The sequence below is a fragment of the Anolis sagrei genome, chromosome 2 (genome assembly GCF_037176765.1).
Source record: "Anolis sagrei isolate rAnoSag1 chromosome 2, rAnoSag1.mat, whole genome shotgun sequence".
NCBI lineage: Eukaryota > Metazoa > Chordata > Lepidosauria > Squamata > Dactyloidae > Anolis > Anolis sagrei.
This window is the reverse complement of record NC_090022.1, coordinates 163,957,093-164,063,387: the sequence shown is the minus strand read 5'-3', so window position 1 is coordinate 164,063,387 and position 106,295 is coordinate 163,957,093. Positions and strand designations below refer to the sequence as shown.

Genomic DNA, 106,295 nt, shown 5'->3' with positions numbered 1-106,295 from the left:
TTTTTTATTTCCTTCTCTCCTTCCTTCTTTCTATCTATCTATCACTCCTTCCTTTCCCCTCTCTGTGTATATGTGTTTTGTGTGTGTGTATGCATATATGTGTGTGTGTTTATATTTGTGTATGCATGTTTGCATGTATATATGTAGTTTTGCACATGTGCTGTAATGGTTTTTTTTTTTGGCTTTTTAAGTCTCTTCTGCTGTGTTTTTCAATGTTTTTATGAGTGATGGACACTTGTTGGTCTGATTGGTGCATTGTGTCCAAATTTGGTTTCAATTAGTTCAGTGGTTTTTTAGTTATGTTAATCCCACAAACAAACATTACATTTTTCTTTATATAGATGTTTTAATATATCTCTTTTGTTTTATTTTGGTTCTTTAGTCAGAGTAGATTATTTTTACTTTTTTTGTCTTGAGAAACTGCAAGTCGCTTCTGGTGTGAGAGAATTGGCCGTCTGCAAGGACGTTGCCCAGGGGACGCCTGGGTGTTTTGAATTTTACTATTGGGAGGGGGGGAGAGATAGTTAAAAGAGCTGATAGCAGCAGCAGGATGGGAAATTCAGGATGGGGATTGATGGGGGGAATATCTGAGCCCAAATAGGTTCTGTTGTGACAGATACAGCACAAGCCCTGACTTATTTATTTCATATCAAAATCATTGCATAAATTAGTATAGAACTGATAAAAATAGAAGGCACGCAGGTGGCTAAATATCTTTTGACCAACAGCAACGGAATTTGACCAACAAAATCTGGCTACCAGTATTAAATAACTCTAAAATTACAACAGCACAACAACAGAGAGGAAACAAACAAGGACATCTAATCACCTCTCAACAAAAGTTTGCTCTCGGCACTATCAGGCCATTGTATGCTAATCAAGGTGGTCAGTTGAAACATTCACACCTAGCTCCAACAGACAAGAGTCCTTTGTCCCACCCTGGTCATTCCACAAATATATAAACCCATTTTCCTAGTTCCAACAGACCTCACTACCTCTGAGGATGCTTGCCATAGATGCAGGAGAAACCTCAGGAGAGAATGCCTCTAGACCATGGCCATATAGCCTGAAAAAACCTACAACAACCCAGCAACGGACTTGTCTATAGCCTCCAACAATTTTTCCTCTGTACATGAGGCAGGGCATAGTGGACAAGCATACAGATGTGGAGTTGTCTGTTCTCCACAGTCACACAAAGTATGGGATTCTTTTAGGTAGTGCCATCTTGCCAGGTTGTCTTTTGATCTGCCCACTCTGCTTCTGAGTCTATTCAGGGACTTCCAGGTTGTCCATTCTTGGTTTGCCCTGGAGGAAGACTATTGCAGGGGGGCATCCAGTTGGGATTTCCTGGTCTAGCTGCCCAGAGGGGTACCCTTTCTGTTGCTGGGGGGATGTGAAGAGGAGTGGAAATTCTCATAAAGCTTTTCCTTGATTTGAGTCTACTGGGAGGAGGCTGGTAGCCATGCAGTGGGTGGCTTTCACAGTGTTCAACCTCATTTCTCTCACATTTAGCAGCATTAGAGTGGGGGGGGGGGCATGCCAGCTATCTTGTAGAGTTTATCAACAGGTGTAGGTTTAAGACATCCTGTGATTATTCTGCATGTTTTGGCCAATGCTATCTTCACCTGTTTTGCGTGGACAGACTTATGCCAAACAGGACAGGCATACTCAGCTTTTAAACATTTGAAAGCCCTGACTGACAGGATGTCTTTTGGTTCCTTTCACAGGCCGGGGCGGTCGTCACCACCGAAAGGCTAATGTACCTGGCTCCATTTTCTCTGACTCTGCCGTGTATCAGCCTTGCAACACAACAGAGCAGGGCTCATAGAATGAAGAGGTCAGCTTCTGGGATTATGCTCCCTTCTTGTTGCCAATTCTTCCAATGGCTGAGCTTAGCTTCAGAATAAGATTCCTAACACTTGAAAAAAGCCAGTTAGGAAGCTTAACACAGGAGCAGAAATTCTGAGCAGTTTTTAACCCAGCATTCAAAATTTGGAAGGGGATTATTTTGTGCAAATCATATCAATTATTATATTCATGGATTGTGGGTTTTGCACAAAAAACCTGTCTTCCACACATAATGGCTTTTGGGTGGTGGTGGTATTTATTTATTTATTTATTTACTATTCTTGTATACCGCTGTATCTCAAGCCCGAGGGCGACTCACAGCGGTTTCCAGAGGGTGACTCACAGCGGTTTCCAGAAAGCAAACAACAGAGACAGTAAAAACAGCAGTAATCAATATATCATAACAGTTAAACTACACAATTCCATTTCTAGCAATAAACAAACATCAATACACAATTATCACAAAAAACCCACCCCGGATCGCCTCATCATCCAAACGTGATCCAAATTCGTCCATTGTTCCTTTCCTATGTTCAATTACCAGAGATTGCACTGAATTACTCCAAAGCCTGCACAAACATCCAGGTCTTCAACTTTCTACGGAATGACATGAGGGATGGTGCCAGCCTAACATCTACAGGAAGGGCGTTCCACAGCCGAGGAGCCACCACCGAGAAGGCCCTATCTCTCGTCCCCGCCAACCGTGCTTGAGAGGCCGGCGGGACTGAGAGCAGGGCCTCCCCGGAAGATCTCAAAGTTCGGGTGGGTTCATAGGCCGAGATGTGGTCAGATAGGTATCTTGGGCCGGAACCGTTTAGGGCTTTATAGGCCAGTACCAACACCTTGAATTGGGCCCGGTAGCAAATCGGCAGCCAGTGGAGCTGGTGCAACAGGGGGGTTGTGTGCTCCCTGCGCTCCGCTCCCGTTAGAATCATGGCTGCCGCACGTTGGACTAGTTGCAGCTTCCGGGCCGTCTTCAGGGGCAGCCCCACGTAGAGAGCGTTGCAGTAGTCTAGGCGGGATGTGACAAGAGCGTGTACCACCGTGGCCAAGTCAGACTTCCCAAGATACAGGCGCAGCTGGCGCACGAGCCTGAGCTGTGCAAATGCTCCCCTGGTCACCGCCGAGACCTGGGGCTCCAGGCTCAGCGGCGAATCCAGGGTCACACCCAAGCTGCGAACCTGTGGTACTGCTGTGTGTTCTTTTTTTGTACAAAATTTGTGGAAAAAAGAGGAAAAAAATCTTGGAATCCTTGTGGACAACAAGTTAAACATGAGCCAATAATGTCATGCGGTGTCAAAAAAAAATCCAGTGGGATTTTGTCCTGCATAAATAGGAGTCCAGTGTCTAGATCCAGGGAAGTAATGCTACCCCTCTATTCTGCCTTGGTTAGACCACACCTGGAATATTGTGTCCAATTCTGGGCACTGCGATTGAAGAGAGATATTGACAAGCTGGAATGAGTCCAGAGGAGAGGGCCTGAAGAACAAGCCCTATGAGGAGTGGCTTAAAGAGCTGGGCATGTTTAACCTTCAGAAGAGAAGGTTGATGATGTCCATGTATTATTTATTTATTTATTATTTACTATATTTATATGCCGCTATTCTCAGCCCGAGTGTGATTCAGGGTGGTTTAAAAATGGCATGATTCGATGCCCGCAATAACATAAAAACAATTAAAACATTTAGCACAAATAACATTAAATAAAATAATAAAACCAATAAAATATAGATCCTCAACATCTCATTACTAAAATCATTCTCCAATCGCATTGTCCAGTTGTTTCGAAGATCAGAGTTTGTCTGCTACACTGCATTTGGGAAAGCTTGCTCAAAAAGCCAGGTTTTAACTTTTTTGTTAAATGTTAAGAGGTTGGGGCTGATCTGATGTCCCTAGGGAGGGCGTTCCACAGCCAAGGGGCCACCGCTGAGAAGACCCTGTCTCTCGTTCCCCCCAGCCGACTCTGCAAAAAAGGCAGGACCGAGAGCAGGGCCTCCCCAGAAGATCTTAGGGTCTTAGATGGTTCATAAGGAGAGATACGTTCGGACAGGTAAGCTGGGCCAGAAACGTATAAATATGTATAAATATGCGGGGGGAAGTCATAGGGAGGAGGGAGCAACTTGTTTTCTGCTACCCTGGAAACTAGCACACGCAACATTGGCTTCAAACTACAGGAAAGGAGATTCCACCTGAACAAGGTCTCAGCGGTGGTCAGGGGAGCTTTTGCACAATTAAAACATGTGCGCCAGCTGCGCCCATACCTTGGGAAGTCTGACTTAGCCACGGTGGTCCATGCTCTGGTTACATCCCGTATAGACTACTGCAACGCTCTCTACATGGGGTTGCCTCTGAAGATTACCTGGAAGCTTCAACTAGTCCAACGAGAAGCAGCCAGATTAGTAACGGGAGCAGGGTACAGGGAGCATACTACTCCTCTGTTGCGCCAGCTCCACTGGCTGCCAATTAGCTTCCGAGCACAATTCAAAGTGCTGGTGCTGACCTATAAATCCCTAAACGACTCCAGCCCAGTTTACCTGTCCGAACAGATTCTCCCCTATGAACCATCAAGGCGATTCTCCCCTATGAACCATGGAGGGGCCCTGCTCTCGGTCCCACCACCCTCACAATTGCGTTTGGTGGGGACGAGGGACAGGGCCTTCTCGGTGGTGGCCCCTCGGCTCTGGAACTCTCTCCCGCTGGAGATTAGATCTGCCCCTTCTCTCCTGACTTTCAGAAAGCTGGTAAAATCTTGGCTTTGGAATATAGCATTTGCAGAATGATGATTGAGTCAATAACTGCTGACCACACCGGCGGATGGTGATGAATTTGTGATTTTACTTCGACGACCTGGCTTTTTGTAATTGTATGATCTGTATTTTAATGTATTTTATGTATTAATGTATTATGACGCTATTATGTTTATCCTACTTGTGTATGAATTTCCTGCTGTTAGCCGGCCTGAGTCCCTCTTCGGAGGTTGAGAAGACCGGGTTATAAAAGCTCGAAATAAATAAATAATAAATAAGTAAACATGAGGTAGAACTTCCTGACTGTGAGAGCTGTTCAGCAGTGGAATTCTCTGCCCCAGAGTATGGTGGACGCTCCTTCTTTGGAGGCTTTTTAAAGCAGAGGCTGGATGGCCATCTGTCGGGAGTGCTTTGAATACAATTTTCCTGCTTCTTGGCAGGGGGTTGGACTGGATGGCCCATGAGGTCTCTTCAAACTAAATGATTCTATATATTTTTCTGTGCAGAATCATTTCCTTTGCAGCAAGGAGGAAATTGTGGAAACCATTTATCCTAACATGTAAAGATGAAATAGTTTAATCTTAGCATTGCAATAACCTCATTCCCAAGTGGAACTGCATTAAAAGTGCACAACTAGCATTCTCTTTTTCCTCATACTGGGATGGGCAAGGTTCAGTCTCCAGATGTTGTTGTTTTTATTATTATTATTATTATTATTATTATTATTATTATTATTACCCTGCTTTATCTCCCCAAAGGGGACTCAAAGCAGTTATGTTGTTGGGCTTCACCTCCCAGCATTCCTCATCATGGGCTGGGTTTTTTTTTTTTTGGGGAGGGGGGCATCCTGCCTTATGCCCACGTGGCAAGCAATGGAACTAACTACACCTCTTTTCCTCTCTTCTTAGTTGTGGAATGAGATTCAAGATCCTAGAGAGAAGATGAGCTCTTCTTTTGAGCTGAATTATTGATGATGCAGAGGAAATTAAACCAGACTCCTTGGAAGTGGCATGTCCTGGGCATCCTTGTGTCTTATTCTGAGTTGACTTGGTCCATATGGTTTTGTATTGTGAAAGGTCTCAAGCAGTTATATCTGGAAAGCCCTGGAAGGAAACATATGATCTTATGTATGAGAACTGTATTCTCTCCCACTGAACCGTGAATTTTGGGTTGGTGACAAGAAGGCAGCTGGGGTTGTTTAGTAAACTTCTACTGTCACTCTTATAATTGTGGGAATTTTAGTTCTGCCTGTCTGTCTCCAATGATGCCTTGCTAGACCTGAGATAGGTAACTGAGGAAGTGTAGGAAGCCAATTTGCTCCCTTGAGATCTCCCAGGAGCTGCAGAATACAGCCCAAATTTTTCAATCAGTGATACAATTGGTGCCAGAATTATTTTTATTGGGAATGTCAAATAAACAATATGATTAAATAACAAAGTATTATACTATATCATAATATTGTATGCACAGTTTTGGAAGGTAGACCTCCCAACAATAGTTTTTTTTTTTTGTCGTGTCAGGAGCGACTTGAGAAACTGCAAATCGCTTCTGGTGTGAGAGAATTGGCCGTCTGCAAGGACATTGCCCAGGGGACACCCAGATGATTTGATGTTTTTATCATCCTTTGTGGGAGGCTTCTCTCATGTCCCCACATGAGGAGCTGGAGCTGATAGAGGGAGCTCATCCACCTCTCCCCAGATTTGAACCTGTGACCCGTCGGTCTTCAGTCCTGCCGGCACAGGGCTTTAAACCACTGCATCACCGGGGCCTCCGATTTAGGGATGCAGTTCACCTACATCCGGAGAGCACTGTGAACCCAAACAATTATGCTAAAGGGGGTTCTGAAGACCATCAGAAATATGTGTTTTCTGATAGTCTTCAGTGACCCCTCTGAAACCCCCTCATGACCCCCCCAGTGGTCCTGACCCCCAGGTTGAGAAACACTGATATAGGGTCCAGGACGTTGCCCAGGGGACTCCCGGATGATTTGATGGGGTTTTTTTTTTACCATCCTTGTGGGAGGCTTCTCTCATGTCCCCGCATGAGGAGCTGGAGTTGATAGAGGGAGCTCATCCGCCTCTCCCCGGATTCGAACCTGCAACCTGTCGGTCTTCAGTCCTGCCGGCACAGGGGTTTAACCCACTGCGCCACCAGGAACTCCCAACAATAGATAAATGAATGGTTAAAGTCTTGAAAATTGCAGAAATGGACACATTAGCAATAATGAACAAAGAAAAAACGAAACGAAACTTATATCAAGCACTGGGAGTCATTTTTAAATGGCCATAAGGTTTCAAATCCTCTGTGTTATTGTTTATATGTGAGTTATATTAATTGTACTGTTTTATTTGCTTGCTGTTTGGTTTTTACTGATGTGTTATTGGGCTTGGCCTCATGTAAGCCGCCCCGAGTCACCTTGGGGAGATGGTGGCGGGGTATAAATAAAGTATTATTATTATTATTATTATTATTATTATTATTTATAAAAAAATGAGAAAGAGAGAGAAAGGAAAAGTTTTTTAATCGAAGGTTGCATAATTTAACTAGTTGAAATCTATGTAGGGAATTTATCAGGCCAGAAGGAAGAATAGAAAAACAATAGAAAGGAAGAATTCTGTATGAATGTCTCCAACCCAAGGGATGTGGGAAGTCACTAAATTGGGACGGGTGGAAGGAGGGAAGAGTATAACCAAATACGAATATTGTATGCATGTTAGGAAGTATTGTATTAGTTCATTCATAGGTAAAAGGTAAAGGTTTTCCCCTGACATGAAGTCCTGTCGTGTCCGACTCTGGGGTGTGGTGCGCATCTCCATTCCAGTCGTGTCCGACTCTGGGGTGTGGTGCTCATCTCTCTAAGCCGAAGAGCCGGTGTTGTCCATAGACACCTCCAAGGTCATGTGGCCACCATGACTGCATGGAGTGCCGTTACCTTCCCGCTGGAGCAGTACCTATTGATCTACTCATATTTGCATGTTTTTGAACTGCTAGGTTGGCAGAAGCTGGGGCTGACAGCGGAAGCTCACGCTGTTCCCCAGATTTGAACCTGTGACCTTTCGGTCAACAAGCTCAGCAGCTCAGCGCATTAACCAGGACTGTGGTGCAGCTGGCTGAGTGTCAGCTAACCGAAAGATCATGAGTTCGAAGCCAGTCCAGGTAGGAGTGAGCTTCCAACCAATTGTGTAGCTTGTTGTCGACCTTTGCAACCCGAAAGACAGTTGCATCTGTCAAGTAGGAAAATTAGGTACCACCTATGTGTGGGGAGGCTAATTTAACTAATTTATGAGGCCATAAAAAAGACTCAAGCAAAGCATGCAAGGAATGCGGAAGTACTTCATCAGTGTTGCAGATGGACGATGAAAGCGACAGCTCCCCTGGCGGCCAAAAAAAGTTCAATAGGCTCTGACTGTCTGTCTATATCTGTTGTGTGTCTTTGGCATTGAATGTTTGCCATATATGTGTACATTGTAATCCGCCCTGAGTCCCCTGTGGGGTGAGAAGGGCAGAATATAAATACTGTAAATATGTGTTGACCAGCACAGGAAATGTGACTATTTCCTGTGCTGGTCAATGACCGAAATAAATGATTTGATTTGATTTGAAATACTGTAAATAAATAAATAAATAAACCCACTGCGCCACTGGGGGCTCCCAGTTCATTCATACATACATGTATATAGATTTGTTTCATTGTTTTTAATGCATATGTAAATTGAAAATAAAAAAAATCATAAAAATACAGCACAAAGGAGGGAGGGGGAGAAATGGAGACATGCCTGCTGCTGGTTTTGAAAACTGGGTATTAATTGATGTCAGGTAATGTGCTTAAAACCATATATTTAAATTTTAAAACTGCTTCTCTTGGAGGTTTCTAAGAAGAGACACTTCAGGCTCTTCTTTTAGTCAGGAAAAAAAGGCAGCCTGGGTGGCCTGGGAGCCTGCTTTAGGGGTCATATGTGGGCCCCAGGATTACACGTTATCCACTCTTGCTCTAGATGTGATTTCCTTTGTTGTAAGTGTGCATTGAACATTAAAACTGTATAATCAAATGCCGATGAAAGAGCTGCAAAAAGAGCAGGCCACTTGATATTCAAGCAATCCCTGCCCCGGGGCACCTCCTGAGCCCAAATGTATGCATACCTTGTACTCTGAACAATTCATGGCACTAAATTTTAGAAAGACCAGGATGAGTGGGTTAATCTGCCTACTTATGGGGCATAGGACTGTGCAACTGAGCTATCTGCCAAGTCCTTTCCTCCTAGTGGAGACCCCTGCCAGATCTGACCTGCCAACACTACAGCAGTCAACACCAAGGAGATTTAGAGTAGAATCATAGAATAACAGTGTTGGAAGAGACCACATGGGCCATCTAGTCCAACCCCCTGCCATGCAAGTCTTTAGCTATTGTTCATCCTCGGACTACAACGGATCGCCTAAGTAAGTAAGTAAGTAAGTAAGTAAGTAAGTAAGTGTGATAATAAAAACCCAGCTTTTGTAGTACACTCAGTTCTTGTGGGTTTTTTCGGGCTATATGGCCATGTTCTAGAGGCATTTCTTCTGACGTTTCGCCTGCATCTATGGCAAGCATCCTCAGAGGTGAGGTCTGCTGGAACTGGGAAAAAAGGGTTTATATATCTGTGGAATGACCAGGGTGAGACAAAGGGCTTTTGTAAGTTGGGCTAGGTGTGAATCTTTCAACTGACCACCTTGAGTAGCATACAATGGGCTGACTGTGCCTGGAGCAAACTCTTCTTGAAAGGTAATTAGATGTCCCTGCCTGTTTCCTCTCTGCTGTTTTTGCTGTTGCAATTTTAGAATTTCTTAATACTGGTAGCCAGATTTTGTTCATTTTCATGGTTTCTTCCTTTCTGTTGAAATTGTCCACATGCTTGTGGATTTCAATGGCTTCTCTGTGTAGTCTGACATTCTTCAGATCTCAATTGTTGGTCAGTCTCCTCTTGTAAGGCTCAATTGCCTCCTCTGCTCTTCTTTTTCTGGATTTTTCTCTTTAAAAATGTTCTTTGGGGTCTGTCCATCTGCCATAGGAACTCCCTGTTGTCTCAGAAGGTGGGACTTGGAGCACATCTACCAGGCATGGGCGAAAAATTGGCCCTGCTTAAGCTCCAGGCACAGTCAGCCCATTGTATGCTACTCAAGGTGGTCAGTTGAAAGATTCACACCTAGCCCAACTTACAAAAGTCCTTTGTCTCACCCTGGTCATTCCACAGATATATAAACCCTTTTTTCCCAGTTCCAGCAGACCTCACCTCTGAGGATGCTTGCTATAGATGCAGGCGAAACGTCAGGAGAAATGCCTCTAGAACATGGCCATATAGCCCGAAAAAACCCACAAGAACTGAGTTGGTCCATATGGTTTTGTATTGTCAAAGGTCTCAAGCAGTTATATCTGGAAAGCCCTGGAATGGAACATATGATCTTATGTATGAGAACTGTATTCTCTCCCACTGAACCGTGAATTTTGGGTTGGTGACAAGAAGGCAGCTGGGGTTGTTTAGTAAACTTCTACTGTCACTCTTACAATTGTGGGAATTGTACTTCTGTATGTCCATCTCCAATGATGCCTTTCTAGACCTGAGATAGGTAACTGAGGAAGTGTAGGAAGCCAATTTGCTCCCTTGAAATCTCCCAGGAGCTGCTGGATACAGAATTGTTTTTATTGGGAATGTCAAATAAACAATATAATTAAATAACAAAGTATTATGCTATATCATAATATTGTATGCACAGTTTTGGAAGGTAGACCTCCCAACAATAGTTTTGTTTTGTTTTTGTTTTTTTGTCGTGTCAGGAGCGACTTGAGAAACTGCAAGTCGCTTCTGGTGTGAGAGAATTGGCCGTCTGCAAGGACATTGCCCAGGGGACACCCAGATGATTTGATGTTTTTATCATCCTTTGTGGGAGGCTTCTCTCATGTCCCCGCATGAGGAGCTGGAGCTGATAGAGGGAGCTCATCCACCTCTCCCCAGATTTGAACCTGTGACCCGTCGGTCTTCAGTCCTGCCGGCACAGGGCTTTAAACCACTGCATCACCGGGGCCTCCGATTTAGGGATGCAGTTCACCTACATCCGGAGAGCACTGTGAACCCAAACAATTATGCTAAAGGGGGTTCTGAAGACCATCAGAAATATGTGTTTTCTGATAGTCTTCAGTGACCCCTCTGAAACCCCCTCATGACCCCCCCAGGGGTCCCAACCCCCAGGTTGAGAAACACTGATATAGGGTCCAGGACGTTGCCCAGGGGACGCCCGGATGATTTGATGGGGTTTTTTTTTTACCATCCTTGTGGGAGGCTTCTCTCATGTCCCCGCATGAGGAGCTGGAGTTGATAGAGGGAGCTCATCCGCCTCTCCCCGGATTCGAACCTGCAACCTGTCGGTCTTCAGTTCTGCCGGCACAGGGGTTTAACCCACTGCGCCACCAGGAACTCCCAACAATAGATAAATGAATGGTTAAAGTCTTGAAAATTGCAGAAATGGACACATTAGCAATAATGAACAAAGAAAAAACGAAACGAAACTTATATCAAGCACTGGGAGTCATTTTTAAATGGCCATAAGGTTTCAAATATGGCCATGTTCTAGAGGCATTTCTTCTGACGTTTCGCCTGCATCTATGGCAAGCATCCTCAGAGGTGAGGTCTGCTGGAACTGGGAAAAAAGGGTTTATATATCTGTGGAATGACCAGGGTGAGACAAAGGGCTTTTGTAAGTTGGGCTAGGTGTGAATCTTTCAACTGACCACCTTGAGTAGCATACAATGGGCTGACTGTGCCTGGAGCAAACTCTTCTTGAAAGGTAATTAGATGTCCCTGCCTGTTTCCTCTCTGCTGTTTTTGCTGTTGCAATTTTAGAATTTCTTAATACTGGTAGCCAGATTTTGTTCATTTTCATGGTTTCTTCCTTTCTGTTGAAATTGTCCACATGCTTGTGGATTTCAATGGCTTCTCTGTGTAGTCTGACATTCTTCAGATCTCAATTGTTGGTCAGTCTCCTCTTGTAAGGCTCAATTGCCTCCTCTGCTCTTCTTTTTCTGGATTTTTCTCTTTAAAAATGTTCTTTGGGGTCTGTCCATCTGCCATAGGAACTCTCTGTTGTCTCAGAAGGTGGGACTTGGAGCACATCTACCAGGCATGGGCGAAAAATTGGCCCTGCTTAAGCTCCAGGCACAGTCAGCCCATTGTATGCTACTCAAGGTGGTCAGTTGAAAGATTCACACCTAGCCCAACTTACAAAAGTCCTTTGTCTCACCCTGGTCATTCCACAGATATATAAACCCTTTTTCCCAGTTCCAGCAGACCTCACCTCTGAGGATGCTTGCCATAGATGCAGGCGAAACGTCAGGAGAAATGCCTCTAGAACATGGCCATATAGCCCGAAAAAACCCACAAGAACTGAGTGATTCCAGCCATGAAAGCCTTCGACAATACATTTTGTAGTACAGCTTGCTTTCCATATTTGCAGATTTAACCTTCACAAACGTGATTGTTTGTGGATATGATTAAAAGGGTCTATCTCTAAGAATCTCTAGATCCCCCAAATCAAGTTTGCATCCATTTTCTGGTAGATGTTGACTTGGAGGTTCAAAGAGAGATGTTCTCTAATGCTTTAAAAACCGTTTTTTTATTTGTGGTTTTTCCACTTTCAAAGGGGTCCTGCACCTCTGACCACAGTGAATGTGGAGGTGTGATGATAGACTAGAACACACCAATGGACCAACAACAACTTTGTACAGTTTTCCCCATTATTCAAATGTCCCAAATAGGAGGAACGATTCAATGTTGAAAAATGTGGGGTTTTGTCCAAACCATATATTTTTTGCACATAAACCATTTTTTCTGTGCATATATCACACTTTTAAAAAGAAGACCCACATGCTTTTTATATGCAGAATAATTCCTATACAATACAATAACACAAACTCTAAAATTACAACAGCAAAACAGCAGAGAGGAAACAACCAGGCACATCTTAACACCTCTCAACAAAAGATTTTCCCAGGCTCAGGCAGGCCTTCAAATGCTAATGAAGGTGGTCAGTTGAAACATTCACACCTAGCTCTAGCAGAAAAGAGCTCTTTGCCCCACCCCAGCCATTCCACAGATATATAAACCCTTTGTCCTATTTCCAAGAGACCTCACTACCTCTGAGGATGCTTGCCATAGATGCAGGCGAAACGTCAGGAGAAATGCCTCTAGAACATGGCCCTATAGCCCAAAAAACCCCACAAGAACCTAGTGATTCCAGCCATGAAAGCCTTCGACAATACAATATTTTGGGATGTTTGTGTCCTGGTTGAACTCTGCTCTGCTCATGATTGTTAGAAGATTAGAAGACTGCCACAATAATCCATCTTCACATATGAAGGTTGTGTTTTCCCTAACTGGAGTAGTTCATAATATTGTAAACACATGGCTGATTTGTCTGTTTCTCCAGTAAGGGGAAATTCTTGTCCTTAACTGAGGATAAGCTGTGTAGTGGAATTTACCTCCCTCAAATGTTGTTGGAACATATTTATAACCTTTAAGTCATTATTTCTGCTTCAAAGAGGGATTTTCTGCTCTACTTAAAGCCTGGTTGGATTTTTCTTCTCTTTGGTCCTTTTTCTCACACTTCCAACCTTCCCCCACTTTTACATTTCTAAATTTAGACCTCATGGGAGCTTCCTGCTTCGAAACATCTCTTTTAACACTGCAATCTTCTTTAGACATAAAATATTGTGATATTTGCATCATGAGGCATGTTACTTCAAAGAAGGCTGGGAATTGCTACAGAAAGGCCTTAGTGATTTCCCCCCAGTGTAGTGTGAACTCAGTTGGGTGCCTTTACATTTGATCGATTTATCAAAAGAGGATTTTGTGTGCGTTTTCCAAATTGGTTACTAATAATCTTTCCCCAGAGTTAAGCTTCTGCTTGTGTCTTTTCCCAACAGTGCAGAAGATTTGTCCTCCACGCTGATGACACGTCTTACTGCAATTGCTATAGAGAAGGAAGTTGATAAGATCTTTAACTGTAAAGATAAATCACTGAATGTCACCATGCCATAGTATCACCATGCCATAGTATTTCTGATTTCTGTGTGTGATTGTGAAATCTGATGTATAGTTCACCTACAATCAAAGAGCATTATGAACTCCACCAATGATGGAATTGAACCAAATATGGCACACAGAACTCCCATGATGAACAGAAAATATATATCAGTGATTGGTTGGGGTGTGTGTGTGTGTGCCAAAATACTGTTTGCTTACCATTGAAAATTACCTAGGGCCACCTCTGCTCATGTTGAGGATTTGCTGACATTACCACTGCAAAGATTACTGCAGATGCAGACTGTGGCCAGGAAATCAGAAGACGCTTACTTCTTGGGAGGAGAGCAATGTCCAATCTCGATAAAATAGTAAAGAGTAGAGACATCACACTGGCAACAAAGATCCGCCTAGTCAAAGCCATGGTATTCCCTGTAGTAACCTACGGATGTGAGAGCTGGACCTTAGGGAAGGCTGAGCGAAGGAAGATCGATGCTTTTGAGCTGTAGTGTTGGAGGAAAGTTCTGAGAGTGCCTTGGACTGCGAGAAGATCCAACAAGTCCATCCTCCAGGAAATAAAGCCCGACTGCTCACTGGAGGGAAAGATACTAGAGACAAAGTTGAAGTACTTTGGCCACATCATGAGGAGACAGCAGAGCCTAGAGAAGACAATTATGCTGGGGAAAGTGGAAGGCAAAAGGAAGAGGGGCCGACCAAGGGCAAGATAGATGGATGGCATCCTTGAAGTGACTGGACTGACCTTGAGGGAGCTGGGGGTGGTAACGGCCGACAGGGAGCTCTGGCGTGGGCTCGTCCATGAGGTCACGAAGAGTCGGAGACGACTGAACGAATGAACAACAACAACCACTGCAACCGAGTCTTGTTGTAGGATTAAACATAAAATATGGCACAATTAATTTTTATTCCATTTATTTTTTATCCCGCCTTTCTTCTGATATAGGCATAACTCACATGTCATTTTTGTTGTCCTATGTCCTGCACTGGAGTGGCATGCGTTGCCTTATATATGTGATCTATCAGTTCCATTTCTGTAGCTGTTCCCAACATCTCTTGTGCTTTTTATCTTCTGGAATTAAGTGACATTTCCCACCGGTGCACTTTTCTAATTGGATATTTTCTGGATATCATCCAAATGCTTTCCAGAGGATGATAACTGAAAGCCAGCCAGATCGGGTCTGGCTGAATAAATGAAGAGAGTTCCTAGATACCTCCTTGAAAGAAGGGGAAAATCCAGGCTGTTGCCTAGTTAGTATTTGGATGAAAAAGAGAGACCAACAAATACCGGATGCTTTAGTGGGCTATAGTTTAGAGCAGGGGTCCTCAAACTTTTTAAACAGAGGGCCAGGTCACAGTCCTTCAGACTGTTGGAGGGCCGGATTGTTGTTGTTGTTCATTCGTTCAGTCGTCTCCGACTCTTCGTGACCTCATGGACCAGCCCACGCCAGAGCTCCCTGTCGGCCGTCACCACCCCCAGCTCCCTCAAGGTCAGTCCAGTTACTTCAAGGATGCCATCCATCCATCTTGCCCTTGGTCGGCCCCTCTTCCTTTTGCCTTCCACTTTCCCCAGCATCATTGTCTTCTCTAGGCTTTCCTGTCTCCTCATGATGTGGCCAAAGTACTTCAACTTTGTCTCTAGTATCTTTCCCTCCAGTGAGCAGTCGGGCTTTATTTCCTGGAGGATGGACTGGTTGGATCTTCTCGCAGTCCAAGGCACTCTCAGCACTTTCCTCCAACACCACATATATATATATATATATATATATATATATATATATATAGAATGAATTCCTACGCACACTATACATATCTTATTTGTAGTACAAAAAACACTTAAAAACAATACAATAATTAAAATGAAGAACAGTTTTAACAAATATAAACTTAATAGTATTTCAATGGGAGGTGTGGGTCTGCTTTTGGCTGATGAGATAGGGTTGTTGGGTTGTTGTAGGTTTTTTCGGGCTATATGGCCATGGTCTAGAGGCATTCTCCCCTGACGTTTCGCCTGCATCTATGGCAAGCATCCTCAGAGGTAGTGAGGTCTGTTGGAACTAGGAAAAAAGGGTTTATATATCTGTGGAACGACCAGAGTGAGACAAAGGACTCTTGTCTGCTGTAGCTAGGTGTGAATGTTTCAACTGACCACCTTGATTAGCATATAATGGCATGACATTAGCATATAATGGCATGACATAGAACAAACTTTTGTTGAGAGGTGATTAGATGTCCTTGTTTGTTTCCTCTCTGTTCTGATGTTGTAATTTTAGATAGGGTTGTTGTTGTTGTTGTTGTTGTTGTTGTGTGTTTTCAAGTAATTTCAGACTTAGGTTGACCCTGAGCAAGGGCCAGGTAAATTACCTTGGAAGGCCGTATCTGCCCCCCCCCCCCCCCGGGCCTTAGTTTGAGGACCCCTGGTCTAGAGGAAGGAACTGGTGAAACCACTAGCGAGTCCCTTAGGGCCCTTCCAGACATGTCCTATATCTCAGGATCTGATCCCAGGTTTTCTGTTTATCCCAGATTACCTGGCAGGGCAGACTCATATAATCCAGTTTAAAGCCAAAAACCTGGGATAAAGGGCCTGTCTGGAAAGGCTCTTAGTCTTCCCTAAGAAGTCAGCAGGCAACTTGATGACACATGGCTCAACTCAGCATGCAGGTCACAGTTTTACTGCTCTGTGATCACCAATATACAAATCTCATGCATAGGGAACCCAGAATCTCTCCTGCCTGTGATTGCACATCCTTGGAACATGTGCAGGAGGCTTCAGGTAAAGGGAACAGGGAGAGAAAGAACACTTTGCACTGACAACATGGGCACAGAGACTACCGGGTATTTAATTGACACATCTGTTAGGAGCCCATGGCACTTATATAGTATATGAGGTTCTCCAAATGGATTACTTTATTGTCTACTGGGACTTACGTAGGTGGAAGTTGTCATCCAATGTGTTGCAGACCAGAGCTGACTACATTAGGTAGGTAAAGGTTTTTCCCTGACATGAAGTCCAGTCATGTCCGACTCTGGGGGTTGGTGCTCATCTCCATTTCTAAGCCGAAGAGTCGGTGTTGTCTGTAGACACCTCCAAGGTCATGTGGCCAGCATGACTGCGTGGAGTGCCGTTACCTTCCCACCTATTGATCTACTCACATTTGTATGTTTTTGAACTACTAGGTTAGCAGAAGTTGGGGCTAACAGCCATATTAACAGCTGTATTAAAAAAAAACCCTCTAAACACCAAAAACACATAACATTTAAAAAGCAGATTCCAAAATTTTGTTGTGAAAGTTCAAATTGTGAAGGACATTGCTAAACAGATGTCCTTTATCAAGACTAAGGGAATTTAGCCTTGTGGCTGAATTCGATTTTCAGAGCTAAGGGCCTTTCCACGCAACCATACAACCCAGAATATCAAGGCAGAAAATCCCACAATATCTGCTTTGAATTGGGTTATCTGAGTCCACACTGCCATATATCCCAGTTCAAAACTGATAATGGGGGATTTCATTCAACTGTGTGGAAGGGGGCCATGCCCTATAAGGAGTGGCTGAGGGAGCTGAGTATGTCTAGCTAGAGAAAAGAAGGGTGAGATAGGACTTGACAAAAAGGTAAAGGTTTCCCCTTGACATTAAGTCTAATCGCGTCCAACTCTGGGAGTTGGTGCTCATCTCCATTTCTAAGCCGAAGAGCTGGCGTTGTCCGTAGACACCTCCAAGGTCATGACTGCATGGAGCACTGTTAACTTCCTGCCAAAGTGGTACCTATTGATCTACTCACATTTGCATGTTTCCAAACATGTTGGCAGAAGCTGGGCCTAACAGTGGGAGCTCACCGCGCTCCCCGGATTCAAACCACCAACCTTCTGCTTGGCAAGTTCAGCAGCTGAGCAGTTTAACCCGCTGCACCACCAGGGACTTGATAGCCATCTTTATATATTTGAAAGAATGCCCTATTGAGGGGGGGGAGCAATGGATTCAAAGCGCAGGGAAGAAGATTCTACCTAAACATTTGGAAGAACTTCCTGATGGTAAGAACTGTTTGGCAGTAGAATATGACACCTCAGAGTGTGGTGGAGTTTCATTCTCTGGAGGTTTTAATGCAGAGGCTGGATGGCCATCTATTGGGGGTGCTTTGATTGGGAGTTCCTGCATAGCAGAACGTTGGACTGGGTGGCCCTTGGGGTCTCTTCCAACTTGTATGATTTGATAATAAAATGGCAAACCTTGATTTTATCATGAAACCATAGAATTTGCATCTATTCTATTTTATCATAGAATCTTTGGGAATAAAAAAAATATTTTCAAGCTGTGGACAGTTGAATCTATGGATACAGCATGTCAACTGTCTAACATAATATAATATACTATATTGTATATACATATTATATATATATATATATATATATATATATAAATGTATATGTATTTATATGTATATATAATATTTATATATACATATACTAATACTAATAATACTAATAATAATATGATATTATAATTATATATTTTTATTACATGGAATATTACTAATAATATTACAATATAATGGTATAGTACAATATAGTAATATATAATACTGATATTGTACTATGCTAATAATATAATATATTGTATATATGTGTGTGTGTATATATGTATGTGTGTGTGTATATATATATATATATATATATATATATATATATCTTGTAAGCCACTCTGAGTCCCCTTTGGGGTGAGAAGGGTGTCATATAAATGTCGCAAATAAATAAATAAATAAATAGTCATGAAGTCACGGTTGTTTGTGTTTAGTTTGATAAAGGAATACCTCAAAAAATGCCAATAAAATGCTTGAAACCAATACCTCTGGTTATACATTATACAAAAGACACACTGGGATCCTTATATTAAAACTACATTTTATTGGCTGGCCAGAATGCCAAAATAACACAAAAATTGTTCTTTTTCTATTTAAAGCAACACAGCTGAGAACTGCATATTTAGAGCCAATTGGGGTAAACTGTAGGGATGATGCAGATATTTGATCTAGATCGGGACCTTGTTAACAGAATATTTTAACTTACGTTGTACAGTAGGTTGGCAGCCACCTCTTCACAAAAGTCAACATTGACACTGAAATACAACACTGCCTGAGCTCTGCGAGTGCAGTCTTTTTTGAATGGAGGAGAGAGTGTTTGAGGACCGGGACATCCGTAGGGATACCAAGGTGCTTGTTTATAAAGTTATTGCCCTCCCAACCCTGCTATACACCTGGAAGACGTAGACTGTCTACAGACATCACATGCAACTCCTAGAACGATTCCATCAGTGCTGTCTTCGGAAAATCCTGCAAATCTCTTGGGAAGACAAGCAGACAAATGTCAGCGTACTGGAAGAAGCAAAGACCACCAGCATTGAAGCAATGGTCCTCTGTCATCAACTCCGCTGGACTGGACAAGTTGTCTGGATGCCCGACCACCGTCTCCCAAAGCAGTTGTTCTACTCTGAACTCAAGAACGGAAAATGGAATGTTGATGGACACAAAAAGATGGGCTCAAAGCCAACCTTAAAAACTCTGGCATAGACACTGAGAACTGGGAAGCCCTGGCCCTTGAGCACTCCAGCTGGAGGTCAGCTGTGACCAGCAGTGCTGTAGAATTCGAAGAGACACGAATGGAGGGCGAAAGAGAGAAACGTGCCAAGAGGAAGGCACGTCAAGCCAACTCCGACTGGGACCGCCTTCCACCTGGAAACCAATGCCCTCACTGCAGGAGAAGATGCAGACCACAGTCACCTACGGACCTACCGCCAGTACACTGATCCTGGAAGACTATTCTACTTGGACTACGAGGGATCGCCTAAGTAAGTACAGTGGGTTGTATGCTGTATGTATATGCAGAGCCGGCCCTAGGTAATTTTCAATAGTAAGCAAACGGTATTCTGCCATCCAGCCTCTGTCTAAAAGCCTCCAAAAAGGAGCCTCCATCACACTCCAGGGCAGAGAGTTCCACTGCTGAACGGATCTCACAGTCAGGAAGTTCTTCCTCATGTTCAGATGGAATCTCCTTTCTTGTAGTTTGAAGCCATTGTTCCTCGTCCTAGTCTCCAGGGAAGCAGAAAACAACCTTGCTACCTACTCCCTGTGACTTCTTCTCACATATTTATACATGGCTATCATGTCTCCTCTCAGAATTCTCTTCTTCAAGCTAAACATGCCCAGCTCTTTAAGCCATTCCTCATAGGGATTGTTTTAGCTGCCCTCCACTGGACACATTCCAGCTTGTCAACATCTCCTTTAAATTGCAGTTGCCAAAACTAGACAGGAGATTGAAAATGGAGTCATCTAATCAACATTGTGGTTTGGCCAGAGGTGGCCCTAGGTAATTTTCAATAGTAAGCAAACAGTATTTTGGCACCCCCCACCAATCACTGATATATATTTTCTGTTCGTCGTGGGAGTTCTGTGTGCCATATTTGGTTCAATTCCATCATTGGTGGAGTTCGGAATGCTCTTTGATTGTAGGTGAACTATACATCAGATTTCACAATCATACACAGAAATCAGAAATACTATGGCATGGTGATACTATGGCATGGTGACATTCAGTGATTTATCTTTACAATTTCTGTGGCCCAGTCTGGTGATCTGGAAAATAAAGTAATGAGAAAGTTTTGGTTTCTAATATAATTCCTTTATGCTTGTGAGTAAACAGTATTTCTTGTTGTTTCTTTGTCAGTGTTGATGTGGAGAGTGTGTGGTTTGCCTACTCTGGAATATGCAACTTATCATAGTCCTTCTTTAAGGGTCTCTTTCAAATCTATGACACTATCTTGACAAGCTGGAATGTGTCCAGAGGAGAGTGACTAAAATGATAAAAGGTCTGGAGAACAAGCCCTATGAGGAGCGGCTTAAGGAGCTGGGCATGTTTAGCCTGAAGAAGAGAAGGCTGAGAGGGGATATGATAGCCATGTATAAATATGTGAGAGGCAGTCACAGGGAGGAGGGAGCAAGCTTGTTTTCTGCTTCCCTGGAGACTAGGACGCGGAACAATGGCTTCAAACTACAAGAGAGGAGATTCCATCTGAACATGAGGAAGAACTTCCTGACTGTGAGAGCCGTTCAGCAGTGGAACTCTCTGCCCCGGAGTGTAGTGGAGGCTCCTTCTTTGGAGACTTTTAAGCAGAGGCTGGATTGCCATCTGTCAGGGGTGATTTGAATGCAATATTCCTGCTTCTTGGCAGGGGGTTGGACTGGATGGCCCATGAGGTCTCTTCCAACTCTTTGATTCTATGATTCTATGATTCTATCTCTGTGTGCATGTGTGAGAAACATATCTATCTATCTATCTATCTATCTATCTATCTATCTATCTATCTACCTATATTTATGACTGGATGGCTCTTTGTCAGGAGGGCTCTGATTACATTTTCTTGCCCTGGTGAAGAGAGTTTGACTGGATGGCCTAAAGTATTTTCTGTTGGTCATGGGGGTTCTGTGTGGGAAGTTTGCCCCATTTCTGTCGTTTGTGGGATTCAGAATGCTCTTTAATTGTAGTGAAGTATAAATCCCAGTAACTACAAATCCCAAATGTCAAGGTCTATTTCCTCCAAACTCCATCTGTGTTCATATTTAGGCATATGGAATTTTTTTGTCAAGTTTGGTCCAGATCCATCATTGTTTGAGTCCACAGTGCTCTCTGAATGTGGGTGAACTACAACTCCCAAACTCAAGGTCAATGCCCACCAAACTCTTCCAGTGTGTTCTGTTGGTCATGGAAATCCTGTATGCCATGTTTGGGTCAATTCCATCATTGGTTGAGTTCAGAATGCTCTTTGATTGTAGGTGAACTATAAATCCCAGTAACTACAAATCCCAAATGTCAAGGTCTATTTCCTCCAAACTCCATCTGTATTCATATTTAGGCATATGGAATTTTTGTGTCAAGTTTGGTCCAGATCCATCATTGTTTGAGTCCACAGTGCTCACTGGATGTTGGTGAACTACAACTCCCAAACTCAAGGTCAATGCCCACCAAATCCTTCCAGTGTGTTCTGTTGGTCATGGAAATCCTGTATGCCGTGTTTGGTTCAATTCCATCATTGGTGGAGTTCAGAATGCTCTTTGATTGTAGGTGAACTATAAATCCCAGTAACTACAAATCCCAAATGTCAAGGTCTATTTCCTCCAAACTCCATCTGTGTTCATATTTAGGCATATGGAATTTTTGTGTTAAGTTTGGTCCAGATCCATCATTGTTTGAGTCCACAGTGCTCTCTGGATGTGGGTGAACTACAATTCCCAAATTCAAGGTCAATGTCCACCAAACCCTTCTAGTTTTTTCTGTTGGTCATGGGAGCCCTGTGTGCTAAGTTTGGCCCAATTCCATCATTGGTAGAGTTCAGAATACTCTTTGATTGTAGGTAAACTATAAATCCCAGCAACGACGATTCCCAAATGACAAAATCAATTTTTTCGAGTGGAGGACATACATTGGGTTGTTAAGGCAGGCCTGCGGGGATGAGGGCTTTTCCTTCAGCTCCTGAACAGATTGTAGATGAACTATACATCCCAGTAACTACAACTCGCATAGGTCAAGGTCTATTTTCCCCCAAGAGCGTCCCTGGGCAAAATCAACTCTACTGCGAATGCTTACTTTGCGTAGTGGGTTGAGCCACCCCTGTGTATATGTGTTAAATGTGTTTGTCCAATGTTTTGATACGGCCAATTGGCTAATCAATAAAATGTACTACAATGCCAATACAATGCTTGCTCCTGATGTGGGTCCTCCAGTGATAGGAAAGCTTGTGCCTCAGCTTTCCTATCAGCGAAATGGGCAGAAGTGCATGAGCAGAAAGTGGAGGAGGTGGTGATGTCAACATGTACAGCTTCTTGGAGCGGCTATTCCGAACTGGAGCCAGGCAGCTGCCAGGCTTGCAACAGGGAGCGCAAACTCTGGCTTGATGGATTTTGGCGGAGGAGATCCAGGCAGCATCTCAATGAAGGTCCCCCCTTGAAGCATCCCCTCTCCCCCTCCTTTCCATTTCCTTCTCTATGTGAGTGTGCCTGCATGCATGTCTAGATGTGTCTCTCTCTCTCTGCTTTTCCCTGGAAGGGCTCCAGCTGCTGCTAACGTGAGCCAAGGCGTTAATCCCGCAGCCCAGCTGCTAATTGGGAGATGGGCTTGATCAGCATGGATTCCCCGTTACATCCTGCGGACCGTTAAATTTGCTTAGACAGAAGAAGAGGAGGAGGAGAGGACCTACGTGGGCTGAGGAAGCCATGGCTGCTGCTGCTGCCTAAAAAAGACACACATACACACTGACACACACACATCCAGAAGGTGAGAGACGCAGCGGCGGGGCTGGGGGCGGATGGCAGTGGCTCAGGTTGTTGTTGGGGGGACCGGTTCTCCTGCAGAAACTGCTTCCATCATGTGTCAGACAGGCTCACACTGGTATTGTTGGAGCTGTGACAATCGGTGTGCTGTGTGATGCATGTGACGGGTCTGTTGAAGGAGCCACAGTTGCTAAGTTACGCTCCGAGGGTGGTTTTTTGTGTATGTGTGCGATTTGTATGTGTACCCACACGCACACATCAACACAGATGCTCGTCTGCCTATTCCCATTTGCGGCAAAATGGTCCCACCGATACCATCCGTCATGAAGACCGAGGGGACCGCTTGGCTCGGAATGAGAATATATGGGGCTGGGGAAGAATGGGCAAAGGGGCGCTCGATTCACATCCATGGGGCTAGCAAAGTTGAGCAGGTGGCTTTGAACCGGCCTTAATTCAGAGTGGTATGGCTGTGCCACTTACGAGGGGAAATACGGCAAGTGGGGATGTAACCCTTCCTCCACAATATAGGGAGAAAGATGGGGGAAATACGACCACCACCACCAACAAAAATGCACAAGATGCACCTGCGATTTTAAGACGCACCCCATTTTCAGAGATGTATATAGAGGGGGGAAAGTATATCTTAGAATTGAAGATATGCAGTATCCCCTTGTGCATTTATCACGGGATGAATTGGTTGTCGTAGATTGATCAGACATGTCGGGGGAGTGTGTGTCGATACATGCATGTACAGCCCTTGATGTTTAGAGCAGGGACATTTCACCACCTAAAAATCCTGGTAAGAAATTGTACATATCAACAGGGTGTGTTAAAATATAGATGTGTTGCATAAAGCTAAATATTCCTCATTCATTCCAAACTTGGTTTTTTAGATGCCCTTGCCAGATAAGAACACAGGGATGGAGGGGAGGGGGTTAAGAAAGTAACCTTTGGGGGGGGGATAGGACTGGCTCACATTGCCGATAACACAGAGACACAAATCTGTCCGTTGTGGAAATGGGAGCACAATTTTATCCAGGGCTGATGTCCAAAAACCAGCATAAAAAGGCTACACAATTCTTACGAAGCAAAAATAATGCAATGATTCAAACAATAACTGAGAGCCAACCTTCGTGTATATAAAGCATTATTAAGTACCGTATATACTCGAGTATAAGCCGACCCGAATATAAGCCGAGGCACCTAATTTTACTACAAAAAACTGGGAAAATGTATTGACTCGAGTATATAAGCCGAAGGTGGGAAATTCAGCAGCTACTGGTAAATCTATATATAAATAAAAATGTAATGTTTGTTTGTGATACCATCAGAACTCAAAAACCACTAGGGGAATTGACACCAAATTTGGACACAAGACACTATCTCAAGCAAGCTATGTTCTCCACTCACAAAACACCCCAAAAACACTTCCCCTCCCTCCCCCCTCCCCCCTCAGAAAGACGTCCAACTTAAGCCTCAGGGAGGGAGGGGGGAGGGAAGGAGTGCACGTGTATGGCCAGTAAGCTCCCACAGAGGCTCTCTGTTCAGGAGCTGAAGGAAAAGCCCTCATCCCCGCAGGCCTGCCTTAACAACCCAATGTATGTCCTCCACTCGAAAAAATTGATTTTGTCATTTGGGAATTGTTGTTGCTGCGATTTATAGTTTACCTACAATCAAAGAGTATTCTGAACTCTAACAATGATGGAATTGGGCCAAACTTAGCACACAGGGCTCCCATGACAAACAGAAAACACTGGAAGGGTTTTGTGGACATTGACCTTGAGTTTGGGAATTGTAGTTCACCCACATGCAGAGAGCACTGTGGACTCAAACAATGATGGATCTGGACCAAACTTGGCACGAATATTCCATATGCCGAAATATGAACACAGATGGAGTTTAAGGGAAATAGACCTTGACATTTGGGAGTTGTAGTTGCTGGGATTTATAGTTCACCTACAATCAAAGAGCATTCTGAACTCCACCAATGATCGAATTGAACCAAACATGGCATACAGGATTTCCATGACCAACAGAACACACTGGAAGGGTTTGGTGGGCATTGACCTTGAGTTTGGGAGTTGTAGTTCACCTACATCCAGTGAGCACTGTGGACTCAAACAATAATGGATCTGGACCAAACTTGACACAAAAATTCCATATGCCTAAATATGAACACAGATGGAGTTTGGAGGAAATAGACCTTGACATTTGGAATTTGTAGTTACTGGGATTTATAGTTCACCTACTATCAAAGAGCATTCTGAACTCCACCAATGATGGAATTGAACCAAACATGGCATATAGGATTTCCATGACCAACAGAACACACTGGAAGGGTTTGGTGGGCACTGACCTTGAGTTTGGGAGTTGTAGTTCACCTACATCCAGTGAGCACTGTGGACTCAAACAATGATGGATCTGGACCAAACTTGACACATATATTCCATATGCCTAAATATGAACACAGATGGAGTTTGGAGGAAATAGACCTTGACAGTTGGGATTTGTAGTTACTGGGATTTATACTTCACTACAATTAAAGAGCATTCTGAAACCCACAAACGACAGAAATGGGGCAAACTTCCCACACAGAATCCCCATGGCCAAAAGGAAATACTTAAGGCCATCCAGTCCAACTCTCTTCACCAGGGCAAGAAAATGTAATCAGAGCTCTCCTGACAAAGAGCCATCCAGTCATAATTATGGATAGATAGATAGATAGATATGATTCTCACACACGCACACAGATATAGTATCATAGATTTGAAAGAGACCCTTAAAGAAGGACTATGATATGTTGCATATTCCAGAGTAGGCAAACCAGACACTCTCCAAATCAAAGAAACAACAAGAAATACTGTTTACTCACAAGGAATTACATATATTAGAAACCAACACTTTCTCATTACTTTATTTTCCAGATCACCAGACTGGGCCACAGCAACACGTGGCAGGGGATAGCTAGTTTCAAAATAAAAATAGATACCAATAAAATTATATTAATTTGGGCATCAGTAGGTTAAATGTTTTTGAATATTTACATAAAACTGTAATTCAAGATAAGACTGTCCAACTCTGATTAAACCATTATTCTAACCTTCTTCAATGTAAATATGCTTACATGTCCTCCAATAATAATAAATAATAATAGAGTAAAATAATAAATGTAATAATAACAATACAGTAAAATAATAAATGTAACAATAACAATAATAGAGTAAAATAATAAATGTAATAATAACAACAATAAAATAATAAATGTAATAATAATAATAACAACAAAGTAAAATAATAAATAATATTGACTTGAGTATAAGCCGGGGGAGACTTTTTCAGCCTAAAAAAAGGACTGAAAAACTAGGCTTATACTCAAGTATATACAGTAATATCCTCAGAAACTGGCTTTTTACAAGGGTATTTTAATTGCGTGTATTGTTGTGATTATTGTCTTTATTGTTGTGTTTGGGCTCGGCCTCATGTAATCCGCACCGAGTCCCTTGGGGAGATGGTAGCGGGCTACAAATAAAGTGTTATTATTGTGATATTATTATTATTTTACTCTTGGTTGGTTCTTTGATTCTTGAACATGAATTTAAGGAATTTCATGTCCTAATATGTTTTTAACATGATTCAGTCAATGGTTCTATAATGTTTTAATGAGATTGAAACTTCCATTCATATGAATTCTTCTTGAAGATGTCAGTCTCTGAAATGTGTAACACAATTCTTTCGCCTCACAACCTCTGAGGATGCCTGCCATAGATGTAGGTGAAACGTCAGGAGAGAATGCTTCTAGAACATGGCCATATAGCTCGAAAATCCTACAACAACCCAGATTCTTTCCACGTTTACTCCATTAAGGATCACTAAATTTGCGGGGACATGAGGGAAGCCTCCCACAAGGATGTTAAAGCATCACAACATCCGGCCGTCCTCTGGGCAACGTCCTTCCAGACGGCCAATTCTCTCACACCAGAAGCGACTTGCAGTTTCAGGAGCCCCTGGTGGCGCAGTGGGTTAAAGCCCTGTGCCGGCAGGACTGAAGACCGACAGGTCGCAGGTTCGAATCCGGGGAGAGGCGGATGAGCTCCCTCTACCAGCTCCAGCTCCTCATGCAGGGACATGAGAGAAGCTTCCCACAACGATGATAAAACATCAAAATCATCTGGGCGTCCCCTGGGCAACGTCCTTGCAGACGGCCAATTCTCTCACAACAGGAGCAATTTGCAGTTTCTCAAGTCGCTCCTGATACGACAAAAAAAGAGATAAGGACAAATTCCCAAATTAGTAGCAGTTGAGCTAAATTATCCAGACATTTGGAAACAGCTGTTGTGAAAGAAAAGAACAACACGACAGTCTGCCTACAACTGATTTGCCAGTCACTGCTTTCCTTGTTTGTGTGTGTACATCTCTATATGTGCATATGTATGTGTGTGTGTCCCACAATGCACTGAGAAACCGTTATTTCCCTCATAAACATAGATGCACTTTTGTGGGGAGGTCCATTTAAATATTTTCACATAGTGTGTAGCAATTGTAGAGGTTTCAAAGAACACCTCGAATAATGTAAGCTTGAATTTTTTTTCAGAAGTCCAAATTCTTCTCCAGATTTTTTCCCCCCAGTTGTTGTGCCATTTTAATTTACATGATGTATACGTGTGGGTCTCTTCTGAATATAGTCCAGTTGTTGAGTAGACAGTTTGCTTCGATTCCACCAACATCTTTTATGAAAAGGAACAAAATATCAGACAGACTTTCAGATTCTTTTTGTTGGGACACCTTGGTCCTTTCCTTAATTATAGAAGCTACTTGGCTTTATCATGGAAAATCAGCAACATTTCTGTCAATTTATTTCAATTTGGATCAATGTTTACAATGCAAGCATAAATGCTCTAAAGCAGTGTTTCCCAAACTATGCTACTCTGGGTGATTTGGACATCAGCTTCCAGAAATCCCAGCCAGCTTACCAGTTGTTAGAAATTGTGGGAGCTAGAATCCAAAACATCTGGAGAAGCACTGTTTGAGAAAGTCTGCTCTAAAGACACTAACTTTTGTCAAATCTTGGAAGCTAAGCAGAATGAAGCCTGGTTAGGCGATCCCTCACTTTGTCTTCCGAGATCGGTGTCCTGGCAGTGGGTCCGTAGGTGACTGTGGAGCCCTATTCTTGATCTGCATCTTCTCCCGCAGTGAGGGCATTGGTTTCCAGGCGGAAGGCGGTCTCGGTTGGAGTTGGCTTGATGCACCTTCCTCTTGGCATGTTTCTCTCTTTTGCTCTCCATTCGTGCCTCTTCAAATTCTACAGCACTGCTGGCCACAGCTGACCTCCAGCAGGAACTCTCAAGGGCCAGGGCTTCCCAGTTCTCAGTGTCTATGCCAGAATTTTTAAGGTTGGCTTTGAGCCCATCTTTAAATCTCTTTTCCTGCCCACCAACATTCAATTCTTGAGTTCGGAGTAGAGCAACTGCTTTGGGAGATGGTAGTTGGGCATCCAGACAACATGGCTGGTCCAGCGGAGTTGATGGCGGAGGAGCATCGCTTCAGTGCTGGTGGTCTTTGCTTTTTCCAGCATGCTGACATTTGTCCATTTGTCTTCCCAAGAGATTTGCATGATTTTCCAGAGGCAGCGCTGATGGAATCGTTCCAGGAGTTGCATGTGACGTCTTTAGACAGTCCACGTTTTACAGGCATATAGCCGGGTTGGAAGGACAATAGCTTTATAAACAAGCACCTTGGTATCCCTACGGATGTCCCTCTAACACTCTCTGCTTCATTCGGAAAATGCTGCACTCGCAGAGCTCAGGTGGTGTTGTATTTCGGTGTCAATGTTGACTTTGGTGGAGAGGTGGCTGCCACGGAGCGGAAATGGTCAACATTTTCTAATGTTACATCATTAAGCTGTATTTCTGGCATTGGAGAGGGATTGGCTGGTGACTGCTGGAGGAGCACTTTGGTTTTCTTGATGTTCAGTGACAGGCTGAGCTTCTTGTATGCTTCTGCGAAGGTGTTTAGAGTGGCTTGTAGGTCTTCTGAATGCACACAGATGACGTTGTCATCAGCATATTGGAGTTCTATAAGAGATGTTGTTGTAACCTTGGTTTTGGCTTTCAGTCTCCTGTAACCCTGACCACATTTATCCATGACCAACAAAATATCTCCTCTCTAGGTATTTTCTAGGACCTCCAACAGGACTCTGTGTCTTTCTTGGGTTATAAGCCTGTCTTTTCAATAGTATTAGCTATGGCTTCATGTCTCCGTAAGAATTCTGGGAACATATCCTCTGCAGATATGGGGGTTATACTGTACATTTGTTTCTTTCATCCTTCCCCAACTTAGTATCCTTCAGATTTGTTGAACTACAAAATTAGTCATGACCCAGCGATATAGGCTGGATTTACACTGCCCTATATACCAGGATCTGATCCCAGATTATCTGCTTTGAACTGGATTCTATGAATCTACACTGGCAGATAATATGGGATAAGCAGATAATTTGGGATCAGATCCTGGGTCATATGGCAGTGTAAATCCATATGAATAAACATAACAGTTTAAATAATGTACCAGTAAGGCCTTCTCTGAGAATTTGGGGGGGGGGGGGGGGGACGGGACTGAAGCCTCTCAAGCCCCCCCCCCTCCCCCGGCTACATGCCTGCATGGAGGCAGGCATTGAATTGTGTCGGTTGGAAGCCGCCCTGAGCCCCCCCCCCCCGCCCCGGGGGGGGGGTTAAGAAGGGCGGGCTACAAATATTTGAAATAAATAAAATAAATAAATAAACACATTTCCTACAGGGAGCAGATCTACCCCACATTTCATTGGGAGCTAGGGACAACCGATTTCAAATTTGATCTCTTATCTCTTTCAAGTTGAATTAACTTTCACTGCTGTTTCCTAACCAAGATTGGGAACAATTCAGAAATGTTTTTCAAGGTTTCAGATTGCTAAAACAAAAAAATTGCAGACTAAAGTTGCTCGGAACATTCACAAATTAACTGATGCCAACTTTACAAAACCTGGGCTGCTAGCAACACTGAGGCCCTTTCCACACGGCTGAATAAAATTCCACATTTTCTGCCTTGAACTGGAATATATGGCAGTATAGACTCTGATAACCCAGTTCAGAGCAGATGTTGTGGGATTTTAGCCTTGATATTCTGGGTTATATGGCTGTGTGGAAGGGCCCTGAGATAGCAGAGAAAGCCAACTGTGTGTAGTTTTCTGCCTGTATTTATAGTATGTGCCTTCACGTTACCCAGGCCCGTAGCCAGGATTTCGATTCGGGGGGGGGGGGGGGCTGAGTATGTTTCGGGTGGGGGGGGGGAAGACTGAGTGAAAGAGGGTCTACCCTAGCAAACCTTTTGTATCGATGCCCCAATACCCCCATGCATATGGGATATATTGAGTATGGTGATCAGATCATGATATGAATAAACATAACAGTTTAAATAATGTACCAGTAAGACCTTTTCGTGAATCATCATGAGAATTTCGGGGGGGAGGGGGCTGAAGCCCCTCAAGTCCCCCCCCCCCCCCCCCCCCCGGCTACATGCCTGACGTTACCTGTTGACTTATGGTGACCTCATGAATTTTATAGTGTCCCTTTCTGTCAAAACAGTATTGCAATTCTTAGTTGCGTCTTGAAATCTGAATTGTGTGCAAGCGGTTGTAAAAGGTAAGATAAGCTTTGCTAATCATGATCAGTTAGATAGTTTAATGTAGAAGTTCTTAATGTGAGAGGTTCCTACACTGGGATTTTGACAAAAGTAAGATCTTTCAAAGTACTAAGGACTCCAAAAAGAAGTCAAAGGGAAGTTTTGCTTACTCCAGGCATGTAGCTGGGGGAGGGGGGGGGCTTCAGCCCCCCCCCCCCCTCCGAAATTCTCATGGTGGTCCACGAGAAGGCCTTACTGGTACATTATTTAAACTGTTATGTTCATTCATATCATGATCTGATCACCATGTTCAATATATCCCATATGTATGGGGGTATTGGGGTAATGATACAAAAGGTTTGCTAGGGTAGACCCTGTTTCACTCAGCCCCCCCCCCCCCCGAACCAAACTCAGCCCCCCCCATCCCCGAAACAAAATCCTGGCTACGGGCCTGCCTGGGGTACCCTTGTCATGCTCATTTGTCCTACTCTTTCTGATAGGTAAATCTTTTCTTCATAGAGGGATCCAACGTTATTGCCATGGCTGGTGAGAAGCAGGAGCTCAAGAGAAGCATCTCCATCATTCCCTGCTTTGTGTTTGTGGAGGTAAGAGCACCAGCCAACTCAATGGGCGGCAAGACCAGATTCTTGGCTCTCTTCTGAAGTCCCAATAATTGTTGGGTTGTTGGCATCTGGAGTGGGCCTCTGGGTCCAAACTAAAGTACACTCATTACTCAGCTGTTGTGGGGAGTCTATACAATGCCTGGTTAGATTCTCAGCAGAAGCACTGTATCCAGCTTGTGATGTGATTCTCAGTGTGGTCACTGGTAAATAACAGTCAACTGGACATCTGGGCATTGGCTGATTTAAAATGTATTTTTCAGCCATTTAAAGTGATTTTCTATTTAATTCAGGGCCAGCCCAGAATATTTTGAGACTAGACTTGAACCATCATCTTAGGATCACTTTAAATGTAAAATTTTGTCCAACAGCAGGATCTCTCGAATTGTTTTATGTTGTATATTAGAAGGTGGTCACAATTAATTTTTGCTACTCACAGGTAAATTTTACTACTCATAGGTCACTTTTACTACTCACAGATGAAAACAACTGATGCTATATTTAAATCATCATCATCCAGATAAAAATGATAACAAGCAGAGTACAGTACAATGAAAACAATCTATATAAATAAAAATGTAATGTTCGTTTGTGGTATTCATAGAACTCAAAAACCACTGGACCAATTGACACCAATTTTGGACACAATACACCTAACAACCCAATGTATGTCCTTCACTCATAAAAACACAACAAAACGCAGTAGAAGAGACTTACAAAGCCCCCAAAAGCTAAATGATGGAAAGCTAAATGACAATACAGAAAAATGGGAAGAAAGAGGGAGGGAAGGGGAGAAAAAAAGAAAGAAAAGAAAGAAACAAAAGAAAGAGGGAGGGAAAGAAACAAGAAAAGGGAGAAGGAAGCATAGAAGCAAAGAGAGAAGGAAAGAGGTAGAGAAGGAAGAAAGGAGAGAAAGAGGGAGGGTTTGGTGGGCATTGATATTGAGTTTGGGAGTTGTAGGTAACCTCCATCCAGAGAGCACTTTGGACTCAAACAATGATGGATCTGGACCAAACTTGGCATGAATATTCCATATGCCCAAATATGGACACAGATGGAGTTTGGGAGAAATAGACCTTGACATTTGGGAGTTGTAGTTACTGGGATTTATAGTTCACCTACAATCAAAGAGCATTCTGAACCCCACCAATGACAGATTGGGCCAAACTTCCCACACAGAACCCCCATGACCAACAGAAAATACTTAAGGCCATCCAGTCCAACTCCCTTCACCAGGGCAAGAAAACGTAATCAGACCCCTCCTGACAAAGATCCATCAGCCATAGATATAGATAGATAGATATGATTCACACACACACACACACACAGATATAGTATCACAGATTTGAAAAGGGACCCCAAAAAGGACAATTATATGTTGCATGTTTCAGAGTAAACAAACCAGACAATCTCCACATCAACACTGACATAGAAACAACAAGAAATACTGTTTACCCATAAGCATAAAGGGATTACATATATTAGAAACCATTACTTTATTTTCCAGATCACCAGACTGGGCCACAGCAATGCGTGGCAGGGGACAGCTAGTCTATATAAATAAAAATGTAATGCTCATTTGTGGGATTAACATAACTGAAAAACCACTGGACGAATTGACATCAAATGTGGGCACAATACACCTATCATGCCAATGAGTGACCATCACTCATAAAAACACTAAAAAACATAATAGAAGAGGCTTAAAAAGCCAAAAAAACCAAAACAAAACAAAACATTACAACACATGCACAAAACCACACACACACATATATGCCCACACACATATATACACATATACACAAATATATATATACACACAAAACTTACTTACTTACTTACTTACTTACTTAGGCAATCCCTCGTTGGCTGAGTAGGATAACACACAAAACACATATACACAGACTGGGCCACAGCAACGCATGGAGATTGTCAGTTATTCCTTTAGTACACTTCTGAAGAATAATTCTTAAAGACGTTCACCTATGGAGGAGTCTTGGTAGCCCGATTTTGTCAGCTTGTTTCAAGGGTGGCTTAGCCCTGCACACACACACACACACACACACACACACCCAGGCATTTTTACATCTCCCCTATCCTGTCTGTTCAAGAGGCCATGGCCAGCAGCCTTAATATTATTTGAAGGGATCCTGTCTGAATTTCACGTAATAATTTTGCAACACTTCTAAACTGATCATGGCTCATGCATGGATTGACATCAAATTTGGACACAATACACCTATCAGGCCAATGAGTGACCATCACTCATAAAAACGCTAAAAACATAACAGAAGAGACTAAAAAGAAAAAAAACCCATTACAACGCATGTGCAAAACCACATATATACTGCATATGCAAACACACATATATACACATATACACAAATATATAAATACACAAAACACAGCCCAGTAACCCAGCCCAGTTGGGGCTGGAAAAGAAAGTGATGCTGCATGTTTTCCCTATTGCTCTTGCTGGGGTTTCACAGTTCCCCCTCCTTAGCTCCTGCAGAGTGAGAATTTGGTAGATTTAAATTTATTGGTCTCACTGTGATTCAACAATTTTGTATATCATAGAATCAAAGAATTGGAAGAGACCTCATCCAGTTCAATCCCCTGCCAAGAAGCAGGAATATTGCATTCAAATCACCCCTGACAGATGGCCATCCAGCCTCTGTATAAAAGCTTCCAAAGAAGGAGCCTCCACCACACTCCGGGGCAGACAGTTCCACTGCTGAACGGCTCTCACAGTCAGGAAGTTCTTCCTCATGTTCAGATGGAATTTCCTTTCTTGTAGTTTGAAGCCATTGTTCCGCATCCTAGTCTCCAGGGCAGCAGAAAACAAGCTTGCTCCCTCCTCCCTGTGGATTCCTCTCACATATTTATACATGGCTATCATATCTCCTCTCAGCCTTCTCTTCTTCAGGCTAAACATGCCCAGCTCCTTAAGCCGCTCCTCATAGGGCTTGTTCTCCAGACCCTTGATCATTTTAGTCGCCCTCCTCTGGACACATTCCAAATATATTATTATATTTCCCCCGTTATTCTCACTGTTCTTATTTAATCAATCCACCCCTGTTCACAAAAAATAAGAGAAATCATTATTTAATTTTAATTCTTCCAGACTTCTCCATTTGTTTGTCACAGTCCAGACTAAACGTTTTTCTTGTAAGGCAAGCCATCCTTAAAACTGCGGTATGTCCATTTACTTTTAACATGCTTCTCACATCAAAATGGGCTCTCATACAGTCCACAAAAACTTCCTCAATGCAAGTTTTCCTTCTTATGCAGGCTTTGCTTGTCTGTTTTAATAAAACTTGAAAACTTGAACATCTTTTTCCTTGTAATGTTTTATGGGATTCTAAAGGTAAATTTGTATCCACTTATCTGCTTCAGTCTTAATAATAATAATAATAATAATCCTTTATTTGTACCCCGCTACCATCTCCCGAGGAGCCCCCAGTGGCGCAGTGGGTTAAAGCACCTAGCTGCTGAGCTTGTTGATCAAAAGGTCACAGGTTCGATTCCAGGGAGCGGCGTGAGCTTCCGCTGTCAGCCCTAGCTTCTGCCAACCTAGCAGTTCGAAAACATGCAAATGTGAGTAGATCAATAGGTACCGCTCCGGCGGGAAGGTAACAGCGCTCTATGCAGTCATGCTGGCCACATGACCTTGGAGGTGTCTACGGACAACGCTGGCTCTTCGGCTTAGAAATGGAGATGAGCACCCAGAGTCAGACATGACTGGACTTAATGTCAGGGGACTACCTTTACCTTTACCTACCATCTCCCAAAGGACTCGGTGCGGCTTACAAGAGGCCGAGCCCAAATACAATAGTAAAAACAACAGCATCAACAAACAAACAATAACTCAAAAACAAAGCAATAACATTAACCACACACTAACCTTGTGTGTGCATAGCCTGTTTATAGAAATCTGTTTTGATTCCTTCTGGTTTGTTTGATGTCTCTTCCTTATTAAATCTTGATCAGTCTGATGTACTACATCTTTTCTTCTTTTACACTCTCTTGTTGTTTTCCTTGTTCTTTTTCCCTGTAATTTGTTTTGTGACTATTAAGATTTGTTCACTCCTGCTTTCTTATAATCCTTTTGGTTAACTTCTGAGTATTTCTTCTTTATCTTTATCTTCTTTAAAGTGTCATACAAATATTAATACAAGTATTTTTACATCTATGGAATTACTTTCTTCCTGTTGTCGAGGACTAAGTGGTGATCACTTCAACAACACAGAGAAGATTATTGTAAGCTCAAAAGCTTACTGACAAAGTTAGATGTATTTTAAGACACTTTTAAAAAAAGGAAAATTTGGCTTAAATTAAGGAAGTTCCCAATCTTCATTTTTCTTTTGTTGGTTAATAAAGCCAAGCATACAGGCTCAGAGGATGATCCATGCTGCTTGTCTTTTCTGTGTTCACTACTCCCTCTTGGTATCATCAAACACTAAGACAAATGTTGGCATGTGAATAATCCTTTTGCTTTTTTCTGTTCTTAGAAGATGTTTTTTTTTTGTTAACTTTGGAGTCCCAAAACCTAATAATTTTCTGCAGATTTCTCCACTCTCACATTGAGTCAAAGTGAGAGGGAAACTTTGCTCCGTGACTTCTCTCCTGAAGTCAGCTGCTAGGCTGAAATTTTCATTGTCCGAATCCACCTTACTTCCAGGTTTTTTTCTGTGATCAGCTATTGCAAACTCAGCCCCCTTCAATAGATGTATGGAATTAGCATCCTTTGCCCAACCACCTAAGAAACAAACTACTTATGATATATATCAGGGGTTCTCAAACTAAGGCCTGGGGGCCGGATACAGCCCTCCAAGGTCATTTAACCGGCCCTCGCTCAGGGTCAACCTAAGTCTGAAACAACTTGAAAGCGCACAACAACAACAACAACAACAACAACAACAATCCTATCTCATCAGTCAGGAGCAGCCCCACACTTCCCATTGAAATATGAATTTGTTCGTAAATTGTATTTCATTCTAATTATTGTATTGTTTTTAAGTGTTTTTTGCACTACAAATGAGATATGTGCAGTGTGCATAGGAATTCATTCATTTTTTTCAAATTACAAGGGGTGTTTTTTAAGTAAGGTCCGTTGGAACATAAGTACACAACGAAAGTTTATTACAAAAAAGTAAATTTATTTTCAGAAAGTACATACTTCACTCTATTTTTCGACATAGTTGCCAAGTTTGTTCAAACACTTATCATACCTCTGAACCAATTTTAAAATACCCTCTTCATAAATCCTCGTTTCAACTGAAGCCACCAAATCGTCTATAATCAAAGAAGGGCGACCGGAGCGGTCCTCATCATGGATGTTGTCACGGCCATCTTTGAATTGTCGTACCCACTTACGCACTTTGCTTTCACTCATAACAGTATCACTGTACACTTCACAAATCTGTCGATGAATTTCTGCAGCAGGCAGGTTCCTTGCTGACAAAAACCGTATCACTGAGCGAACCTCACATGCGGAGGTGAGTTGATGGTCTTAAACACTTTTAAAGCACAGAACAGAACCGTTCAGGTTAGCTACAGAGCGGAAACTGAGCACAGTTGTTCCTGAGGCATGCCGGTACATGACGCACGTGCTTGTTGCGGTATGCGCGCGAACTACTAGTGTCTACCACAAAATGGACCTTACTTTAAAAATACCCCTTGTATAATCCTCCCCTCCAATAGTTTGAGGGACTGTGACCTGACCCTCTGTTTCAAAATTTGAGGACCCCTGATATATATAATATGGAGTTCAAAAACGTGCTCGCCCATGTGACTAAAAAAAAATTATTTGTTCATTAACATGCTTTGCTTCACTCGTTTTTTGAATGCTTTGTTTTCTTACTGGCCATTCGAAGAAAAATAATTTTCAATCATTTCCGAGATACATATCTCTAAGGAATATTGTGAGAAAATTGTATTGCTGGATGAATTACAAGAATCTGTTATATCAGGAGAAAAGAAATCAATTTGTCTCATTTCGTTTCTTGTTCAATATGCTTTCAAAGTCTTTTTTCAAATAATTGGATATGGCTCTAGCTCCCAGAATCCCCCAGTTGGTATGGACCCTGACTGCAGAATTTGAAGGAGCTTTAGTCCATAAAGCAGGGGTCCTCAAACTTTTTAAACAGAGGGCCAGGTGACAGTCCCTCAAACTGTTGGAGGGCCAGATTATAATTTGAAAAAAACAGGAATGAATTCCTATGCACACAGCACATATCTTATTTGTAGTGCAAAAAACACTTAGAAACAATACAATAATTAAAATGAAGAACAATTTTAACAAATATAAACTTAATAGTATTTCAATGGAAAGTGTGGGCCTGCTTTTGGCTGATGAGATAGGATTGTTATTGTTGTTGTGGTTTTCAAGTAATTTCAATGGGAAGTGTGGGCCTGCTTTTGGCTGATGAGATAGGGTTGTTGTTGTTGTTGTTGTTGTTGTTGTTGTTGTTGTTGTGTGCTTTCAAGTCATTTCAGACTTAGATTGACCCTGAGCGGAGACTGGGTAAATGACCTTGGAGGGCCGTATTCGGCCCCCGGACCTTAGTTTGAGGACCCCTGCCCTGTGAACCACACTCCCTGCAAGTCTCTGCCACATTGGCAACATCTAAACATTAGGCTTGGGCAATCCATGGTTCTAAATGGTTCCAAAGTACTTACAAAACTAAAGTTCTGGTGGTGAAAATTTCAGAACTCTAACAAAACTTTCAAAATTTAATTATTATTTCATTATTGGTGATTTTAAGGACAGAACCAATTAGGAACTGCCATTTATTATGAAATTTTGAGAGTTTTGTTAGAGTTCTGAAATTTTCACCACCAGAACTTTAGTTTTGTAAGTACTTTAGAACCATTTAGAACCATGGATTGCCCAAGCCTGCTAAACATAGTCTCAGAGATTGACCATCTTTTTTCCTGAGATTGTTTGTGAGCATGGAACGCTGGGAGAGAGGAGCAGGGCATCTGAAGAGTTTCCAGGGTGCTCAAGAAAATGGAGGGGGAAAGAGAAGTGGCGTGAGGCAACTGTCTGACTTACTTTGAGTCAAGCAGGCTCAGTGCCTCCCCTGCCAGCCATGATGATGTGATGCACAGCTACAGTGGGCACCCGAGCGTGAAAAGAAGTACACGAGGAAGCTGGCACGGAGTAGCAGGCAGCAGCGGTGGGGGAGAGGGGCGGAAGTTGCCAGACTCCCAAGGCTCCAGGGACCTGACTCTCCTCCTTGCCTCTGTCTCCCATTTGCTCGGTTGTCCTTTCTTGTCTGACGTGCCATGTTCTACTTCCAGATGGTGATCATGGCGGGGACCGTGGTGCTCGCCTACCACTTCGAATACACAGACACCTTCCCGGTGCATCTCCAAGGCTTCTTCTGCTATGACAGTGCCTATGCCAAGCCCTATCCAGGTCCAGAAGACACCAGCCGAGCCCCTCCAGTCCTGGTCTACTCGCTTGTCACTGCAGTGCCAACTGTGACGGTAAGAGCCCAGCAGGGTCCATGAGACGTGGTATGTGTATGTTAATGGAGGTGTGAAGAGTTGGTGCTTCTGCCCTGACTACCCCTCTAGCAGCAGGCCTCCTTTGTGAATGTTATTTTTTCCTGAGGACATTTTCCTGTTCACTGAGGAGGATAGTTGTTAAGTTCAAAGTTCAGGATCACTGAGAAAGTATGTTGTACGTTTGTGCATTCATCCATGTACACATCTGTGCATCTAATATTTCCTTGGCCTATGTATATCTAATGGTTTGTTTGCAAAGAAGATTACTCCACTAGTGAAGGAGTGAAGGGGTTGTTCAATTTCTTTTCTGTTGAAAGTCCAAGGGCATTCAGAGGTACATATTTCCTCCACAATCTTCTGAAAGTGGCCTCCATCCAGGTAGGTATACTCCTATGCTTGTTAGGTACAGGTACCCTTTTTGTTGGCTCAAAGCCAACCTTAAAAACTCTGGCATAGACACTGAGAACTGGGAAGCCCTGGCCCTTGAGCGCTCCAGCTGGAGGTCAGCTGTGACCAGCAGTGCTGCAGAATTCGAGGAGGCACGAGTGGAGGGTGAAAGAGAGAAATGTGCCAGGAGGAAGGCGCGTCAAGCCAACCCCAACCGGGACCACCTTCTACCTGGAAACCAATGCCCTCACTGCGGAAGAAGATGCAGAGCAAGAATAGGGCTCCACAGCCACATACGGACCCACAAGGAAACCCATGATGGAAGACCATCTTACTCGTCCAACGAGGGATCGCCTCAGTAAGTAAGTAAGCACTTTCAAATTATTCCCATAACTGCAAGGCAACGCTATTTATTTATTTATTTATTTACAGTATTTATATTCCACCCTTCTCACCCCACAGGGGACTCAGGGTGGACTACAATATACATATATATGGCAAACATTCAATGCCATAGACACACAACATATATAGGCAGAGACAGAGGCAATTTAACATTCCAGCTTTTCTTGAGGGGAGCTGTCCCTTCACCGACCATTTGTGACACTAATGAAGTACTTCCTCATTCTTTGCATGCTTGCTGGAGATTTTTATGGCCTCGTGAATTAGTTAAATTAGCCTCTCCGCATACGCGGTACCTAAATTTCCTATTTGACAGATGCAACTGTCTTTTGGGCTGGAAAGGTCGACAGAAAGCTACTCAAAATTGGTCGGAAGCTCACTCCGACCTGGACTGGCTTCGAACTCATGACCTTTTGGTCAGTAGTGATCTTAATGCAGCTGACTCCCAGCCAGCTGCGCCACAATCCCGGTGCTATTACAGGGTGGCAGGGGAAGGAGGGGTTAACTTTGCCTTCCTTTGAGGTACAGAGAGTATTACTTACATAAGGTCACCCTGTAAGTTTCTATGGCTGAGTGTGAATTCAAACAGTGGTCAACGACTACACCACACTGGCTCTCTATCAAGATATATTTGGATGCAATGCACTCACAGGAATGTTGTGAAGGCACCATGCTCCATCTATAGTATTATTACATGTGTATCCCATCCTTACTCTTAGAAGCTCAGGACAGCTTCAGTTAAGATCAAAGTTAAGAGGAACTGAGAAAGTAGTATTTATTTATTTAAGACATTTATGTGCCACCCTTCTCACCCTGAAGTGGTCTCAGAGCAGCTTACAAGATATATATACATACAATATATTATATTACTAGCCGTCCCCTGCCACGCATGGCTGTGGCCCACTCTGGTGGTCATGGGGGTTCTGTGTGGGAGGTTTGGCCCAATTCTATTGTTGGTGGGGTTCGGAATGCTCCTTGGTTGTAGGTGAACTATAAATCCAAGTAACTACAACTCCTAAATGTCAAGGCCTATTTCCCCCAAACTCCATCTGTGTTTATATTTGGGCATATTGAGTATTCGTGTAGAGTTTGGTCCAGATCCATCATTGTTTGAATCCACAGTGATCTCTGGATGTAGGTGAACTACAACTCCAAAACCAAAGGACACTGCCCACCAAACCCTTCCAGTATTTTCTGTTGGCCATGGGAGAACTGTGTGTGAAGTTTGGTTCAATTCCATCGTTGGTGGGGTTCAGAAGGCTCTTTGATTGCAGGTGAACTATAAATCCCAGCAACTACAACTCCCAAATGACAAAATCATTTTTTTGAGTGAAGGACATACATTAGCCTGAGAGGTGTCTTGTGTCCAAATTTGGTGTCAGTTCGTCCAGTGGTTTTTTAGTACTGTTAATCCCACAAACGAACATTACATTTTTATTTATATAGATTAGCATAGTACAATATCAGTATTAAATATTACTATATTGTACTATACCATTATATTGTAATATTATTAGTAATATTACATGTAATATAAATATATAATTATAATATATTAGTATTATATTGCATTACATTATAATATTGTAAATATTATATATACAATATATTATATTAGATTATATTAGATTATTAGAATAGCGCAGGTGGAACTGTCTCCTGGCCCAGAGCAGCAGTTGGTGCTGGGTGGAGGGGTCCCCAGATGATGACATACGCAGGAGACAAGATGGAACTGTCCCCCGCCCCCACCCTCTCTTCACTCTAGCCCTGTATGTTTGTTTGTCCATGCATGTACACATCTATGCATCTAATATGTCCCTGGCCTATGTAAATCTAATGCTTTGTTTGTTTACAAAGAAGTTTAGTGACAGCACAGCATACATAACGGCTTTCTTCTTCCTGCTTTATCCTCTACCTTATCTTTATAACAAACATGTGGGGCAGTCAAGGCTGAGGAAGAGCCCTTTCACACTATACCATTATATCACTTTGGTTCTAGTATGTCTGTCATGGTTCCATCATATGGATCTCCGGGAGTTGCAGTTGCAGCCGGGATTGTGGCGCAGCTGACTGAGTGTCAGCTGCATTAAGATCACTCTGACCGAAAGGTCATGAGTTCGAAGCCAGCCCGGGTTGGAGTGGGTTTCCAACCAATTGTGTAGCCTGTTGTCGACCTTTGCAACCCGAAAGACAGTTGCATTTGTCAAGTAGGAAAATTAGGTACCACCTTAAAGTGTGGGGAGGCTAAATTAACTAATTTATGAGGCCATAAAAAAAAGACTCCAGCTAAGCACTCCAGCAAAAGCATGCGGGGAATGTGGTACTTCATCAGTGTCGCAGATGGATGATGAAAGCGGCAGCTCCCCTGGTGGCCAGAAAAAATTAAATAGCCTCTGTCTATGTCTGTATATGTTGTATGTCAAAATTGGCATCAGGCCTGTAGCCAGGATTTCGTTTCGGGGGGGCTAAATTTTTTTCAGGGGGGGCTGAGTTTCGGGGGGGGCTGAGTCTGGGTGAAAGAGGGTCTAGCCTAGCAAACTTTTGTATCATTACCCCAATACCCCTATGCATATGGGATATATTGATTATGGTGATCAGATCATAATATGAATAAACATAACAGTTTAAATAATGCACCAGTAAGGCCTTTTTGCCAACCACCATGAGAATTTGGGGGGGGGGGGGGGCTGAAGCCCCTCAAGCCCCCCCCCCCCCCCCCGGCTACATGCCTGATTGGCATTGAATGTTTGCCATATATGTGTACACTGTAATCCGCCCTGAGTCCCCTGCGGGGTGAGAAGGACGGAATATAAAAGCTGTAAATAAATAAACAAATAAACAAATAGTTGAGGGAGGGGCCCTCAACTACAAATCCCCAGCCAGGGAGCTCTTCTCGTTCCTTTGATCAAAATGCAAACCTTGGCATGGAACATTGCTATGGTGGTTTAAGTGGCATCATGAGGGCCCATGGAGATTGAACTAAGATTACTCTGTGAGCTTTGTGCCCATACAGTTGTATATTAATCGAATGAAAGAACAATTTTATTGATTAGCCAGTTGGCCTTAACAAAAACAGACAGTGCAAACACAACATACAACATACATCTAGTCCTCTTAAAATAAAATACAAATATACAGGTATTTATCAGCTTGAAACCAATGTAGCTTAGCCATAAATATATGCATCAACTATCCTCGTCTCCCTCAGTTCTTGTGGGTTTTTTCGGGCTATATGGCCATGTTCTAGAGGCATTTCTCCTGACGTTTCGCCTGCATCTATGGCAAGCATCCTCAGAGGTGAGGTCTGCTGGAACTGGGAAAAAAGGGGTTTATATATCTGTGGAATGACCAGGGTGAGACAAAGGGCTTTTGTAAGTTGGGCTAGGTGTGAATCTTTCAACTGACCACCTTGATTAACATACAATGGGCTGACTGTGCCTGGAGCAAACTCTTCTTGAAAGGTGATTAGATGTCCCTGCCTCGTCTCCCCTACACTGCACCCCAATCTGATCTATGTCCTTCAATCTCCTTTTAAGCAGCTTTAAACAAATAAAGGGTGACTTGGCTGGTTGTAACCAGCCAACAAAAATGAGGTCTTGTATATTAATCATATCATTCCATATTCTAATCCAACATTCTTCTAGGAGGACAATGTAGCACGACCTCTGTTGAGATTAACTTCACAATTCAGCAGCAGATCAGTTGCACAACTTCAGCGCTTTTGAGTAGCTTTTTCTTGCACAGTATTTTCAGTCATCTGCTCCCACAGCCTGCAGTCACTCTGGAACCTTTTACAGACACTTGAGCACATGCCCGGCCATTGTCAGTTTTACCATTGTCTTTCCCCCAGTCTAGATGATATTACAGACTTACCACAGCACACAGTTATATCTTGTCTTAGCAGACAGGTTCTTTTAATTACATATAGCCTTCGACGAACAACATCACAGCACAAGGGGAAATATGCACTGTATATGACTTCCTTATATACAATTCATTTACACATAGCAATCACTGATTGGTTCCCAACTCATTGACTTAAATCAAATCCAGGATTACATCATTCACAATCACCTGGACGAGGCCAGAACACATTCCCCAAATGATTCCCTATATACAGTTAATGCATGACTCAGCATTTCCAATTGAAGCCCATTAGCAGTGCATGACTCAGCTATATTACATTACAATACATTGTAAAACCTGACAACCTCACTTTTAAATGTGTACTTATTTAATAAGAAGCCAGTGTGACATAGTGGTTTGAGTCGTAGATTAGGACACTGGGAGATAAGGGTTCAAATCACTGCATGGCCATGGAAACCTATAGAGTGACATTGACTGGATTCAGAGGATGATGAAATCTGCCAAGAAAACACTTTGATATGGTTGCCATAAGTCAGGAATTATTAGACGGAGCAGAACAGCAATACCTAGACACTCCTGAACTAGTCCAATGAGCGGCAGCCAGATTACTAACAGGAGCGGGGTACAGGGAGCATACTACTCCTCTGTTGCACCAGCTCCACTGGCTGCCAATTAGCTTCCGAGCACAATTCAAACTGCTGGTGTTAACCTATAAAGCCCTAAACGACTCCAGCCCAGTTTACCTGTCCGAACGGATTCTCCCCTATGAACCATCAAGATTGTTAAGATCATAGAATCATAGAATCAAAGAGTTGGAAGAGACCTCATGGGCCATCCAGTCCAACCCCCTGCCAAGAAGCAGGAATATTGCATTCAAATCACCCCTGACAGATGGCCATCCAGCCTCTGTTTAAAAGCTTCCAAAGAAGGAGCATCCACCACACTCCGGGGCAGAGAGTTCCACTGATGAACGGCTCTCACAGTCAGGAAGTTCTTCCTCATGTTCAGATGGAATCTCCTCTCTTGTAGTTTGAAGCCATTGTTCCGTGTCCTAGTCTCCAGGGAAGCAGAAAACAAGCTTGCTCCCTCCTCCCTGTGGCTTCCTCTCACATATTTATACATGGCTATCATATCCCCTCTCAGCCTTCTCTTCTTCAGGCTAAACATGCCCAGCTCCTTTAGCCGCTCCTCATGGGGCTTGTTCTCCAGACCTTTTATCATTTTAGTCACTCTCCTCTGGACACATTCCAGCTTGTCAATATCTATCTTGAATTGTGGTGCCCAGAATTGGACACAATATTCCAGGTGTGGTCTAACCAAAGCAGATGTCTCTTGACAATTCAAGAGAGATCATCTGGAGGGGCCCTGCTCTCAGTCCCACCACCCTCGCAAGCGCGCCTGGTGAGGATGAGGGACAGGGCCTTCTTGGTGGTGGCCCCTTGGCTCTGGAACTCTCTCCCACTGGAGATTAGAACTGGCCCTTCTCTCCTGACTTTTAGAAAACAGGTGAAAACCTGGCTCTGGAAACGGGCATTTGACGAGTGAGTCAATAACTCGTGGCTATATGGATGGATGGTGATGAACAATGATTTTATTGTCATGACTTGGCCATTGTAATTATATGATTGTATTTTTGGTATGTGTTGGTGTATTACGGAATGTGATGTTTTTAAACGATTGCTTGTGATATTATTGTTGGAAACCGGCCTGAGTCAAAAGTTCTAAATAAATAAATATGAGGGGAAAGACATGTAAAAGGACAATTCCAAGCTTTTCTTTCAGTTTTCTGAAGCCATTCCAGTAACACAGAGACAGGCTGGATGCCAGATTTCCATTCCAACGGGTAGCCTGCCCCTCAGTTGCCCTACCCTGCCCCCCAACCCATCCCATTTACTCTAGCCGTCATGTCTCACCAGCATCAAGATGACAGTTCTGTCAAAGGGAAGAAAGTGACCTAGATCATAGGGGGATCTCTGGCTAATGATGACTTGCTATGAATGAGCTTAGCTTCTTGTTACACTCAGATCCACAAAAAATAGCTTATGGAGCTCTGGGCTGCAAGCTTCAGCACCATGGAGAGCTCAGAATTGAGCAGCTCGCCCTGAAACCAGACAGAAAGCTTATCTGCTCCAGATCTGAAAACAGGGGCAGAGCTGCCATGATTCTCAATAAGGCAATTGCTTCAGGCAGTGGGATATTGATGTTGTGTCTGTGTCAATGATCTGACCAATTGCCAGAGTGGAGATGCTCCTGGCTGCTGGTGGAGGCAACAATCGCAGACACAAACCCTACAGCTATTGTAGGGTTTGTGCATATTTTTCCAGAATGCCCAGCTTTGTGGGACCTCAGAGCTAGGACTGTTGAAGGGGTAGGGCGAGATTGAGTGTGAAAATTATTTGTGTTGTAACACTAGCAATTTCCCAGGCCTTCCCTATCCTTCTCACAGAGCTAGGCATTCAGGAAGCAGGCTGTGGCTTCTATTGTTATCTCCGTCGTTTCTTTTTGATGTGTATGTTCATGCATTATTATTATTATTATTATTATTATTATTATTATTATTATTAAACTTTACTGGTACCCCGCTACCATCTCCCCAAGGGACTCGGTGCGGCTTGCATGAGGCCGAGCCCACAATACAACAATAAAACAATAGCAAAATAATACAACAATAAATAAAGCTCATTGAAATGAAGCAAGGGAGCGGAGGGATGATTTATTGTTGCCACCAATTTTGAAAGGAACCAGTATTCAGGAGATTTTACCCCAGTTCCCAATTTTAAAAAGAACTGGCCAATTTGCAATGGAGGTTGCCAATTAGGAACCAAATTTACCATCAAGTTGGAAGGGAGGCTGTTCAATTGCACCTCCTCCTTTATTAAGAAAGTAATAACTTAGTAGTAATGTATATACTGTAGTGTGACTGGAGAGAAGAATGTAGATTTATTTGGTTACTTTTCCCTGCGTTTCTGCCACCACGTGATGTAAGTTGTAATATTGTGAGAAATGGCACTTTGGACACAAAATAGACGGAGCTGAGGCAATCTTCAAATAAAAGTTAACAATTTTATTAAGTACACAGCGTGTGGTTGCAAGACGTAACTTTTCCTTGTTGCACTTGGAATAATACTTGTAACTTTAACAGTTCATTCTTTCAAGTAACACAGTATCTTTCTGACGTAGAGCACTTGTTTCAGACAAAGTTTCAATACAGGGATGTTTCCCTTGTTTGATCCTCCCTAGATCAAATACTAAGTAAACTATTCTTTAGCCTCTCCTTAGACTAAAAGAATACCAGCTCTGTTTCACCATTCGGCTGCACTAGCCTGAGAAACTTCCAATAGCCAAACCCAGCTTTTCAAAGCCTCAAAGCTTTGCTTCACAAGTCACTCCGCCACCTTTCCTTTCCTTCTCTCCCAACTCCTAACTCCTCACTCCTCTGAACCTAACTCCTGACTCCCCTGAACCTAAACCCGGACTGCTCACACCTCTAAACCTAAACCCTAACTGATTTTTAACTGTCATTTTTTCAAACTCTCCCCTCTAAGCTCCTCCCACTTCCCTCTCTCCTGCATTGGTCTCCATGGCAACGCACATGGAGGACTCCTCTGACTTAGGCCGCTCCAGCATTACTGCAGCCAATCTAAACATAAATACAGTTAAAATCATACAATTTATAATCAACTCCTGTACACTCATAAACAGAAAATAGCAATAAACATTAACAATAACACAGCGACGTTTAAAATACCTATGGCATGGCCAAATGTACTAATTAATTTTTTTTAAATAATGCTGGGCGTGACCAGGTGACATATAAACAGAATAGAAATTTTGGAGAGGGATAGAGCGTGCAGACAATCCGAGATCACTACTAAAGTGCGTTTAGGGACATATTGCTGGGAGTTTCCTTATTCTGGGAAGGCACACTGGAACAACCATGTTTTCAGGCTCCTCCTAAAGACTGCCAACGTTGGAGCATGTCTGATGTCCCTGGGGAGTGTGTTCCAGAGTCAAGGGGCCATGACCGAGAAGGCCCTGTCCCTCATCACTGCCAATTGCACTTGCGATGGGGGCGGGAGTGCGAGCAGGGCCTCTCCAGATGATCGAAGAGATTGTGTGGGTTCGTACACAGTGATGCGGTCACTTTGACTGCCATAGTTGCATCCTATGGGGTCCTGGGGTCTGTAGTTTGGTCAGAGGTACTAGAAGAAAAGCTCTCTGGTTGAGGATTCAAAAGGGCCATCCCTAAACCAACCCCAGAATTCCACGAGTTGTTCCCATGGCAGTTAAAATGAAATTGTAACACAATAGCTGTGTTGTGTGAAAGGGCACTTAAGGTTTGTTGTTGTTGTTGGAATCACTCTTCAAGTTCTACATTTGATCTACAGAACTGTTACCTACCCCAAGGCAAAATCCCGTTTCTGAAAAATCTCTCGTTTGCTTCAGTATTTGCATAGTGGTGGAATGAACTGGCTTGAGCTGCTCTGCCTCTCTTCTGTATCTCAGATTCTCGTCGGGGAACTGGCTGCCTTCTTCCTCCAGCCTGAACGACGTGAGGAGAAGACAATTGTTTCTGGCGAGTGTTGCTATTTCAACCCCCTTCTACGCCGCATAATCCGCTTTTTGGGTAAGTAGCGGATGGCCTACCCTCAGCCCTCCCATATACACACCTGGCCACCTTGCCCTGTGCCTCGAGGCCATGACCTGGGATTCTCCTCTGTTGACTTGGAGTGTTGGCAGGACTGTTGCTATTGGGGGACATTCTTCACTCTAATACTAGCCCATTCATTTTTCTTCTGTGTTTGAAGGCTCACTGGGATGTTGTGTGGTTTCCGGGCTGTATGGCCATTTTCTAGCAGCATTTTCTCCTGACATTTCACCTGTATCTGTGGGTGGTGATCCTCTGAAGCTGCCAGCCACAGATTCAGGCAAAATGTCAGGAGAAAATGCTGCTGGAACATGGCCATACAGCCCAAAATCACACAACATCCTAATTTTCTTCTTCTTTTTAGCACTACACAAAGTGGGACATTGAAATTCACTGCCACCTGGAACTCTGCTGTTTGCCGTGTTTGCATTCCCTTGCTTGCTATGCCAGCCCATTTTAGTTGGATGTCTGAGCTATATTTCTAAATTGGCAACCAAAGTTTGAAGTTGCTGCAATACTAAACTTGGGATTAAAGGAGGTGTAGCGAAATTGCTATCTATGGTAAATTTTTGGTGTATAGCTCTATGTTTACATATGGCAGATAGGGAAGAATAGGCACAGACAGGGTAGCAACAGCAGAGATAGGATTCATTTGCATATGGAAGCCGATTGGTCATATGCAGATTAGCATAGGCCCAGGATTTGAACTGGTTGCTAGGCCAAAATGGCAGTTGGAGGAAGAGCAGAGCTAAACATTCCAAAGGGGTGGAGCCAAAGTTTAAAAATAGGCAGTTAGAGAGTCAAAAGAGTGAGTTAGGAATTGCTGTTTGTGAAGAGAGTTAGGGATTCCTGTTAGGCCTGGGTAACAACGGAAAAATTTGTTTCTAAAATCGATTCGTTTTTTGGGGGTTTTTGCGTTTCGTTATTTAAAATAATTACAAAATTTTCCTTTTAAAAAGTTCGATATTTACAAAATTTCGTAAATGTGAAAAAAATTACAAAACATTAACGAATCGATTTCCGAAACAATAACGAATCGATTCGTTAATGGCGGACGCGACCACGAAATACGCTAAAAAACCTCCAAAAATTTCTGAAGCTTCCCTCTCCCTCTGTTGTTGACTGTTGGTGTGATATTATAATTTTTTTTCACTAATTAAACAAAAAACAAACATAAAACTTGCCCCAGACATGCAGAAATAATAACGAAACGACCTCAAAACAATAACGAAACGAATACAATAACGAAATACGAAGCATTTACAAAACTATTTAAAAATTCGTTTTTTAAAAAAAATTGCTCCGGAATGGTTCGTTATTGTTTTGTAATTGAAAAAATTAACGAATTATTAACGAATTACGAATTAACGAAACGAAACCGCCCAGCCCTAATTCCTGTTTGTGAGAGACAGTTAGGAACTTCTGTGAGAGAAAAGAGTTAGGAACTATTGTTAGAAATAAGCAGTTATGAAGATGTGTTAAGGATTTCTGATATATATAGATACAGTTAATTAAACAGAGATCAAGCTTTAGGAACATAAAGAAAGCCAGTGGTGCTTTAGTGAGAAAATAATTTCAGTCAAGAGTATGTAAAGCAAGTAACATGTTTGTGAATGTGAAACATTGAGAGTCTATGCCAGAAAAGTAAACCAAGTATATTATACTGACTGTAAGCCTCAAGATTGCAACAAAACACAAATTGTAACTACAAGTGTTGGAGCCAGAAGTTATAAATAAACTGTGTTACTTTGTTATACAGAAGTGTGTGCCTCAGTGCCTGTACAAAGAATGAACAGCACACAGAAAGTTCCAGCTAATATAAAAGAAGTAACTGAATCATTATAAGAGCAAAGGGGTTCTTAAATAAAGAAATAGGCTCTCTCCCTCACTACAGGAGGATTTCATTGGGGGCCACCAACCCCAGTTTTGTTACTGTCACTCATTCCCAGATGGTGACAATCTGGCTTCTCTCTTGATTTTGTTCATTTTCTCCCTGCAGGCATCTATTCCTTTGGCCTCTTCACTACTACCATTTTTGCCAATGCTGGCCAAGTGGTGACCGGTAACCAGACTCCACATTTTCTCTCTGTTTGCCGTCCTAACTACACAGCTCTGGGCTGCCAGCCCCCTCCAGGCAGCATCTACGTGACCGACAAGGCAGCCTGCACTGGGAACCCTATCTTGGTTGCAGCCGCCCGCAAGGCCTTCCCCTCCAAGGATGCCGCCCTCAGCGCTTATGCCGTGGCTTACACAGTGGTATGGAACAAAGGGTGGTTGGGCCATGAGGCCAGCAGGGTGGAAAGAGGACACAGTGGTGATGGAGGAAGGAAGGAGGGAGCCAAAGGGATATTGGGTAAAAAAATTATTATTATTATTAATAATAATAATAATAATAATAATAATAATAATTTTGTCGTATCAGGAGCGACTTGAGAAACTGCAAGTCGCTCTTCTGGTGTGAGAGAATTGGCCGTCTGCAAGGACGTTGCCCAGGGGACACCCGGATATTCTGATGATTTACAATCCTTTTGTGAGACTTCTCTCATGTCCCCGCATGAGGAGCTGGAACTGATAGAGGGAGCTCATCTACACTCTCCCCGGATTTGAACCTGCGACCTGTCAGTCTTCCGTCCTGCCGGCACAGGGGTTTAACCCACTGTGCCACCGGGGGCTCATAATAATAATAATAATAATAATAATAATAATAATAATCCTTATTTATACCCCGCCACCATCTCCCCGAAAGGGACTTGGGGCGGCTTACATGAGGCCAAGCCCAGAAGTGCATTTCAATACAGTAACATAAAAAGCATAAAGCAAACATTACAGTAAAATAAAATTAATCAAGCATAAAATATAATAAACAGTGCAAAGTAATACAATAGAAAATCACACACAATCACATGTGCAAGACACAATGTGTGTGTGTGTTTTTTTGTCATGTTAGGAGCGACCTGAGAAACTGCAAGTCGCTTCTGGTGTGAGAGAATTGGCCGTCTGCAAGGACGTTGCCCAGGAGATGCCCAGATGATTTGATGTTTTATCATCCTGGTGGGAGGCTTCTCTCATGGGAGGTGGCTCATGTCCCCGCATGAGGAGCTGGAGCTGATAGAGGGAGCTCATCCGCCTCTCCCTGGATTCGAACCTGCAACCTGTCGGTCTTCAGTCCTGCTGGCACAGGGGTTTAACCCACTGTGCCACTGGGTGCTCCGGCAGATACAATTTTTTTTGTCATGTCAGGAGTGACTCCTGGTGTGAGAGAATTGGCCGTCTGCCAGGACGTTGCCCAGGGGACGCCTGGATGGTTTGATGTTTTTATCATCCTTGTGGGAGGCTTCTCTCATGTCCCCGCACGAGGAGCTGGAGCTGGTAGAGGGAGCTCATCCGCCTCTCCCCGGATTCGAACCTGCGACCTGTCGGTCTTCAGTCCTGCCGGCTCAGGGGTTTAACCCACTGCGCCACCGGATACAATGATTAAAAACTAAGGATGGGATGGGTATCCATGCTGGCAGGGGAATTCTAGGAACTGTAGTACCCAAAGGCCATGTTTCTAGGATCTGCTTCAACATTCCTCCTCTTATATCACACAGAACCAACCCACTCAAAAGAAGAGGGACCACTAAGATTTTCTCATCCTACAATACACTCATGAAGGGGCCTCGTGTGCCCTCTGGTGGATACATAGAAAATGTAGGGAGTCAATCCAGCCTTCTGTTGCAAAAGCAAAGGAAATGATTTTGGAGGCTAAGCATTGTTGTTACAAAGAAAAGTGTGACATCTCACTTGAGTATCTTGTGCAGCCTTCTGACAGCCAGGCAATGAGCGGGGATTAAGCAATTTTTGTCCCAGGCAGACCTCATTCCTTCCTATTACCATCACTGTTTCCCAGGAGTGTCTGCTGGAATTGTTATGAGGCTAGTGAAACCAAGTAAGGGTAGGGATACATTGAGGCATGAGTGAGGAACGTGTCCTTCCACGTGGTGTTGCATGCAATCCTCACACAGGGGCGGCTCAACCCATTACGCAAAGTAAGCCTTCGCAGTATAGTTGATTTTGCCCAGGGGCAGTCTTGAGGCGCTCTTGGGGGGAAAATAGACCTTGACATATGTGAGTTGTAGTTACTGGGATGTATAGTTCACCTACAATCAAAGAGCATTTTGAACTCCACCAATGATGGAATTGCACCAAATATGGCACACAGAACTCCCACGACGATCAGAAAATATATATCAATGATTGGTTGGGGCGGGGGCACCAAAATACTGTTTGCTTACCATTGAAAATTACCTAGGGTCGCCTCTGTCTTCACAATTTCTATTTGGGAAGGGTTGGAAAAGATGCCCCACAACATTTGGAGGCCACAGGTTCTCTGTCCTCTCTTCCCTTTCGTACCAAGTTGCAATCTTATTCCACTGCTCCAACACTGCATTGGATCCTGCCAATGTGAGATCCTTCCCAAACAGAATCCCCAAACATTGTGGGGATTGTATGCTACACAGTAAAGACAAAAGTTTGGGGAACTTTTTGGATCCTCAATCACGATATGGATTTAATATGCAAAAGAGGTAATACATAGAAACACTCGGAGTGGAAGTCTACTCATGCAGGTGTTGGAGAGATGTCCTCACCCTGCTTCCTACACTGTTTGCTAAGGCATGATCACGTGGAGGATAGGCATGAGTCCTTCATTGTACACCATGTTCCATTAACATTACAGGCACAGTTTGATTCAGCTCATTTTTCCATGTTTCACTGCCATGTTGTGTGAAGAGGAGTGCTAAAAACGAGGCAGGAAAGATGGAGACAGATAAGTTTCCAATTAGCTTTGTATTTTGACAGCAAGACCAATGCAGTTGTTTGTGTTGGCAGATGTCTCATGAAACTTGAGACCCTGACAGTTCTTTCCCATGTGAAAACACTAGCTCTTCCTTGGCAATTCACTTGTTCTCAGCTTTTTATTTTTTATTTATATCCTGCCTTTCTCCCACAGTGCCTTACATTGTAAATTAATAAAGAATGCAGTTAAAACAAGGCATGAAACAAAATTAAAAACCATTACATATGCAATTATTTTGTAAACATTGGTTTACAACAGTGTTAACAGCCATGAAAACATAATGATGATGCTTTAAAGAGAGCAGAAATGGAGTCAACATATCATCATAAAGAAGGGAATCCATAACTTGGAATCAGTCATCAAGAAGTCTCGTTCCATGTCATCTCCAAACATACCTGTGATGGAAGTGAAATAGGAGGTAGTCCTCCTTCCGTGATTTTAAAATTCAAGCAGCCTCATAGAATCATAGAATCCTAGAATCAAAGAGTTGGAAGAGACCTCATGGGCCATCCAGTCCAACCCCCTGCCAAGAAGCAGGAATATTGCATTCAAATCACCCCTGACAGATGGCCATCCAGCCTCCTATGGGGAGATACCATATTTTAATTGTCAAGTCATATTGTAGCTACTTATGGATTGCCAAACGTGCACATCATTAATTTTGATGGTCTGTTATTGTGACGAGGGTTGAATGAAAAGTAATGCCTCCACCTTCATAACTCTTCACCAGATGGCAGTACTGGTATGCGGAAGGTACTGGCTTGCTCAGTAGACTCTCCTCTATAATAATAATAATAATAATAATAATAATAATAATAATAACAGGAAATCAGAAGACACTTACTTCTTGGGAGGAGAGCAATGTCCAGTCTCGATAAAATAGTAAAGAGTAGAGACATCACACTGGCAACAAAGATCCGCCTAGTCAAAGCCATGGTATTCCCTGTAGTAACTTACGGATGTGAGAGCTGGACCTTAGGGAAAGCTGAGCGAAGGAAGATCGATGCTTTTGAACTGTGGTGCTGGAGGAAAGTCCTGAGAGTGCCTTGGACTGTGAGAAGATCCAACCAGTCCATCCTCCAGGAAATAAAGCCCGGCTGCTCACTGGAAGGAAGGATACTAGAGACAAAGTTAAAGTACTTTGGCCACATCATGAGGAGACAGCAAAGCCTAGAGAAGACAATTATGCTGGGGAAAGTGGAAGGCAAAAGGAAGAGGGACCGACCAAGGGCAAGATGGATGGACGGCATCCTTGAAGTGACTGGACTGACCTTGAAGGAGCTGGGGGTGGTAACGGCCGACAGGGAGCTCTGGCGTAGGCTGGTCCATGAGGTCACGAAGAGTCGGAGACGACTGAACGAATGAACAAAATAATAATAATAATAATAATCCTTTATTTATTTATACCCCGCTAACATCTCCCGAAGGACTCGGTGTGGCTTACAATAGGCCGAGGCCCAACACATCAATAAAACAACAGCATAACAAATACAACAATAAATAAACTCATAAAACAAACAATAAACATTAAAACAATAGCAATAAACATTAGACAATAACACCATGACTAAGGCCGGGCCAAATGTAATGATTAAAATTTTAAAATGCTGAACACGACAGGTGAGATGGTTAGGTTTTTGGAGATAGGTGCGGTGTGCAGACAATCTTAAATCTCTAGTAAAATGCAATTGGGACATGATGCTATGAGTTTCCTATTCTGGGAAGGCACACTGGAACAACCACATCTACAATTGCATTTTGGCAGAAAGCCTTACTATTGAACTGCTGTGTTGTTAAAGTGCGAAGTATGGAACCCTGCGCAGATGGTCAGTCATGCTGTGAGGTGCTGGTTGCAGAAACAGAGTGTCTTCTGTGACGGCTTCAGAAAACTTGTTCATCATTGGCAGAAAATTATCCAGTTGTCTGGTAATTATTTGGAAAAGTGAATACTGGTAGTTAAAGAGCACACATTCTAAGGTTTATTTCTGCATTCGATTTATTAAAATATTCCCATCCAAACCCAAGTAGGAGCCCCCGGTGGCACAGTGGGTTAAACCCCTGTGCCAGCAGGACTGAAGACCGACAGGTCACAGGTTCGAATCCGGGGAGAGGTGGATGAGCTCCCTCTATCAGCTCCAGCTCCTCATGCGGGGACATGAAAGAAGCCTCCCACAAGGATGATAAAACATCAAATCATCCGGGCATCCCCTGGGCAATGTCCTTGTAGATGGCCAATTCTCTCACACCAGAAGCGACTTGCAGTTTCTCAGGTTGCTCCTGACACGACAAAAAAAAAATCCAAACCCAAGTAACGAAGGTGGAGGCATTACTTTTCATTCAACCCTCATAAATTCAGAGAAGAAATATGAGTTCTATTGTCAGCCCCCAACCCTGTTGCTTCCTCCAACTCTCTACTCCTGTCTTTCTCCAGATGTATGTCACCCTAGTTTTCCGGCTGAAGGGTTCCCGCTTAGCCAAGCCTTCCTTGTGCCTGTCGCTCCTATGTCCAGCCTTCTTGGTGGGCGTCGTGCGGGTTGCCGAGTACCGAAACCACTGGTCCGATGTGCTGGCAGGTTTCCTTACTGGTGGGGCCATTGCCGCCTTTCTGGTAAGTGGCCACTGTGTTTATTGAAGGTCCTTGAAAACTGTCTACTAGGGGATGCCAGAGTGCATAAACCAGGGGTCCTCAAACCAAGGCCCGAGGGCCGGATACAGCCCTGCAAGGTCATTTACCCGGCCCTCGCTCAGGGTCAACCTAAGTCTGAAATGAAAGCACACAACAACAACAACCCTATCTCATCAGCCAAAATCAGACCCACACTTCACATTGAAATATTAAGTTTATATTTGTTTGAAAATTTCTCCATTTTAATTATTGTATTGTTTTAAAAAATTTTTTGCACTACATATAAGATATGTGCAATATACATAGGAATTCATTCATTTTTTCCTTCAAATTATAATCCAGCTCTCCAACAGTTTGAGGGACTGTGACCTGGCCCTCTGTTTAAAAAGTTTGAGGACCCCTGGCATAAACCCTGGTTGGAAGACAGAGAGAGAGCTGACTTGGAGAAAGGTCAGATAGAAAACAAGTTCAAATCTGTCAGAGGCAAAATAAAGTCATCCCTCTACATTTGCAGATTTAATCCAAGGACCTTATCAGATGGGCAGGGGTAAAGTGTGGATCAGTGGGGGAAAATATGGGACAACAGTGTAGGACAACAGAGGGAACCATCAGACTCTGTTCCCACTCATCAGGTTCCATCCTTTGCCTTCCCATGCCATTTTCTCTTTCAGATTTGTCTTTCCTCTCTTTCTCCTCGCATTGCTCAATGAGGAGTCCGGTAAATACTCAACTCCTCCAGGACTACTCTGAGCTTTGCTTCTCTCCATTGCTAGAACTTCTGGAAGTTGCCCAGCATCATTTGATGGGCTCTGTGGGACTCTGTTCTAGAAATGGAGAGAAGTGGGGAGATGACACTCCTCTTGTTACATCTGAATACGCCCTTAGCCTCTGGCCGAAAGAGGTTCCCTCATCATTTGATCAAGGACTTCATTCCACAGTTTAAGGCTCTATTTCCATGCAATGCAATGCAATGCAATGCAATGCAATGCAATGCAATGCAATGCAATGCAATGCACTCCAATGCAATGCAATGCAATGCAATCAATGCATTGCAAAGCAAAGCAAAGCAAAGCAAAGCAAAGCAAAGCAAAGCAAAGCAAAGCAAAGCAAAGCAAAGCAAAAGCAAAAGCAAAAGCAAAAGCAAAAGCAAAGCCAAAGCCAAAGCCAAAGCCAAAGCCAAAGCAAAGCAAAGTTTCCATGCAATTTGGAAATGGTGTCTCATCACATGACATTAGGGTTCTTCTGGTTGGACTCCGTGGGGCTCCATTTCCACAACACATGGAAAAGAAGCCCTAAATCCATCTTCAGGAGCTAGAGAAAAGTGGGAGAAAGTGGGAGAGAGCAGGGGAAAGACAGACATTGACTCAGAATGGACATGGGATAGCTGGTCATCCCAGAAGATGGAGAAAGAGGGCACAGGGTAAGACAGTTCCTTCTAGTTTCCCCACTTTCCCTCCACTTGTGGAATGAAGTCCTAAAGGAAGACAATGATTAGTAGGAGATGCATTGCAATGCGAAGGTGGGTCCTTGATATTGGGCTTTATTTGGCACACTGAGCATAGTGTGCTTGGGAGTGGGAACAACATGGTTTCAGCTTCCTACCCCTTTTCTGTGGCAGGTGACTTGTGTGGTCAACAATTTCCAGAGTACTCCACCAGCAACCAAGAAAGCACCCCCTCCTGAAAGTCTGCCCAGTGCTCCAGTGATGGGCTTGCCTTGCGTTGACAGTTCCCTTGATAAGTTAAGTGTGGCTCAGGTAAGAGGCTTTCATGGCACACTATGTCATGCCTCCTGCTCCATGAAGGCATGAAATGTCATAGAATCATAAAATCATAAGAGTTGGAAGAGACCTCATAGGCCATCTAGTCCAACCCCCTGCCAAGAAGCAGGAAATTGCATTCAAAGCACCCCGGACAGATGGCCATCCAGCCTCTGTTTAAAAGCCTCCAAAGAAGGAGCCTCCACTACACTCTGAGGCAGAGAGTTCCACTGCTGAACGGCTCTCGCAGTCAGGAAATTCTTCCTAATGTTCAGACGTCTCTTCAGTCTGCATGAGTCTGTGTCTGCACATATGTGTGCATACACCCATACAGCACCAGCCCAACGTTTGAAGGGCTATGAGTAAAATGCTGTCATATGGACGCACTAATTGTAAATAGACTCTGGTAGTCTTATATTTAGAATGGGAGGAGGACAACTGGGTATCTGGCTGCCATGTAAATTCCTCATGATGACCCAGACAGAAGTTAATAATGTTGGGGCATTGTGGGAAATAAAAGTGGATATTATTATTATTATTATTATTATTATTATTATTATGAAGTCTTATATCAAAACTGCTAGGCCAGAAGAAATCAGGTGTGATCTGATGCTTTTAGAATACTGTATTTAAGTCAATATATACTGGGATGAGGTTCTTCAGAGCGTCTCGATCCACACACATGCACACATGTATAGATAGATACATAGAAGCAAATACATACATCTATATAAATAAAAATGTAATGTTCATTTGTGGGATTAACAGAACTCAAAAACCACTGGACGAATCGACACCACATTTGGACACAAGACACCTAACAACCCAATGTATGTCCTTCACTCAAAAAAAAAATGACAAAATTGATTTTGTCATTTGGCAGTTGTAGTTGCTGGGATTTATAGTTCATCTACAAGCAAAGAGGATTCTGAACCCCACCAACGATGGAATTGAACCAAACTTGGCACACAGTTCTCCCATGACCAACAGAAAGTACTGGAAGGGTTTGGTGGGCAGTGTCCTTTGATTTTGGAGTTGTAGTTCACCTACATCCAGAGATCACTGTGGACTCAAACAATTATGGATCTGGACCAAACTCTACATGAATACTCAATATGTCCAAATGTGAACACTGGTGGAGTTTGGGGAAAATAGAATCTTGACATTTGGGAGTTGTAGTTGCTGGGATTTATAGTTCACCTACAATCACAGAGCATTCTGAACCCCACCAACGATAGAACTGGGCGAAACCTCCCACACAGAACCCCCATGTGGGCCACAGCAACACGTGGCAGGAAACGGCTAGTTTTTAATAAATTTCAAGCATTATACCCTGTCCTTCTCACCTCTTGGGTGGGGGGACTCAGAGCAGCTTATCATAATTAAAACAATCATTAAAACAATTTAAACATGCAGAGATTTAAAATGCTAAAATATCACCAATTCTAAAATACACACACATTTAAGTGAATAGTTAGGTTATTCATTAAATAAAAGATAGTTCTAAAGACGGAATCAATTCTATGATAGTTTAGTTACTTTCAAGATTAAAAGATTTTGAACTTCCTGTAGTGAGGACGACTAAGTAGTAGTTTGGTTTTCTTTTCAATTTCGTAAAGTGTTTTTACACCAAGCACTGCAACGGAGATTCTTAATCTGTCCCAGAAAATTGAAAAAAATGCGGAATATTTGCTGGGATGCACAGGGAAATCAGTCATCAACATCATCATAATCATAATCATAATCATCATCATCACCATTATCATCAATCATGGGTAGCATTTTCGAACTTCATTCTTGCTAGGATTGTATTGCAGGCATTTAACTTAGATTTAATATTCAACTTAACATAAAGCTAACAGTTAAATGTCCTGTCTTTCTACACACAAGGATTAAGATATATTTTAAAAAATATTGTATTTTAAAAATTATCTAAACCCATTAACACTTTTTGTTTTACTAATGATTCTATCTCTGGAGATGAAGAACTGTAAGGAAATGAATATCTGTGTAGAGAAGTGGGGAAGAACCTGATAAAAACCAAAATTAACATCCTTTTCTGTGGAGGGCCATGTTTGCCTGCCCTTTATGAGAAGCTGAAAGCAATTCTCCATCAACCATTTCATGGTCCCCTTGAGATTCATTGCAGGGATGGTGGAAAAGCAGGCTGACTAGTCATTGCCAGTTGTGTTCAGACAGCCCCTTTGCAGTACTTTCCAGTAGCTGCCATTCTTTAAAAGGAAAATCAAAATTTAGATAATGTCACCTTTCATACATCTATATCAACAACAGCAGCTGATGAATGCTGAGTATCTGAAAGTACAGATCCAGGTGTATGCTCCTGAGAAGATGTGTGAACCAATTCTGCAGATGTGGATGATTATGGAGGGAATTAATCTCAGGCCTCAATTGTGTATAAGAATATATTATAGAGGAGGCCAATTATTAGTTGTAAATTAAGGTAACTGCCACCAACGTGAGGTATTTGAGGTATCACCGATGAGATCTGGCTCTACAGACGCAGGTTAGATGAGATGAGATGGTTTTTAACAAAAGATAACACGTTTATTGTGTACAAAGTGTATGGTTGCAGGCTATTAAATAACTTATAGAACTTTGAATTTCACTTGGTTTTAATACAGTCCATTCTTTCAAATAACACAGCTCGTGGCCAACTTTTACTGAGGTGAAGCTCTTTAGTGAACAATGTTTCCTACTATGAATAGCCTTCCAATTTGATCTTTCCTTGATCAAATCTCTGATCTCTAGTCCTTCCTTGACTAGGGATCCTAACAAGCTTCCTTTAGTTTTCCTTGACTAAAGAAACTGGCCAGGTTTCTCTCTTCAGCCCTTCTAGACTGAAAGACCTGCAGCTGCTCACACACACCTCTCTCCCAGGCTTTTCAAGCCTCCACACTCATTGCCCCTTTTCCCAAAGACGCACATAACTTTTTCTGCTTGGCTCCGCCCACTCCTCACTCTCCTGAGCTAGCCTGCCCGGTCTCCTTGGCAACGCTCACTGTGGATTCAAACCAGATAACTCTAGTTTTGGCTACTGTTACAAACACAAACATATACTCTAACAGTTAAACACATACATAGTATCAATGACTTCTGCACAGCTCCCATCCCAGTTTTTTTAAAAACATATTCAAGGGAACACAAATAGTTGCACTATAGCAGGGGTAAGTTAGGCTTGATTCTACTCTTCCAGACAATTTATGTTCTGGCAAAAAAAAAAAAAAACACAGAACAACAAATTGTATGTGTGTTTTGTGAATTGCATCTCCGGGAGCATGGATGGTATTTCACATTTATTTAAAAAAACAAATGTGCATCGGGGTTTTTTTTTTTTTTTTTGAGGTTTTAATTTTTTTTTTTTTTTGGTTATACATTGTTTATTTTACAGCAGATACATATTATTCAATATAACCTACCATACTTTAACTTTTGGCATCTACTGTTATTTTTCTGCTTATACATATTGTCTATCCTTCACCACTGTGCTCCCTTCCCCCCCCCCTCCCAAGCCACAGCTTTTACATATCATCTGTCCAAAATTTCAATTCTTCTTGTGGTAGTAACTTTCCGTCTTTCTTTTTAAATCCTTTTTCAATAATTTTTCTCCATACATCGTCAAAATCACTGTTTCCATATACCTCTTTTAACTTTTAATATACAGTGCATGTAAGCTTACCATTTATTGCCAATCTCCATACTTCCTTGTACCACTCCTCTGTTTGTATATTTATTTCTCTTTTCCAATTCCATGCTATAAGAAGTCTTGCTATTGTTAAAAGTTTGTTATCACATCTTTATCCTCTTTTTTAATTGTTTATTTTTTAAAATAATTTTTATTGAGGTTTTTGCCTTTTGATGTATCGCCAAGGCAAAAACCTCTTTTTTAATTGTTTATTACCATATAATGATAATAAAGCTATACTAAGACTTCTTTCTATTTTAATGTTCATTATATTCTCTATTTCTCTAAATACTTTTCACCAAAAATTATTTACATATTTACATTGCCACCACATATGTATATATGTTCCTGATTCTTGGCATCCTCTCCAGCAATTTTTTGAGTAGTTTTTATTTATATTTGCTATTCTTTCTGTATTAGGTACCATTTCCATATTAACTTCTAGTAATTTTCTTTAACCCTTATTGATAATTTTTTTAGATGTCTTTGCCTCCATAATTGTTGCTACTCCGTTTCATTTATTTTTATCCCTAAATCTTCTTCCCAGACCTCCTTGAGGATGTTGTTTTTTGTTTTTCCTTCCTTTATTTCCATTATTATCTTATATGTGCACCATTTTTCAAAGCCATAATGAAATTTAGGTTACTTTCAGGTTGGTCCCCCCTTCACCTTTGGGCCACTGATGGGAATCTATCTGGTTCCAGGAGAACACTAGTAGCAGAAAAGTTTCCCCTAGACCCCCCAAAATTGCCCCTCTCTTCCCCGGGAAGACTGCAAATTTCTATTTTGTGTACCTCTGAGTTATCAGATATTTATAACATTAGACTAAACTTGCTACATTTCTGGGTTGTTGTAGGTTTTTTCGGGCTATATGGCCATGGTCTAGAGGCATTTTCTCCTGACGTTTCGCCTGCATCTATGGCAAGCATCTTCAGAGGTAGTGAGGTCTGTTGGAAGTAGGAAAATGGGTTTATATATCTGTGGAATGACCAGGGTGGGACAAAGGACACTTGTCTGCTGGAGCTAGGTGTGAATAGGTTCTTGTGGGGTTTTTTGGGCTATAAGGCCATGTTCTAGAGGCATTTCTCTTGACATTTCATCTGCATCTATGGCAAGCATCCTCACTACTTCTGAGGATGCTTGCCATAGATGCAGGCGAAACGTCAGGAGAAATGCCTCTAGAACATGGCCCTATAGCCCGAAAAAACCCACAAGAACCTAGTGATTCCAGCCATGAAAGCCTAGATGTGAATGTTTCAACTGACCACCTTGATTAGCATTTAATGGCTTGGAAGTGCCTGAGGGAATCTTTTTTTGTTGAGAGGTGATTTGATGTGCTCATCAAGGTGGTCAGTTGAAACATTCACGCCTAGCTCCAGCAGACAAAAGTCCTTTGTCCCACCCTGGTCGTTCCACAGATATATAAACCCATTTTCCTACTTCCAACAGACCTCACTACCTCTGAGGATGCTTGCCATAGATGCAGGCAAAACGTCAGGAGAAAATGTCTCTAGACCATGGCCATATAGCCCGAAAAAACCTACAACAACCCAGTGATTCTGGCCATGAAAGCCTTCGACAGTACATTGCTACATTTCACTCTCATCCTGATTGTAGACTCTCTCACTCATATCCGCATATTCGTACACAGACCATAAGTGGATGCTCCTCCATGATTTCTGTCTTTTGTATAATGGTTGCACTTGAAACTGTTTATCCATCAATTTGCATAAAATGGAATTTAAAGTGGCTCTTTCTAAATCACCTCTTTATTCCTTTTTATTTTCTTATTAAGGATTTGTTTCTCCTAACTTAACTAAGAGTGTATGTTGCTTGGAAGCAACCGTGTGTGTGTTATGTTGTGTATGTGTTTATTTTTTTTAATTCTTGCCAGTCTTTGTTTATAGAGCTATGCCTTTTAGTTATTTGGATGTTTTCAAATTGCCTTTTACACCTTTGCCTTAGGTTTTAATTATTTCTTATTTGAGATTCTCATGGTGTTTTGTTTTCCTCCTGCTGCTCTCCCACCTTAAATGTTTAATTTCTGTTCAAAATTCTGCTGCCCGTGTAATCCATTTGGTGTGGGTGCTTTGATCGTGTTCTTCGTTTCTGTTGGACTGGCTCCTTATTATCTCTCAGAAACACTTTTGCTTCCTTCTTAACATCCAGGGGAGGCTGCGGCCCTTTGCACTTGTGGTTTCTGGTTTCTCTTTGCACTGCACCCTGGGCTTTTTTGCTTCCCTCTCTTTCCAAATTTGGCTTTGTTTCTCCCTCTGTATCAATCTAGTAGCGTCCTTTCCTCTTCCACATGCTAGGGATGCTTTCCCTAATGTCTAACATGGCTCCTTACCTTTTTGCAAACACTCCTTAAAAACTGCTTTATAAATAACTAACTATGGCAGGAGTGAGAAAAATACAGACTGCAAAAAGCATTTAATCAGTTGGATCTCAACTTGAAGGCAAAAGAGCTTCAAGAGGCCAAGAATTAAAAAACAACAACAGGAAAGGATAGTACTGGTTTGTCAATGGGGAGGAAAGAGACTCTTGGTTTAGATATTCCATGCTGATTTCAGCAAGGAGAATTAGTCGAAGGCAAGGGTCATCACAGATGATCTCGGTGGCGCAGTGGGTTAAACTCCTGTGCCGACAGGACTGAAGACTGACAGGTTGCAGGTTCGAATCCGGGGAGAGCACGGATGAGCTCCCTCTGTCAGCTCCAGCTCCTCATGCGGGGACATGAGAGAAGCCTCCCACAAGGATGGTAAAAACATCAAATCATCCGGGCGTCCCCTGGGCAACGTCCTTGCAGACGGCCAATTCTCTCACACCAGAAGCGACTTGCAGTTTCTCAAGTCGCTCCTGACACAACAAAAAAAAGTTGGATCTCAACTTGAAGGCAAAAGAGCTTCAAGAGGCCAAGAATTAAAAACAAACAAAAAAACAGGAAAGGACAGTAGTAGTTTCTCAATGGGGAGGAAATAATAATAATAATAATAATAATAATAATAATAATAATAATACTTTATTTATACCCCGCTACCATCTCCCCAAGGGACTTGGTGTGGTTTAGATGAGGCCGAGCCCAAATAAAATAGTACAAGCAATGATAACAACAAAACAGTATAAGCAATTAAATGAAAACATTAGCAATAAGACAACACACAATTAAAAACAGCGGGAAGGCCAAATGTAAAGTTAAAATGGGGAATAATGCTGGTACATGGACGAAAAGGTGATAGTGGCGTTTGTGGAGGGGCATACGAGCAGACCTAAAAATATAAAGTGCTTGGAGGACAAAGTGCTATGGGATCATTATTCCGGGAAGGCACACTGGAACAGCCACGTCTTCAAGCTCCTCCTAAAGACTGCCAGAGTTGGGGCCTGTCTGATATCTTTAGGGAGAGAGTTCCAGAGTCGAGGGGCCACCACCGAAAAGGCCCTCTCTCTCGTCCCCACCAATCAGAATGAGTCTCTTAGTTCAGATATTCCATGCTGATTTCAGCAAGAATTAGTTGAAGGCAAGGATCATCAGAGATTATCCAGGTGGCGCAGTGGGTTAAACTCCTGTGCTGGCAGGACTGAAGACTGACAGGTTGCAGGTTTGAATCTGAGGGAGAATGCGGATGAGCTCCCTCTGTCAGCTCCAGCTCCTCATGCAGGGACATGAGAGAAGCCTCCCACAAGGATGGTAAAAACATCAAAACATCCGGGCGTCCCCTGGGCAATGTCCATGCAGACGGCCAATTCTCTCACACCAGAAGCGACTTGCAGTTTCTCAAGTTGCTCTGGACACGACACTGGGATTAAGAGATGGAAATGAAGGTGCTACGAGAGGGATGAAGTTTTGGAAAGAGAAGAAGGAAGAAGTGGTAATGTCATGGGATCAGGTTTTGCCAGCTCTAATCATGAAGGTGGAATATACCAATTGCTGTCTTCTTTGCTGCTTTCCTTAGTAGCAGAATTGATCGTGGGACTTCTGTGTGGAAGGGAGTCACCTGCCAATGAGTGGCTCTCATCTTAAATCCTCATTTCCTTTTGCTTCTAATCCTAATCTTACATTTTGCTTTGCTCAGGATCCATTCACTCCACCCTTCACTCTCCCCCACTTGCAGATATTAGAGTAAGGGTAAATTTTGATCAGGCCAACTTAGTATCTACCTACCATCATTTCTATTTCCATACACTTGGTCTCAGTTGAGCACAATATGGTGGAATTGTTGGTGTAGATTGGCGTTTACCAGCCTGGTGCCCTCCAGATATGTTCCAATCATCTTCCAGCCATCTTTGGCAAGCATGGCCAAAGGCAGCCCCACATATCTGGAAAGTGCAAAGATAGGGAGTGAGTGGTGTCAAGATATCACTGTAAAAGCCTCAGTGGAAAGATATGTTTAAGCATAGACCTTATAGATCTATTATTATTATTATTATTATTATTATTATTATTATTATTATGCACCGGGACTGTGGCGAAGCTGGCTGGGAGTCAGCTGCATTAAGATCACTACTGACTGAAAGGTCATGAGTTCAAAGCCAGCCTGGTTCGGAGTGAGCTTCGACCAATTTGTGTAGCTTGCTGTCGACCTTTGCAGCCCAAAAGACAGTTGCATCTGTCAAGTAGGAAATTTAGGTACCACGTCTGTTACAGATTTTAACACCATAAAAATCTCCAGCAAGCATGCAAAGAATGAGGAAGTACTTCATCAGTGTCACAAATGGACGGTAAAGCGACAGCTCCCCTGGTGGCCAGAGTACCCTCATCAAAAGCTGGAATGTTAATAGCCTCTGTGTGTCTGTCTATATATGTTGTGTGTCTATGGCATTGAATGTTTGCCATGTATATGTAGATTGTAATCCGCCCTGAGTCCCCTGTGGGCTGAGAAGGGTGGAATATAAATACTGTAAATAAATATGGCCAAAGAAAATGTTATAGACAGGGGCAGTGCACAGTTTCATGTGCTTACAGAACAAACATGAACATTTTAGGACACTCTTCAACAGGTGGTCGCTGTCCTCTGCTCTCTCGAAAGTTTTGTCCTTGGAGATTCCCCTTTCTTTGCCATAAATAAGCCATTATCTCCCAGAGTCCACACAAAACAAACTCCACACCTTGCTCTCAAACAAACCACTGATCTGACTCCTCCGTTTTGTTTCCCTCTCCAAGTGGCGCCTGTTAAGCAACTAGCTAATTGTCTCAATTTCTGTGTCATTCTCTCCCATCCATCCATGTCTGCCTCCTGCTCCCTCCCCTCCCGCTTCCTTGCCCTGGTGCTGCTCCCCTTGGGGTGGGGGGGATGTAGCAGGTGAGGGACCCCCCAGAAGAACAGGAGTTCTCCACGCTACTCACAAGAGGCCTGGAAAGGCAGCTAGCCCGATCTCTCCGCTTGGCAGCTCCCGGCAATATGGCGGTGGCCCGCCCCTACGAGTAAGTGCCTGGTCCTGGAGGAGGAGGTGGTGGGTGGGATTGCCTTTTTTTTGTCAGGGGTTGGACCCCTTCTGGAATGCCACCTCTTCTCCTTTGATGGCATCTCCCAAAGGGAGAATTGCATTTGTGCTGGGAAGTCAAGACTTGGAGTTGTGGTCAGCATGGATGGTATAGCTCGTATCAGGAAAAGCAACCTGGCCTTTGGGAAGTGTGGATGGCACAGGCAGATTGACCTTTTTCTCAATAGGGTGGTAACAAGGCAGCATACAAAAGCCAACACTCAAAAGTCTACGAAAGTTTATATTCCCAACTTGGTTCCTTAAGGTGCTACAAGATCCCTTTGCATACAGGTGAAAACAGTTACAAAGATAGAAGTAAAACAGATAAAAGTGTTATTTAAAGTAATTACACTGGCTGCCAATACGCTTCTCAATTCACGATGTTGGAGATAACATTTAAATCCTTAGGACCATGATACTTGATGCAGTGCCTCACTCCATATTTGTGCCTACCAGAGAACTGAAGTCTGTTCAAAAGGCCCTTATTTATGCCCCACCAAACTGAGTAAATACATTGTAAGAGGAAATGTGAGAGAGCCTTATCTGCGTGGCACCTCCGTTGTGGAATGCCGTTCCCTTGGTTGCCTCATTGGCACCAACAATGGGACCATTTTAGCAAGTCAACATATGGCTTTTTATTAAAGCCCTTTGGTCAAATTGATCATATCTAGTTTGCTCATATGTTATGGTTTACACTATTTCAACACCTTTTACTACCTTTGAGGATGCTTGCCATAAATGCAGGCGAAACGTCAGGAGAGAATGCCTCTAGAACATGGCCATATAGCCCAAAAAAACTTACAACAACCTTTTACATTGTCTAGATATTAACCATTAGATAATGTAATATATATTACCTTTTGAATTATTGTTATTATTGTATTGTCAAAGGCTTTCATGGCTGGAATCATTAGGGTGTTGTGTGGTTTCCAGGCTATATGGCCATGTTCTAGCAGCATTTTCTTCTGATGTTTCATATGCATCTGTGACTGGATCCTCTGAAGATGCCAGCCACAGATGCAGGCAAAACATCAGGAGAAAATGCTACTAGAACACAGCCATACAGCCTAGAAACCACACAACATCCTATTGTTGTTATCTATTTTTTAAAAAATGAACTGTCCTGAGATCTTTAAATGTAAGGCAGGATACAGATGTTTTAATTAATAAATAATGCTACTGAAATGCAAGTAAACAATACCTAGAGATAAAACCCTTTGACTAGAGGTGTAAAGGTTATCCATTAAACCAGGGGTCCTCAAACTAAGGCCCGGGGGCCGAATGTGGCCCCCCCAAGGTCATTTACCCGGCCCTCGCTTAGGGTCAACCTGTCTGTAACGACTTGAAAGCACACAACAACAACAACAACAACAACAACAATCCTATCTCATCAGCCAAAAGCAGGCCCACACTTCCCACTGAAATACTAATAAGTTTATATTTGTTAAAATTGTTATTCATTTTCATTATTGTATTGTTTTAAAGTGGTTTTTGCACTACAAATAATATATGTGCAGTATACATAGGAATTCATTCGTATTTTTTCAAATTATAATATGGCCCTCCAACAGTTTGAGGGACTGTGACCTGGCCCTCTGTTTAAAAAGTTTGAGGACCCCTGCATTAAACAATAAGAATTGTTTTATAAAAAAAAAATCAGCAGGACACACCATAAACTTTGTTGTGTGCCTTCAAGTTTGTTCTGATTTACGGTGATCCTAATGTGACCCATACTAGTGTTTTCTTGGCAAGATGTCTTCAGAAGGGTCACCTTAATTGGCTGAGAGAGTGTGACATGTCCAAAGTTACCTTGCTGCTTTTCATGACTAAGTGGGACTTGGGCCCTTAACACTCAAATAGCTACACTATTCTAACTATCTCAGAAATTAATTCAGCTCAAATATCCTCAGGTTGTTGTAGGTTTTTTGGGCTATATGGCATGTTCTAGAAGCATTCTCTCCTGACATTTCACCTGCATCTATGGCAAGCATCCTCAGAGGTTGTGAGGATGTTTGCCATAGATGCAGGCGAAATGTCAGGAGAGAATGCTCCTAGAACATGGCCATATAGTCCGAAAAACCTACAACAACCCAGTGATTCCAGCCATGAAAGCCTTCGACAATACATCAAATATCCTTGCCTTAGGGTTGCCATATATTGGAAATAACAACAACAAAGTATAGATGCAGAGATGTAGACTCTGCATTGTGCCCATGATCCTGTAGATGAACATAACAAAGATGGATAACAAAGTTGTATGCAACAGTACATGGTTGTACATACAACAGATTGCTTAAGAACTCACCTTACATACAGAATTAGCTTTCTATCTCCTCAGTCAAAAAGGAGGGAGAAGATTGTGTGAATATGTGTGTATGGACACACAAATAATTGCTTATGAAACAATGATCTACATCCAGAACCAAAATTTCTTGGTTCTTGGGAGCTTCTAAAGTAATGCCCCGAACTGGAGCCCAAGCTGAAAGTGCAGGGAATTACGAAGGCCTTGAAAGAGATCTAGTTACTAAACAGGGAGATTATAGATGAAAGAAAAGATCTCAGTGTAACATTAAAAACAATACATACTACTATTATTATCCAATTCTAGAAAGAACATGCAGTAGAGGCCAGAAGACCTTGGCAATTCATTGGTTTCGGGCATTTTTCTATTTGTACTATCAGCCTATGTCCCCAAAGTCTTTTTTTGTAGGGCTCATTCGCTTGATTTTCAAATTAGACATACTTCCTTTCCTCTTAAAGTGGATACAGTCATAATTGTCTTGGGTTTTCCTTTTGTAAAGTAAAGTAAATTACAAGTAAATCTGGAAATGAAAGGAAGTCAGGAGTACCTCTGACCGCTCCCTTGGCAGAGCATCAAACAGACAGTCCTTTTACCTTGTTATTCATTCATTTACATTTTGTTCAGTGACATTAGACATGTAAGCTATTGCAGGCCTTTGAATGTCTCAGGACTGCTCAGACTCTGAAAAGTAATTTCCCATTCAAACGTTCAAATTATTCCATGTCAGAATTTTAACAAGAGTGGTTCAAAATATACAAATCTGTCCATGGTCCTTAACAGAAAATCAGAGAAGTGGATAGTGATGGAAGAGAAGACAGCTTGGCTGAATTTGTCCAGAATGCCATCTACACTACAGTCCTGGGATCTAGATCCCAGAGAGTCCCCTTCATTTCAGTATTTGGGTTTTTTTGTCCTTAGTTCTTTACACTGCTTTTGTCTCTTGCTGGTGGCTCTCTATTTGGCTCTATTCTGTAACTGTTTTCATTTTAATGTTTTTTTATTGTGTTCATTCTTGTGTTTTATATTATTACCTCTCCAAAAAAAAGAGGCCCAGCAATTCAGCAGTACAGTCAACACTCCACATTCACTGGGATTAAGGGAACGGGGCCCCCATTAAGGTGGGAAAACTGCTAAATGCTATTTTTAAACATCTTTCTAGGAATTATTTTATTTTATTTATTTATTATTTACTTTATTTATATACCGCTTTTCTCAGCCCTCAGGCAACTCAAAGCGGTGAACAACATCGATACAAAACATCATGAGACAAGTATAGGGCAATTAAAAACAATTGTAACATAAATCATTAAACATCCGTATAACAATCATTAGCGCCTCAACAGTAGAATCAGAATCCAGTCTCATCATCCATTATTCCATATTCCTATGTTCAATTACACTGTTTAATCAAATGCTTGTTCAAACAGCCAGGTCTTCACTTTCCTCCGAAACGCCAGCAGGGAGGGGGCCAATCTGATATCTGCAGGCAGGGCATTCCACAGCCGAGGGGCCACCACTGAGAAGGCCCTGTCTCTCGTCCCTGCCAAGCGTGCCTGTGATGCAGGCGGGACAGAGAGCAGGGCCTCCCCAGATGATCTCAGTGTCCTAGCCGGTTCATAGGAAGAGATGCGTTCGGAGAGGTAAGTAGGGCCAGAACCGTTTAGGGCTTTATAGGCTAACGCCAGCACTTTGAATTGTGCCCGGTAGCAGACTGGCAGCCAGTGGAGTTGGCGCAACAGAGGAGTAGTATGCTCCCTGAGTGCCGCTCCTGTTAGCAACCTGGCTGCCGAACGCTGGACCATTTGAAGCTTCCGAGCAGTCTTCAAAGGCAACCCCACATAGAGAGCGTTGCAGTAGTCTATACAGGATGTAACTAGAGCGTGGACTATTTATTTATTTATTTATTTATTTCTGGTATTTCTATCCCGTTCCTTCTCAACCCCCGAAGGGGGACTCAGGACAGCTTACATTTGACAGCAATTCGATGCCATTACATATAACACAGCAATATAATAACAATTAAAACAATAAGTAAAACATTCATTAAAACAGTAAAAAAAAAAAACCAGTATTAATAGGAATCCCTAGGTTTTTCAAAAAGAGTCCAAAAAGAATTTGACCACAGAGCTGTATAGGAGGACGTAGAAATTACAGATCAAATCTGTAAATAATAAAACTCTCAAATATGAAGTCTTGAATGTATAGAAATATAGTCTATAGATAACTAAATCGTGTTGTGGATTGAAATATGCTTCCTTGGGCAAGAATCATCTTTTTAGTGGACAGCAGGAGCCCTGGCACTATGGGCTACTAAGAGTTCGTAGCTGTAGGTTTTCTCCAGTAAGTTCTCTGTGAAGCCAAATTTACTTCTGATGCTCGCCTCGCTGCCATCCTGTGCATCTTGTCTCCTGAGCTTAAGCATGTGTGTTGATGATATCCTGCTTGCTTTGGCTGCACCATCCTGTACCTGGCATGCTGCAGAAAGATGGGAATTGCACCCTTGACCAAGATAGACCAAGATAGGACCTAAACCTCTTCTTACACCCTTGACCAAGATAGTCACCACCCAAGACTGTTTGAGTGTGTGAGCATTAACTCTGCATTAACTCTACAGTGCAGATGCACCTCTAATACATCTCTGGATTTGCTCACACCACTGGCTCCGATGCTGAACCGAAAATCTGGAGTAAGGTGGTTACTCCAAATTTTCGGTTCAGCATTGGAGCCAAGAGTGTGAGCAAATCCAGAGGTGAATTAGAGATGCATCTGAACTGTGGAGGTAATGCAGCTTGACACCACTTTAACTCCCATTGCTCAATGCTATGGAATCCTGGAATGTATAGTTTGGTAAGACACTAGGACTCTTTGGGAGAGAAAATGAAAAGCTTTAATGATTCCATACTATTGAGACACAACAGTTAAAGTGGTGTTGATTTACAGTGTAGATCAGACGTGGGCAAACTTTGGCCCTCCAGGTGCTTTGGACTTCAACTTCAACAACAACAACAACTTCAACTCCCACAATTATTTATTTATTTACTTACTGTATTTGTATACCGCAGGGGTTCTCAAACTTTTTAAACAGAGGGCCAGATCACAGTCCCTCAAACTGTTGGAGGGCCGGATTATAATTTGAAAAAAAAAAACATGAATGAATTCCTATGCACACCACACATACCTTATTTTTAGTGCAAAAAAAAGAAACATTTAAAAACAATACAATAATTAAAATGAAGAAGAATTTTAACAAATATGAACTTAGTATTTCAATGGGAAGTGTGGGCCTGCTTTTGGCTGATGAGATAGTTTGTTATTGTTGTCGTGTGCTTTCAGGTAGTTTCAGACTTAAGTTGACTTAAGTTGACCTTGAGTGAGGGCCAGGGAAGTGACCTTGGAGGGCCGTATCCGGCCCATGGGCCTTAGTTTTAGGACCCCTGGTATACTGCCTTTCTCAGCCCGTAGGCGACTCAAGACGGTTAACAGGGCAAAATTCAATGCTTACAATGTCACAAATACAATTAAAAACATAACATATAATAAAAACTAAATAATCAATAAAATATAAATCCATAGTGTCTTGTTAAAAACGTCCTGACTCATTGTCTAGTCGTTCCATTTTCCTATGTCAGTTACTCTGCATTTGCAAACGCTTGTTCAAGAAGGATGTTAAAAGGGAAGTGGCCGGTCTAATATCTAAAGGGCCGAGGGGCCACCACTGAGAAGACACTGTCTTTTGTCTCCGCCAAAAGTACTTATGACAAAGGTGGTAATGAGAGCAGGGTCTCCCCAGATGATCTTAAGGTCCTAGATCAGGGGTCTTCAAACTAAGGCCCGAGAGCTGGATGCGGCCCTCCAAGGTCATTTACCCGGCCCTCACTCAGGGTTAACCTAAGTCTGAAGCAACTTGAAAGCACACAACAACAACAACAATCATATCTCATCAGCCAAAATCAGACCCACACATTGAAATATTAATAAGTTTATATTTGTTAAAATTGTTCTTCATTTTAATTATTGTATTGTTTTATGTGTTTTTTGCACTACAAATAAGATATGTGTAGCGTGCATAGGAATTCATTCATTATTTTTTTCAAATTATGATCTGGCCCTCCAACAGTTTGAAGGACAGTGACCTGGCCCTCTGCTTAAAAAGTTTGAGGACCCCTGGTCTAGTCGTTCCATTTCCTATGTCAGTTACTCTACATTTGCAAACACTTGTTCAAAAAGCCATGTCTTGATTTGTTCTGGAATGTTAAAATCTAATATCTAAAGGGAGGGCATTCCACAACTGAGGGGCCACCACCGAGAAGGCCCTGTCTCTCATCTCCACCAAAAGTACTTGTGACAAAGGCGGTAACGAGAGCAGGGCCTCCCCAGATGATCTTAAGGTCCTAGATGGTTCATAAGTTGGTAGGCTGTTATGAATTGTGGAAGCTGAAGTCCAAATCACCTGAAGGCCAAAGTTTGCCCATGCCTGGTGTAGATGGACACCAATGAATTCCACAGTGTGGATGCATCTTTTGTAATATTTTCTCTAACTGTTAGTTTTCTCAAAGCCAACACAAAATGTTCAATCTGGACATTTAAAGATGCAACCTTGAGGGAGTTTAGAAACACACTCCCTTAAAATATGCACACACACTAAAGTATAGATATTTTAAAAGAAGACTGGATTCTGCCTGTGTTATGTGTGGTCTCTTTGGCTCTAGTGCAGTGGTTCTCAACCTTGCTAATGCCGTGACCCCTTAATGCAGTTCTATATGTTGTGGTGACCCCCAACCATAATATTGTTTTCGTGGCTACTTGATGCCTGTCATTTTACTATTGTTATAAATCGTCATGTAAATATCTGATATGCAGGATGTATTTTCATTCACTGGACTAAATTGAGCACAAATACTCAATATGCCCAAATGTGAATGCTAGTGGGATTGGGGAGAGGATTGATTTTGTAATTTGGGAGTTGTAGTTGCTGGGATTTATAGTTCACCTATAATCAAAGAGCATTCTAAACTCGACCAGCGATGGATTTAAACCAAACTTGATACACAGAACTTCCATGACTATTAGAAAACACTGGAAAGGTTTGGTGGGCATTGACCTTGAGTTTGGGAGTTGTAGTTCACCTATATCCAGAGGAGTGCTGTGGATTCATGCAATGATGGATCTGGACCAAACTTGGCACAAATACTCATTATGCCCAAATGTGAACACTGGTGGAGTCTGGGGAAAATAGACCTTGACATTTTGGAGTTGTAGTTGTTTATTTATTTATTTACTTCATTTGTATACCGCCATTCTCAGCCCTAAGGCGACTCATAGCGGTTTACAACAAGCAAAAACAAGGCGAACAATCAAGGCAAAAATTCAATGTGGCATCAACAAGGTACTTAAAAACAGTTAACACAGAAACAAATTAAACAATTTAACAGTAATAAACATTCAGTGGTGTCTCATAACTAGAATCATGATCCAAACTCGTCAGTCGTAGTTCCATTTCCTGAAATTCATTGCACTGCTTATTCAAACGTCTGTTCAAATAACCAGGTTTTCACTTTCCTCCGAAATACCATCAATGAGGGGGCCAATCTGATGTCCGTGGGAAGGGCGTTCCACAGCCGAGGGGCCACCACCGAGAAGGCCCTGTCTCTCGTCCCCACCAGCCGCGCCTGTGTTGCAGGCGGGATCGAGAGCAGGGCCTCCCTGGAAGATCTCAAAGTCCTAGTGGGTTCGTAGGTGGAGATGTGATCGGATAGGTAACTTGGGCCAGAACTGTTTAGGGCTTTATAGGCCAAAGCCAGCACTTTGAATTGGGCCCGGTAGCAAATTGGTAGCCAATGGAGCTGGCGCAACAGAGGGGTTGTATGCTCCCTGTGTGCCGCCCTTGTTAGTATCATGGCTGCCACACGCTGGACCAATTGAAGCTTCCGAGCCGTCTGCAATGGCAACCCCATGTAGAGAGCGTTGCAGTAGTCTAAACGGGATGTAACAAGAGCGTGGACTACCGTGGCCAAGTCAGACTTCCCAAGGTACGGGCGCAGCTGGCGCACATGCTTTAACTGTGCGAATGCTCCCCTGGTCACCGCTGCTGGACCTCTCAGTGGCCTTCAATACTGTCGACCACGGTATCCTGTTGGGATTTATAGTTCACCTACAATCAAAGAACCTTCTGAACTTGACCAACAATAGAATTGGGTCAAACTTCCCACACAGAATCCCAATGACCAACAGAAAATACTGTGTTTTCTGACGGTCTTTGGCGACCCCATTGACACCCCCTCACGACCCCCTCAGGGGTCCCGACCCCCAGGTTGAGAAACACTGCTCTAGTGTGACTGTCTTGGGGAAGCAGACCCTTAATCTTTTCCATGTGTAAATTGTGTTGCTCTGGGACAAAACAACTAGAAATGTCATAGTGAGCTGTAAAATGTCCTGATTCTGTTTTGAAAGACAGATCTAATACTCTCTTTTCTTTTCTTGTTTTGCCTCCTCTCTCTCTGATACAGAATCACAGAGCTGTGTCCACAGAGATCACCTGACCCCCAGCTATGCCTCTTCCCCACCACCCCTGATGTCCTCATTCCCTCCCGGTCAGTCACCAGTGAAGTCTGACCAGAGGAGGCGTTCTTGGTCTTCTTGCAATGGGATTGGGCTTTTTGTTGGGGGTGGGAACCTAAACCTCTTCTTACACTCCTAGTTTCCCACACTCTTTCTTGGACTTTCCTGGGATCGGAATTATTGATTGTCATGACATATTTCTGATTCTGTGATAATGAATCCGTGACATAACTTGGGGAGGGTTGGAGACAGACAGAGAGAAAGAAAGCCCCATAGGGTGTCTGGGAGTTTACAACACTTGCAAGGGCCTATCTTGCTATGAGAGGCTGGTGAGAGCATCTTCTGGGGAGTGGAACCTCTTCAGATGTCAACCAGAGCTTGGCTTCTTACTCTCTTTCTCCTTGCAGTGGCCTCTTGCTCTTCCATATTTATCTATAAGGTATCTTTCACCCCCAAACTATGTCTCCTCTAATGAGAAGGATAGGTGCTTTTTCTGAGTTAGTCAAGGTAAGGAGATATCAACTAGTATTTTGTGGTGGAGCGTGAGGTTATAGAATCATAACATGGGGAGGGTCATAGAGTTGGAAGTCATAGAGTTGGAAGTCATAGAGTTGGAAGAGACCTCATGGGCCATCCAGTCCAACCCCCTGCCAAGAAGTAAGAAAATTGCATTCAAAGCACCCCCGACAGATGGTCATCCAGCCTCTGTTTAAAAGCCTCCAAAGAAGGAGTCTCCACCACACTCCGGGGCAGAGAGTTCCACTGCTGAACAGCTCTCACAGTCCAGAAGTTCTTCCTCATGTTCAGATGGAATCTCCTTTCTTGTAGTTTTATGATTAGAAAGGGTTGAGTGAGAGTTTTGACCTAGTTTTTTGCCCAGATGAAAACCAGTTGTGAGAAATTAGGTTGAGAATTCAGTGCTGAAAAAGAGACAAATCTTTCTGATTCCAAGGTACAAGTCAGGAATTGTTTAGGAACTGAGGTTTTGAGCTGCAGAGGGGATAAAAAGGGTGGCTTTTATGAAGATGCTCTAGTGCTCTCTAAACAAAATAGATTGTAGACATCCATGGGAAATCAGGCAATGATGTTGTATAGTCTGAAAAGGAATGACTACCAATGAATAGAATCTAGAAAAGGAAGGGCAACCAATGGCAAGAATGTAAAACTAATTTCTTGCTTGCAACCTCTTTAAAATCAAGGGCAAGGCCAAAAAGTATAGGGGTGAGAGTATCTAAGATTATTATGCAGACAGATTCTTCTTACTACCTTATTCTGAACCTCAATCGTGTTCCTTTATATAAAGGAAGAGCAAAGTTGTCTAGGCACAATCGATGGCCTCCGATGAAGGAAAATTGCACCAGCAGATACTGGGAAGCCCTTTGGCTGAGACCTTAGAAAGCCAGTGCCACTGCTGGTTGGAACAGAAAATAATACAATCTAGACAAGTGAGTGATCTAACCCACCTATTAATAGAAATCTTGCTTAGCCTCCTACATTCACTTCATATAGTCTCTATATTCTTAATCCCAGGTGATGTGATTGTCCAGCACTGAAGGAAATAGGTTCTGAGCCTGCATGTGCTCCAGAGCAATTTTTTTGTTGACCCCCTCTATATAAAACGGGTTAGGATTGTGGTTGAAACTCTGACTAAAATGAGTTAGGAACAACCACTGCCCTCCAAAACAGCGCTCAGAGGTTCTGTGTCAAAGGTCTCCAAACCTACTAAATTCCTTCAGCCTTCAGTCCTGCCTTCCTACTAATAGTATTAGGCCTGGGACTATTTGCATGTGGCTAAAGCAGAATAAAGAGTCCCGTGACCAATACAACTAGTAGGAATGAAGGATTGAAGTCTGAAGGAATTTAGTAGGGTTGTTGTAGGTTTTTGTGGGCTATATGGCCATGTTCTAGAGGCATTATCTCCTGACGTTTCGCCTGCATCTGTGGCAAGCATCCTCAGAATTAGAGAGGTCTGTTGGAAATAGGAAAATGGGTTTATATATCTGAGGAATGACCAAGGTGGGACAAAGAACTCTTGTCTGCTGGAGCTAGGTGTGAATGTTTCAACTGACCACCTGGGGCCATCAAACAGAGATGCCATTGAAATCTATAAGCATGTGGACAATTTTAACAGAAAGGAGGAAACCATGAAAATGTACAAAATCTGGCTACCAGTAACTCTAAAATTACAACAGCAAAACAACAGAGAGGAAACAATCAAGGACATCCAATCACCTCTCAACAAAAGATTCCCCCAGGCACTAACAAGCCACACCAAACAAGTGCCAGGCCATCAAATGCTAATCAAGGTGGTCAGTTGAATCATTCACACCTAACCCCAACAGACAAAAGTTCTTTATCCCACCTTGGTCATTCCACAGATATATAAACCCATTTTCCTAGTTCCAACAGACCTCACTACCTCTGAGGATGCTTGCCATAGATGCAGGTGAAACATCAGGAAAGAATGCTTCTAGAACATGGCCATATAGCCTGAAAAAACCTACAACAACCCAGTGATTCCGGCCATGAAAGCCTTCAACAAACATTGAATTTAGTAGGCTTGGAGACTTTTGACACAGAACCTCTGAGAGCTGTTTTGGGGGGTAGTGGTTGTTGCAGTCATGCCGGCCACATGACCTTGGAGGTGTCTACGGACAATGCCGGCTCTTCGGCTTAGAAATGGAGATGAGCACTAACCTCTAGAGTCGGACATAACTGGACTTAATGTCAGGGGAATACCTTTACCTTTACCCTTTAAAGCAGAACAAGAAGATCTCTATATGTTGTCCCTGGGGGAGCTGTGTTCACTGTATAGATCAGCATCTCATTTCAAACCTGTTCTACCCTCTTGGCTTTCCAAAATGGTCACTGATGAAGATTTTCAGCACTCTCTCTGAAGTACACTTTTGAGCAGTGCTGTGGACAGGGAAGCCATGGTAATAGCAACACTTTTCTCCAATTGTTTTGAATGCACAGTTCAGAGAACTTTCCCCTTGCTTCACTTCATCAATTCACTCCACCCACCAGCCAGTCCCACTCTTCCTCTAACTCCATATGTAAGCATCTTGGCAGAGATTAACCTCCTCACCCTCCTCTGCCTCCCTTCCCCACTCGGTGAGTGACTACCTTCTCCAGGGAGACGAAAGTACTCACATCTCTGAAAGACCATTTGCGACCCTTCACACTCACTCCAGCCTATGACTCTGCCTGGTGCTAACAGTCACATGTTTACTAATGCATTGCCATCTTTGGGTGGCTGCATAGGACTTTGGGGGTGTGTCACAGAAGGGTGGGTGGATGAAAGCTTCTTTGGAGAAGGGCATATGAGGATAAGAGCCTAGGCTGCTGCCTCTATCCTGGGAGAGATGAAACACCCACATATTTTAAAAATGATTTTAATAAAGTGTTGTTTTAACAGCCCTTGGAGGAGTCATTCATTTGAGAAGGAGTCCTCGCGTCTGTATTGTCGGAGGCAAAACTGAGGGACATTAATTTTTATTTATTTATTTATTTATTTCGGTTTCTTCTACCCCACCCTTCTCACCCCGAAGGGGACTCAGGGTGGCTTACAAAGGCACAATTCGATGCCAACATCACATAACAGTAGTGACACAAAATAACATCAATTAAACAGTTGAAACAGTTAAGCAACAATTCCTGCATTACAGCCCTAAAACCAATAAAAACAATACAAACCTAATTACTCCTCATAGAGGGTCAGCGTTCGCTATCTCATAGTTCAAATTCCAATTCCACATTGTCAGTCCTGTCGGTCCTAGTCGTTTGATTGTCCTTATCTAGTTGTCAGATTGCCCAAAGGCCTGGTCCCACAACCACGTTTTAACTTTCCTCCTGAAGGAGAGGAGGGATGTTGATGCCCTAATCTCTCCTGGGAGCGAGTTCCACAGGTGAGGGGCCACCACCGAGAAGGCCCTGCTCCTCGTCCCCACCAACCTCACTTGTGATAGCAGTGTGGTCGAGAGCAGGGCCTCCCCAGATGATCTCAGACTCCGCGGTGGGGCATAGAGGGAGATACGTTCGGACAGATACACTGGACTGGAACCGTACAGGGTTTTGTTCCCCTTGCTTCACTTCATCAATTCATTCCACCCACTTGGAGTCAAAACCAGCACCTTGAATTGTGTTCGGAACTGAACCGGCAGCCAATGGAGCTGACACAGCAGGGGGGTGGTATGCTCCCTGTATGACGCTCCGGTGAGTAGTCTGGCTGCCGCTCGCTGGACCAGTTGAAGTTTCTGAACAGTCTTCAAGGGCAACCCCACGTAGAGTGCGTTGCAGTAGTCTATTCGGGATGTAACAAGAGCGTGGACCACTGTGGCCAGACAAGACTTCCCAAGGTACGGACGCAACTGGTGCACAAGTTTTAATTGTGCATAAGCTCTCCCGGCCACCGCCGAGACCTGGGGTTCCAGGCTCAGCGATGAGTCCAGGATCACTCCCAAGCTGCGAACCTGCGTCTTCAGGGAGAGTGTAACCCCATCTAACACAGGCTGTAACCCTATACCCTGTTCGGCCTTACGACTGACCAGTAGGACCTCTGTCTTGTCTGGATTCAGTTTCAATTTGTTAGCTCTCATCCAGTCCGACACAGCAGCTAAACACTGATTCAAGGTAAAGTCGAAAGTGGAAAATGTGCAAAGGAAAACAAATCTTGAATCCTCCTGATGCATTGAATCAATTGTGGATTCAAGCCATAACATTCAATCTAATAAGTGCATTATTACTTTTTAGGCACCATTGTAGAATTCCAATCTTTAAGTGTTCGTGAACTTATTTCATAACCTCGGACAAGTTTCCTTTTCACATTGCTTTGTCATGAAAGGAGAATCGTGCCAAGGGCTTACCTCGGGATTGGATCAACATTTGAACGGCTGCTGGGCAAAGTTCCCTTTCAAAAATTGGTCAGCTTTTGTGGGCCTATAGTAGTTCTTGGTGGGATGGGCATACCAAGCCACCTTGTCTCTCTCCTGAGGAATCTGTACAAGGACCAAGTCGCAACAGTCAGAACTGACCACGGAACAACAGACTGGTTCAAGATTGGGAAAGGCGTACGGCAAGGCTGCATCCTCTCACCCAACCTTTTTAACTTGTATGCAGTACACATCATGCGATGTGCGGGGCTCGATGAATGCAAAGCTGGGGTAAAAATTGCTGGAAGAAACATTAACAACCTCAGATATGCAGATGACACCACTCTGATGGCCGAAAGCGAGGAGGAGCTGAGGAGCCTTCTAATCAAGGTGAAAGAAGAAAGCGCAAAAGCCGGGTTGCAGCTAAACGTCAAAAAAACCAAGATTATGGCAACAAGAATGATTGACAACTGGAAAATAGAGGGAGAAAACGTGGAGGCCGTGACAGACTTTGTATTTCTAGGCGCAAAGATTACTGCAGATGCAGACTGTGGCCAGGAAATCAGAAGACGCTTACTTCTTGGGAGGAGAGCAATGTCCAATCTCGATAAAATAGTAAAGAGTAGAGACATCACACTGGCAATAAAGATCCGCCTAGTCAAAGCCATGGTATTCCCTGTAGTCACCTACGGATGTGAGAGCTGGACCTTAGGGAAGGCTGAGCGAAGGAAGATCGATGCTTTTGAACTGTGGTGTTGGAGGAAAGTTCTGAGAGTGCCTTGGACTGTGAGAAGATCCAACCAGTCCATCCTCCAGGAAATAAAGCCCGGCTGCTCACTGGAGGGAAGAATACTAGAGACAAAGTTGAAGTACTTTGGCCACATCATGAGGAGACAGGAAAGCCTAGAGAAGACAATGATGCTGGGGAAAGTGGAAGGCAAAAGGAAGAGGGGCCAACCAAGGGCAAGATGGATGGATGGCATCCTTGAAGCGACTGGACTGACCTTGAAGGAGCTGGGGGTGGTGACGGCCGACAGGGAGCTCTGGCGTGGGCTGGTCCATGAGGTCACGAAGAGTTGGAGACGACTGAACGAATGAACAACAACAACATAGTAGGCATGTTCCTCGAGGTGGCTCACATGAGGCCAAACTCAAGAAATACATCAGTACAACAACAAAGCAAGCAAGCAAATAAAACAATACAAATAATATAACTAACATATAAGGAGTAACACACAAGAGGTTTAAAATACTATGGGCAGTGGCGGCTCAACCCATTACGCAAAGTAAGCATTTGCAGTACAGTTGATTTTGCCCAGGAGCGCTCTTGAGGCGCTCTTGGGGGAAAATAGACCTTGACATATGCGAGTTGTAGTTACTGGGATGTATAGTTCACCTAAAATCAAAGAGCATTCTGAACTCCACCAATGATGGAATTCAACCAAATATGGCACACAGAACTCCCACGACGAACAGAAAATATATATCAGTGATTGGTGGGGGTGGGGGCAAAATACTGTTTGAAAATTACCTAGGGCCGCCTCTGACTATGGGCAGGGCCAGATGTAGTAGATTAAAAAATTTAAAACACTGGGCATGCACAGAAGTAGAGTATGTCTAGAACAGGGGGGGTTTAGAGTGTAATATAGGGAGATCAATCCACTGGGTAGATAAAGTGCTTCAGAGGACATTTTGTAGAAAACTGGTCAGATCAGGGCCTTATTTCCTTTATTCAGGAAAAGCGCACTGGAACAGCCACGTTTTCAAGCTCCTCCTAAAGACTGCCAATGTGGAGGCTTGCCTGATATCCTTGGGGAGTGAGTTCCGGAGTCAGGGGGCCACCACAGAGAAGGCCCTCTCCCTCGTCCCCACCAGTCGTGCCTGCGAAGGGGGCGGTAGTGAGAGCAGGGCCTCTCCAGATGATCGAAGAGATCGCGTGGGTTTGTAAACAGAAATGCGGTCACACAGGTAGGCAGGTCCCAAACCGTTCAGGGCTTTGTAGGTGAGAACCTGCACCTTGAATTGAAACTGGAAAATGAACGGCAGCCAATGGAGCTCCTTAAACAGGGGGGTTGATCGCTCCCTGTAAGTTGCTCCAGTTAATAATCTGGCTGCCGCCAGTTGGACCAATTGAAATTTCCGAGCCGTCTTCAAGGGCAGCCCCATATAGAGTGCATTGCAGTAATCCAATCTGGAGGTGACTAAGGCATGGACCACCATGGCCAGATCCGACTTCACGAGGTATGCATTTTAATTGAAGGTGGCATTTTATTTTTCCCAACCCACCAGAGCACCCAATGCAATGCTACTCCAGGGCACTCAAGATCTACACTGCTAAATAGAACCCAGATTATCTGCTTTGAACTGGGTTATAGTCATCTATATAATCCAGATAATCTGGATTTTATTGGGCGATGTAGATGGGGCCTAAGGCCTCTTCCACATAGCTGTATAAAATCCCACATTATCTGCTTTGAATCCCACATTATCTGCTTTGAACTGGATTATATGGCAGTGTGGACTCAGATAACCCACTTCAAAGCAGATATTGTGACTGTGACGCAGCTGGCTGAGAGTCAGCTGCATTAAGATCACTACTGACCGGAAGGTCATGAGTTTGAAGCCACCCCAGGTTGGAGTGAGCTTCTGACCAATTTGTGTAGCTTGCTGTCGACCTTTACAGCCTGAAAGACAGTTGCATTTGTCAAGTAGGAAATTTAGGTACCGTGTATGCGGGGAGGCTAATTTAACTAATTTACGACACCATAAAAATCTCCAGCAAGCATGCAAAGGATGAGGAAGTACTCCATCAGTGTCACAAATGGACGTTGAAGCGACACTCCCCTGGTGACCAGGATACCCTCATCAAAAGCTGGAATGTTAAATAGCCTCTGTGTGCCTGTCTATATATGTTGTGTGTCCATGGCATTGAATGCTTGCCAGCTCTAACAGACCTCACTACCTTTGAGGATGCTTGCCATAGATGCAGGCGAAATGTCAAGAGAGAATGCCTCTAGAATATGGCCATATAGCCCAAAAAACCTACAACAACCCATGTACAAAGTACATTGTAATCCACCCTGAGTCTCCTGCAGGATGAGAAGAGCGGAATATAAATACTGTAAATAAATAAATAAATTATAAGGCTGTGTGGAAGGGCCCTAAGTAAAGACCCAATTGCGTAGGCAGATTGCCAGTGCACATGACTCTTGGAAGGGGTCTTGAAATGCTGTCTGGAAATGTCACTTGGGTTATCTAAGCTGGTCTGTCCATTCTACATGGTTCTCACCAATATGCAACTCATCAACATGGTTGTTATCTAAATTGGTTACAAATATCTAGAAGCACAAAGAACACTGATTTTAAAAGACTACACAGGAACATACATAAAAAGACATAAAATATATGTTTTGGAGGGGGGGGGAGAAAGTCTTGTGCTGCCTATAACTAAATCAGACAACCCTTTTATAGGCAGCCTATAAAAATGGGGGCTAGAAGTGGGAAGAGATCTTCTTTTGTATCCTTTTGACCTAGAGAAAGCCTTGGCATTCAAAGAAGATGTTAAGGTAGTGGTTCTCAACCTGTGGGTCTCCAGAAATCCCAGCCAGTGTACCAGCTGTGCTGTCGCACGCTGGGCCTGTGCATAAGACTGTAGACAGGACATAAATTCTGTGTGCCTAACGGGACGCCAGGGCTGCCTCCGACTAAAGGCCTTTGAATTTCCTTAAAACAGAGTCTTTAGATTGCTTAAAGGTTCAACAAAGTTCTTTATTAATGAAAACAAACAGGTACTTTAAGGCTTTCTTAACAGTCTATTGGCTCTCTCTCAATCTTGTCCACAGGGAACAGGCACTATCTTCTTAACTGTAACTAATGGGGAAATCCTTAACTTCTAATCTGGGCAGTCTGTCTTTGCCTCTGTTGGCGTGGAGCCCCTGCACCCGGTACCAACTGGCTTCTGGCTTCCACGAGTGACCCTTACCAAGCAGAGTTTTGTAGATTTCCAGGGGAAAAGAACTCAGGTTTCCGTGATGGCTGACTGAAGTCCTCCAGCAAAGGAGATGTAGGGCTGTATAACCCCAGCCAAACTGTGGGCTGTATATCTCCCCGGCCAAGCCGTAGAAGACGAAGCTTTCTACAGGAGCTCTTGGTATTATGTCCTGCATGAAAGGCTTCTCTGTGTGGACTGAACCCAAAATGGCTCCTATTCCCTCCAAAACACAAAAAGGGGGCGGGACCAGGGAACCTAACTATAATTGACAGGTGGCTTGCCCTATGACTGCAGCCAAAAGAAGACACCTATCTGCAGAGTCCCTGAAACTTAGGACTACAACAAACATTCAATGCAAAGCAAACAAAATTGGAACTCCTGGTACAGTTGTACCTGCACACCAGCTGTTAAGAGTTTCTGGAAGCTGAAGGCCAAAACATCTGGGGACCCACAGATTGAGAACCGCTGTGTTAAGGCAAAATGTATTTCCTCTGATTAACGCACTTTCTATGCTGCAGTAGTGTATCCTCAGCAGTAACGGTCTCAAGATCAGATGTGAAAACTAAGCTTCCTATTGCCTTCCAAAGACCAATTGCAAAACAAAGCATACTAAATACAAGAAGTGTGTTCAGGAAAGTAATGCAATATGACAAAATTGGTACCTGTCACCCCAGTAGCTGTTGGGAGCCTTCCTCCAACTGCTATCCTGCTGGTCATTGAGTGGGAGGGAGGCAGCCAGCAAGACACAACCTAGTTGTGTCTCGTATATTACATAAAACGATCCGAGAAAGTCCTTAATGGCAGAGCAGGCGGATGATAACATGGTGCATGTTGCAACAGCTGTGAAAGCGGATGAAGGCTGCAACTGCTAAGAGGCCACCAATCATTGCGGAATCCATGTCATTGGATTAGAACCTCTCTCTGTGCACTGATTTACACACATAAAACAAATTTGTGCACAGGCATCTTTCAAGCAAACCAGAACCAATGAAAGTCCCATGATGATCAGCAAGTAAGGACAGGAGCAGGACTATGAAATCTGGAAACCCCAGCATATGGGCAGTAGCTATGGATTCAGTCATTCTAACCCACTGCCTATACTCTACCTTTGGAAGACAATCATACTCAGCCACAAGTGATCTCCTATTATGATGACCTTTCACTATTTGAGGGATCACCTCTTGTAGAAACACGCTAAGCATATGTTTTTGGTGGACCTCTGACTTATGGGTCCTAGTCTATATAAATAAAAATGTTATGTTCGTTTGCGCGATTAACAGAACTCAAAAACCACTGGACGAATTGACACCAAATTTGGACACAAGACACTTAACAACCCAATGTATGTCCTTCACTCAAATTTTTTTGATTTTGTCATTTGGGAGTTGTAGTTGCTGGGATTTATAGTTCACCTACAATCAAAGAGCATTCTGAACCCCACCAACGAGAGAATTGAACCAAACTTGGCACCCAGTTCTCCCATGACCAACAGAAAATACTGGAAGGGTTTGGTGGGCAATGTCCTTTGGTTTTGGAGTTGTAGTTCACCTACATCCAGAGATCACTGTGGACTCCAACAATGATGGACCTGGACCAGGCATGTAGCCAGGGGGGGGGGGGGGTTGAGGGGCTTCAGCCCCCCCCCCCCCAAATTCTCATGGTGGTTCGTGAATTATTTAAACTGTTGTGTTTATTCATATCATGATCTGATCACCATACTCAATATATCCCATATGCATGGGGATATTGGGGTAATGATACAAAAGGTTTGCTAGGGTAGACCCTCTTTCACTCAGATTCAGCCCCCCCCCCCGAAATTCATCCCCCCTGAACCCCCCCCCCCCTCCGAAAAAACTCACACACACACACACACACCCGCCCCGAATTGAAATCCTGGCTACGGGCCTGACCTGGACCAAACTCTACACAAATACTCAATATGCCCAAATGTCAATACTGGTGGAGTTTGGGGAAAATAGACCCTGACATTTGGGAGTTGTAGTTGCTGGGATTTATAGTTCACCTACAATCAAAGAGCATGCTGAACCTCACCAATGACAAAACGGGGCAAACTTCCCACACAGAACCCCCATTCTTAAGACCATCCAGTCCAACTCACTTTACCAGGGCAAGAAAACATAATCAAAGCCCTCCTGACAAAGAGCCATCCAGCCGTAGATATAGGGAGAGATATATATGATTCACACACACACAGATATAGTATCATAGATTTGAAAAAAGCCCCTAAAGAAGGACAATTATATGTTGTATGTTCCAGGGTGGGCAAACCAGACAATCTCCACATCAACACTGACAAAGAAACAACAAGAAATACTGTTTTCCCACAAGTATCAAACATTACATATATTAGAAACCAACACTTTCTCATTTCTTTATTTTCCAAATCACCAGACTGGGCCACAGCAACGCGTGGCAGGGGGCAGCTAGTAGATACATATATGAAAAGAAGCCTCCAGATATTAAGACTCCCTTTGCAATTAAATGTCTCAGTCACAATGGCCTATGGCATCTGAAAAGGTAAGTTTGGTTGTTGTTTTTTTTAATCAGACATTTTTTAACTCAACATCTTTATTAATGACACCGGGATTGTGGTGCAGCTGGCTGAGTGTCAGCTGCATTAGGATCACTTCTGACCAAAAGGTCATGAGTTCGAAGCCAGCCCAAGTCGGAGTGAGCTTCCGACCAACTGTGTAGCTTGTTGTTGACCTTTGCAACCTGAAAGACAGTTGCATCTGTCAAGTAGGAAAATTAGGTACCACCTATGTGTGGGGAGGCTAATTTAACTAATTTATGAGGCCATAAAAAAGACTCAAGCAAAGCATGCAAGGAATGCGGAAGTACTTCATCAGTGTCGCAGATGGACGATGAAAGCGACAGCTCCCCTGGCAGCCAGAAAAAGTTAAATAGGCTTTGACTGTCTATCTATATCTGTTGTGTGTCTTTGGCATTGAATTTTTGACATATATGTATACATTGTAATCTGCCCTGAGCCCCCTGCAGGGTGAGAAGGGCGGAATATAAATACAATAAATAAATAAATAAATAAATAAATAAATAAATAAATGACTTAGATGAAGGGTTAGAAGGCATGATCATCAAGTTTGCAGGCAACACCAAATTGGGAGGGATAGCCAATACTCCAGAAGATAGGAGCAGAATTCAAAATGTTCTTAACAGTTTAGAGAGATGATTGGCCAAAACCAACAAAATGAAGTTCAGCAGTGACAAATGCAAGATACTCCACTTAGGCAGAAAAAAATTAAATGCAAAGATACAGAATGGGGGACTCGTGACTTGAGAGCAGTACGTGTGAAAAAGAGCTTGAAGTCGTTGTGGACAACAAGTTAAACATGAGCCAACAATGTGATGCGGCGGCAAAAAAAGCGAATGGGATTTTGGCCTGCATCAATAGGAGACTAGTGTCTAGATCCAGGGAAGTCATGCTGCCCTTCTATTCTAACTTGGTTAGACAACGCCTGGAATATTGTGTCCAATTCTGGGCACAACAATTGAAGAGACATATTGACAAGCTGGAATGTGTCCAGAGGAGGGTGACTACAATGAATAAAGGGTTTGGAGAACAAGCCCTATGAGGAGCGGCTTAAAGAATTGGGCATGTTTAGCCTGAAGAAGTGAAGGCTGAGAGGAGACATGATAGCCATGTATAAATATGTGAGAGGAAGTGAGAGGAAGCCACAGGGAGGAGGGAGCAAGCTTGTTTTCTGCTGCCCTGAAGACTAGGATGCGGAACAGTGGCTTCCTAGTCCTTATGTACAGATGTAAAGGAGATTCCATCTGTACATAAGGAAGAACTTCCTGACTGTGAGAGCCGTTCAGTAGTGGAACTCTCTGCCCCGGAGTGTGGTGGAGGCTCCTTCTTTGGAAGCTTTTAAACAGAGGCTGGATGGCCATCTGTCCGGGGTGCTTTGAATGCAATTTTCCTACTTCTGGCAGGGGGTTGGACTGAATGAGATCTCTTCCAACTCTATGATTCTGTGGTTCCATGATTATAGAGTCTGCATTCACCATCTTAAGACACAAGATTTTATCTCTTCTGCAGAAGTAACTGCAGAAGTAGTTTTACAGACTACATCTGAGATCCTGAATCTGAAGACATACTGCAAAATCTTGCACAGGTAAAATAAAACAAATATAATAATAATAATAATAATAATAATAATAATAATAAACAACTTTATTTATACCCCGCCACCATCTCTCCAAAGGGGACTCGGGGTGGCTTACATGAGGCCACACCCATCAATACAGAAACACAATATCATACAAAAACACAACCGAAAATCGAAAAATAAAATAATATAAAATACAAAAATACCAAATGCAAATTATACAGCACAACAATATAAAATCAAAACATTAAACCACTAAAAATGAACACAATGGGCAGGGCCAGTTCAAACATTAACATTTTAAAACACTGGGAGATAGGGCGGTGTAAAATATCTTCCTTTGCCCCAACAACTCATCTTTAAAACTATAGCGGCCCTTCAATACTACCATTTTCTGATTGGTGGGGAACATTAGGAATCAAATTGAGCAGCATCCAGCTCTATTGCTATAGCTGGCTGCATCCTTTGTGACTTTCCAGGGGTCCTACAGGGACCCCAGAAGGTGATTCCAGTGCTCTGTGGGACGCCTCTCTGCTACACAGCAAATTCTGTGGCACATATCACCTCTAGTAGTTATGCAGTGGTGAAAACAATGATTCTGATCTTTGTTTAGGGCTTTTTAGGGGCATTTTCAAGGTCAGCTTTTAGTTTTCTCCGATTCACAGCATGTGCTGAGCAACTGATGAGCTGCTCTGTTGTTACTACTGTTAAAATCGGTTGCCTGATGAGAGGATTGGAAGGTAGTCATCGTAATACCAATTTTCAAGAACTTTCCCCTGGATCTAGGAAATTGCAGCATATTGGCTTAACTTGGTAGGAGGTAGTATTAAAGCTGGGATTATTTAATGGATAGAAGGAAAATGTCTTGCTAGGAAAAATCAACATGGTTCTTGCACATTGGGAAGTTCTACCTTGCCAGTGTTTTAAAGCTCAGCAGACTTGTAGATGGGAGGCGGCCCTAGGTAATTTTCAACGGTAAGCAAACAGTATTTTGCCCCCCCCCCCCCCACCAATCATTGATATCTATTTTCTGTTTATCGTGGGAGTTCTGTGTGCCATATTTGGTTCAATTCCATCATTGGTGGAGTTCAAGATGCTCTTTGATTGTAGGTGAACTATACATCCCAGTAACTACACTTGCCGCATTTGCTCCCTTGCCTGGCCCGCTTTGGGTCCGGAGGCGTGCCTGATGACCCCAGCGTGTGCACCAAAAGTCACCTCTTCTCCTGACTTTCTCCTCAGCCATTGGGACCAAGAGAGAGAGAGAGAGAGAGAGAGAGGTGGAGATGCCCACCTTTCCTGAAGGTAGGTGCAAAAACAAAGGAGGGAGCGGAGGTGGGAGATACCTCCAGCAGGGGGGGCTCTCTCTCTCTCTCTCTCTTTCTCTCTCTCTCTCTCTCTTGGTCCCAATGGCTGAAGAGAAAGTCAGGAGAAGAGGCGACTTTTGGTGTGCACACGGTGGAGTCTTCAGACACGCCTCCGGACCCAAAGCAGGCCAGGCGCAGCGGCTCCGCCCCTTGGCCCACCCGCGGATTGGGGAGAGGAGAGGAGGCGGGTGGAGCACTGGGGGATCGGGAAAGGGAGCCAGTCATGGGGAAGGGATCGAACGCGGAGAACGATTGAGCGCCGGCTCTACTCACGCACCCGGTGGCTGGGTGGAGCAGGAACGAGAGGGGCTAGGCAAGGCTCAAGGGCCCGGCCCCTTTGGGAAGAGGATCACCCGGCAGCGAGGCAAGAAAGCCGAGGCTCCCCCCCGGACTGCTAGGGCTGTTGTGAGCTGAGGGGGTGCTCCTCAAGTGGCTGTCGAGGGGCATTTACAGAGGCGCCTCTGAGCCCCTGGCAAAAAAATGTGTTCTGCGACCGCTTACTTCGTGTAATGGATGAGCCGCCCCTGAGTAACACAGTAGATGAAACATACAAATATAGGATGGGCAACAATTGGCTTGAGAACAGTGCATGTAAAAAACATCTAGAAGTTAGTGTGTCCCAAGCCGAACATGAATCAGCAGTGGCATGTTGTGGTTAAAAACACGAGTTTTGTTCTCAGTTGCATCAACAGAAATAAGGGAAGTAATAGACCCACTATACCTGCTTTGGCCAGACTTATCATAGAATCATAGAGTTGGAAGAGACCACATGGGCCATCCAGTGCAACCCCCTGCCAAGAAGCAGGAACATTGCATTCAAAGCATCCTTGACAGATGGCCATCCAGCCTCATTTTAAAAACTTCCAAAGAAGGAGCCTCCACCGCACTCTGAGGCAAAAAGTTCCACTGCTGAATGGCTCTCACAGTCAGGAAGTTCTTCCTGATGTTCTTCAGGTCTTCCAAAGACTTGACCTGGAATGTCCACTGTTGAACAGGAAGTTTTTCCTAATATTCAAGTAGACTCTCCTTTCCTGTAATTTGAACCCATTGCTCCAAGTCCTGCACAGCAGCTGAAAACAAGTCTGCTCCCTCTTCCTTATGACATCCATTTACATATTTATACATGACTGTAATGTCTCCTCTCAACCTTCTCTTCTGCAGGCTAAACATACCCAACTCTTTAAGACACTCCTCATAGGGATTCATGGTCTCCAGACCTTTGACCATTTTTTGACCCAGCTTGTCAATATTCCTCTTGAATTGTGATGCCCAAAATTGGACACAGCGTTATTCCAGATGAGGGCTGACCAAAGTGGGACCGAGCAATGCCTTCAAGCTGATCTGAACTGCAGCACGGAGTTCCACTGTTCCTGAACATCTGGGTGGGCCAGTATCGGTGGGACAGTGGCCACAGCAGCAGCCTCAATTAAAAGTCACTCTCTGCTTTCTTTCTTCTCCCTTACCCTAACATTGTAACAAATCTCCTAATAAAGTATCCTCTAATTGTAACTTTTTCCCTCTCTATAGTTATACATTGTGTCCATTTACTGCCTCTAACACTCTATCATGAACCTTTCCTTTCCTGAGCTGCAGATTGCTGCTGACTCACCCAGGATGCTCTTACAGTGTCTTGGGGAGGCGAAAACTGCCTTCCTCTGAACCGCGGATATGGAAACCCAATGGGCCCCCATATCCGCGGGTCAACAGATCGATTCCAAACCGGTGCCATTCTCTTCCTAGACTAATTCTAAGACTAACTGCTATCTTGCTTTTTGCATTATGGACCCTTGTGCCCCAAGAATAACCATTATCACCCCAAAAGCCTCATATGGAGGCCAGCTAATTGTGATCCATGGCTCCATGCTGCAACATCGTTCCTGCCTCCATCTCGCTGGTGTCCAGAAGCCTGTCAACCCCGGGGAACCTGCTGTGGTCACCCCTTGGGACCCCAGGACTGCAGACAGGCCATCCTTAGTTTGGGCGTGATCCTGGACTCATCGCTGAGCCTGGAACCCCAGGTCTCGGCGGTAGTCAGGGGAGCTTTTGCACAATTAAAACTTGTGCGCCAGCTGCGCCCGTACCTTGGGAAGTCTGACTTGGCCACGGTGGTCCATGCTCTGGTTACATCCCGTATAGACTACTGCAACGCTCTCTACATGGGGTTGCCTCTGAAGACTGCCCGGAAGTTTCAATTAGTCCAACGAGCGGCAGCCAGATTACTAACAGGAGCGGGGTACAGGGAACATACTACTCCTCTGTTGCGTCAGCTCCACTGGCTGCCAATTAGCGTCCAAGCACAATTCAAAGTGCTGGTGCTGACCTATAAATCCCTAAACAACTCCAGCCCAGTTTACCTGTATGAACGGATTCTCCCCTATGAACCATCAAGGTTGTTAAGATCTTCTGGGGGGGGGGGTGCTCTCGGTCCCACCACCCTCGCAATCACGTCTGGTGGGGATGAGGGACAGGGCCTTGTTGGTGGTGGCCCCTCGGCTCTGGAATGCTCTCCAGCTGGAGATTAGATCTACCCCTTCTCTCCTGACTTTTAGAAAGCTGGTAAAATCTTGGCTTTGGAATATGGCATTTGCAGAATGATGACTTGAGTCAATAACTCCTGACTACACTGACGGATGGTGATGAATCGTGATTTCACTGTGATGACCTGGCCTTGTGTAATTCTATGATTGCATTTTAATGTATTTTATGTATTAATGTATTATGAGGCTGTGATGTTTTATACTATTGTCTATGAATCTCCTGTTGGGAACCAGCTTGAGTCCCTCTTCGGAGGTCGAGAAGACCGGGTTATAAAAGCTCTAAATAAATAAATAAATAAAGTAGACGAAATTGGATTTATAGTTTTCTCCTCCTAAATGAATGGATTCCGACCCTCGGCGCTCACAATGACCCCAGTGTGCTCCCCATGGACTCTTATGAACTGTTCCCCACGTCTTATGGGTTCTTTGGACCTTTCATCAACTTTTGCCAACTTTTGGAGAACTTTTTCAAACCTCTGGGAACTTCTTTTCCCCAGACGCCATGGACTCTTACTATACTTTATGAACTTTATTATGTACTTTGGTGGGAGGGAGTACTGATATGATTCCCATTTTCCCTTATATGATTTAGCCCTTATAAACTCCTTGTATGTTCCCTTCCTATGCCATTATGTGTGTGTAATATGTCTATATTTCTTAAAAAATGAAGAAAAGCCACCTATTTATTTAAAGTTTGTAGGTCTTCCTCTGAATGTGCACAGACCAGGTTATCATCAGCATACTGGAGTTCTATAGTAGAAGTTGTTATGATCTTACTTTTGGCTTTCAGTTTTCTGAAGTTAAGGGGCTTGCCATCTGTCTTACAGGTAATTTCCCCAAAGATAGGAAGCTTTCCATCAGCAAGGTGTAGAATCAGAGCTATGAAGATAGAAAATAATGTTAGGGTAATAACACATCCCTGTTTGACACCTGATCCCACTTTAAATGGGTCACTTTGGGAGCGGTTACACACACATATGAGCTAGATCTCTCTCCCCACCCTAATCCTCCCTTTGTTCCACACCTTTTATGCTTCACATTTAGGTTGAACTTGTGAAAAACTGCACTTCTCTGATTAAAAATACCACACATTGTTTTTAATGGGTTCTTCTGAGTGATGTTAAGGAGTCTGAAATATGCCTTTATCGCTAGCAAAACACTGTAGCTTGCAGTAATTATGAGCTATTATGATTTTTATTGTCTGAAAAGCTAGTTTAAAAATTGCTAAATGCTCCCAATAACAGGAAACCATTTATTTTTAGGAAATCCAGTGCATGTGGAATGTCATTATTGATTGCTTTACAAATGGAGCAAATAGACATCTTTTTCTGCTGATGCATTTCCTGTAAATAGTCAAAAATGAATTAGTGTACTGGTGCCCTACTGGGACTTATTCCGCAAGGGTTTATCTGGATTTCAAAGAGGTTTTCTCCGTTACTGATAGGCTTTTTAACAACTTTGCAAACATGTTGATTTGGGCCTGTGCTTTTTCTTGTTATTTTTACCACAACATTTACATCTTTTCCATTAAAACTGTTAGCTCTATAACTTTGCTTTGTAGCGTATGTTTACTGTGAGGCAGATTTCTAGTGTTCTGGTTGCTTCACTTCATTCTTCCTTTACCCACTTATTTGATAATTGTATTTGATGGTTCCTACAGTCCAAACTGCTGTGAACGTCCTGAGAAAATACCATGCTATTTACTAGGCCTGGGCGGTTTCGTTCGTTAATTTTGTAATTCGTTAAATATTCGTTATTTTTAACAATTACAAAACGATTACAAAACATATTTTCAAACCCGGAAGTGTTTTTAAATATCGAAACGGCATCCTCCATCTTTTTTACGGGCTTCCGCCCGTTTCGGAAATGACGTTTTAAGGATGGAGGATGCTGGGTGCGCCGGGAGCCAATCCTGCGCTCCCAAGCACCGTGGCTGATTGTGATTGGGCGGGCTGCCCTTTAAAAGCGGCTCCGCGTGGCCGCATTGCTCATTGCTGGGGAAGGCGAGGAGACGTGAGGTTCGGGAGGGAGGCTTGGCTTGCATTCATTCATTGCTTGAATTCATTCATTGCTTGCATTCATTCATTCCCTGGGCTGGGAGCAGCGGGGAGGCTTTGCCTTTGCCCTGTTTTCGTCCTATTTTTCCATTTTTAAATATTTCTGAAAAATATATTTCTTTTATTCTTCAAAAAATTCAAAAAATATTCTAAAAAAAGAAAAGAAACTTGTGTGCCTGCATGTGCGTTTGTCCCTGTCCTGTGGCTGTGTTCGCTCCACAACAAGGCAAGCATTTTGTTAATTTTCCATTTTTAAATATTTCTGATAAATATTTCTTTTTTAACGAATCGATTCGTTATCACCTTAACGAATCGACCTCCGTCTTAATAACGAAGTTCAGGGGGTGATTTGCGCATGCGCGGGGGTCCGCCATCTTAACAAATCGATTCGTTAATATTAACGAAATTTTGTAAATACTGAACTTTTTTAAAGGAAAGTTTTGTAATTATTTTAAATATCGAAACGCAAAAACCCCCCAAATACAAATCGATTTTAGAAACAAATTTTTGCGTTGTTACCCAGGCCACTTCTACCTTCCGCAATGAAATGACAACAAAGAGGATAGACCTACAATCTCTACCTTCCCCTTTGAAGTTTATTATGCAATTTCATCTCTGCAAGAACCAGAGATCTGGGTACTTAGCATGCCTGAGCTCCAGGCTCATAGCCAGGATTTCGTTTTGGGGGGGGGGGGGGCTGAATTTTTTTCAGGGGGGGTTTCGGGGGAGGAGCCATCATGGTCGAGTAGAAGACGTCTCCCTGGTAGCTCCCGTGCAAAAAGATCAGAATGCAGTGATAAATGGATCAAGGATTTCTCTTTATGGACTGGAAAAGAGGCGAAAGTGTGGTGTGTCTAAGGAGCTGAAAAAAGAGGAGTCTAAAGGTAAATTACTACCGTTTAATTGCTTTTGATTTATGAACTCTGGATAGTTGGCTGGCCGCTCCGGCCGAAAGTGAAACTAACCTATTAATTCAAGTGCGTCATAAGCTTTCCTACTTAAAGAAAAACTTTTGGAGAGACTGAATTAAATGATTTGGAAGGCAAAAGCAATGTCCAAAGCAATGATCAAAAGCATGCCTTTCCTATGAAGAAGGAGTGAGTTATTATTATCAGTTAAAGCAAACCCTTCGGTATAAGGGAAAAGCTGCAAGTGATACAGACATATCTGGTTGGAAATTTTTGGACTGTGCTGAATGATTGAATGGACTGAATGAGTAGGAGTAGGAAGACACACCAAGGGAAAGACACACCAAGTGAGACTCCAAAAAACCCTCTGTGGGAACGTACCAAGCCCTCGGACAGATCTCTTGCAAGGCTTGTAAGGCTTACTGGATTGAACAGGTTGGAAAATCTTGAAGCCCCCCAGGCTCCTCAGCTTCCTAAAGACATGAGTGCAGTTAGACGGACCCCTCCCCAATCAGGGAGCGGAGTTTCAACATCAAAGCCATGTCTAACTGCAAAACCAGTTGGATCAGAAGGAAGAAGTGAGAGGGAAGAACTGGGGAAATCAGAGAAAGAAATGAGCAATAGTCAAATGTTAAATAAAATAGCAGATCTGATCAAAAGTGAGACTCAGCTATTAAAACAAGATATCCTGACCAGTGCTAAAGAAATGAAATCAGAATTAGATATGGAACGAAAAAGTTCAGATAAAAAATTCCAGGCAATACAAGAAACCTTGAAAACAATACATGGAGAAATACAAACGAATAAAGCAGAAATTGAAAAAAACAAACAGGAACAACTTGTACTTAAACGGCAAACACAACAAAATGAAAATAGACTTTCAGATATGGAAAGAAAGTTTGTTTATATGCAAGACAATCAAAGAAGGAATAATGCAATAATTAAAAATTATCCAGAAGGGAACAAAAAAGAAGACCTGAAAGCTGAAATCCTGAAGTGGCTGCAAAAGATTACGCCGGTATTGAACTGGTCAGAATTGGATATAGAGAGAGCTCATCGCCTCCCGGCTGGAAGAAATAAAATAACTCCCAGAAATATAATAATTCGATTTCACAATTTTGCAAAGAAGGAAGACCTGATGAAAATACTTAAGAAGAATCCTGATTACCTAAAGATGGGTGATTCAAAATTGGAGATATTTAACGACTACTGCCCAGAAACCAAGAATTGGAGATACTCAATGAAACCTATCACGATTCAGTTAATGAAAGCTGGAATTTTGTATACCTGGGGATACCCTATCTTTCTTAAGTTCCAATGGAAAGGCAAGAGATACAGAATAGATTCACTGGAACAAGGTTATCAATTACTGGAGGAGCTTGGAATAGTAAGAAGACAAGAAAGAGACCGGAAGGAGGAGGAGGAAAAGGATCCGGATGGAGGAGAAATGGAGGAATTAATTGGTGCCGTTGGAGGAATCGAGATGTAAGAAGAAATTAAACACTGCAACAACGCTTTTTTTTATTTTTTTATCTAAAATGAGCACTCGGGGGGAGGGAGACTCTGGGCCACAGGATGACTTCACCCCCCCCTCCCCAATTGGGAAGGCCGGGGGCCATGATTGGGACGAGAAGTCCCGAAGATTGGAAGGGGAGGAAGGGGGAAAAGAGGGAAGCGGGGGGATTGGGGGGGAGGGGGAAATGGGGACTAAGGGTAGGGGAGGGAAAGAGTCAAGGGTTCACGTTGTTTCAAGCCACAAAAAAGCTTTTAAAGGGAAAGGGAAATGATGTCCCATAAATTAAGAATTTCAACATTGAACACGAGGGGACTGGGGACGGTAATTAAGAGAAGGCGGATTGAATCTCTACTGAAGAAGGACGCGGCGGACGCCATCTTCCTACAGGAAACACATCAAAATAAACGGGGCTCGAGTGAGCTAAAGTCGAGCTGGATAAGGAACTATGAAACATCTTTTGGGTCATCAAAGTCAAGAGGAGTAGCAATAATAATAGCAAAGAAATGCAATTTTGTCATAAACAAGGTATTGAAAGATGAAGAGGGAAGATATATAATAATATATGGGGAAATAGGGGAGGAAAAATATGTATTAGTAAATGTATACGCACCAAATGTGAAACAGCAAGAATTTTATGAAAAAGTGTTAGAGCAAATAGAGAATTATCATCAACAAAATGTAATATTTGGAGGAGATTGTAATTGCTGTATGGACTTGAAGAAGGATAAAACTACGATAGCATCAAAAGCTAGAAATATTGAAACAACGGATTTAAGCAGAGTAATGAATAAATGGCAATTAAAGGATGTGTGGAGATTGGTAAAAGGGAATGAAAGTAGATATACATATTATTCATCGGTACACAAGGTGTATACAAGAATTGATTATATTTTTGTCTCCAAGAACATGACAAGTAAAGTGCTAAATGCTGATATAGGTATGATTAAGATTTCGGATCACGCTTTGGTTTCAATTGAGATTGCGTTGAAATGTGATTATGATAAAATGAAAAGGTGGAGGTTAAACACAAGAATACTAAATCATAAAGAGATAGTAGATAAAGTGCAAGCAGAATGGCAAGAAATATGGGGCTTCAACGAAAAGGGGGTGACAAAGGGAGTTCTATGGGACACCATGAAAGCAGTGACCAGAGGGTTATGTATAAAAGAGACAATTAACTTAAAAAGAAGGCAAGAAGAAAGGAAAAGGAATCTAGAAAGAGAAATAGAAGAGATTGAAAAAGCATATGTAATAAAGAGAGATATACGAATTTATGCTAGGTTAAGAGCAAAAAAAGAGGAATTGGATAAAATGGAAATAGACGAAGTACAAGAAAATTTAATTTATTTAAGGAGGGAATATTTTGAGTTTAGTGATAGGAATTCAAAGATCCTAGCCAAATCAACACAGAAAAAGAAAATGGAAGGAATGATAAACACGATAAAAGATAAAACAGGTAAATTATGTAGAGCTATGAAAGAAAAATTGAAAGTATTTGAGGAATTTTATAAAAATCTATATCAAACTAAAGCATGTCCCATAGAGGCAATCAGGAAATACGTGGAAGAAAATTGGGAGAGTAAGCTGGAGGAGAAAGATAAAGAGCTATTGGACCAACCTATTAAGAAAAAAGAAATAGAGGAAGTCATTAATAAATTAAAAGTAGGGAAAGCCCCAGGCCTGGATGGTCTAGGGACAGAATATTATAAAAGCTTTAGAGAAGTTTTAACCCCAAAATTATTGGAATTGTATAATGGAATAATGAAGGGAGATAAAATACCCGATTCATGGAGGAGATCATTAATAATATTAATACCCAAACCTGACAAAGACTTAACAGACCCAGGGTCATACAGGCCCATATCATTAATAAACCAGGATGCAAAGATATTGTCCGCGATATTAGCTAACAGAATGAATAAATGTATGTATAAGTACATAAAAGAAGATCAGTGTGGGTTTATAAAAGGAAGACAAATGTCAAATTTGATAGGGAGAGCACTGAATAAAATTCATTGGGTTAAAGAGGGGAAGGGAAAAGCAGGGATACTATCATTAGACATTTTTAAAGCGTTCGATTGTGTGGAATGGGAGACACTAGGGGAAATAGTGAATAAATTTGGAATGGGAAATAAAATAAAAGGAGTACTAAAACAATTTTATTCAAAGAATTCAGCAGTGATAACTATAAATGATGGAGTGACAAACGAAATAAAAGTGACTAGAGGAACTAGACAAGGGTGCCCTTTGTCCCCGATATTATTTGCTATGGTGATAGAACTTTTTGCTAATAATATAAGGAACGATAAAAATTTAGAAGGATTAGGAAAAAAGGAGAAACAGAAGGTGAGCTTATTCGCTGACGATACATTGTTATTTATAGAAAATATAGCGGAGAAAATAGATAGAATAAAAGAACATTTGGAGATATTTGGGAAAGCAACGGGATTACAAGTTAATTGGAATAAGTCAGAAATGATGCTACTCAATTATACAAGAGAAGAAGAAAAAAAATTTATAGAGCAGAGAAAAATGGGAATAAGAATTAAGAATAAATTAAAATACTTGGGAGTAATAATAACTAAGGATTTAAAAGAGATAGAGGAAGTAAATGTAGTAACTTTAAGAAAAGAAGTTCAGAAAAAGTTAATAGAGTACGAAGGTATACATTTATCCTGGTTTGGAAGAATAGCATTAGTAAAAATGAAAATACTTCCAAAGATAAATTTTATATTTAGAATGTTACCACTTCAAATTACAGAAGAAGAGCTAATTAGATGGCAACAAATGATTAATAAGTACTGCAATGGAAGTAAAAGAAATAGGCTAAATAAACAGTTATGGTATAGATCGCAAAAGGAGGGTGGACTAGCACTACCTAATATAAAAAAATATTATGAAGCAAGTAGATTAAATTTGGTTATAGAAGGAATGGTTAAAAAAGAGGGAATAGACTGGCTTAGTAATGAATCAGGAAAAGTGGAAGATGAAACTTGGAATATATTTTTTAAACAACTTACTAGAAAAGAACTGAGGGAAATTAGAAACCCAATGCTGAGCAACATACTGAAAGTATGGAATAAATACAAGGGGAGGTTAATAAAGGAAGGATCAATTATAACCCCAATAGTGATGGAAAAGAAATTCCCAAAAAATTTTAAAAAAGCAATGGATAAAAAGGTAAGGGAAATAAATTTAGATAGAATAGGGGATTGGATGAAGGTGGAAATGAAGAGGGAAAGGATGTTGGAAGAGTTTAAAGAAATAAAATTATCATGGTTTCATTGTATACAACTAGAACAATGGTTAATAAACTGGAAAAAAAATAATAGAAACGGAAACCAACTCAATCAATTTGAACAAATAATACAGAAGGGAAGGGCAGTAGAAGAGCACGAAAACTTGAGAGGTATAATTAGCAAAATCTATAAGATACTAATTGAAATGAAGGATGGGAAAACGAAAAAGAGTACCCTTAAGGAGATTTGGGAAGAGGATTTAGGGATAAAAATAAGTGAAATAGAGTGGCAACAGTTATGGGGACAAAGACATTTAAAAAACCTATCGATACGTGTTAAAGAAAATTATTACAAGTTAATATGGAAGTGGTACTTAACACCGGTAAGAATAGCATATATGAATAAAAACAATTCAACAAATTGTTGGAGAGGATGTAAAGAACCAGGAACATATATACATATGTGGTGGCAATGTAAATATGTAAATAATTTTTGGGAGAAAGTATTTAGAGAAATAGAAAGCATAATGAATATGAAAATAGACAAAAGTCCTAGTATAGCCTTATTATCATTATATACCAATAAGCAACTGAAAAAGGAGGATAAAGAAGCGATAACAAACTTACTAACTATAGCAAGACTGCTCATAGCAAGGAATTGGAAAAAAGAAATGAATATACGAATAGAGGAGTGGTACAAGGAAGCATGGAAAATGGCATTAAATGATAAACTGACATGTATATTAAAGGTTAAAAAAGGTATATGGAAACAAAGTGATTTTGATGCTATATGGGGTAAATTTGTGGTAAATGGATTAAAAAATAAGGAAGGAAAATTACCGTCACAAGAAGAAATGAAATTTTGGACAGATGAAATGTAAAAAATGTGGCTTGAGACGGGTGGAGGGGAGCACAGAGGTGAAAAAAGGGGAAAAAAAAGAGAAAAGGGGAGGAAATGTCAAAGCAAAACAACAAAACAATATGTTAAAGAGGTTGATGTATAAAATGCAACAGTATGTAATAATTGTGATAAATCAATAAAAAAAAAAGAAAAAAAAGGGGGGGGGGGTTTCGGGGGGGTGAGTTTAGGGGCTGAGCCTGAGTGAAAGAGGGTCTACCCTAGCAAACCTTTTGTATCATTACCCCAATACCCCCATGCATATGGGATATATTGAGTATGGTGATCAGATCATGATATGAATAAACATAACAGTTTAAATAATGCACCAGTAAGGCCTTTTCGCGAACCACCATGAGAATTTGGGGGGGGGGGGCTGAAGCCCCACGAGCCCCCCCCCCCCCCCCCCCCCCCCGGCTACATGCCTGCTGAGCTCCAATCCTAAATAAGACATATCTGGGTGAAGGCAAGGATCAGAGGCTTTTATTTACCTTGCCCAAAGTGGATGTCAGGAAACTTTGCTCTCAAATCAGACATGAAAGCAGTGGGTGCATGCGAATCTTTGACAGCTATTCAAACAATAGACTTATGCCAACCTGAGAACAGATTGGTCCAGGTTATGATCCATGTGCTGATTGGTTGAGGCATGCAGTCTGCCACTGCTGCTGATTGGTTTTCTTGTCTGGTAGGAACTTGAACTGTTCACATAGCCTTTGAATGTGTAGATCATGGGTCCTCAAACTAAGGCCCAGGGGCCGGATACGGCCCTCCAAGGTCATTTACCCGGCCCTCACTCAGGGTCAACCTAAGTCTGAAACGACTTGAAAGCACACAACAACAACAACAACAACAACAACAATCCTATCTCATCCACCAAAAGCAGGCCCACGCTTCCCACTGAAATACTAATAAGTTTATATTTATTAAAATTGTTCTTCATTTTGTTTTATGTGTTTTTTGCACATATTGTTTTATGTGTTTTTTGCACTACAAATAAGATATGTACAGTGTGCATTGGAATTTATTCTTCTTTTTTTCCTCAAATTATAATCCGGCCCTCCAGCAGTTTGAGGGACTGTGACTTGGACCTCTGTTTAAAATGTTTGAGGACCCCTGGTGTAGATGATAATAAATTGTGGCAAGTTCTTGGGGATACCAAGTATGGGGATACCAAGCCACCTTGTCTCTCTCCTGAGGAATCTGTATAAGGACCAAGTAGCAACAGTCAGAACTGACCACGGAACAACAGACTGGTTCAAGATTGGGAAAGGCGTCCGGCAAGGTTGTATACTCTCACCAACCTATCCAACTCGTATGCAGAACACATCATGTGATGTGTGGGGCTTGATGAATGCAAGGCTGGGGTTAAAATTGCTGGAAGAAACATTAACAACCTTAGATATGCAGATGATACTACTTTGATGGCCGAAAGAGAGGAGGAGCCAAGGAGCCTTCTAATCAAGGTGAGAGAAGAAAGTGCAAAAGCTGGGTTGCAGTTAAACATTTTTAAAAAACAAGATTATGGCAACCAGATTGACTGATAACTGGTAAATAAAGGGAGAAACCGCGGAGGCTGTGGCTTTGTATTTCTAGGTGCAAAGATTACTGCCGATGCAGACTGCAGCCAGGAAATCAGAAGATACTTACTTCTTGGGAGGAGAGCAATGACCAATCTCAAGAAAATAGTGAAGAGTAGAGACATCACACTGGTAACGAAGATCCGCCTAGTCAAAGCAATGGTATTCCCTGTAGTAACCTACAGATGTGGGAGCTGGACCATAGGGAAGGCTGAGCGAAGGAAGAGAAATGCTTTTGAACTGTGGTGTTAGAGGAAAGTGCTGAGAGTGCCTTGGACTGCGAGAAGATCCAACCCATCCATACTTCAGGAAATAAAGCCCGACTGCCCACTGGAGGGAAGGATATTAGAGACAAAGATGAAGTACTTTGTCCATATCATGAGAAGAAAGGAAAGCTTAGAGAAGACAATTATGCTGGGGAAAATGGAAGGAAAAAGGAAGAGGGGCTGACCAAGGGCAAGATGGATGGCTTGACCTTGAAGGAGGTGGGGGTGGGGGGGGGGTCATGTTCGACCTCACTATCAGAAACTGTTGCTAATGTCTGGAAACAAATGGGAAACCACCACAGCATCTTCATAGTGTATGCCATATATTTAACAGTCCCCTGTAGATGACATTTCAGATAAAACCTAAACATAGATGTACACAAGAGTTCCATAAAGTCCTGTGAATAAAACTAAGAGCTGACCTGTAATGTTTACTAATGGAATATAGCTTGTGGTTCACTCTTATGCCCCTTCCACACTGTCAAATAATCCAGATTATCAAAGCAGAAAATCCACATTATCTGCTTTGAATTGGATTAAAAGAGGCTACACTGCCATATAATCCAGTTCAAAGCAGATAATCTGGATTTTATATGGCAGTGGAGAAAGGGCCTCAGAGACTGCAATACTCATTGTATTTATGACTACGTGTACCTAACTGAATACTTCAGTGACCCCCTGCTTTCTTCAACACACAAAGAGCTGTGGGTGGTGCTGGTGGGGAGGGAGTCAGCAACCGTATGAAAGGACTGGAGCAGATGTTGTTTTACTCTGGAGGTCTCTGCGGCAACCAAACATGGACATATGCAGGTGTAGGATTAATTCACTGCTCTGAATGCTACTTAATAGGATACCAGCCTTTGAGAGGAGTTTGTTAGGTTTTGTGTCACTCTAATGGTTTTTAAATATTATAAAGTCAACAAGCAATGCGAATGATGCAAAATATATAGGTTATCTGAAATGCCAGGAACCAGAAGTCTTTTGGATTTTGTTTTGGATTTTTGTTTGTTTATTTGTTTGTTTTTTGCATTTACATATATAATGAGATATCTTGGACATGAGGCCCAAGCTTAAACATATAATAATAATACCGTAAAAACACAATCCAGAGCAGAAAAGAAAACTGGCAAAAGAAGGCACTCCATGGACACTTTCTGGCAAAAATTGAGAGCCAAATTGACAAAGAAAAAACATGGCTGTGGCTCACAAATGGAACTCTGAAAAAGGAGTCTGCTGTCGACTCACCTTGTTGTGTTTCAAATCATAATAATAGACTCCGCAAGGAAGCAGATGAAACAATAGTTCACATCCTCAGCTGCTGCAGGAAGATCACGCAGGCAGACTACAAGTAGAGGCACAACATGGTTGCTCAGATGATTCATTGGAACTTGTGCCAAAAATACCATTTGCCTGCGACAAAGAACTGGTGAGATCACAAGCCGGAAAAAGTTACAGAGAATGAATACGTCAAACTCCTCTGGGACTTCCGGATTCAGACAGACAGAGTTTTGGAGCAGAATACTCCTGACCTCACAATCGTGTTAAAAAACAAAGTATGGATAGTTGATGTCGCAATCCCAGGTGACAGCATGATTACAGAGAAACAACTGGAAAAGCTGGCACAATATGAGGATTTAAAAATCGAACTGCAAAGACTCTGGCACAAACCAGTAGAGGTGGTCCCAGTGGTGATCGGCACACTGGGTGCACCTTACCTTGGCCTGCACTTAAACACAATTGGCGCTGATAAATTTCCCATCTGCCAGCTGCAGAAGGCCACCTTACTGGGATCTGCACGCATTATTCTCCAATACATCACACATATAACATACAGATTATCTGATTTGAACTGGATTATATGGCAGTGTAGACTCAGATAATCCAGTTCCAAGCAAACAACGTGGATTATCTGATTTGATAATCTGTCCGAATGCATCTCCTGCTATGAACCAGCTAGGATGTTAAGATCATCTGAGGAGGGCCTGCTCTCGGTCCCATCTGCATCACAAGTACATCTGGCAGGGACGAGAGACAGAGCCTTCTCAGTGGTGGCTCCTCGGCTGTGGAATGCCCTTCCTACAGAAATTAGATCAGCCCCCTCCCTATTAGCATTTTGGAGGAAAGTGAAGACCTGGTTGTTCCAGAAGGCATTTGAATAGACAGTCAGGCATGTAGCCGGGGGGGAAGGGGAGCTCGGGGGGCTTCAACCCCCCCCCCCTGAAATTCTCATGGTGGTTTGCAAAAAGGCCTTACTGGTGCATTACTTAAACTGTTATGCTTATTCATATCATGATCTGATCTCCATACTCAATATATCCCATATGCATGGGGGTATTGGGGTAATGATACAAAAGGTTTGCTAGGGTAGACCCTCTTTCACTCAGACTCAGCCCCCCCCCTGAAACTCAACCCCCCCCCCCCCCCCCCCGAAACGAAATCCTGGCTACGGGCCTGTAGACAGTGTAATGAATATAGGAATATGAAATAATGGATGATGAGATTGGATCTTGATTCTACCTATGAGACGCTAATGAGATGTTATATTGATGTTTAATTCATTGTTTATTATGCCATTGTTTTAATTGTTTTTAACTGTTTTTATAATGTTGAGCATTGAATTTTGCTATTGTTATTCACTTTGAGTCGCCCAAGGGCTGAGAAAAGTGGTATATAAATGGAGTAAATAATAATAATAATAATAATAATAATAATAATAATAATAATAATAATCTGCATTATGTGGCAGTGTAGAAGGGCCCTAAGTGATGGTGAGGGAAGGAGGCTTTAAGGCTCTCTACTTCCCTCCTGATGCAGGAGGAAGTGTGTTTGCAATTTGTATTGGAAAGGAACCAGTAAAAAAAACCCATTTGCCAACCTGACTGGGAGTTGTCCTTCAAAAGGCAATTTTCCCAAGCTCTGCTCCTGCAGAAGTCCAGTTTCCTCCATTGTGATAGTGAACTGGAGTCTGAGTTCTCCAGCACTTGGGAAATGGACAGCCCACAGACTATTGCCTTACTTTCTTTCTGGATTGCCTCCCTTATGACCCTTGTCTAAATTTCACTGGGAGGCACCAGTTACATCTCCCCACCTTCTGATAAGGAGCAGGTGCTTCGCCTTATCAACACAGCCCAATGATAAATATTTTAGAGCCCCCTCTGGGCAGATGTTCCCTTCCATTAGTCTTTCATTAACTGTCAGTAGGTCCAGAGACTACTCGCTTGGACCAACCATGATTCAATCACTGCCCATCCCAGGGGCAATCCTTTTAGGAGCCAAGCGGGACTGCTATTGTCTTAAGGAGTGGAAAGTGAAGGCACAAAGAGCAGGCAACTGATACTGATGGTGTCTACAGATGCTCAGCCAAATGGATTTCAAAGTCCAAGAGGAGGGCATGGAGAGTAACTGGGAGAAGCATGACACAAAGACCACAAACAGAGAATCCCTTTCTCATTTGGACATGTTGGGTCTTCGGGCTCAATCCCATGGGTGGGGCGAGAACATGTGCCTACATGATGGGCCAGTGAGAGATTTAGACCCCTTATTTACTTACTTCGGCGATCCCTCATTGTCCGAGTAGGATAGTCTTCC

General features: G+C 42.7%; 1 protein-coding gene and 1 long non-coding RNA gene across 5 annotated transcripts; both read left to right on the top strand.

The window, feature by feature from the left end:
* Positions 1-1,728: 1,728 nt before the first annotated feature.
* Positions 1,729-7,062, top strand: LOC137096413 (uncharacterized). Its single transcript, XR_010909452.1, has 2 exons — positions 1,729-1,837; positions 5,504-7,062. It is a non-coding gene; the product is annotated as an uncharacterized lncRNA (long non-coding RNA).
* Positions 7,063-22,477: 15,415 nt separating this feature from the next.
* Positions 22,478-75,479, top strand: PLPPR2 (phospholipid phosphatase related 2). Of its 4 annotated transcripts, XM_067464042.1 has the most exons (10): positions 22,478-22,638; positions 22,749-22,976; positions 31,126-31,230; positions 38,551-38,739; positions 47,923-48,043; positions 50,064-50,320; positions 55,333-55,509; positions 57,146-57,283; positions 66,287-66,411; positions 75,279-75,479. In XM_067464042.1, the coding sequence occupies exons 3-10, from the start codon at positions 31,165-31,167 to the stop codon at positions 75,382-75,384; spliced, it is 1,179 nt and encodes a 392-aa protein (XP_067320143.1). In that variant the 5' UTR covers positions 22,478-22,638; positions 22,749-22,976; positions 31,126-31,164; the 3' UTR covers positions 75,385-75,479. The 4 variants fall into 4 exon arrangements, with proteins under 4 accessions (XP_067320143.1, XP_067320144.1, XP_067320145.1 ...); XM_067464043.1 differs by lacking the exon at positions 22,478-22,638 and having other exon boundaries at positions 22,647-22,976; positions 31,145-31,230; XM_067464044.1 differs by lacking the exon at positions 22,478-22,638 and having other exon boundaries at positions 22,647-22,976; positions 66,290-66,411.
* The last annotated feature ends 30,816 nt before the right edge of the window (positions 75,480-106,295 follow it).

What these genes read in the sequence shown, in the direction of transcription:
- PLPPR2 (XM_067464042.1), top strand. Translation starts at nt 31,165, where the DNA reads ATGGCTGGTGAGAAGCAGGAGCTCAAGAGAAGCATCTCCATCATTCCC. An exon ending in CCTGCTTTGTGTTTGTGGAG is followed by an intron (nt 31,231 to 38,550) that starts GTAAGAGCACCA and finishes TTCTACTTCCAG; the next exon opens with ATGGTGATCATGGCGGGGAC. An exon ending in ATAAGTTAAGTGTGGCTCAG is followed by an intron (nt 57,284 to 66,286) that starts GTAAGAGGCTTT and finishes GGGGGGATGTAG; the next exon opens with CAGGTGAGGGACCCCCCAGA.